The following is a 144,179-nucleotide window of genomic DNA, read 5'->3' on the forward strand; positions in this document are numbered from 1 at the left end:
TGCATGCATACATTTTTCTTGGTTCCAAGTGGTCCTTGGAGCCTTTGAGCTTTCATCTTGCTTTGTTCCTAAGGGTCCTCGAAACCTGGAGCATTCATTTTGCTCAATTTTAAGAGGTCCTTGTACTCTTGAGCATTAATTTGCTTGTTTCCTACAAGTCCTAGGAACCTTGAGCAATGAATTGGCTTAGTACCTAGAGCTCCTAGGAACCTGGAGCAATCATTTTCCTTGGTACCTAGAGGTCCTTGGAACCTTGTGCTGTATTCATCGCTTGGTTCCTTGAGATCCTTCGAAGCTTGAGCATCATTTTTGCTTGATTCCATAAAGTCCTCAAATTTGGAGCATTCATTTTGCTTGGTTCTTCGAGGTCCTCAGATTCTTGAGTATTCATCTTGTCTGGTTCCTAGAGGGCCTCGTAACCTTGAGAATTCATCTTTCTTGTTTCCTAGAGCTCCTCGGAACCTTGAGCATTCCTCTTGCTTGGTTCCTAGAGGTTTCCGGAACTTGGAGCATTTATTTTTCAAGTTCTGAGAGGTCCTCAAAACCTTAAGCATTCATCTTGGTTTGTTCCTTGCGGTCTTGGGAACCTATAGCATATATTTTGCTTTGTTCCAAGAGGTTCTTGAAACCTTGAGCATTCATCTTTTTTTGTTCCTTGAGGTCCTTGAATTTGGAGCATTCATTTTGATTGGTTCCTCAAGGTCCACAAAACCTTGAGCATTCATCTTGCTTGGTTCCTAGAGGGTCTCAAAACCTTGAGCATTCATCTTGCTTGGTTACTAGAGGTCCTCGGAACCTTGAGCATTCCTCATGCTTGGTTCCTTGAGGTCTTCAGAACTTGGAGTATACATTTTTCTTGGGTCGTTGATGTCCTCAAAACAATGAGCATGCATTTTTCTTGGTTCCTAGAGGTCCTTGGAAACTTGAGCATTCATCTTGCTTGATTCCTAGAGGTCCTTGAAATATTGAGCATTCCTCTAGCTTGGTTGCTTGAGGTCCTCGAAACCTGGAGTATACATTTTGCTTGTTTCCTAGAGGTCCTCGAAACCTTGAGCATTCCTCTTGCTTAGTTCCATTAGGTCCTCAGAACCTGAAGTATTCATTCTGCTTAGTTCCTAGAGGCCCTTGGAATCTTTGAGCATTTGTCTTGCTTTGATCCTTGAGTTCATCAGAATGTGGAGCATGCATTTCGCATGGTTCCTAGCCCCTCATGCACGATCTTGTTTCCAAGCCCCTAACGATAACCTAGTCACAACCATAATATAAAACCACATAAAAAATGAGTAAATAAATAATTCCGGACCAAAACCTAGCCTCCGTGACATCGAATCCTACTCAATTGTGTAGTAGGATTGATCCCAGGCCCTTAGAATTAAGTTCCCACGGCTAAAAACCAAATCTGGGCAAAAATGCTCATGCCAATCGCGACTTGGTCCTGAGGGTCGCGACTTGCCCCCAAGTCAGAGAGCATTTTCCTGGGCTTTAGGGTGCGGGCCTGTAACACCCTACTTCCTTAGAGCCGTTACTAAGTGAGTTATAACGTGCATTTAACTCGCTAATCGAGGTTTTAAGGAAAAAGTGTAAATAAACCATAATCAGAGTCATAAACTTTGAAAATAATCCTATTTACTGAAAATCATAAAATGTTTAGCATTTGGGATCCCAAAATACTGTTTAGAAATATTATCAACTAAAAAATATAATCAGAGTCGGCTAAACGACAAAATCTAGTTTCAGTACAAACAACTCCCAAAATACCCCTGGCTGTGGCAGCCAGGCAGGCCAAACATGTACGCGCCGCTTCACGCTCTCCGTACTCATGATTGGTCGACCTTCCCTTGCCCTAACATGCACCACAGAGCACCCATGAGACGAAGTCCAGCAAGAAAACCCTCACAAGCAGATAACATATGCACATTAAACACTTAGCATATAAACAGGCCATCAATATGCTATACATACATACGACCATGCCGTCCTAGGCGCTTTACCAGGCCCTGGGTTCGCGGTCCACACCGTAAGGATATCCCAAGTATCCTTTAGGGTCTTGCCCTGGCAACTCGTACTCTGCATGCTAAACGCTGCTCCCGGTCCCCCTTGTCGCACTAGGCCTTGCACTCTACGTGCTTAACGTCGTTCTCGGCCCCTTGCCGTTCTCGGCCTTGCCGACCTCGGCCTACGCCATTCCCTGCTCTTGTCGAACATGTATACATATACATACATAGCATAATAAAGCCAGTACTAAACATGAACAAATTCAATCAAAGGGATATGCCCTACAACACAATCATATAGGGCTCAGCCTTGCATACAAGCTCTATGGGAACAGTGGTTTTCTTACCTGTGTCCCGAGCTTCCCAAGCACCGCGATCGCGAACACAGTCCTCTATCCCGAGCCTCGAAGAAATCCTCAAGAACAATTCGACCCGTAGCTGTCTTTAACCTTGCTCCTTGCTTTGATTCCCCAAATTGCAACCTCAAATCCAAAGCTTTCCCTCAAAATTCTCTTGGCAAGTTGAGAGAAAACAAGAAAGGAAGAAGAGAGAGAGAGAGAGAGAGAGAGAGAGAGAGAGAGAGAGAGAGAGAGAGAGAGAGAGAGAGAGAGAGAGAGTTTGAGTAAATTTCTACAATTCTGAAATTTCCTTATATTTTGTTTTATTTAACTTAAGCTTTAAGGTTACCTCAAGACTCGAGGTACCAAAAACATCCCCGAGGGAAAAATGGTAAATTTCCCCAATATTCCCTCCTAGACATTCTAACCTCAAATACATCTCCAAATATTTATTTCCATAACCCAATAACCCCATAAAATATCTAATACCCGAAATACCCCTCGACTCGCCCCGAGTCGGATTCTTAACCCCGTTGTGACTTTCTGGCTAACGGCTCCTTAGGAATGTCTCGGATCGTGCTACACAGATATATCACACATATATTGCATTTATTCCCTCAACGAGCTTAAATTACATACATGCCCCTAATAACCAGACAGGGCCCAAATGCATATTTAATTCACCTAAACATGCATTTCTAATCACATACTCATCAAATTCACATATAATAACAATAAATCACTTATTGCCCTCCAGGCATACTAATCAAGGCCCTAAGCCTTATTAGCAAATTTGGGACGCTACAACTATCCCCTCCTTAAAGAAATTTCATCCTCGAAATTACCTGAACAACTCGGGATACCGCTCCCTCATCTCCGATTCCAGTTCCCACATCGCCTCCTTAACCTTGCTGTTCTTCCACAACACTTTCACCAAGATGATGGTCTTGCTCCGCAAGACTTTATCCTCCCGGTCAAGAACCTGAACCAGCTTCTCCTCAAAGGATAAATCCTGATCCAGCTCCAAGTTCTCATAACTCAGAATGTGCATTGAATCTGACACATACTTCCGGAGCATGGATACATGAAAAACATCATGAACCCCTGATAAAGCTGGAGGCATTGCTAGTCTATAAGCTATCTCTCAAATCCGTTCCAGAATCTCGAAGGGGCCAACAAACCTAGAGCTCAGCTTGCCCTGAACACCAAACCATTTCACTCCCCTCAAAGGTGAAACCCTAAGGAACACATGATCACCAACCTGAAATTCCACGCTCCTGCGTTTCAGGTTTGAATAACTCTTCTGGCGACTCTGGGAGGCAAGCATTCGCACTCTAATCTTCTCAATTGCCACCCTAGAGGAATCTACAACACTCGCTAGGAACCCCATGCATCCTTCCTGCATCAGGTCTCTAGCCTTCAATGCTGAAATCATTGGTACTCGCGGTCCACTAACCGTCCCCACAAACACAATGGGTACCTCCCCTTCCGGTTCAAAAGTCACCATCCTGCGCTTGCAGTCAATCATTGCCCCATACTTCGATAACCAATCCATCCCTAGAATCATATCAAAGTCGTCCATCTCTAACTCAATCAAATCAACAAACAATTCCCTACCATCTATTTCTACTGGCAATGCTCTAATCCATTTCCTAGAGACTACTAGTTCTCCTGTTGGCAACAAAGTCTGAAATTCCCTAGCATACACACCGCTAGGTCTACAAAGCTGGTCTATCACTCTAGCAGATACAAATGAATGGGTAGCCCCCGAATCAAACCATGCAGTATACAAAGAACTAGCACTAGAGATATGACCTGTCACAACTGAGGGGCTAGCCTCCGCCTCAGTCTGTGTCAAAGTAAATACCCTGGCAGGAGCAAGACTATCACTCTGCTTCAACTCCTCTTTCTTGACTTGAGGGCAGTCCCTCTTCAGATGACTAGCACTCCCACAGACAAAGCAGGCTCTAATTCTGCACTCACCCTGGTGTCGACGTCTGCACCGCGGACACACTAGGAAACTCCTCCAGTTGCCACTTCTACCCTGACGGCCAGTAGTCGCACCCCGTGCCCTCCTATCTGAACTGGGAGAAACAAAAGAATCTAGGGCCCTCCTCTTCTGCTCACTAGAGCCACCATGACGACTGGATCCAATAAAAGGAAGTACTGTCCTCCTGGCATCGCGCCTAACAACGCTCTCCCTCCATATCTGATATTTGGCCCTCTCAACTGTAAGGACCTTGTCCACTACCTGGGCCTAAGTAGTAGTCTCTGGATCCAATGTAATATTCACATTGTTGGCGATCATAATGTTCAACCCCCGCACAAATCTGTCTCTTCTTGCCGCATCAGTCGGCACTAAGTCTGGCGCAAACTTCGCCAATCTGTCAAACCTCAAAGCATACTCTGTCACTGTCAATCGGTTCTGAGTCAGGTTGAGGAACTCATCAACCTTCTCAGCTCGAACTGCCACACTGTAATACTTCTCATTAAATAAGTTTCTGAACTCTTCCCAAGTCATAACTGTTACGTTCCTTCTCTGAACTACCACGTCCCACCAGATGCGGGCATCCTCTCTAAACATGTAGCTAGCACAGGCTACCCTCTCATTTCCCTGAACCCTCATAAAATCCAGAATTAAGGAAATCATATTCATCCATTGTTCTGCCCGCAGTGGGTCTGGTCCACCCTCGAAGGTGGGAGGATGCTGTTTCCTGAACCTCTCATACAAATGTTCCCACTTATTCTCCATAGCAGATTGAACCGACACTGGCGCCACAACCTACTGAACTGGCAGCCCAGTGACCTGAGGTGAGGCCTACTGCCTCAACTGTCGAAGCTCCTCCTCTGTTCGCTGCAGCCTTGCTTCCATCTCGGCAAACATCTCTTGCCAATTCTGTGGGGCAGGTGGAGGGTCCTGACCTTGGCTGTCATCCTCGACCCTACTGTCGCGGAGTCTAGATGATTGTCGAGGCATCTCAACATATACGCCTGCAACCAACAACGCCACTCATCAGGCATGATAACAACATCCAAAACCACCTCCCAAACACATTAGCCATCCACAAACAATAATTCACATAACATACAGATAGCATATAACACACAACGGGCCATGCCCTGGCATCATGCATATGTTAACTCACTTGTCAAGCTCTATATGAAATAAGCAGGAAAACAGGGCATTCCAGTACATATTCAAGCATATTAGTCAATCATACCAACCAATCCTGAGTCGAGCTTGTCACTGACAACGAGCGTACATGTTTGGTCAATCTACAGAACCATAAACCTTGGCTCACTCTGATACCAAGTATTAATGCCTTACTTCCTTAGAGCCGTTACTAAGTGAGTTTAAAATGTGCATTCAACTCGCTAATCGAGATTTAGGTCAAAAAGTGTAATTAGATCATAAACAGGGTTATAAACTTTGAAAATAATTCCATTTACTGAAAATCATACAGTATTTGACAATTGGGATCCCAAAATACTGTTTGGAAATATTTACAACATATAAGTACAAACCACGTCGACTAAACGACAAAATCTAGGTTTCAGTACAACCATCTCCCAAAAATCACTGGCTGTGGCAGCCAGGCAGGCCAAACATGTACGCGTCGCTTCACGCTCTCCGTACTCATGGTTGGTCGATCCTTCCCTTGCCCTTACTTGCACCACAGAGCACCCATGAGCCGAAGCCCAGCAAGAAAACCCTCACAAGCAGAAAACATATGCATAACAAACACATAGCATATAAATAGGCCATCAATAGGCTAAACACATACGGCCAAGTCGTCCCAGGCGCTTTACCAGGACCTAGGTTTGCGGTCTACACCGTGAGGATATCCCAGGTATCCTTTAGGGTCTCGCCCTAACAACTCGCACTCCACGTGCTCAATGTTGCTCCCGGCCCCTTGCCGCACTTGGCTTTGCACTCAACGTGCTTAACGCCGTTCCCGGCCCCTTGCCGTTTTTGGCCCTGCCGACCTCGGCCTGCGCCGTTCCCGGCTCTTGCCAAACATTCACAAAATTGCATTCATAGCGTAATAAAACATATACCAAACATTAAAAAATTCAATCAAGGGCTACGCCCTGCAATTCAAACATATAGGGTTTGGCCCTGCATACAAGCTCTATGAAAACAGTGATTTTCTTACCTGCGTCCCGAGCTTTCCGAGCACCGATATCCCAAGCACAGTCCCCTAACTTGAGCCTTGCCAAAACCCTAGTCACAACGCATTAACAATATTTATCCATCAAGTTCTAATCCATTAAGTAACTTTGAGCCATAACTCTAATCTCTGGGACCTTAAATTCTATCAATCCGGGTGATAAAATACATCCCGAGCCTTAACCTTTAAGTTCTCAAGCCTAAACACACTTAAAAACACAAAATGGCACTAAGAGCCACGACCCTACCCCACAAGCATCGCGGCTAGCCTCGAAACAGAGGCCAAAACCTCCCTGAAACACGTACGGGCCGCGACGCACTTGACCAAGCACCGCGGCACGCCTCAAGCACCATGGCCTCCCAAGGCCTCACATGCACACGGGCCACAGCATGCCCCTCCTCGGGCCATGACCCTTGCCTCCAAACCAAGAAATCTCCATCTTTTCCTGCATTTTCTTCAAACCATCTCACCCAAAATCACCTCAACCCAACAATTAAACCCAAAAATTAAGCTTAAACCTCTCTACCACACCATCTAAGCTTTGCTATAAGTTCACACAGCCATGAAACTCAACTTACAACCAAACTTAACTCATAATCCCAATTCACATGCAGCTCATGGTTTAAACCACAATTAAACTGAAACTCAAGAGATTTTAAGGTTAAACTCCTTACCTCAGCTGAATATTCCTAGCCTTCTTTGATCCTCCACCTTCAAAGCTCTCTCACAACAAGCCTCAAGCCTTGGATTTCTGCTGGAAATCTCCCAAGCTCATACACCACAAGCCAAGATGATAAACCGACCCTGAGAGGAATAAGCTGAAAACTGGTTCTTTTCTTTGGTTCCATCAGTTTCCTTTTACTTAACTATATCTAATTTTACCCTTACAAAATAACCAAGCTGCCCCTTAAGCTTAGCCTCTATCCTTAATTGACCCAAGGGCAATTTAGTCATTTATGAAATCGCGCTTTGTCCTCAGGGTCCAAAATATTAATTTTCCCCAATATTCTTTCCTATACACCCAACCTTAAATATATCTCCGAATATTTATTTTCATAACCCGATAACCCCATAATACATCTAATACCCAAAATATCCCTGGACTCGCCCTGAGTCAGATTCTCAACCCCGTTGTGACTTTCTGACTAACTGCTCTCTAGAATTGTCTCGGATCGTGCTACATAGATATATATATATCACATGCATATCATATTTATCACATTCTCACATAAATTCACATATTAACATATTAAATCATTTCTTTCCCTCCAGGCACGCTAATCAAGGCCCTAAGCCCTATTAGCAAATTTGGGTCGTTACAGTTTTCTTGCTGGGCTTCAGCTCACGGGTGCTCTGTGGTTCAGGTAAGGGCAAGGGAAAGGTCGACCAACCATGAGTACAGAGAGCGTGAAGTGGCGCGTACATGTTTGGCCTGCCTGGCTGCCACAGCCAGGGGTATTTTGGGAGTTGTTTGTACTGAAACTAGATTTTGTCGTTTAGCCGACTCTGATTATATTTTTTAGTTGTAAATATTTCTAAACAGTATTTTGGGGTCCCAAATGCTAAAATTTTTATGATTTTCAGTAAATAGGATTATTTTCAAAGTTTATGACTCTGATTATGGTTTATTTACACTTTTTCCTTAAAACCTCGATTAGTGAGTTAAATGCACGTTTTACATTCACTTAGTAACGAATCTAAGGAAGTAGGGCGTTACAACTTGGTATCAGAGCGAGCCAAGGTTTATGGTTTCTAGAGATTGACCGAACTTGTACGCTCGCTGTCAGTGACAAGCTCGACTCAGGGTTGGTTGGTAATAATTGACTTAAATGCTTGAAAATGTGTTTAAATGCCTTGTATTCCTGCTTATTTCTTATAGAGAATGATCAATGAGTTAACATATGCATGATGCTAGGGCATGACCCGTTGTATGCTATATGTTATCTGTGTGTTATGTGGATTGCTGTTTGTGGATGGCTGATGTGATTGGGAGGTGGTTTTGGATGTTGTTATCATGCCTGATGAGCGGCGTCGTTGATTACTGGCATATTTGTTGAGATGCCTCGTCAATCATCGAGACTCCGCAGCAGTAGGGCCAAGGATGACAACCAGGGTCAAGACCCTCCACCTGCCCCACATAATTGGCAACAGATGTTTGCCGAAATGGAAGCAAGATTGCAACGAACATAAGAAGAACTCTGACAGTTGAGACTGCAGGCACCTCCACAAGTCACTGGGTTGCCAGTTCAGCAGGTTATGGCACCAGTACCGATTCAGCCTGTGATGGAGATCAGGTGGGGAACCTTTGTATGAGAGGTTCAGGAAGCAGCATCCTCCCACCTTCGAAGGTGGACTAGGCCCACTACGGGCAGAGCAGTGGATGAATATGGTTTCCTCTATCCTAGATTTCATGAGGGTTGAAGGGAACGAGAGAGTTGCATATGCCTGTTACATGTTTAGAGAAGATGCCCGCATCTGGTGGGATGTAGTGGCTCAGAGAAGGAATGTGGCAGTCATGGCCTGGGAAGAATTCAAGAACATCTTCAATGAGAAATATTACAGTGTGGCAGTCTGAGGTGCAAAGGTTGACGAGTTCATCAACCTGACTCAGAATCGGTTGACCGTGACTGAGTATGCTTTGAGGTTTGACCGATTGGCGAAGTTTGCACTAGATTTAGTGCCGACAGATGTGGCTAGAGGAGATAGGTTTGTATGAGGATTGAACGTTATGATCTCCCGTGATGTGAAGATCACTTTGGATCTAGAGACTACTACCTATGCTCAGGTTGGGGCCGAGGATCAGATTTGGAGAGAGAGCACTGTTAGGCGCGATGCTAGGAGGACAGTCCCACCTTTTATTGGATCCAGTCAGGGTAGTAGCCCCAGTGAGCAGAAGAGGAAAGCCCTAAATTCCTTTATTCCACCTAGTTTGGATAGAAGGGCACGGGGTGCTTTCAGCGGCCGTCAGGGCAGAGGAGACAACTGGAGGAGCTCTCCAGTGTGTCCTCGGTGCAGACGACGACACCAGGGTGAGTGCAGGATCAGGTCTTGCTTTTTCTGTGGGAGTGCCAATCACTTAAAGAAGGACTGCCCATAAGCCAGGAAAGAAGAGCCGAAGCAGAGTGACAGTCTCGCTCCTTCCAGGGTGTTCACTTTGACTCAGACTGAGACGGAGGCTAGCCCCTCAGTTGTGACAGGTCAAATTTCTAGTGCTGGATCTTCTTATAGTGGATTGTTTGATTCAGGAGCTACTCATTCCTTTGTGTATGCTAGAGTGATAGATCAGTTGTGTAGACCTAGTGTTTTGTATGCTAGGGGTTTTCGGACATTGTTGCCAACTGGGGAACTGGTAGTCTCTAAGAGATGGATTAGGGCTTTACCAGTAGAGGTAGATGGTAGGGAATTGTCAGTTGATCTGATTGAGCTTGTGATGGATGACTTTGATATGATTTTAGGGATGGATTTGTTATCGAAGTATGGGGAAATGATTGACTGGAAGCGTAGAATGGTGGCTTTTGAACCAGAAAGGGAGGTACCCTTTGTATTGGTGGGGACGGTTAGTGGACCGCGGGTGCCTATAATTTCGGCATCGAAGGCTAGAGACCTGATGCAGGAAGGTTGCGTGGGATTCCTAGCGAATGTTGTGGATACCTCCAAGGATGTGTCGGTTGGACCAGGAGAGACCAGGCTGGTGTGTGAGTTTCCAGATTTATTTCCAGCAGATCTGCCAGGTTTGCCGCCGCAGTGGGAGATTGAGTTCATTATAGAGTTGGCACCAGAGGCAGAGCCAGCATCCAGGACACCTTATAGAATGGCTCTGGCAGAGTTGAAAGAGTTGAAGATTCAGTTACAGGAGTTACTAGATTTGGGGTTCATCATACCGAGTTTTTCGCCATGGGGTGCTCCAATGTTGTTTGTCAAGAAGAAGGATGGATCTCTTAGGATGTGTATGGATTACAGGGAGCTGAACAAGTTGACCATTAAGAATAGGTATCCACTGCCAAGGATCGATGATTTATTTGATCAGCTATAGGGAAGGATAGTGTTTTCCAAGATTGATCTCCGGTCAAGTTACCACCAGTTAAGAATCAAAGAAGAGGACATACCAAAGACTGATTTCCGACAAGGTATGGACACTATGAATTCCTGGTTATGTCCTTTGGATTAACCAATGCCCCAGCAGCTTTTATAGATATGATGAATAAGGTTTTCAAGGACTATCTGGATAAGTTTGTGATTGTATTCATCGACGACATATTAGTGTATTCTCAGTCAGAATCAGAGCATGAGCAACATTTGCGGTTGGTATTGCAGCGGTAAAGGGTGCATAGGTTATATGCTAAGTTTAGCAAGTGTGAGTTTTGGCTATCACAAGTTACATTTCTGAGCCATATTGTCAGTAAAGAGGGGATTCTAGTTGACCCAAGTAAGATTGAGGCAGTGAGAGATTGGCCTAGACTGAGTAATGTTCCTGAAGTGAGGAGTTTTCTAGGATTGGCAGGATATTATCGGCGGTTTGTTGAAGGATTCTCCAGAATAGCTACGCCATTGATAGAATTGACAAAGAAGAAGACAAAGTATGTTTGGACAGACAGATGTGAGAACAGTTTCAAAGAGTTGAAGCGGCGACTGATCACCGCGCCAGTGTTGAGTCTGCCAACAGATAATGAGAAATTTGTGGTTTACTGTGATGCTTCCAGACAGGGTTTGGGGTGTGTGCTAATGCAAGCTGGTAAGGTGATAGCCTATGCATCGAGACAGCTAAAAGAATATGAGCAGAGATATCCCACTCATGATCTGGAGTTGGCAGCGGTGGTATTCGCACTTAAGATTTGGAGACATTATCTATATGGTGAGAAGTGTGAGATATATACCGACCATAAAAGTTTGAAGTACTTCTTTACTCAGAAGGATCTGAATATGCACCAGAGATGGTGGTTGGAGTTGGTTAAGGATTATAACTGTGATATCCTATGCCATCCTGGGAAGGCTAATGTAGTGGCTGATGCATTGAGTCAGAAAGGCCCAGGACAGTTGTTTAGTTCGAGACAGATATCCGATAAGCTAGCTGAGGAGATGACTAGAGCGGGTATAGAGTTGGTGGTTGGCCGGTTAGCCAACATCACTCTTCAGTCTACACTCCTCGAGAGGATCAAGGAGGCACAGGGGAAAGATTCCCAGTTGAGAGGTCACAGAGAGAACGTCTTAGTTGGAGCGGCTAAGGACTTTTCCATTTCAAAGATGGGGTTGCTGAAGTACAAGGGTCGGATTTGTGTTTCGATGGATTCTGATATCTGACGGGAGATTTTAGATGAATCACATACCACTCCCTATTCCTTGCATCCTGGTATGACGAAGATGTACCAAGATCTAAGAGCTTTGTATTGGTGGTCGGGCATGAAAAGGGATGTGGTGGATTATGTGGCCAAGTGCTTAACTTGTCAGTAGATCCAGGCTGAGCATAAGAGGCCAGCAGGATTGCTGCAGCCTCTAGGGATTCCAAAATGGAAGTGGGAAGATATCACCATGGACTTCGTGGTTGGTTTGCCGAAGACCGTAGGTCAGCATGACTCGGTGTGGATGATTGTGGATAGGTATACCAAGTCCGCCCACTTTATACCTGTCAGGATGACTTATATTGTGGTGCAGTATGCCGAGTTATATGTGAAGGAAATTGTTCGACTTCATGGGGCTCCGAGGTCGATAGTATCCGATAGGGACCCCACCTTCACCTCCAAGTTTTGGGAGAGTCTGCAGAAGGCCATGGGCACGCAGTTAAATTTTAGTACCGCTTATCATCCTCAGACAGATGGACAGTCTGAGAGGACGATTCAAATATTGGAGGACATGCTACGAGTCTGTGAGTTAGATTTTGGGGGATGTTGGAGTAAGTATCTCCCTTTGATAGAGTTTTCGTAAAACAACAGTTATCAGGCGACTATTGGAGTGGCTCCGTATGAGATGTTATATGGGAGGAAGTGTAGATCACCTATCCATTGGGACGAGACGGGTGACAGGAGTTATTTAGGTCCTGAGATGGTGCAGAGGACCAATGTCAGTTGGATCGGGTGAGACTAGATTGGTGTGTGAGTTTCCGGATTTGTTTTTGGTAGATTTGTCAGGGTTGCCGCCGCAGCGGGAGATTGACTTTGTTATAGAGTTGGTACCAGGAGCGGAGCCAGTATCTAGGACACCTTACAGAATGGCTCTAGCAGAGTTAAAGGAGTTGAAGATTCAGTTGCAAGAGTTACTTGATTTGGGGTTCATCAGACCGAGTTTCTTGCCATGGGGTGCTCCAGTGTTGTTCGTTAAGAAGAAGGATGGATCCCTTAGGATGTGTATTGGTTACAGGGAGTTGAATAAGTTAACCATTAAGAACAAGTATCCACTGCCTAGGATTGATGATTTATTTGATCAGTTACCGGGAAGAACAGTGTTTTCCAAGATAGACCTTCGATCAGGTGACCATCAATTGAGGATTAAAGAGGAGGACATACTAAAGACCGCTTTCCGAACGAGGTATGCACACTATGAATTCTTGGTTATGTCCTTTGGATTAATCAATGCCCCAGCATCTTTTATGGATATGATGAATATGGTTTTTAAGGATTATTTGGATAAGTTTGTGATTGTGCTCATCGATGACTGTTATCCAGATTTCCGGATAGCGTTTAGATTGATATCCTCGGGGAAGCAGAATTACCAATGTCTTTCATGGTAGGTGACCAGAGCTCGCGGATGGACAGAAAGGCTTCTCCTCTCCTGTTTAGTGTCCGGATTACTCTTCCAAGCAAACACGACACGGAAACTCGTCAACCCTCCCGGACTCCCTAAGGGGTATCCTTCGGGGAAGCCCCTTCCAGGAGAAGCTCTTCAAGCGGTCTTCGCGGAAACAGTTCCATGCCTCGCACGGAACAAAACCAAGCGGTCGAGTCATGGAGGAGGCATATTTGGAATGATATCCACCTGACACAGGATCCCGCCTGACACGCCCGACAGGCCAAAGCCGCACACATCCCAGCACGCCTAAGGGTACCTTTTCGCCTACTGTTCCGCTGACAACTTGGAAAAGACGGCTGACTTTGTGTATTCCCCATACTTTCACGTAAATATACCCACATAGAGTCTTGTAGCCATGCTACTACAGTAATTGTATCCCCTATTTATGGCTGGTGTAATTAAGACTCATGTACGTAGAGAAAAACCCTAATCCGAAACCCTAGCTATAAAGACCCCTTCATTTTACAAGAAGAGGGACGGCCAACAAATCACATAGCAAGAACTCTACTAAAATCTCTCTAGCTTCATCTTCTTCAAGAGAACCCGAGAGAAACATTGTGAGTGTGGGAAGTTCTTGTACATCAGCCATCTTACTGTAATCCTTTCCAAGTATAATAACATCGACTCGTGGACTAGGGCTTGTTAACGCCTGAACCACGTAAAAACACTGTTTGTTTAGTTACATTTCAGCACTTCTACAATTCTTATCTTTTTATTATTCTGTTTGTATTCGTTTCCGAAAAACTCGGTAAACATTTTGGTGCTTTCATTGAGAGCTGTAGGAAGTTGTTAGTCAGCTATTTTTCTGTGTACGTTTTTTTGTATTCACTTCGTGCTAAAGAGATGGTGACTACGAGAAAATCCGCGGTTGACAAAAATGCTAGGGTCAACCCCGATACTACGATGGAAGATGCGGTACAAAACGAACCCTTGGACTACCAAGGTGAAGACCCGACATCCCGCCAGGATCGGGTTAGTACCGAAGATACGACATACTTAGAAGACGAAGAAGAGTATGTCCAAGACGGTTATTACAAGGACGGCTTCTACTATGAGAAGGACCCAGAACTGGTCCAAGTAGCCGAAGAACTGGAGGTCACCAAAGCCAAGCTTGCTGAGCAGGAGCGCCTCTCCGAAAAAATGCAGCGCATGATGGAGCGCCTCCAAAGCAAGTTCGGAGACCTAGGCGACTCGGACGAGGACGCCTCTGTTTTAGGTGGTGTTGATGCCGCTATGCCGGATCCAGCCGCTGCTGGACCATCCAAAGCCACCCCTAACAAGGGCAAAGAAAAAGTTGGAGAGCCTGTACGCGCTGACGCCCCTGCACCTCCTAAAGGCGTGAATCACCAGGCCGACTGCCCCCCCCCCCCCCCGCGTGCAGAAGGTCTCTGGCGCTCCTAAGCCCAGACGTCCTTCAGCCCCAAGGGGGCACTCCGTGCCTAAAGGGCTCGGTGCTAAGGCACCCAGGCCTAGGGGAAGGAACAACCGCCCCAGTGATTCCGTCAACCAGGACGGTCGGGCTGCGAACTCGCACTCCGAAGACAGTTGGTCCACGGTGGACCTAAGAAGAAGGTTAGAGGCCAAGTATGAAAAGGCCAAAGGATAAAAGGCCCGGCCTCGCGGAGATGACCTCCGAAACCATATTAATGACAAGCTCCGGGGACGTGACCTCCCGGAGAGTGATACGAAGAGGCTCGAGGAACAGATTGCTGCCTTGACCAAGCTAGTCCGGAAGCAAAGTGGAGCCCTATCAGACTCTGAGGAGGAAGACCCGGAACCATGTATTCGGAGGATCGCGGAAACATCCCTCTCGGATAACTTCAAAATGCCTCACATAGAATTATATGATGGGAGGACAGACCCGCGTACCCACCTAGCTAAATACAACAAAATGATGCAAGTGGCGCGTGTCAGTGAGGACGCCAAATGCATGTGCTTCTCACTCACCCTTACCAAGTCCGCGGAGGACTGGTGGAAAAGATTAGCTCCCGGATCAATCCACAGTTGGAAGGAGCTACAGTCCGCATTCAGGAGGCAGTTCATTGCTGCCCGCGACCACGACATGGAGGTTGGATCCTTAACCAACATCAAGCAGCAACCCAATGAGAACCTCAAATCTTTCATTCAGAGAATGATGGAAGCTGCTACAAAGACCAAGGTCAGCGATGACATGAAGCTGATCGCCCTTCAATCGGGCCTTACTGTCGGCTCCCTGCTATGGGGGGAAATGCAAAGGAGACGGGAAGAAACGCTGTCCGAATTCATGTCAAAAGCTCAGGGAATCATCAACCTTGAGGATGCCTACCAGCAGGCCTTTGGAGTTCCCCCGGCTCCAACGCCTTCCGTGACTGCGCCGAGCTTTGCTTCGCAAGCTCCCGCACCAGCCCTCACGCTCCCAGGAGCCCAATTCACTCCAAGTGTGTATGGGCCTTCCGCGTCTGCTCAGACGCCGGGACAAACCCATTTCTCTGGGTACGGAGCTGTACAAACCGGATGTAGTATCGCTCCTGGCATGCCGCAGCCGCAAGCAGAAGGCCCGGCCCAGAACGAAATTTGAGCCAATCGTGGAGCAAAAGAAGCGGAAGAAACTCCAACCGGGGAGACCATTCAAAGAAACCCCGGAAAGACTATGAGCCCAAGTTCACGGAGTATACCAGTTTGATAGACTCGCGAGAGAATGTCTATCGGGCGACCTGTAATATGGTCAACTACAGGAAGCCCCCGAAAGTGTCTCACGGAGGAAGGCGTCCGCGAGACTCCAATAAGAGGTGTGAGTTCCACGGAGACGTGGGGCACACCACGAACGAGTGCCTTCAGCTGAAGGATGAGATCGAGTCCTTGGCAAGAGCGGGACACCTCGGTCAGTGGGTGAGGATACCCATTATCTATCCCGGACAGGGGGTAGTTCACGGAGCTGCATATTCCCCGAGACAGAGGGGGACCGCTAGCGCTCCTGGAACCGGTCACCCCCAAGCTCCCGGGTCTCAGTTCCCAGCGCTTCCTGCTCCAACCGCTCCGGCGCCCATTGCCTTGTTGGCTCCAGGACCTGGAAACCCATATCCGCCCGGCCTTGCTCCGCCACCCGTTGACGGACACGTAGCCACCATTTCCGGAGGACCGCACCTTGCCGGAAGCACTCGCAACTCCCAGAAGAGGTACTTGAGGGAGTTAAAACACACCGGGGAGATGTGCGCCTTGGTTCAATCACCTGCTCAACGTCCCTGAATGATGGACCTTCCCATCACCTTCACAGAGGACGATGCTCGACATGTGCACTTCCCCCACAACGATCCCCTCGTGGTGGAAGCCCAGATTGCCAATAAGAAGGTCTCACGGATCTTGGTCGACAACGGAAGCTCTGTAAACATCCTCTTCAAAGCGGCCTTCCACGCGAACGGATTAACCGAGACAGACCTGACCCCATGCCCCATCCAGCTTCAAGGGTTCAATGGGGATGCACTCATGCCATTAGGCAAAATTCAACTTCCAGTCACCCTCAGGGGAGAAAGCGACGCTTGTGCCTTCAAGCACAGCACATTCGTGGTGGTCGACTGCCCCACGGCGTATAATGCCATCCTAGGCCGACCGGTCCTAATAGATTGTGGGGCCATAACCTCGATACGCCACTTATGCTTGAAGTTTCCATGCGACGATGGGCGTATCGGCACCCTCCGAGGAGACCAGCGAAGTGCGCGAAGCTGTTATAACATCTCCGTCCGATCCATCTACACGGTCCAGGAGACGGTTGCTGCCATTCCTTTGGCGGAAGAATTACCAGAAACTGGGGGTGCTCAAGAGGCATACTTTGACAAACTCGACCCAAGAGTGGGAATCGAGAAAGCGATAGAGCCAATGGAGGAAGTCGAAGAGGTGATCCTCAACCCGGGAGATCCCACCAAAGTCATTCAGGTGGGGAAAAACCTGCCGACGGCCATTCGAGATAAGATCCTGGCCACTGTGAAGAATAATCAGGATATCCTGGCATGGTGCCACGCTGATATGACGGGGATTAATCCTAATGTTGCGTGCCACGCACTCAACATAGACCCCTCTGCAACTCCAGTTCGCCAAAAGAGGAGGCCGTTAGAACCAGTGAGGGCCAAAGCCGTCAAAGCTGAAGTGGACAAGTTGATGTCCATAGGCTTTCTCCAGGAGTCACACTATCCCGTGTGGTTGGCCAACCCAGTTCTGGTCCCGAAACCCGATGGGTCCTGGAGAATGTGCATTGACTTCACGGACCTAAACAAGGCCTGCCCGAAAGATTGTTTCCCTCTCCCGCGAATCGATCAGATGGTAGACGCTACTTCTGGGTACGAACTCTTATCCTTCATGGATGCATACTCCGGATACAACCAGATCAACATGCATGTCGCGGACCAGGAACACACCAGCTTCCTCACGGACAAGGGTGTCTACTGTTACGTGGTCATGCCTTTCGGTTTGAAGAATGCTGGGGCGACGTACCAGCGTCTAGTAAACAGGATGTTCAAGGACCAACTGGGGAGGAACATGGAGGTGTACGTGGACGACATGTTGGTAAAGTCCAAGACCTCCGAGGACCACAGTGACGACCTTGAGGAAGCTTTCGCCGTGATCCGAAAGTACGGAATGAAACTGAATCCAAAGAAATGTACTTTTGGGGTCTCGTCTGGGAAGTTCCTCGGTTTCATTGTCAGCTCCCGCGGAGTGGAAGCCAACCCTGAGAAAATTAAGGCGTTCATAGATATGCCTTCCCCCCGGAGGCATAAGGATGTCCAGAGCGTTACCGGAAGGATAGCTGCTCTCAGCCGCTTCGTATCCAAGGCCACTGACAAGTGTATCCCCTTCTTCAATGTGCTGCGAGGAAACAAGAAGTTCGAGTGGACCCCCGAATGCGAAGCAGCCTTCCAACACCTCAAGGAACATTTAACCCGAGCTCCCATTCTGTCCAAACCTGTCGAAGGAGAGGCGTTGTTCTTATACTTAGCTGTGACTGAGCACGCAGTGAGTGCCGCTCTCGTCCGGGAAGATGGCCGTATCCAGCTCCCTGTGTATTACGTAAGCAAGAGGTTATTGGACGCCGAGTCCAGATATTCAATGATCGAAAAACTCTCCCTCTGCTTGCTAATTGCTTCGCGGAAGCTAAGGCCATATTTCCAGGCGCACACCATCAAAGTACTCACCAATCACCCTCTCCGACAAGTCTTGCAAAAACCCGAGTCTTCTGGCAGATTGCTTAAGTGGGCCATGGAACTGAGCCAGTTCGACGTCCACTACCAACCACATGTTTCCATAAAAGGTCAAGCTCTCGCGGACTTTATTGTGGAATGCTCGGGAATGAATGACCTCCCGGAAGATCCTGTCCCGGAACTTCCCACCTGGAAGGTCTATGTAGACGGAGCCTCAAATGAAAAAGGAGCTGGAGCAGGGGTCATCCTAATATCCCCCCAAGGGCATCAGCTCCAGAGCGCCATCCGTTTCGCGTTCCCAGCATCCAACAACGAGGCAGAACACGAAGCCATGTTAGCTGGATTACGACTGGCCAGAGAAGTCGGAGCCCAAAAAATCGAAGTATACAACGACTCCCTACTTGTGGTAAACCAAATATCCGGGGAATACCAGATGAAAGGCGAAAAAATGGCTGCCTACGTGTCTCTCTCCCGCGGCCTACTGCAGCATTTCAAAGGCTACCAAATCCGCCAGGTCCCTCGGGACCAGAACTCACTCGCGGACACGCTGGCCAAGATTGCAACAGACCCGGAGATCGAACAGTATGGCCTGGTGCCCATCGGGCACTTAGAAGCACCCACTACCGAGACACAGAGGGTAAATGCCATCATCGACCATTCCCATTCCTGGATAGGACCCATCCTCATATTTCTCACCACCGAAGAGCTCCCCACTGATAAAGCTGACGCAAGGAAGCTCCAATATCAAGCTCCCCGATACGTGGTTATGGATGGAAAGCTTTACCGCAGGGGGTTGTCCATACCCTTCCTTAGGTGTGTTGCCGGAACCGAAGTCAGCACCATCATCCATGAGGTTCACGGAGGCTTCTGTGGCGATCATACCTCCGGGTTGAGCCTCTCCAAAAAGATCCTTCGACAAGGATACTTCTGGCCCACCATGAAGAAGGATTGTGTGGATTATGTCAGAAAATGTGAGCAGTGCCAGAGGTACGCCAAGGTTCCGCGAGCGCCGCCTACAGAAATTTCCTTAATGACCAGCCCCTGGCCGTTCGCCGTTTGGGGCATTGACCTAGTAGGTTCCCTTCCAACTGGAAAGGGTGGAGTGAAGTATGCCATAGTCGCGGTAGACTACTTCACCAAATGGGCTAAAGCTGAACCTATGAACACGGTCACATCTAAAAAAGCACTGGACTTTGTCATCAGGAATATAGTGTGTCGTTTTGGGCTTCCACGAAAAATTGTGTCCGACAACGGGAAGCAATTTGACAGTGAACACTTCACGAACTTCTGTGCTTCGCATGGAATTATCAAAAGCTTTTCCGCAGTCGCCAGACCCCAGGGTAATGGGCAAGTGGAGGCTGTAAACAAAATATTAAAGACCACGTTGAAGAAAATACTCCAAGCCTGCAAGGCTCACTGGCCGGAAGAACTTCCGCGGGTACTTTGGGCCTATCGTACAACAGAGAGAACTTCGACGGGGCACACACCTTATTCCATGACCTTCGGTTGCGAGGCCGTCATCCCAGTAGAAACTATGATCCCCTCTCACAGGCAGGACACCTACAACCCTACCCGGAACCACGCCCTTCTCCAGGAGTCCCTGGACATGATCGAAGAGCTCCGGGAGCAGTCGCAGGTCCAACTAAAAATGTACCAAGGCAAGATAGCCCGACACTTTAACACGAGAGTCAAGAGCCGTACATTCGAAGTTGGGGATCTTGTCCTACGGAGAGTATTTCCTGCTACGCAGGATCCGGGAGTGGGAGTCCTCAGACCCAACTGGGAAGGCCCCTATGAAGTCCAAGAAAAAGTGGGCCATGGGACGTATCACTTAAAGAGACTCGACGGATCTAAAGTCCCGCGCGCCTGGAACGCGGAGCACCTCCGCCGTTACTACCAGTAGGCCCCGGACCATCTAGTCGGAAGTCCTTGGTGAAATTAGCAAAAGTGAAAAATGTGGAAATAATCCTCCCTGTTGTAAAACACGTGCCTAGCAGGCTAATTTAACACGGAGAGATTCACTCCACTTTTACTACACTTTTTATCCCTGTGTTCAAAGCTGCGTTTTAACAAGTGACCACGCAGTCCGGAGACGTCCGGACCCCACGCTCACTTGGGGGGGTATACATGGCTAAGGCATAGCCATACGCCCCTTGAACAAAACATACCCAGAACACCACTTATGTGCTAATATTGTGTTTGAAATTTTTAAAATTGTTAAGCTTAGGTTAATTTGTTGCCATGAACATGCTTGCATTACGTGTCATATGTGCATTATGTGCTTATGTGAAAATTGCCATTAAAGTGCCTGCCATTATGTATCATGAAAATTATCTCCTGTGTAGCCCAGCGATGAACAGGACTGGGGGTTGGGGCACGTTCAGAGAGCTACGCCGAAACACCCCCAACTCCCTGACAAGTCCTTTGCAGAATACTCCGCGATCGCTGTAGAGCTTTGCTTCGCAAGCTCCAGCTCCGGGTGCCGCAAGGCGAAAGATGGCAAGATCCGCGACCGCTGTAGAGCTTTGCTTTGCAAGCTCCAGCTCCGGGTCCCGCAAGGCGAAAGATGGCAAGATCCGCGACCGTTGTAAGCCTTGCTTCGCAGGCTTCAGCTTTGGATCTCACAAAATAATGCATGGCGAACCCCTCGACCACTGCAAGTTTCAGCTCCAGGAGCAGACATGGTCGATCCCCCACGCACAGCAGGCCTTGCTTCGCAAAGCCCCTGCTCTCGGATCACACTTGGTGGGCGTGGCAATTTCCCCGACAGCAACGAGCCTTGCCTCGCAGGGCTCCATGCCAGGTCCCTGAAGTCAGCCACCATGAGGTTCGCAACAACAGTTAGTTTTGCTTCGCAAAGATCTAACCTTAAGTCTAGCGACGCTCACAAAAAGAACTCCCGTTCCAAGCCATGGAACGGCTCACCTTAGCAATCCCAGCGAACAGTATAACTACAAGTCCCGGGATTGGCTATTTTCCTTAGGAAAGCTAAAGTACGGTGAAAGGAGTCTGGCTGTTGGAACCAGGAAACCTTCGTAACCTAGAAACTACGTGGGAAAAGACATCAGCCGTTAGAGCTTCAAGTGGGAAGTGCATAGGTTCTGGCCGTTGGAACCAAAACCTCATGCGCCCCTACAACAGTTTCTACCGTATAAAAGTCTACCCTAAGCGCAAAGATAAATAAAGAACTCGACAGAAAAGAAAGGAGAATGCTATAATTATGGCAAATATGTCTGCAATGAAAAACTCAAATGAAAAGTAATTAAAGATAAAACCCCTTCAAGCATTGGGGGTGGCTGCAGCTTCCACAACTGCGGCCTCGGGGACATCGGCTTCAACTGAGGCTGGTGGAGTCGGCTCATTGGAAGGCGGAACTTCGTCACGAGAAGGCTGAGGTTCAAAGGTCCCCGCCTCTCCGGGATCTCCTGCCCCAGGGGCTCCAGCACGTTCATCAATGTTGTAAGTTTGGACGTACACCTCTGGGCCTTGATCCCACACCTGTAGCTTCTCCCTCATGGCGTCGGCATCCTCTCCCAGATAGCCTAGTACCTCCTGGTTCACTTTCCAGAGTTGATGCATGAGGACCACATGCGATATATTAATCGTCCTGTTCAGTATCACCTCGGCATCCTCCTTCTCCTTCAAGCGCTCCGCCTCGGAGGTTGCCAGCTGTGCCTCCGCGACAGCTAATTGGGCCCTTAGTTTGTCCATCTCGGCCTCGGAGGCATCCCGCTCTCCCTTAAGAGAATCAATCTCCTTGCGCTGCTCCCTATTTTGGCTCAGCACGGATTGCTTCTCGGTCACATGCCCCCTGGCAGTGAATTGCAAGGCCCCGATCTCCTTATCCTTCTCGGCGAGCCCCAACTCCAGCATAGACACGAGATCCTTGCTCCTCTTATGAAATTGCTCCTCCTCGTGCAGCTTACTCTGAAGAGTGGAATATTCCTCTTGCTGCTTAAGGAGGAGATCATTTTTTGATTGCAAGCGGGCTTCCAAGGTGTCCTTCTCCACCCTGGCTTGGGACAGCTCTTCCCGGAGCTTGGAGTTTTCGGCCTTCATCTCATCCGACCGCTGTCTGAACTCATTCTCTGCCTTGGCCCGGTACTCTTGATATTTGGCAAGATATTTCTTGTCCGCCTCTCCCTCAGCCGTGCGCCGGACCTGATCAATCTTCTCCGACGCCTCCAAGGCCTGTTGGGTCAGATTCTGCTTCTCCGCCTCCAAGGCCTGGCGAGCCAGCTGGCTCTCCTCCAGCTGAACCAGAACTGCACCAACCTCCCGGAACGAGCGTTCCGCGATCATAGAGGCCTGCAAGGAAAGACAACAGAATGAGTTAAGCCGGACCAAAAGACAGATGATCCCAAAACACAACAACTGACGGCTTACCCCGGACAATTGCTGCTTCACGGCATGTGTCAGCAACAGCGGATCCCTACTGCTACTGATGGCCCATTTCTCAGAATTGAGCTCGCACAAGCTCAAGGCCATGTCCTCCATCATCTCCGCTCCGAACGGCGCCAATGCACGTCCAAGCCTAGGCACCAGCCTTTTCTCCAAGGCTGGGCCATCCAAAACCGCTCCAGCCGGGTGAAGAGACCTCACCCCCTCGGCCAACTCAGCTCTCTTCACGGCAGACAAGTTGTCTGCCCTTCCCTGGGTAATGGCCTTCTCAGCCTTCAAAAATTTATCGGCCCGTCTTACACCCTCCAGAAGGGCAGCGGGGAAGCGGGTTGGTTTCTACGGGAAGTGGAACTTCAGGCCAGGCAGAGGAAGGCTTGTTTGCTGAGAAGAGGGAGACCCCGAAAGGGTGGACTCCCTTTGGGCTGGAGGAGGAGGCAGACAGGGTATTAAGGCCCCGGTCTGTTGTTTTTGCTGCTGTGGTGGCGGAGGTGAATGCCCTTGTTGTTGTTGTTGCTCTTGCTGCTGCGGCAGCGGAAGTAATTGCCCTTGTTGCTGCTGCTGGTTTGGATGTTGTTGTTGCTGCCGCTGTGGTGTTGGTGATTGTCTTTGTTGTTCTTGTTGCTGCTGTTGTTGTAGTTGTGGTTGCTGTCGTTGTTGCCTTCGACCAGGAGAAGAGTGTCTAAGGCGTTTCTTCTTAGCGCCCTCAGCATCTTCTCCGGGACGCTTGCTTACCCCAGTTGTTTTCACGGGGAACACAAGCCCTTCCCCGTCGCTGCTACTACTCGAGACCATCATAGTCTCGGAAGGCCCGTCAGCAGGAGACTTCTCTACCCCTGGAGACGCTTGCGCCTCGCCACTTGTCTTCTTGGGGGTGGCAGCTTTACCTCCCCTACCAGCCTTGGTCTTCCGTCCTTTCCCCGTGGACAGGTCTTGGCTGGTGGCAGCCTTCTTAATGAGCAAAGTAACCCTCCCCAACATCTTGGCTTCTGGATACTCTGCAAGAAACATACAAATCAAGGTTAACGAACTAACAAGCAATGAGAAAGAAGATAAGCGGAAGACAAGACAATCAACAACATAAAAGTACAAGCAAGCCCGCCAGCAGGGAACAAGAAACAAGAAAAAGAAAAGTTTGAAAGGGACGACCATGCACGAGAAACGTGGATGGCCTTCCCCGAGCAAAACAAAACACCGCTTCCTGCTCCAGGAAGCTCCCGTACTCCTTGAAGTCCGGGAATGACATGCTGAGGGAAGAAGGGTCAACCATGATGACACCTTCTGGCAGACTACCGTCACTCAGACACCCGAGGAGCTCATCTACCCTATCGCAATATCTGTCAAAGGGTATCCTACGCGGATCTAGCCTAAGGAAGCGGGGATCGAACCCCATCTGAGAGGTCCGGGAAACCTCAAACAGGCTGGGGGTGTGGACCAATCGAAAACTAGTCTTACCTCTCCCAGAGGTACTAGCCCCCGGAGCCCCTTCGTTAGGGTAAGCCACGGCATGGCGAGCCTCGATCTCCTCTTCCTCCGGCTGGGGGTCGGGGAACCTCTCCGCCCAACTAGGAGATAAAGTATTCTCGTCCCGGGATGCTTGGGTGATCACCTTGGACAGCTCCAGGGCAATCTGCTCCCGGATGTCAGCTGACACCTGACTTTGCCCCCTGCCACTCACTGGCTCGATGTTTTGGAAAGAGGCGAGTAGCCCATACTCCCTCAAAGATTCGGAGGTCACAAGTCCCTCCACTTTCAACTCTTCCTCCGAAAGCCCTTCGTAGAACTTGGACCTCCTTATCATCTCCGCACAGCGAGGTGTCCGCGGAACGACTTCTGCAAAATTCAAAAACAAGCATTAGAGATCCTCCCAAAAGGCAAATCAAACGCAAAGAAACAAAGTCGAAAAGGAGAGGAAGGGGCACTTACCAGGGATTTTGAAGTCCAAAGATAGGGCTGGCACCCTCTTCAGCGGGAAGCCAGTCGTCAGGAACCAGTACTCCCGGAGGTCTGGAACCCTCGCGGTATGACAGGTGGGACACATCACGTCCGGGTGCCTTTCCAGCCTGTAAAACCCCACCTTGTCTGAATGACCCCTCATAGGCTGAGACTTCAACCCGTAGAAGTACAGCACCTCCTCCGGGGTAGGAGCTTCCAGTTTCCGGGACTTACAAAAGATGAACCACCCCGCTAGGAGCTTGTAGCTGGGAGGAATCAACTGGAAGGGGGCAATCCCCGCCTTCACACAGAAATTGGCAAAGTAACTTCTTAGGGGCAAGTGCGCCCCACACACTATGTGTGCCCAGCTCCAGGCACCAAAGCCCTCGTGACTCTGGCTAGCCGACTCGCCCAGCACCGACAGACGGTGCCACATCAGACCTGGGATGTTCTTCAGGCCTGCCTCAGAGGAATACAGCTCCAGCATGCCATAGTTCCTGAAAAGGTTCGGCTTCTGGTCCATCTCCCAGATTGAACTATTGGAAGTCGGTGGGCTAGCCGCAACCACTTTTGCTTTTCCTTTCCCCTGTGCGCCAGCGACAGGGGAACCCTTCTCCTGGGCAGAATCAGCCTCCACGACAGCGAGGAGTTGTTCCTTTGAGATGTTCGTCACTGAACAAAAGAAACAAAGAAGAAAACACTCTAAGCAGTCAGCACCCTTGTCATACCCTAGTGGTATCAAAGGCGTCGGGGAGACCCTCCCCGAAAACTGCTTGGAGAGGCTCCCACCGAGCTTGCCGAGGGGTTGGCACCATGCCACCCGAAGGGCAGCAAGGAACCAGACTCAGACTCCGAGCCTAAGCCCACCAAAAGAAGTGTTTTTCCAGAGAAAGACACCCTAAAGGCGTTCATGCTTATGCCCTAAAACAGCAAAACAAGGAACGACTTTCCAAATGCAAATCATCAAAGCATGCAAAAAAGGCTACTTATCGACTCACATCAATCACATGCCTACCAAAGCCCTATTCACGCATGCACATAGGCGATAATGGCAGAAACCTCAACTCTAACAACTACCAACAACCTAAGGTTTGGGAGGAAAGAGCAAAGTAGAAATACTTACTGGTATTCGGGTAGTTGGAGGTTGAAGGAGTAACCGGATCACTGCACAGCACGATCGCGAGAAGTAAAAGCTGCAAAGACGAACGGCGATTCAAACCATGAACTTCGGCGAATAAACCCACTGCCAAATCAAAAGAAAAGTTTCTAGATCCCTTACCAAAAGAAGTGGCAAGTTCGAAGGAACGGAAGCTTGGAAGCCTGAAAGTTTGAAGGTTTGGAAATCTGAAAATCCGAAAGATAGAGAATTTGAAAGCGTAAAGAGGAAGAAAGGTCCGTTCCCTCATTTTTATAGCAGGGAAGAAGTCGTTTCGAATTCCTCAAACGGACGGTCCCGATCTTCCCATTCCGTGTGCATCAGATCCAACGGTTGGAGATGAAGCGACGATCCTATTTATGACTCTTCGGATGGGAATAAAGTATTTATTTCCCATCATTATACCACCTCGGGCCCGGAGTACCATTAAAGACCATCAAATCATTACTCAGATGACTGACGCACGCATACCCAACCAGTCGCCTCACGCACACGTCTTGGTCGCAGAACCATCCCCAGCATGACGCGTGGTCTTTGCCGCACTTGAGTACTTGAGTTCAAACAGAAGAAATTCCCTTTCTTTTTCATACTAACACTCAGGCGGGAAAAAGGAACCCTTCCGGGAACACAGAAGGTGGCCCCTCGCCTAATCTAAGAAACCGAAATACCCGGAGGACTGTACAAGCTCCCGGATCTCTCAAAGCTCCGTGACCTTGGGGGGTAAATGTTATCCAGATTTCCGGATAGCGTTTAGATTGATATCCTCGGGGAAGCAGAATTACCAATGTCTTTCACGGTAGGTGACCAGAGCTCGCGGATGGACAGAAAGGCTTCGCCTCTCCTGTTTAGTGTCCGGATTACTCTTCCAAGCAAACACGACACGGAAAATTGTCAACCCTCCCGGACTCCCTAAGGGGTATCCTTCGGGGAAGCCCCTTTCAGGAGAAGTTCTTCAAGCGGTCTTCGCGGAAACAGTTCCGTGCCTCGCACGGAACAAAACCAAGCAGTCGAGTCATGGAGGAGGCATATTTGGAATGATATCCACCTGACACAGGATCCCGCCTGACACGCCCGACAGGCCAAAGCCGCACACATCCCAGCACGCCTAAGGGTACCTTTTCGCCTACTGTTCCGCTGACAACTTGGAAAAGACGGCTGACTTTGTGTATTCCCCATACTTTCACGTAAATATACCCACATAGAGTCTTGTAGCCATGCTACTACAGTAATTGTATCCCCTATTTATGGCTGGTGTAATTAAGACTCATGTACGTAGAGAAAAACCCTAATCCGAAACCCTAGCTATAAAGACCCCTTCATTTTACAAGAAGAGGGACGGCCAACAAATCACATAGCAAGAACTCTACTAAAATCTCTCTAGCTTCATCTTCTTCAAGAGAACCCGAGAGAAACATTGTGAGTGTGGGAAGTTCTTGTACACCAGCCATCTTACTGTAATCCTTTCCAAGTATAATAACATCGACTCGTGGACTAGGGCTTGTTAACGCCTGAACCACGTAAAAACACTGTTTGTTTAGTTACATTTCAGCATTTCTACAGTTCTTATCTTTTTATTATTCTGTTTGTATTCGTTTCCGAAAAACTCAGTAAACAATGACATATTGGTGTACTCTCAGTTAGAGACAGAGCACGAGCAGCATCTGCGGTTGGTTCTACAGCGGATGAGGGAGCATAAGCTATATGCTAAGTTTAGTAAGTGTAAGTTCTGGTTACCACAAGTTACATTTCTGGGCCATATTGTCAGTAAGGAGGGGATTCTGGTTGACCCAAGTAAGATTGAGGCGGTCAGAGATTGGCCTAGACCGAGCAATGTTCTTGAAGTGAGAAGCTTTTTGGGTTTAGCGGGGTATTATCGGCGGTTTGTTGAGGGGTTCTCTAGAATAGCTACGCCGTTGACCGAACTGACAAAGAAGAAGACAAGGTATGTCTGGACGGATATGTAACGCCCTACTTCCTTAGAGCCATTACTAAGTGAGTTTAAAAACGTGCTTTCAACTCGCTAATTGAGGTTTTAGGTCAAACAGTGTAATTAAGCCATAAACAAAGGAAAAATGTTAGAGATAATAGTTTCCATAGAAAATCATAAAAGTTTTACACTTGGGATCCCAAAATACAATTTAGAAATATTTACAACATATAAATTGAACCAATTCGACTAAACGACAAAATCTAGGTTTATTTACAAGCATCTCCCAAAATCCTCTAGCTGTGGCAGCCAGGTTGGCCAAACATGTACACGCCGCCTCACGCCTGCTGTACTCATGGTTGGTTGATCTTCTCTTTACCCTTACCTACACCACACAGCATCTGTGAGCCGAAGCCCAGCAAGAAAACCCACAAACAGATAACATATGCAACACATACATCAAGCATACAAACAGGCCACCATTGGGCTAAACACATACGACCTAGCCGTCCCAGGCATTTACCAAGCCCTGAGTTCGCGGACCACGCCGTGAGGATATCCTAGGTATCCTTTTAGGGACTCACCCTGGAAACTCTCACTCCACATGCTCAACACTGCTCCCGGCCCCTTGCCATTCTCAGCCATGCACTCAGCGTGCCTTTCGCCATTCCCAGCCTCTGCCGTCCTCGACCTACACCGTTCCCGGCTCTTGCCGATCATTCACACAATAGCATACATAGCATAGCAAGCAAGTATAGAATTCTAGCATATTCAGTTAAAGGGCTATGCCCCACAGTTCTAACATATTGGGCTCAGCCTTGCATTCCAATTCTACTTAAACACATTAGGCTCAGCCCTGCACACAAGTTCTGTGGGAACAAGGGTTTTCTTACCTGAGTTCCGAGCTTTCTGAGCACCGATGCCCCGAGCACAGTCCTCTAACGTGAGTCTCGCCGAAACCCTAGTCACAACACATTAACAATGTCCATCCATCAAATTCTAATCCAATAAATAACTTTGAGCCATAACCCTAACCTCCAGGACCTTGAATTCTATCAATCCGGATGATAAAATCCATCCCAAGCCTTACCCATTGAGTTCCCAAGCCTAAATACCCTTAAAAACGCAAATTGGCACTAAGAGCCGCGACCTTACCCACAAGCACCACGGCTAGCCTCAAAACAGAGGCTAGCTTCCCACTGACACCCACACGGGCCGCGGCGCGCCCACCAAGCGCCGCGACACGCATGAATCTTCTCGGCCTCCCATGGCCGCGCGCGCACGGGCCGCGGCCCTCACCTCCAAACCCAGATTTTTCACCCTTTTTCCTGCGCTTTCTTCAAGCCAATCCTTACCAAAACCAAGCTAACAATCCTAGATAATCAACACCATCACTCCAGCTCAGTATCAACATCAAAACCCATTAAAATCTACCCCAAAACTCATCTAGATCACTCAAGAACAATTCAAACTTGCTAACATGCATACTCTAACAACCAGCTGCAATTCTAAACATATTCTTATAATTAAAGCTTACCCCTTGCTGAATTCAATCCCAAAATTTGATCTTCAATCCTCAAGCTCCAAGCTCCCCAAGATTTCTCAGCTGAAATCCTTCTAGTTTTTAGCCAATTCTTCCAAGTTCTCCTTAAGTCTCCAAAGAGAAAAACATCCACTTGCTTAGAGAGAAAATGAGTCGGTTCCTTAAGTGTTCTGATTAGTTCTAAGATTTGTCTTATTCAACTTATATGTATATGGTCACCTCAAGGCTCGGGGTACCAAAACGTCCCCGAGGGAAAAATGGTAAATTTCCCCAATACTCCTGCCTAGACATTCTATCCTCAAATATATCTCCAAATATTTATTTTCATGTCCCAATAATCCCATAACACACCTAGTACCGAAATTACCCTTTGACTCGCCCCGAGTCGGATTCTCAACCCCGTTGTGACTTCCTGGCTAACCGCTCCCCAGGATTGTCTCGGATCGTGCTGCACAGACATATCACATATATATAACATTTATCACACTTATGCCCCTAATATCCAGACGGGGCCCACATGCACATTTAACTCAATTAAACATGCATCATTATCATATATTCACATAAATCCACGTATTAGCATATCAAATCATTTATTGCCCTCCAGGCGCACTAATCAAGGCCCTAAGCCCGATCAGCAAATTCGGGTCGTTACAGGATAGATGTGAGAATAACTTCAAGGAGTTGAAGCGGCGATTGATCACTACGCCAGTGCTAAGTTTGCCGACAGATAATGAAAAGTTTGTAGTTTATTGTGATGCATCCAGACAGGGTTTGGGGTGCATGTTGATGCAAGCTGGTAAGGTGATAGCCTATGCATCGGGACAGTTAAAGGAGTATGAACAGAGGTATCCCACACATGATTTGGAGTTGGCAGCGGTGGTGTTTGCACTTAAGATTTAAAGACATTATCTCTATGGTGAGAAGTGCGAGATATACACCGACCATAGGAGCCTGAAGTATTTCTTTACTCAGAAGGACCTAAATATGCGTCAGAGGCAGTGGCTGGAGTTGGTTAAGGATTATGATTGTGATATCCTATACCATCCTGGGAAGGCTAATGTGGTGGCTGATGCATTGAGTTGGAAAGGCCTAGGACAATTGTTTACTTCAAGATAGATATCTGATAAGGTAGCCGAGGAGATGACCAGAGCAGGTATAGAGTTGGTGGTTGGTCAGTTGGCCAACATCACTCTTCAGTCTACACTCCTTGAGAGGATCAAGGAGGCGCAGGGGAGAGATCCTCAGTTGAGAGGTCACAGAGAGAATGTCTTAGTCGGAGCGACTAAGGACTTTTCTATTTCAGAGATCGGATTACTGAAGTACAAGGATTGGATCTGCGTTCCAATGGATTCTGATATCGGCGAGAGATCTTAGAAGAATCGCATACCATTCCCTATTCTTTGCACCCGGGTACAACGAAGATGTACTAGGATTTGAGAATTTTGTACTGGTGGTCGCGCATGAAGAGGGATGTGGTGGATTATGTGGCTAAGTGCTTAACTTGTTAGCAGGTCAAGGCTGAGCATCAGAGGCCAGTGGGGTTGCTGCAGCCTCTGGGGATCCCAGAATGGAAGTGGGAAGATATTACCATGGACTTTGTGGTTGGTTTGCCAAGGACCATGGGACAGCATGACTTGGTGTGGGTGATTGTGGATAGGTATACCAAGTCCGCCCACTTTTTGCCTGTTAGGACAACTTATACTGTGGAGCAGTATGCTGAGTTATATGTGAAGGAGATTGTTAAACTTCATGGGGCTCCGAGGTCGATAGTATCCGACAGAGACCCCACCTTAACTTCCAAGTTTTGGGGGAGTCTGCAGAAGGCTATGGGCACGCAGTTACGGTTTAGTACCGCTTATCATCCTTAGATGGATGGACAGTCTGAGAGGACGATTCAAATGTTGGAGGACATGTTGCAAGCCTGTGTGCTAGATTTTGGGGGATCGTGGAGTAAATATCTTCCTTTGATCGAGTTCTCGTATAACAACAGTTATCAGGCGACCATTGGAATGACGCCGTATGAAATGCTATACGGAAGGAAGTGTAGATCACCTATCCATTGGGATGAAATAGGTCAGAGGAGATATCTGGGTCCAGAGATGGTTCAGAGGACCAACGAGGCGATTGAGAAGATTAGAGCGCGAATGCTCGCCTCCCAGAGTCGACAGAAAATTTATTCAGACCTGAAACACAAGAGCGTGGAATTTCAGGTTGGTGATCATGTGTTTCTGAGGGTTTCACCTTTGAGGGGTGTGAAATGATTTGGTGTTTAGGGCAAGCTGAGCCCTAGGTTTGTTGGCCCCTTCGAGGTCTTGAACGGGTTGGAGATGTAGCTTACAGACTAGTGATTCCTCTAGCATTATCAGGGGTTCATGATGTTTTTCACGTGTCCATGCTCTGAAAGTATGTGTCAGATTCGATGCACGTTCTAAGTTATGAGAATCTGGAGTTAGATCAGGATTTGTCATATGAGGAGAAGCCGGTTCAGGTTCTTGACCGGAAAGATAAAGTCTTGCGGAGCAAGTCCATCGCCTTGGTGAAGGTGCTGTGGAGGAACAGCAAGGTTGAGGAGGCGATGTGGGAACTTGAATCAGAGATGAGGGAGTAGTATCCCGAATTGTTAAGGTAATTTTGACGACCCAAATTTGCTAATAGGGCTTAGGGCCTTGATTAGCGTGCCTGGAGGGAAATAAATGATTTAATATGTTAATATGTGAATTTATGTGAGAATGTGATAAATATGATATGCATGTGATATATATCTGTGTAGCATGATCCGAGACAGATCTAGAGAGTAGTTAGTCAGAAAGTCACAACGGGGTTGAGAATCTGACTCAGGGCGAGTCGAGGGATATTTTGGGTATTAGATGTGTTATGGGGTTATCGGGTTATGAAAATAAATATTCGGAGATATATTTAAGGTTTGGGTGTATAGGAAAGAATATTGGGGAAAATTAATATTTTGGACCTCGAGGACTTAGCGGGATTTGGTAAATGACTAAATTGCCCTTGGGTCAATTAAGGATAGAGGCTAAGCTTAAGGGGCAGCTTGGTCATTTTGTAAGGGTAAAATTAGACATAATTAAGTAAAAGGAAACTGCTGGAACCAAAGAAAAGAACCAGTTTTCAGCTTATTCCTCTCAAGGTCAGTTTATCATCTTGGCTTGTGGTGTATGAGCTTGGGAGATTTCCAGCAGAAATCCAAGGCTTGAGGCTTATTGTGAGAGAGCTTTGAAGGTGGAGGATCAAAGAAGGCTAGGAATATTCAGCTGAGGTAAGGAGTTTAACCTTAAAATCTCTTGAGTTTCAATTGAATTGTGGTTTAAACATGAGCTGCATGTGAATTGGGATTATGAGTTAAGTTTGGTTGTGAGTTGAGTTTCATGGCTGTGTGAACTTATAGCAAAGCTTAGATGGTGTGGTAGAGAGGTTTAAGCTTAATTTTTGGGTTTAATTGCTGGGTTGAGGTGATTTTGGATGAGATGGTCTGAAGAAAATGCAGGAAAAGATGGAGATTTCTGGGTTTGGAGGCGAGGGCCGCAGCCCTAGGAGGGGCATGCCGCGGCTCGTGTGCATGCGAGGCCTTGGGAGGCCATGGTGCTTGAGTTGTGCCGCGGTGCTTGGTCAAGTGCGCCACGGCCCGTGCGTGTTTCAGGGAGGTGTTGGCCTCTGTTTTGAGGCTAGCCGCGACGCTTGTGGGGTAGGGCCGCAGCTCTTAGTGCCATTTTGTGTTTTTAAGTGTGTTTAGGCTTGGGAACTCAAAGGTTAAGGCTCGGGATGTATTTTATCACCCAGATTGATAGAATTCAAGGTCCCAGAGATTAGAGTTATGGCTCAAAGTTATTTAATGGATTAGAACTTGATGGATGAATATTGTTAATGCGTTGTGACTAGGGATTCGGCGAGGCTCAAGTTAGGGGACTGTGCTCGGGATATCGGTGCTCGGAAAGCTCGGGATGCAGGTAAGAAAATCACTGTTTTCATAGATCTTGTATGCAGGGCCGAGCCCTATATGTTTGAATTTTAGGGTGTAGCCCTTGATTGAATTTGTTAATGATCGGTATATGTTTTATTACGCTATGAATGCAATTATGTTAATGTTCAGCAAGATCTGGGAACGGTGCAGGCCGAGGTCGGCAGGGCCGAAAACGGCAAGGGGCCGGGAACGGCGTTAAGCACGTTGAGTGCAAGGCCGAGTGCGGCAAGGGGCCAGGAGCAGCGTTGAGCACGTGGAGTGTGAGTTGTCAGGGCGAGACCCTAAAGGATACCCGGGATATCCTCACGGTGTAGACCGTAAAGCCAGGGCCTGGTAAAGCGCCTGGGACGACTTGGCCATATGTGTTTAGCCTATTGATGGCCTGTTTATATGCTATGTGTTTGTTATGCATATGTTTTCTGCTTGTGAGGGTTTTCTTGCTGGGCTTCGGCTCACGGGTGCTTTGTGGTGCAGGTAAGGGCAAGGGAAGGGTCGACCAACCATGAGTACGGAGAGCGTGAAGCGACTCATACGTGTTTGGTCTGCTTGGCTGCCACAGCCAGTGATTTTTTGGAGATGGTTGTACTGAAACCTAGATTTTGTCGTTTAGTCGACGTGGTTTGTACTTATATGTTGTAAATATTTCCAAACAATATTTTGGGATCCCAATTGTCAAATACTTTATGATTTTCAGTAAATAGAATTATTTTCAAAGTTTATAACCCTGTTTATGATTTAATTACACTTTTTGACCTAAAATCTCGATTAGCAAGTTGAATGCACATTGTAAACTCACTTAGTAACGACTCTAAGGAAGTAGGGCGTTACAAAAACCCTCACAAGCAGATAACATATGCACATTAAACACTTAACATATAAATAGGTCATCAATAGGCTATACACACATACGGCCATGCCGTCCCAGGCGCTTTACCAGGCCCTGGGTTCGCGGTCCACACCGTAAGGATATCCCAGGTATCCTTTAGGGTCTCGCCCTGGCAACTCAGACTCCGCATGCTAAACGCTGCTCCCGGCCCCCCTTGTTGCACTCGGCCTTGCACTCTACGTGCTTAACGCCGTTCCCGGCCCCTTGCCATTCTCGGCCTTGCCGACCTTGGCCTGTGCCGTTCCCAGCTCTAGCTGAAATTGTATACATATACATACATAGCATAATAAAGCCAGTACTAAACATGAACAAATTCAATCAAAGGGCTATGCCCTACAACACAATCATATAGGGCTCAGCCCTGCATACAAGCTCTATGGGAACAGTGGTTTTCTTACCTGTGTCCCGAGCTTCCCAAGCACCGCGATCGCGAGCACAGTCCTCTATCTCGAGCCTCAAATCAATCCTCAAGAACAATTCGACCCTTAGCTGTCTTTAACCTTGCTCCTTGCTTTGATTCCCCAAATTGCAACCTCAAATCCAAAGCTTTCCCTCAAAATTCCCTTGGCAAGTTGAGAGAAAACAAGAAAGGAAGAAGAGAGAGAGAGAGAGAGAGAGAGAGAGAGAGAGAGAGAGAGAGAGAGAGAGAGAGTTTGAGTCGGTTTCTACAATTATGAAAGTTCCTTATATTTTGTTTTATTTAACTTAAGCTTTAAGGTTACCTCAAGACTCGGGGTACCAAAAACGTCCCTGAGGGCAAAATGGTAAATTTCCCCAATATTCCCTCCTAGACATTCTAACCTCAAATACATCTCCAAATATTTATTTCCATTACCTGATAACCCCATAAAGTATCTAATACCCGAAATACCCCTCGACTCGCCCCGAGTCAGATTCTCAACCTCGTTGTGACTTTCTGTCTAACGGTTCCTTAAGACTGTCTCAGATTGTGCTACACAGATATGTCACACATATATTGAATTTATGCCCTCAACGGGCTAAAATTACATACATGCCCCTAATAACCAAACGTGGCCCACATGCATATTTAATTCACCTAAACATGCATTTCTAATCACATACTCATCAAATTCACATATAATAACAATAAATCCCTTATTTCCCTCTAGGCACACTAATCAAGGCCCTAAGCCTTATTAGAAAATTTGGGACGCTACAGGGCCGGGACTTGGCCACTCTTGGGTCGCGGCGTGCCCCCCAGGCAGAGCCTCCTTGGCTTCTGGTTCATCCCGGTCGTGACTTGACCACGAAACTAGCTATTTTCTACGGCTTTTCCCACTTAAAATCCTCCAAAAACCTATCCAAACATATCCAAATCCCAAAATCAAAGTTCACAAACATCCTAATTTCCCAAAACCATGAAAACCCAAGTCTCAATCCATCCAAAAACTCCTCAAAACATAAAATCCAATCAAAGCTTAGAAACTTAGAACTTAGAACTTGGATTGCCTCCGATTGAGTCGTTTCCCAACTAAATCCTCTGGCTAATAAGCTTCTAATCTTCCCTAGAATCGCAATGCCTCAATCCTTGCTTGAATCTGAGTCCTAAAAATCGAGTTTCCTCGAAAATGCAAATGGGTGTCGAAAAGGGAACGGGAGGGAGAGAGAACGTTTTGAAAATTCTTTTATAATTGTTACAAGTTACTTCAAGCTTAAGTAATCTCAAGCAAATCCTAATGCTCGGGGTCCCAAAAACTCCCCGGGGGTAAAATAGTCAAAATTCCCAGAATTTCCCCCTGATCTCACTAACTTCCAATTTATCATCAAATATTTATTCCCATTACCCAATATCTCAGTAATGTGCTAAATATTTATCATGCTGAGTAACCCAAGCATAACCAAATAATAATGAAGTGCCACACACATACCACATATATGCCAAATATACCCATAACGGGCCAAATTATGAAAATTACCCAATTAAACAGAAATGGCCCCACATGTATATTTAATACACCTAAACATCCATATCAAGTCATATTATAATATAACTCACATACTCACATAATGATACACATGAATATCATATAATCACATAATTTGCCATCCTGGCCCCCTAATCAAGGCCCTAAGATTAGGAAATTTGGGTTGTTACAACTATCCCCTCCTTACAGAAATTTCATCCTCGAAATTTTATTTGAGTAGCCCGGAATATCAATCCCGCATATTTGATTCCAATTTCCAGGTCGCTCCCTCGACTCTACTCTTTCTTTATAATACCTTAACCCAAGGTATAACTTTGTCTCTCGAAACCTTGTTCTTTCTGTCTCATATCTGAGCTGGCTACCCTTTACAGGATAACTTAAACTCTAATTCCAGATTCTCATAACCCAGATTCGCATAACTCAACACATGAGTTTCATCTAACACATGTTTCCTCAACATGGAAATATGAAATATACTTTATATAGCTGACAGTGCCAAAGATAAGGCCAATCCAAATGCAACCTGACTGATCCTATCCAGGATTTCAAATGGTCTTACTAATCTAGTGCTCAACCTGACCTTATTTCCTCACCCCTTTCTATGGTGATAATCTAAGGAAGATACAGTCTTCCACTTGGATCTTGATGTTTCTGCATTTCAGATTAACATAACTTTTCCATTCACTCTGAGAAGCGAGCATCCAAGCTCTAACCATTTCATTAGCCTCAATGATTCTCTGAACTACCTCAGAATCCAGATATAACATCTCACCCATCTCATTCCAATGAATGGGCGATATACATTCCTTACCATACATCATCTCATAAGGTGCCCCTCCAATAATTGGATAACTCTCTCTCTGATTTACTATCAGTCTGAGGATAATAAACTGTACTAAACTCCAATTGTATGCCCATCGCCTTCTGCAACCTTTCACAAAACTTGGAAGTAATAACAAAGTTCTCATATGATAAGATAGACCTTGAATTCCATGAAGGTGTACTACCTCTCTCACATTAAGCTTTGCATACTGGTCAACAGTGTTACTTGTCCTTACTAATAGAAGTGAGTTGAATTTGTATACTGGTCCATAATGACCCGAACCAAATCATGCAGACCCACTATCTTGGGCAGCCCCACCGCGAAACCTATCGCAATGTTTCCTTACTTCCAATATGGAATACACAAAGGCTGTAATGGCCTTACTGGTTTTTGATACTCTGTTTTGACCTACTAACAAGTTAAGAACTTGGCCACATATTCAGTTACATCCCTCTCCATCCCAGGCCACCAATATAAAGTTTTCAGTTCCTAATACATCTTTCATGATGCCTGGATGAAGAGAATAAGAGGTAATATGAGATTAATCAAGAATCCCTCGTTTAATCCTAGTGTCCATCGGAATATCAGTCCATTTCCTTTATCTCAATAAAATTATACCTGACACTGCATAATCCTTAGCTAATCCAGCTAAGACATTCCCATCAATTCTTCCCATCTATGGGTTCACTTAACTATTTTCCTTTAATCTTCTCTAAAAGAGTAACTCAAACATAATGTTGGCCACCTAGTCCACCGGTTTCTCTGCTCTAGTTCTGGTCATATCCTTCAAATAACACGATGCATAGGCAATCACCTTTTCCTTACAATGAGGTGTCATAATAACCTACAAATTGGTTCTGATCTATAAGAAGACTTAGAACTCTTCCACAAAGCACATGTAATATCCTGCCCGTCCAAGGAAACTCCTGACCTCTAAGGCGTTCTTTGGCCTTGGAAAATCTCCAACTGAGAGTATACCACAATACCAACGATCAAGATGATCACAAATCCAATTAAGAAAATCTTTGAATACTCTGTTCATCTAATCCATCAAAGCAACTCGGCACTCCTAGTGCCCTTATTTGATATATAAGCAGTCTTTTGCATATCCTTCTGTAATGCCCTGGATAGCCAAGACTGCTACATTGTGTACTTATAAATGTATAGGACTTGCTAATCAAGTCATTAGTTAAAGACGTGCTGCTAAACCATTAGGGAGCTAGGGTTAAAAGGGTTTTTGGTCTCAAAAAGATACATTTCATATAATTAAACTTTTTACACTAGGGATCCCAAAAGAAACAGCATTTCAAAGTTGGTTTACAAAACTTCCAGAGTATAAACAACCACCAGCCACTCTAAGGGCAAACCAGACATTTACGGTTCTCTTGTTCCTGTCTCCCCCTCAACCGTGGCGGCTGAGTAGCTGATCATGTACATTACGCTCTCAGAGCTCTTCGAGTCAGGGCTAATCAACCTTGCCCTTGCCTTTACCTACACCAGAAAGCACCCGTGAGCCAAGGCCAAGCAAGAAAACATAACATTATATAACAAGCAATGATAACAGTTGAATAACCCTTTAAGCATGACCATATACTCAACATATCACATTAAACACATATCACGTAGATACAACCAAGATTCAACCAGTCAACACTTAGCTATTCAACATGACAAATCCACCAATCAATAATAACAGTTAAATCACATGATAATCAGGGTCGACACCTTAGGCCGCACCCTCTGTTTACCCCACTGACTCCGGTCCGCTTAAACCGAGCTCAGTTCATAATAAGCTGTCCTCAGCTACTAGTGGCCGAGCCGCGCCCTGTGTGCTAGTGTAAACTTTGACACTCTTAGGCCATTTGTTTACTATTTACATGGCGTAATACCATCCCTCATAAAGTATACAAATAGGGAACCCTTAGTCCCATTATAAATCCACAACCGGGTGCAGTTTTCTTACCTTTAGTTTCCAAGTGCACTGATCACGAGCGACGCTTCTTGAGCACGATCCGATTCCTAAGCCCTAGCTTAGTACCTAGTCACAACCAAGATAAGGAATACCATCAATACTTGTAAAGAAGGGCTTCTAGACAAAGTTATAATCTCCGGAACATTGAATTCCACCAAGCACGGTAGTAGATTTGATCCCGAGAACCCTAGGTTAAATTCCCAAGCTTAAAATCCCAAATTTCCTTAAGGGTCACGGCTCAAGCCTCCCATGCCACGGCATGGCCCCAACTAGAGGCTCCCCCACGCCCAAAACCAGACACGGGCCGTGGCCCTACAAGCCCCATGCTGCGGCCCACCCTCCTTCCTCAGCATGCATCAGCTTCAGAGGGTCGTGGCTCACCAAGAACTATGTCGTGGCCCGACCCCTTCAAACCCAGAAAAACCTCCATTTTTATCCCTCAAAACTCACTCAAAACCATCCAAAACTATCCCAATTCCATAACTCAATTATCACAAAATTTCTAACATGATTCCAGCAACATAATCCAACGAAAACCTAGCTTAAAAACTCATTAAAATCCCACCTCAATCTCTGAAACCCAAAAGCTCAAGAACACTAAAACCAACCATGAAAACATCAGAATTCAAATATTAAACCTTAAATTCGAGCTTATCTTCACTGCTGAATCAATTCTCTAAGCAATTTCTGAGCTAACTCCCAAGTTCCTAACTTCAATTCAGTCTTCAATTTCAAAACCCAAAAACCTCTTAGAACTCAATCAAAACTACAGAATTCCAACAACAAAAAGTGTGATTCAATCCTTACCTCAGTCCTGGTTGATTTCCTTTGCTAAAAATGAGCTAATCCCTCAAAACTCTAGCTTAAATCACAGAGTTTCCAGCTGAGTTTTCCTTAGGTTCTAGTGGTTTTCCTTTGAGAGTGAAAGAGAAAAGGGAGGAAGGTCGGTTCCTAATGTTCCACCGAATTCTATGATTTACTTAGTCTATTCTTAGGCAATTAAGTTAATCCCGAGGCTCGGGGTACCTGAAACGTCCCCGAGGGAAAAATGGTAAAATTACCCAGTATTCCCACTTAGACTTCCTAACATCAAATATATCTCCAATTATTTATTTCCATAATCCGATAACCTAACTAACCATCCAAGTCCTGAAATACCCCTTGACTTTCCCGCTAACTAGCTTCCTAGGATCGCCTCAAGTCGCATGCTACAGATTTACCCACATAATAATGTGGTTCTCAAAATTATAGCATATAATCACATTTATATTCATATAAACATACTAGCATGCTTATCATATAATCACACATTAAGCTTAATAAATTCACACGTAAACCAATTGTGCCCTCCCGACACACTAATCAAGGCCCTTAAGCCTTATTAGTGATTTTGGGTCGTTACAACTATCCCTTCCTACTGAGAATTTTGTCCTCGAAATTTACCTGAATAGCTCAGGATACTGATCCAGCATCACCGACTCAAGCTCCCAGGTCACTTCCTCGACCTTTCTATTCCTCCATAATACTTTAACTAACAGAATCGTCTTATTTCGTAGAACCTTATCCTTCCAATCCAAAATCTGAACCGGTTGCTCCTCATAGGACAAATCTGTCTACAATTCTAAATCCTCATATTTCAGCACATGCGTCGTATCTCAGACATACTTCTGCAACATAGAAACATGGAATGCATCGTGAACTCCCAACAACGACGGTGGCAAGGCCAACCTGTAAGCCACCTGTCCAATCCTTTATAAAATCTTGAAAGGTCCAACAAACCGAGGGCTCAGCTTGCCCTTTACTCCAAATCTCCTCACCCCTCACAGTGGTGAAATTCGTAGAAACACGTGGTCCCAACCTGAAACTCCACGTCTCTATGCTTAGGATCAACGTAGCTTTTCTATCTACTCTGTGAAGCAAGCATCCTGGCTCGGATCTTCTCAATAGCATCACTTGTCTTCTGAACCATGTCTGGTCCCAAATACTTTCTCTCACCCATCTCATCCCAATGAATGGGCGACCTACACTTCCTTCCATATAGCAACTCATAAGGAGCCATTCCAATCGTGGACTGATAACTGTTGTTATACGAAAATTCAATCAACTGGAGATACTTACTCCAAGATCCCTCAAAGTCAATCACACATGCCCTAAGCATATCTTCCAACACTTGAATCGTTCTCTCGGACTGTCCATCAGTCTGAGGATGAAAAGCTGTGCTAAACTTCAACTGAGTCCCCATGGCTTTCTGTAGAGCTCCCCAAAACTTAGAGGTAAAGATAGGGTCTCAATCAGATACAATAGACTTAGGAACTCCATGGAGACGAACTATCTCTCTCACATACAACTCTGCATACTGTTCCACTGTGTGCGTCGACTTCACTGGCAGAAAATGAGCTGACTTGGTGTATCAGTCCACTATCACCCATACCGAGTCATGAAGTCTTACCGTCTGGGGTAGACCTCCCACAAAATCCATGGTAATGTCCTCCCACTTCCACTCTGGGATACCCAAAGGCTGAAGTAACCCTGCTGGTCGCTGATGCTCAGCCTTCACCTGCTGACATGTCAAACATTTGGCCACATACTCTACCACATCCTTCTTCATCCCAGGCCACCAATATAATGTCCGTAGATCCTGATACATCTTCGTGGTACCCGAATGAAGCGAGTATGGCGTAGTGTGAAACTCATCCATTATCTCTCGTCTAATCCCTTCATCTGCCAGAACACAAATCCGCCCCTGATATCGAAGCATACCAGCCTTGGAAATAGAATAATCCATAGCTACCCCTGCTAAGACATTCTGTCGAACCTCCTGTAGCTGTGCGTCTACCAATTGACCTTCCTTGATTCGCTCTAGCAGGGTTGACTGCAAGGTAATATTGGCCAACCGACCCACCACCAACTCTATCTTTGCCCTGATCCTCTCATCAGCTAACTCTCTGGAGATCTGAATGGAACTAAATAACTGCCCTGAGCCCCTCCGGCTCAGTGCATCTGCCATGACATTGGCTTTCCCTGGGTGGTAAAGAATGTCACAATCATAATCCTTAACCAACTCCAACCAATGCCTCTATCTCATGTTCAGATCCTTCTGGGTGAAGAAATACTTCAAACTCTTATGATCAGTGCATATCTCGCACTTCTCCCCATACAGGTAATGTCGCTAAACCTTCAATGCGAATACTACTGCCACCAGCTCCAAATCATGGGTAGGATATCATTGTTCATACTCCTTCAGCTGCCGCGATGCATAGGCTATAACCCTCTCATTCTGCATCAACACACAGCCCAAACCCATCCTCGATGCATCATAGTATACTACAAACTTTCCTTCCTCCAAAGGAAGACTCAGTATAGGCGCAGTAATAAGCCATCACTTTAATTCTTGGAAACTGTCCTCACACTTCTCTGACCAATCAAACTTCTGGTTCTTTCGTGTCAATTCTGTCATTGGTGAAGCAATCTTCGAGAATCCTTCTACAAACCACCTATAATAACCTGTTAACCCGAGGAAACTCCGAACCTCCGAGGCATTCCTTGGCCTCGGCCAATCTCTCACCGCTTCCACCTTGGACAGATCCACCTTAATCCACTCTACGCCAACTATATGCCCAAGAAAATATACCTCTGGCAACCAAAACTCACACTTCTTAGACTTAGCATATAACTGATGCTCCCTCAACCTTTGTAGAACCTGTCGAAGATGCCGCTCATGCTCTTCCTCTGAACTAGAGTATACTAAGATGTCGTCGATGAAGACAATGACGAACTGATCCAAGAAGTCCTTGAACACCCTATTCATAAGATCCATAAAAGCTGCCGGGGCGTTGGTCAAACCAAAGGACATGACCAAGAACTCATAGTGCCCATACCGTGTTCGGAAGGCCGTATTCAGTATGTCCTCGTCCTTAACCAAATCAATACCCAAGTACACCCAAGTCCCCAATTCGACCTAAAACTTCATATAAAAAGTATAACAACCCATGAACACCAGAAACACACTCAAACACTCATCCAAACTCAAAATCACAAAGTGGTTTAAAATTCACAGAAACCTAAACCACACCTGAAATTTCACCTCAAAAATCAATGAAATTCTTACCTCAAGTAGGAATTCGACCCTGAGCTGCTTCCAAGTCTAGTTCCAAGCTCAAATCCACAAATTCCTAAGCTTAATATTGCCAAAACTTCATTCTAATGTCCACAAATAAAAACACATATCAGCTCCCAACCATAACATTCTCAACATAATTCAATCAAAGAACTGAATTAGAACTTACCTTTGAACCTAGCTCAGTCTCCAAAATCCTAGCCTTGAATCCCTTGAATTTCTGGCCCAAAATCCTTCAAAATCAACCACCTTAGAGAGGGAGAGGGGGAGCATCAAATGGGAGAGAGAGAGAGAGTTGAGAGAATTTGGTTCACTTTTCCTTCCTCTGTTTTGTCTAAGTGTTTCTTGTATTCCCTGGCTCTTAACTAAGTATATCCAAATTCCAAAATGACTTAATTGCTCCTTAAGTTAACCTAAGTGCTCAAATATCACCAAGGGTAGTTTAGTCATTTAACACACCCCGCTAAGTCCTCGAGTATACCTAAAAATCCTCGTTAATCCTGACATACCAAATTATTAATAAGCTGCTAACCATTACTCAATAATTCCCGAACACAAGTTATATTCCCAAAATACCCCTAGGCTCCTCCCGAGCCGGGTATTTGATCTCGTTGTGACTTTCTAGCTATACCGCTCCCTAGGACCGTCTCAGATTGTGCATCACAATTATATCACCACTCACACGTGGTATCAATCACAATATACAAAAATATTGCATTTATGTCCTCAACGGGCTAAAATTACAAATACGCCCCTAACAACCAAATGGGGTCCACATACATATTTAATTCACCTAAACATGCATTTCTAATCACATAATCATCAAATTCATATATTAACATAACAAACCACTTATTGCCCTCCAAGCATGCTAATCAAGACCCTAAGCCTTATTAGCAAATTTGGGTCGCTACAACTATCCCCTCCTTACAAAAATTTCGCCCTCGAAATTACCTGAACAACTCGGGATACTGCTCCCGCATATCTGATTCAAGTTCCCATGTCGCCTCCTTAACCTTGCTGTTCCTCCACAGCACTTTCACTAAGGCGATAGTCTTGCTCCGCAAGACTTTGTCCTTCCGGTCGAGAATCTGAACCGGTTTCTCCTCATAAGACAAATCTTGGTCCAGCTCCAAGTGCTCATAACTCAGAACATGCGTCAACTCTGATACATACTTCCGGAGCATGGACACGTGAAAAACATCATGAACCCCCGATAGAGTTGGAGGCATCGCTAATCTGTAAGCTACCTCTCCAACCCGTTCCAGAATCTCAAAGTGGCCAACAAACCTAGGGCTCAACTTGCCCCGAACACCAAATTGTTTCACTCCTCTCAAAGGTGAAACCCTAAGGAACACATGGTCATCGACCTGAAACTCTACGCTCCTGCGTTTCAAGTCTGAGTAACTCTTCTAGCGACTCTAGGAGGCGAGCATTTGAGCTCTATTCTTTTCAATCGCCCCATTGGTCCTCTGAACCATCTCAGGACCTAAGTACCTTCTCTCACACGTCTCATCCCAATGGATAAGTGATCTACACTTCCTCCCATATAGCATCTCGTACGGAGCCACTCCGATAGTCGCCTGATAACTGTTGTTGTACGAGAACTCAATCAAAAGGAGATACTTACTCCAAGATCCCCCAAAATCTAGCACATAGGCTCATAGCATATCTTCCAGTATCTGAATTGTCCTCTCAGACTGTCCATCTGTCTGAGGATGATAAGCGGTACTAAACTACAACCACATGCCCATAGCCTTCTACAGACTCTCCCAAAACTTATTGGTGAAGGTGGGGTCCCTGTCAGATACTATCGACCTTGGAGCCCCATGAAGTCGAACGATTTCCTTCACATATAACTCGGCATACTGCTCCACAGTATAAGTCATCCTGATAGGTAAAAAGTGGGAAGACTTGGTATACCTATCCATGATCACCCACACCGAATCATGCTGTCCCACAGTCTTCGGAAAACCAACCACGAAGTCCATGGTGATATCTTCCCACTTCCACTCTAGAATCCCTAGAGGTTGCAATAACCTTGCTGGCCTTTGATGTTCAGCCTTTACTTGCTGATAAGTTAAGCACTTAGCTACATAATCCACCACGCCCCTCTTCATTCCCGACCACCAATACAAGGTTATCAAATCTTGGTATCGTCGAACCCAGATGTAAAGAGTAGGGAGTGGTATGCGATTCATCCAAGATCTCCCGCTGGATATCAGAATCCATCGGAACACAAATCCGACCCTTGTACTTCAGTAATCCCATCTCCGAGATAGAAAAGTCCTTAGTCGATCTGACTAAGACATTCTCTCTATGCCCTCTCAACTAGGAATCCTTCCCCTGTGCCTCCTTGATCCTCTCAAGGAGTGAAGACTGAAGAGTGATGTTGGCTAATCGACCAACCACCAACTCTAAAACTGCTCTAGTCATCTCCTCAGCTAACTTATCATATATCTGCCTCGAATTGAACAACTATCCTGGGCCCTTCCATCTCAATGCATCAGTCACTACATTAGCCTTCCCAGGATGGTATAGGATATCACAATCATAATCCTTTACCAACTCCAGCCACCGTCTCTGGTGCATATTCAGATCCTTCTGAGTAAATAAGTACTTTAAACTCTTATGGTCAGTGTATATTTCACACTTCTCACCATAAAGATAATCTCTCCAAACCTTAAGTGCGAATACCACCGCTACCAATTCCAGATCATGCGTGGGATATCTCTGTTCATATTCCTTTAACTGTCTCGATGCATAGGCTATCACCCTTCCAGCTTGCATCAACACACACCCTAAACCCTGTCTAGGAGCATCACAATAAACCACAAACTTCTCATTGTCTGTCGGCAGACTCAACACTGGCGTGGTGATCATTCGCCGCTTCAGTTCCATAAAACTGTTCTCACACCTATCTGTCCAAACATACTTAGTCTTCTTCCTCGTCAATTCAGTCAACGGTGTAGCTATCCTAGAAACCCCTCAAAAAATCGCTAATAATACCCTACCAATCCCAGAAAACTCTTAACTTCTAGAACACTGCTCGGTCTAGGCCAATCTCTCACTACCTCAATCTTACTTGGGTCAACCAGAATCCCCTCCTTACTGACAATATGGCCCAAAAACGTGACTTGTGATAGCAAAACTTGCACTTGTTGAATTTTTCATATAGCTTATGCTCTCTCAACCGTTGCAATACCAAACATAGATGTTGCTTATGCTCTGTCTCTGACTGAGAGTACACCAGAATGTCGTCAATAAACAAAATCACAAACTTGTCCAAGTATTCCTTGAAAACCCTGTTCATCATGTCCAAAAAAGTTGCTGGGGCATTGGTTAATCCAAATGACATAACCAGGAATTCATAGTGTCCATACCTCGTGCGGAAAGCGGTCTTTGGTATGTCCTCCTCTTTAATCCTTAACTGATGGTAACCTGACCGGAGATCGATCTTAGAGAACACTGTCTTCCCCTGTAGCTGATCGAACAAGTCGTCAATCCTAGGTAGTGGGTACTTGTTCTTAATGGTCAACTTGTTTAGCTCCCTGTAGTCAATACACATCCTAAGAGATCCATCATTCTTCTTAACAAACAATACTGGAGCACCCCATGGCAAGAAACTCAGTCTGATGAACCCCAAATCCAGTAACTCCTGCAACTGAATCTTCAACTCCTTCAACTACGCCGGAGCCATTCTATAAGATGTCCTAAATATTGGCTCCGCCCCTGGCGCCAAATCTATAACAAACTCAATCTCCCGCTGTGGCGGCAACACTGACAGGTTTGCTAGAAATAAGTCTGGAAACTCACATACCAATCTGGTCTCACCTGGTCCAACTGACACAACCCTAGATGTATCCACAATATTCACTAGGAATCCTATGCAACCTTCCTACATCAGGTCTCTAGCCTTCAGTGCTGAAATCATAGGTACTCACGGTCCACTAACTGTCCCCACAAATACAAAGGGTACCTCCCATTTTGGTTCAAAAGTCACCATTATGCGCTTGCAGTCAATCGTCGCCCCATACTTCGATAGCCAATCCATCCCTAGAATCATATCGAATTCATCCATCACTAACTCAATCAGATCCACCGACAATTCCCTACCGTCTATCTCTACTGGGAATGCTCTAATCCATCTCCTAGAGACTACCAGTTCCCCACTTGGCAACAAAGTCTGAAAACCCCTAGCATATAAATCACTAGGTCTACACAACTGATCTATCACTCTAGCAGATACAAATGAATGGGTAGCTCCCAAATCAATCAACGTAGTAAAAGAAGAACTAGCACTAGAAATCTGACCTGTCATGACCTCGGGGGTAGCCTCCTCCTCAGTTTGAGTCAAGGTGAATACTCTAGTAGGAGCGAGGCTGTTACCTTGCTTCGGATCCTATTTTCTGACCTGTGGACAATCCTTCTTCAGATGGTTGACACTCCCACAAGTAAAGCAGGCCTTGATCCTGCACTCTCCCTGATGTCGTCGTCTGCACCTAGGACACACTGGAAAACTCCTTCAGTTGTCACCCCCGCCCTGACGGCCACTAAATGCACCCCGGGCCCTCCTATCCGAGCTAGGAGGAATGAAGGAATCTGGGGCCTTTCTCTTCTGCCAACTGGGGCCGCTACCCTGACTAGATCTAGTAAAAGGAGGCACTATCCTCCTGGCATCGCGCCTCACAATGCTCTCTCTCCATATCTGATCCTCAGCCCCCTCAGCTGTAAGGGCCTTGTCCACCATTTGGGCATAAGTAGTAGTCTCTGGATCAAAAGTAATCTTCACATCATGGGCGATCATAACATTCAACCCCCGTAAAAATCTATCCCTTCTTGTCGCATCAGTCAGCACAAAATCTGGCGCGAACTTCGCCAATTGGTCAAATCTCAAGGCGTACTCAGTAACTGTCAACCGGTTCTAGGTCAGGTTGATAAACTTGTTGTGGATGCCGAAAATCCACCAAATAAGAAAAACACACAAAAGAAGTTTCTAGTCCCTTAAAGAAGTAAATAGCTAAGGGGCACCAAGGGCGCCAAGTACGCAATGAAGGCAGAAGGTAATTATAGGCCATCGAAGTGTTAGACACTCGCAGAGCTCTAGGCCTCATGAGGTCATTCTAGGCCTCCAAGCTGCATCACCTTGTTAGACGTGTTTCTCATGCACACATGGCCCTTATCCGTGCCTCTCGAAGTTAAGGCCCCAGCCTCGCGAACACCACTCCAGCAGCACCCCGCGCATGCCAACACCTCATGCGCCTAGCCTTGCCCCGAGGTGTCCCACACAAAAGACCTCACGCCAAGAAGACATTTCACACCTAGGATGTATCCCATGTCTCATCAAGGCATGCGCCTCGCGCCCCGCGCACACCAGGGGACTTGCGGCCATGCGCCTCGCGCCCCGCGCGCACCAGGGGCCTCGCGCCCGCGCGCATCAGGGGCCTCGCGCCCGCACGCCCATGCGCCTCGCGCCCCGCGCGCACCAGGGGCCTCGCGCCCCGCGCGCCCATGCGCCTCGCGCCCCACGCGCACCAGGGGCCTCGCGCCCCGCGCGCCCATGCGCCTCGCGCTCCCATGCGCCTCGCGCCAGCGCGCATCAGGGGCCTCACGCCCCCGCGCACCAGGGGCCTCGCGCCCCCGCGCACCAGGGGCCTCGCGCCCCCGCGCACCAGGGGCCTCGCGCCCCGCGCGCACCAGGGGCCTCGCGCCCCGCGCGCACCAGGGGCCTCGCGCCCCGCACGCACCAAGGGCCTCGCGCCCGCGCGCCCATGCGGCTCGCGCCCCGCGCGCACCAGGGGTCTCGAGCCCGTGCATGCGCCTCGCGCCCCGCGCGCACCAGGGGCCTCGCGCCCCGTGCGCCCATGCGCCTCGCGCCCCACGTGCACTAGGGGCCTCGCGCCCCGCGCGCCCATGCGCCTCGCGCCCCGCGCGCACCAAGGGCTCGCAATGAGGTATGGCCTTGCCCATGGCCTCTCCCATGGCCTCGACCATGGCCTCGTCCATGGCTTCGCCCATGCGCCTCGCGCCCGCGTGCATCAGGGGCCTCGCGCCCCGTGCGCACCAGGGGCCTCGTGCCCCCCGCGCACCAAGGGCCTCGCGCCCCGCGCGCACCAGGGGTCTCGCGCCCGCGCATGCGCCTCGCGCCCCGCGCGCACCAGGGGCCTCGCGCCCCGCGCGCCCATGCGCCTCGCGCCCCACGCGCACCAGGGGTCTCGCGCCCCGCGCGCCCATGCGCCTCGCGCCCCGCGCGCCCATGCGCCTCGCGCCCCGCGCGCCCATGCGCCTCGCGCCCCGCGCGCACCAGGGGCTCGCAATGAGGTATGGCCTTGCCCATGGCCTCTCCCATGGCCTCGACCATGGCCTCGTCCATGGCTTCGCCCATGGCCTCGCCCATGGCCTCGCCCATGGCCTCGCCCATGGCCTCGCCCATGGCCTCGCCCATGGCCTCGCCCATGGCCTCGCCCATGGCCTCGCCCATGGCCTCGCCCATGGCCTCTCCCATGGCCTCGCCCATGGCCTCTCCCATGGCCTCGCCCATGGCCTCTCCCATGGCCTCGCCCATGGCCTCGCCCATGGCCTTGGAGGTGAGAATACTCACAAAGGGCAAGGTACATGCATGAATATAGAATGTGCCTACAAACCTAAAGAAGTCAGAGTACGGATATAGTACCCTTACCAGACAAGTAGTGGGAATGCCAGGAGTGGTTATGCAAGAATAGGAGTTATGGTCCGTACGTCTACGGCCATGGGTCAGAGCCGACACCACTACCTCCTACGCCACTACGCCTGCCACCACGCATTAGACATGGGTATCGACAAGTAGTGGAGACATCCTCCTGACACCTGCTTCTGTACGGGGTGTACGACCACAACCTCTGAAGCCACTCCCCTGACACAGTACGTATGTACCACTTGGTCCCCTGGACCACTATGTATCTAAGGCCATTAGAGCCTACTATAAAAGGAACCCTAAGACCACCTGAAAGGGGGTTGGAAAATTCATTGTAAGGAGAGGCTATTGAGAAATATACCAGTATTTGCTCCATCATTTATCTGTGTCTACTTTTTCTTAAAGTTTATTCTTAGTTCTTACAAAAACCTCACTCGACTTACCTTTGAGTTTTCCGATCTAATTTCGTTGACGAGATTTCACCGTCAACACTTGTCAATCTTCATAGCTCAGACCGCTACACTGTAATACTTTTCATTAAAGATGTTTCTGAACTCTTCCCAAGTCATAACTACCACATTCCTCCTCTAAGTCACTACATCCCACTAGATGCAGGCATCTTCTCTGAACATGTAGCTAGCACAAGCTACCCTCTCATTCCCTTCCACCCTCATAAAATCCAGGATGGAGGAAATCATATTCATCCATTGCTCTACCCATAGTGGGTCTAGTCCACCCTCGAAGGTGGGAGGATGTTGCTTCTTGAACCTCTCATACAAAGGTTCCCACCTGTTCTCCATAACAGGCTGAACCGACACTGGCGCCATAGCCTGCTGAACTGGCAACCCAGTGGCCTGAGGAGGGGCCTGCTGTCTCAACTGTCGAAGTTCTTCCTCTCTTCGTTGTGGTCTTGCTTCCATTTCGGCAAACCTCTATTGCCAATTCTATGGGGCAGGTGGAGGGTCTTGACCCTAGTTGTCATCCTCAGCCCTACTGCCACAGAGTCTCGATGATTGTCGAGGCATCTCAACAATATGCCTGCAATCAACGACACCGCTCATCCGGCATGATAACAACATCCAAAACCACCTCCCAATTCACATCAGCCAACCATAACAACAATCCACATAACACAAATAACATATAACACTCAACGGGCCATGCCCTGGCATCATGTATATGTTAACTCGGTCATCATGCTCTATATAAAATAAGCAAGCAAACAGGGCATTTAAGCACATAATCATGATCGGTCAATCTTCAGGAACCATAAACCTTGGCTCACTCTGATACCATTTGTAACGCCCCACGCACTATGGCTGCTTCCTGGAATGATGACTGGCCCTACAAACTAACACGAGTCTTTCCAGCGTGCTTTGTCCTCACTCACACGCTTCCTGGGAAAACTTCCCAGGAGGTCACCCATCTTGAGATTACTCCAGGTCAAGCAAGCTTAACTTTGGAGTTCTCAAGTGATGGGCTACTGAAAAGAAGATGCATCTTGTTGATATAGGTAGTACCCATCAATCTATTTAAGCCTTCTTCAACTGTGTAGTCTCATACCTACACAATCTTAGAATCATCACATTTGACCTTCCCCAGGCAGTATGGGATTGCACAGCTTTACCCGGTCTTTCCCTCTACGGATCACGGGATACTGACTTTCACAGTACCACTTATCATCCTCAGACATATGGACAGTCTAAGAGGACGATTCAGATATTGGAGGATATGCTGCGAGCATGCGTACTTGATTTTGGGGGAACTTGGAGTAAGTATCTCCCTTCGATTGAGTTTTCGTACAATAACAGTTATCAGGCAACTGTCGGAGTGGCTTCATATGAGATGTTGTACAGGAGGAAGTGAAAATCACCCATCCATTGGGATAAGACGGGTGAGAGAAGGTATTTAGGTCCTGAGGTTGTTCAGAGGACCAATGAGGCGATAAAAAAGATTAGAGCTCGAATGCTCGCCTCCCAAAGTCGCCAGAAGAGTTACTCAGACTTGAGACGCAGAAGAGTAGTGTTTCAGTTCAGGGACCATGTGTTTCTCAGAGTTTCTCCCTTGAGAGGGGTGAAATGGTTTGGAGTAAAGGGAAACATGAGTGAGTTGGAGAGGTAGCTTACAGATTGGTGATGCCTCCAGTTGTATTAGGGGTTCACAATGTGTTCACGTATCCATGCTTCAGATATTTGTATCAGATTCTATGTATGTTCTGAGAACTTGGAGCTGGATTAGGATTTATCGTATGAAGAGAAGACAATTCAGATTATAGACCAGTATGATAAAGTCTTGTGGAGCAAGAACATCGCCTTAGTGAAAGTGTTGTGGAGGAACAACAAAGTGGAAGAGGCGAATTGGGAGCTTGAGACAAATATGCGGGATCGATATCCCGAGTTATTCAGGTAATTTTGAGGACGAAATTTTTGTAAGGAGGGGATGATTGTAGCGTCCCAAATTTTCTAATAAGGCTTAGGGCCTTGCTTAGCGTGTCGGGAGGGCAATAATTGATTTTATAACATTAATATGTGAATTTGATGATTATGTGATTAGAAATGCATGTTTAGGTGAGTTAAACATGCATGTGGGCCTCATTTGGCTATTAAAGGCATATTTGTTATTTTAGCTCGTAGAGGGCATAAATGTTATATATGTGTATGTTGTGATTAATAGAACGAGTGAGTGGTGATATATTTTTAATGCATGATCTGAGACGGTCCTAGGGAGCAATTTAATTAAATATTCACAACGGGGCTGAATACTCGGCTCGGGAGGAGCCTAGGGGTATTTTGGGAATATGGTATGTGTTTGGGAAATACTGGATAACAGGTAGTAATTTAGCAATTGTCTAGGCATGTCGGTATTAAATGGGGATTTATAGGAACACTCAAGGATTTAGTAGGATGTGAAATTGATGGGATTGCCCTTTGCGGCATTAAAGGGTTTAGGATAGACATAGGGGCATTTTGGTCATTAGGCAGCTAGAAAAGACTTAGGCAGCTGAGTGGCTTTAAGAAAACACTAGAATTCAGTCAAAAAAAAAAATAGAACTCTTCCTAAGTCTTTCTCTTTATCTCACGGTTCTCTCTCCCTCTCTTGGAGCTTGGAGGATTTGATCACTTTGATGATTTTAGACTAAGAACTTTGAAGAATTGGAGGCTTGTTGTGGTTGGGATTAGCTCAAGGGTGAAGATATCACAAAGTTAAGGAATTTCAACCATTGTTTCAGTTTAATTCTGTGGATTTCTGTTAGAACTTTAAGCTTGCACGAGAGTTGGATCTTTGGTTTGATTTTGAGTATTTGATGAGAATAAGGAATTGTTTTTGAATGGTTATGATGCCTAGGCTGTATGGATAAGAAATCTAGGCTCGCTTCTGGGTTTAAATGATGTTTAGGGTGAGAGATAATGATTTAGTTTTGGGGAAAAACGCAAAGGAAATGGTGGATTTTTGGGTTTCGGAGGCCCAAGTCGAGGCCCACGTATTTGAAGACGCTGGAGAAGCCTTGCGCAGGCACCGTGGCCCTACGGCCGCATGCCGCGGCCCACATTCTTCAACAGAGAGAGCTCTGCTCTCTGACCTATAGGCGCACCACGAATCTAGAAGGCATGTCGCAGCCCAAAGTGGAAAGAAAAGGAAAATTAAGGTTTTAAATTCGAGAATTCGAATGTTATGGCTTGGGAAGGATTCTACTACCCGGTTTAGTGGAATCCAAGGTCCCAGGCTAAATTAATATTCCAAAGTTATTTATTGGTTTAAGGCTTGATGGATGGTTATTATGAATGCGTTGTGACTAGGCTTTCAACGAGGCTCGGATTAGGGGACTGTTCCAGGGATTGCAATGGCTTATCAGCTCGGGACATAGGTAAGAAAACTGTTGTACCTGTAGAGCAGAGCATGACCCTATTGTTTGTGTTTCAGGGCGCGACCCTATTTTTTATGGTTAATATATTTTTTGATATCGGTGATTATTATGCTATGTTATGCATATTTATGAGTGAACAACGAAGGTTGGGAATGGCGAAGGCCGAGAACGGCAAGAAGCTGGGTATGGCTAGGGGTCAGGATCGGCATTGAGCACGCTGAGTGCATACCGCTAGGGTGAGACCCTCCTAGGGTGTTGTATCCACCCTCTCGGTGAAGATTGCAAACCCAGGGGTAAAGCGCCTGGGTTAGCTTAGGCCGCTATGTGTTTAGCCTGTTGGTTGATTGTTGTATGTTATGGATTGTTATGTTATTTGTTATATGTGGAGTTTTCTTGCTGGGCTTTGGCTCACAGGTTCTCTATGGTGCAGGTAAGGGCAAAGGAAAGGTCGACCAACCATGAGTATAGAGAGCGTTGAGCGAGGGGTACATGTTCGACCTACCTGGCTGCCATGGCCAGGGTTATTTTGGGAATGTACTGTATTTGTTTGTTTTGTGCTTAGGTCGACTATGCTTCTATTTTTGAGTTGTAATACATTTTCTAAATAGTAGTTTTGGGATCCAAACTATATAATATTTTATGATTTCAATTAATGTCCAATTTTTTATGATTAATGTCATCAAACAAGTTTTATTTTAGTTTAGTCATACTTTTAACATAAAACCTCGATTAGCGAGCTAATGGCATATTTTTCAACTCACATGGTAACGACTCTAAGGAAGTAGGGCGTTACACATGGTAACCACTCTAGGGCAGTAGGGCGTTTTAGTTTTGTCATGTCAGCCATTCAGAATAGACTTTTTAGACATCTATTTTTAATAGTTCTCATAATCCATGCAAAAAAGCAATGGATAAGAGTATGTAAACAAATTTAAGCTTGTTTACAGTAGAAGGTATTTATTCAAGTAATAAATTTTCTCATTTTATTATTAGCCTTTGGCTATGAACCTTACTTTGAACAGTCTATACTTTCCTATATTCTCCTCTTCATCTTGAATATCCTATTGCAAAATGAAGTTTAATGAACTTTAGTTGGATGTTCAAGAATCCAGATGTCATAGGAATTGAAAATTTCATATTTAGATTCATGGTGTTTTAACAATTGTTCTTAGTTAGAATCTTTCATTGCATACTAGTATCTGAATGAAACATAGTTAGATTGTATTAGATACAACCAAGTAAACTTTATGTTTGTTACAGAGTATTTACTAACTAACGCTCCCACTATAATAAGGCCTTACAGAATTTGTGATATTCTTCGGTTTTATCATTGTTAATTATCAGTAACTTGAGTACTTGACTTATATTCATTATTTCTAGTACAAGTTAACTAGAAATATAGTGATTATAATAAGCATGCTTCATTAAAGTATCATTTAAGGGATACAAACACTTTTGTAATCTCTTTATGATTATTAAATTGTTTCACTAAATGACTTCATTGAAAACTTTCAATTATTCATATAACTACTTCTGAATCCCAACTTTTAAATATTTGATGATGTACAATCAATCATGTACATAGCATAATAAGTGTCAAAATTATAGAAATAATAAAGACAATAATGATAACTCGTTATTTATTTAATCTTATATAATATGATTATATTCCATTTCCAAAATACTAATGTTGCTTAGCATTCTAGTTGTATGTGAGTTGGGTTTGAATTCCAAGTTCACATGCAAATTACTTGAATTCCAAATTCAAGTTTATACTTTCTTTTGATCAGATCAAGCATGTCATAAGTTACTTTACTTTGAATGTTTCATGAAAATTTCTAGATATTTTTTTGCATTCAACAAAGGTAAACATATCTTAAATAAATGTAAATGAATATTGACTTAATATTCATTATCTCTTTTAGCTTTGAACATTAAAAGGCTCAACAAACATCTCTATGTAATAGCTAAACGATTATGTGATTTTTGACCCTTTATTAGAGAAATGTATTTTGGTTAACTTTAATATATAGGCTATATAAATAGGGAGAGAACCAATGAACGATTCTAATGAAAGACTGTCTTCTATTTGTTTTATGTGTCTATTTAATTATAAACCAATCTAAAAAATAATTCACATATTTGTATCACTTAATTGTTGTTGGAATAATGTCTTATTTATTAAATCTATGATTTGCAAAATCATGAATAATTCATAATTATCGATATACTCATTGATGAAATAGGTAGAACAAATATATTTAAAAAATAACAACTGAATTTATTATTTAAAAGAAATATGAAACTTGTTCACTCATCAATAAAGGAATCTAAAATAAATTTGTAGAAACAATTATAGAACTAATTTAAAGAAAGAGACTTAATAGAAAGTTGAAAATAAATACTAAATTCCATGCCAATCATTCCTTGGTCTACCAATCTGCAATCCTCTTCTTGATTCTTTTTCGCATTTCTTTCTTCTCTTGAATAATGCGTTCCTGAAAACATGTTCAAAAATATGGTTTGTGGCATACAAATTTGAATCAACTATTAAAATATATTAAAAGGAAATGAGTAAATCATATTTACCCTTTCTTCTTGTAAACTTCTCAAGTGATCAATAGAGTCTCTTTTGATCTTTTCCCATTTCTCAAATGTGGAATCGAAGTTTACATATCTCAATTTAATATTGCCAGGCATAATCTTCAGTATGCAATGACAAGTCAGATAATCAGATCTCATCCAATCCACATATTTTTTATGATTATCATAATCAGATAAAGTTGATGGCTCATCTGGAGGCACATCAATGATTGCATCATACAGTTTTAGTTTACTTAGACCTACATGTATGCCTCATCAAGATTGTTGAAGTCTAAATGAAAAGTACTTAGGTAGCCGCCATAAGGATTCAATGGTTCTTCATATTTTGAGGTCCTTGATTAGAATTAAGAGAATTAGTCACTATTGCTGAAAATAAATAAATAAAATATAATGAATTAAAGCATATAATAAATACCAGATATTATTCGAAAAAGTAAACATGATGCATGAATGCAACATATAGAAACACATAAAAAATAAATACTAATCCATGATAAATTAATTTGAAAATTAATGGACCAGTCTTGGGGTAGGTCAGACTAACTCCAAATTAATTTTGAGACGAATCTCAATTTCATAAGTGAAAACTTAAAAATGTATGTTTCTTTTTTGACTTATGAACTACTGCTAGTTTGGTCAAGATATACTAGTCGTGATTGAAAGCCTAGATACACCACCAGAGTGTAACCCATTATTTTTTGATTAATGACTTAACTCAAGAGTGTGCCTTAGGTTGAGTGAAACTAGAAATACATCATTAATCTTATTCTCATAAGAGAAGTCAACCTTGACATAAAATAAACATATTCGGAAGTTTTTCCTTAGGGAGGCCGCAAGCGGAGGCGACAAGAGGCCCTTCCTATGCCTCTCAGTGTTCAAGAACTAGTGGAGACCATGGGACTTATTGTCATAACTCCCTCTCCACTAACTATTTTAGAAAAGTGTGTTTTTCACAAAATCAATGTTTTTTAATTTAGTTGTAAAAATAAATTTTATTATTTTTATCAAATGATATTCTAATAATTACTAATCCAATTAAGCAAAAAAAATAAAAATAAATTGTGCCCTTAATTCTAATTTTAATTTTGCTTTAATTAAAAGAATATCAATTTTATTTTAATAAAACCTTTTTCATTAAAATCATAAATTAAACTACTTTAATTTTAATTTACCATCTTAACTAATTAAGACTAAATTTATTATTATATGAGTTATCATATATAAACATATAATAAAACATAGGACATTCCTAATAGCATATTTCTACACGAATGTAATGCATGCTAATTGTGTACTGTGTGGGTATATGAATGACATGTTATAATGCATGAAAAAACATTAAACGCTTTAATCATATTCAAACATCTATAATAAATAAATAAATGTTAGTTGGTATGTAACGCCCTACTACCTTAGAGCCGTTAACCCAGAGTCGAGCTTTTCAATGGCAGCGTGCGTACATGTTCGGTCAATCTCCAGAACCAATAAACCTTGGCTCGCTCTGATACCAAGTTGTAACGCCGTACTACCTTAGAGACGTTATTAAGTGAGTTTAAAACACAACTGTGCAACTAACTGACTCTACGAGGTTTTCAAAGACCAAAAGTGTGACTAACCGGAAGTTAAGGCTGTAATCTTTGAAAATACTTAGTTTCATTGGAAACTTTAAGTATCAACATCTGGGATCCCAAAAATAAGGTTTAAAAAATATTTACAACTCAAAAATAGATTTACACTTGATTGGCTATCAAAAGAACAAGTTAATACAGCCATATTCAAAATGCCCCCAACCAAAGTAGTCGGGCAGGCCGAACATGTACGCGCTGCCCCCACGCTCTCCATACTCATGGCTGGTTGACTGACCCTTTGCTTTTACCTGCAACACAGAGCACCCGTGAGCCGAAGCCCAGCAAGAAAACTCATACAGTAAATAACATATGCATATAATATAGTTAACATATAATCCACTGATAAACAGGTAAACCATCAGATTGAACAAACACCCCCATGCCGCCCCAGAGGCCTTACCAAAGCCTGGGGTCTCGGTCCTTACCATAAGGATAACTCATGTATCCATTGGGTCCCACCCTGACTATAAGCACTCCATGTGCTAAGTGTTACTTCCGGCCCCACGGCCGTTCTCAGCCTTCGCCGCTCTCGGCCTTAGCCGTTCATTTCATTATAATCACACATATAGTACATCTCGAAATAATCATCCAAACATATAATAATTCATTTAAGGTTATACGTTAGCACGTAATACAATCTAGGGCCATGCCCTGCAATAACACTATGGGCCCATGCCCTGTTCTCGGGTGCTACAGTTTTCTTACCTGTATCCCGAGCTTTCTGATGCACCAAGGTCACAAGCACGGTCCTCTAGCACGAGCCTCTCCAAAAACCTAGTCACAACACACATAAAACACTTTTAATACTAACCAAACCCAAAACCACTTCCCGGGACCAATCCCGTACTCTCGGGACCTTTAATTCCTTAAAACAATACATTGGAACCATCCTCTGTGTCCCCGGGCAAAAGCCCTAAAAACCCACATTTTTGGCTGCCAAAATGGCCTAGGGCTGCGGCACTCCCCTCAAGGGCCGCGATGCCCAGCGGCTAGGCCATTTCCTGAAGCAACCTCGCGCCGCGGCGCCCAAGAACAGGGCCGCGACGCTCCTTCGCGAACCCAGATTTCTGGGTTTTCTCATGCGTTTTTACCGAGCTACAACCTCTCCAAATCATCCCAAACAATTACCTAAACCCCAAGATCAATTTGAAACTTCAAATGAACCATCTAACAACCTATAAACACTACTATCAAGATCAAAAACACAATCACACCCAAAAATCCACACCTTTGATTTCAACTTCAGAAAATTTAAACCCATAACTCAAAACTTAAACCATGCTTCAATTCCTTAAACCAAAACAGAAACAAACCTTAAAATTGCATAAAATCCTTACCTCAAGTGGGGAATTCAACCTTAAGCTTCTTTGATTCTCCCCCTAAATTCCCACTTCAGCTCCTTCTACTCTTCTTCTTCTTGCCCTAGATTTCCCTCTAGCTTTTCTTCTCTCAATTTTTAACAAAACCCATAATATGACTAAGTGTCTAAACCGAGTACCCCTATATCCCAGCTGAAATTTGTCTAAACCCCCTGCCAAAAGACCATTCTACCCCTTCATAGTAATCCTTTCCTAACTAAACCTCAAGGGCACTCTTGTCCTTTCACCTAAATTACAATTTTACCAATTTCCATCTAAACTTCTTACCCTCAGCAGTAACTAATGGTTACTCAGGTTACTCAAACACCAATAACAAAAACCACTCATTCTCGACTCAACTAATAAGATTCCCAAAGTACCCCTAGGTTCCTCCCGAGCCGGGTACAAAATCCTGTTGTGACTTTTAGACTAATTAGCTCACTAGGACCGTCTCGACGCGTGCATCACAATAAAAACACCACACTCACGTGGTACAAATCACATAATACAATTATCACATTTATGCCATCAATGGGCTAAAATTACCAGTTTACCCCTAACATACAAACGGGGCCGACAAGCTTAAATATACAACCTAATCATGCATTCTAATCACATATTCAATCAAATTCATGTAATAACATGTTAATTCACTTATTACCCTCCAGGCATGCTTAAACAAGGTCTTAAACCTTATTAGCAACTTGGGGTGTTACATGGTAACTTTTGGGTATTTCTAGGAAAAATTACAACACTTTCAAAATATATATGAAAATGTAACCTAGCTAGCTAAGGCCTAATGAAGAATGCCTTAATCTCGAGCCATGAGATGTAGTCTTGTTGAGCCACTGCCACCCTTTTCCATATCCATTTTGAATTATACAACTTTTAATAATTTTAAACAACCTTTTAAAAATAATTAAATTATGGGTATTAACACCCAAATAGTTTCTAAGGCCCAATTTGAATTTGGATTATTTAATTAAAATAAAATAAAATCAACCAATTTAATTTTAATAAATTAATTTTTGTACGCCCTGGCTTTCCCACGGGCTGTTTAGCAGGACGATCCTCGGACTAAACATGATTTAGCCCGAGGCTCCCACAGGCCAGAGGCTTTATCTTCAGGACGGGCCCTTTCTAGCTCGAGGGGATGGAGTTTCCTGCTCCTTCTTGTTGTTCCAGGAGCTGGGAACAACATCCGGCGACCACTGACGGATCAGCTCGGGTTATGGATTGTTCCGGCAGCGAGCTTCTCAGGAAGCTCTGACCCTATGGGAAGTCAACACGCAAGATAAACGTGCATAATCCTGCCATCACGTGTCCGATATCCCCCTGACTTCTCGGACACGCAGCAGGAACGTGCGTATTCAGACACCCACGGACGGGTTGGGCCGTGCGGCCCATTGTTTCCTTCCATACTAATTAGACCGCACTTGTGTGTCAGGTTTAGGAATTAATCATGAATATCACAGACTTGATATGACAAATGGAAAGGTCACGGGATGACCTCCCTACCAATTTCCAGGTGCCTTCTCCTATAAATATGGAGACCCTGGGAATTGATAGGGGTTGGAAAAAATAGTCTTGTAAGAACTATATATTTTGTAAACCAATTACCCAGAAAAGATCAATAATATTGACTAGTGGAGTAGAAGGATTTTAACCTTCGAACCACTTAAAAACGTGTTTAAGGTCACCTAGTTCTTTTCACAAAGATTTCATATCTGCGGCGGTTCTACTTTTAAGTACTAATCTCTTTCTCTTCTTCTCTTAATTACCTATTGCCGAAGAACCGCGTCAACAGTTTGGTGCTTTCATTGAGAGCAAGTCCAATTAGTACTACCACAAACATACAACTATGGTGACCACTCGATCCAAACATGGCAACGAGACAGAACAGCATGATGGGCAGGAGGCCCGCCATGTTGCCCTCCCCGAGGAGCAAGTTCCTGAAGTCCAGCAAAGGCCAGGAAAGCAGCCGGCCGGCCAAGACGACACTGGTAGTTCGGCGCCCCGGCCGCCTAATCCGAATCCATGTTATTATACTGCGGTGGAGATGGAGAATGCTCAGCTGAGGAGCCAGCTAGCAGCAGTTGGTCAGCAAATCCAGGATATTCTGAGTCGACTACCCCCTCTCACAACCAACGGTAACGTTGGAGAGAGGCAAGGCGAGGCTCCTAAGTCTCGCCGGAGTAATCGATCCAGGCATAGCCGTTCGGGTAGACTCCCTGCAGCCAACTCCACCCCTTCATCACGCCATCAAGAGGCGAACTTCAGGGAAATGCCTCAGACCGAACCGCAGCAGTACAGCCGTTCGGTTAGGACATCAACCCCTAGCTCTCAGCCTTCCTCGAGGATGCCCAGAAGAGATAGGGGAAATTCCCAAAGGAGGGCCGAGGAGATCCGGAGACGTCAGCCCGTCCCCGAAGAACATCCAGTTCCTCGTCCAGATCGCCCAGCGCGAAACCATCAAGCTGGCAGGGCCGAGAGGCCCCCACCAAATTTAGTCCGTCCAGACGGCACTAGGATCGCCTCTCCGGTCAGGTATCCTCCTTCTCCCATCAGATATCCGTCTCCTCAGACCGTCCGAGACATCCCGACCTACGGAAATAGTAGGAGAGACCCGCCATTGGCCGGGCCTTCCCGCCGCAGCAGGGCGCCGGGAGGAGGAGCAGGTCGGAGCCGCCAAAGACGCACATCGAGCCTGTCCAGCAGAAGTCACTGGACCGGTAGTGCACGGAGTGATCTTTCGGGAGGGGACCTGCGACAGCGACTAAGTTCAGCACAAAGTCACCATAATTCCCATGGAGGCGACCTTCGAGATCGCCTCAACTCTCATAGAGAGGGTCCAGTTAGGGATGGTAGCCAGGCCCGCTCAGTTGGGGTCCGATCCGAAGTACGTAATGGCGGGAATGCCCCAAATGACCTATCTCCAGATAGGAGGGGCAATAACCCGCCTAATATGTACAACGGGTCCGGAGCTGTTGAACAGCCCCGGAATAACCCAGGATCTCAGGACAAAACCCTAGAGCGCTTAACTCAAATGGAGGAGCTGATGAAGAAGCTTCTGTCGCAGAAGGAAAAAGACGAATATGATTCAGGGGATGAGATGGAGCTCTTCGCCCCCAACATAGCAGCAACGGCATACCCTTCTGGCTTTCGTATGCCTCACTTGTCAAAGTTCAACGGGGATGGAGACCCATCTGACCACTTAGGGATGTTCAACACCCTAATGATGGCTCATAACATCGGGCCAGAGCTTCGTTGCTTGATCTTTCCTTCCACCCTAACTGGACCTGCCAGGCAGTGGTTCAAACAAAGTAAAAGGCAGTCAATCAGCTCCTGGAAGACCTTTTCGGCTGACTTCAAGAGGGCATTCCGCGCCTCTCAGGCCGCCAGGGTCCAGGCCGACTCCCTAGCTAACGTGAGACAGCAACCTGGAGAAACGCTAAAAGCCTACTTGAGCAGATTTGCAAATGTCGCTGCTCGAGCCAGAGACGCCGACGACAGCTCCAAACTCATGGCTATGAGGACCGGGATCCTAGTAGGCGGAGATCTGTGGAAGGATATTCAAAGGAGGGGGGTCAGCTCAGTTAGTGAATTCCTTAACAGAGCCCAAGAATGGATAAACTTGGAGGAAGCTGAAGCTTCAGCCGCGGGGACCAGCCAGGCCCTCGAGAAGCCCGCTGGGGCGGGAACAGAGATCGTAGTAGCGACTCCCGACGTCACGCAGAGCAACCAGCCCGGTGGTGGCAAAAGAAAAGGAAATGGTAAAAACGTCCAGCACGGTCAAAAGAAGAATAAGTCCGTGGATAAATTCAAGCCCGTGTTCACAACGTATACCGAGCTCACCCAAACCAGAGAGAATATTTTCCTGGCCAACGCTACGCGAGTCCCCTGGAAAAGACCGGAGCCAATAAAGCACCCTAAGGGAAAGAGAGACGCTTCCAAATTCTGCCGTTTTCATAACGACGTCGGGCACAATACCGACGACTGCAGGCACCTCAAAGATGAAATTGAGACTCTCATCCGAGCAGGTCCGTTGGCGCAATACTCGCGGAACAGGGTCCCGACAGGTCGACCCGCTCCGGAGATCCCAGCCAGTCAACCTGGACCTCGAGTAGATCAGGATGTCCCTCCCCCCGTGGTCGAGGGAGAGATTTCCACCATCTCTGGAGGGCCACACATGGCTGGCACGAGCAGAGGCGCCCAGAAGAGGTACATAAATGAGTTGAAGGCCCACAATGGAGGGGAGTTCGTCCCAGAACAGCGTCAATCAAAACAACAAAGATTAGAGAAACAACCAGTCACTTTCACGGAGGAGGACGCGGGCCATGTCCAATTCCCTCATAACGATCCCTTGGTCGTAGCAGTCCAGCTCGCCAACCGGAGAGTAAGGAGGGTGTTAGTGGACAATGGGAGCTCGGTGAATCTCCTATTCCGTTCAACCTTAGAAAAAATGGGTCTGACCGTCTCCGAGCTAAAGGCAACCTCGATGATGCTATATGGTTTTTCAGGCGAAGGGTCAGCAGCGATAGGAACGATCGAGCTGGTGATCACCCTAGGCGACGAGTCCCGAACAGTGTCCAAACTGCTCGAATTCGTAGTCATTGACTGCTCCGCTGCCTACAATGCAATTTTGGGCCGACCAACGCTCGTTGCTTTCGAAGCTATCACATCCGTCCGGCACCTCGCCATGAAGTTCCCTACTTCGACAGGGGTCTGCACTATCAAGGGCGATCAGCTCGCTGCCAGGGAATGCTACAACATTTCCATGAAGGGAAAATCTAAACCCGGGCAGGTGGCGATGGCCATTCAGGATGAAGAGGAATCGCAGGGACCCAAGGCGGCCCCTGAGATTGAAAAACCTCGGGTTTCCGAAGACGAAAAGCTCGCCTTAAGCGAGGACATTGACCCCCGAGTAGGCGAGGACAGGTCCGAGCTCCAAGCTATTGAAGATCTCGAGGAGGTAGGCATCGATGAACAAAATCCTTCACGGACGGTGAAGCTCGGAAAGAACCTCTGCGATAGAAGAAAGGCGGATCTGACTGCGTTTCTGAAAAAGAACCTAGACGTATTCGCATGGTCGCACGAGGACATGATAGGGATCAGTCCGAGCGTAATCATGCACACGCTCCACCTAGACAAAAGCGTCCCTGCAAAGTCTCAAAAGCAGAGGCGTTTAGGGACAACCCGAGCCGAGGCCCTTGAAGAAGAAGTAGCCCGGCTCAAAAAATGTGGCTTTATCCGCGAAGCCAGATTTCCCATTTGGGTTGCCAATCCCGTGTTAGTTCCAAAGCCCAATGGCAAGTGGCGGACCTGTATCGATTTTTCCGACCTGAATAAAGCCTGCCCCAAGGATTGCTTTCCGTTGCCGAGGATCGATCAACTGGTGGATGCCACGGCGGGGCACGAGCTCATGTCCTTCATGGACGCGTACTCGGGCTACAATCAGATCGCGATGAATCCAGCAGACCAGGATCATACTAGCTTTATTACCCCGACTAATGTCTATTGTTATAAGGTCATGCCGTTCGGTCTTAAGAATGCCGGGGCAACCTACGAAAGGCTGGTAAATAGAATGTTCGCGGATCAGATCGGGAAAAACATGGAAGTGTACGTCGATGATATGCTTGTCAAGTCCAAGACTGCCACCAACCACGTCGCCGACCTGGAAGAATGTTTTAACATACTGCGAGAATATGGCATGAGGCTCAATCCTCAGAAATGTACTTTCGGTGTCGCATCGGGGAAGTTCTTGGGTTTCATAGTCAATACCCGAGGAATCGAGGCAAATCCCGACAAGATCAGGTCACTGCTCGAGCTTCCATCCCCCAGGTCGCGGAAAGATGTCCAAGGCCTCACAGGAAGGGTGGCAGCACTGAACCGGTTCATTTCCAAATCAACCGACAAGTGCCTGCCTTTCTACAACCTGCTCCGCGGAAACAAGAAGTTCGAATGGATAGTAGAATGCGAGGGCGCATTCCTCGACCTAAAAATGCACCTAGCTGAGCCACCTGTGCTATCAAAGCCCAGGGTAGGAGAACCTCTTTTCCTCTACATGGCCGTGACTGAGGACGCAGCTAGTGCCGTTCTGGTGCGAGAAGAGGACCAGGCTCAGAAACCGGTTTATTACATCAGCAAGAGACTCCTCGGAGCTGAGTCAAGGTACCCGTTGATGGAAAAGCTGGCGTTCTGCCTAATCATGGCCTCGCGAAAACTCAGGCCATACTTCCAGTCCCACTCTGTACACGTCATGACCGATCAGCCTCTAAGGCAGGTTTTGCAAAAGCCTGAAGCCTCGGGACGCTTGCTAAAGTGGGCGGTCGAACTCAGTCAGTTCGAGATTTTCTATACTCCCCGAACTACCATAAAAAGTCAAGCCTTGGCCGACTTCGTGGCAGAATGCGCGGGATTCCGTGAGATCCCATCGGAAGATTCACAGCAGCTCACCTCCTCAGGTTCATCGTGGAGGATCTTCGTTGATGGCTCATCTAACGAGAACGGCTCCGGGGCCGGAATCATTCTGATATCCCCAGAAGGACATAGATTCCATTCGGCGCTGAGGTTCGGGTTCAAGGCATCCAACAACGAGGCAGAGTACGAGGCCTTGTTAGCCGGACTTAGGATAGCTAGCGAGCTAAAGGCAAGCTCTGTCCAATGCTTCAGCGACTCCCAGCTCGTGGTGAATCAGGTCTTAGGCGAGTATCAGGCGCGGGGTCCCAAGATGGCCTCTTATTTGGCTAAGGTAAAATCCGAATTGTCTACGTTTGGGCAAGGGTCGATCGAGCAGATACCTCGGGAGCAGAACGCCAATGCAGATGCTCTCGCCAAGCTCGCCACCTCGAGGGAGGCAGAAACCCTGGGGTTGGTGCCAATTGAGTTCTTGGACAAACCAAGCATAGACGGAGATCGAGCAGATATTGAGATGATTGACATCAGGCCGACCTGGATGACTCCCATTGTTGAGCACCTCGTCGAGGGCAAGTTACCCGAAGGGCGCAACGACGTACGGCGAGTCCTTTATCAAGCTCCGAGATATACGCTAGTCGAGGGGGTGTTGTACCGACGTGGGCATTCATTACCTCTCCTCCGGTGTGTTCTTCCAAGTGAAGCGAAGGCCATCCTGCAGGAAGTTCATGACGGATTCTGCGGAGATCACACTGGGGGGCAAAGCCTGGCCTTGAATATCCTTCGGCAGGGTTTTTACTGGCCGACTCTGTCCAAAGACTCGATCTCATATGTAAAAAAGTGCGACAAATGTCAGCGGTTCGCCGCGGTTGCACGAGCACCCCCGACCGAGCTAAAAATGATATCGTCTCCCTGGCCCTTCGCCATTTGGGGCATAGATCTAATAGGCGCCCTGCCCACCGGAAAGGGCGGGGTCCGTTACGCCGTGGTAGCCATTGACTACTTCACAAAGTGGGCCGAAGCAGAGCCGTTGGCGACAATAACATCGAAAAAGGTGCTAGACTTCGTGGTTAAAAGCATCGTTTGTCGATTCGGCCTACCCAAAAAGATCGTTTCCGACAATGGCACTCAATTTGACAGCGACCTGTTCACCGAATTTTGCGAAAAGAACGGAATTGTGAAAAGTTCTCATCCGTGGCCTATCCCCAGGCGAACGGCCAGGTCGAAGCTGTCAATAAAACTCTGAAGGCAAGCCTCAAGAAGAGGTTAGATGAGGAAAAGGGGATCTGGCCAGAACAGCTCCCCCAAGTTCTGTGGGCCTATAGGACCTCACATCGAACTCCCACGGGTCACACTCCTTTCTCCCTAACCTTTGGAAGTGAAGCGGTCCTCCCCGTGGAGGTGAAGGTCCTGTCGCACAGGGTCCGGTCCTACGAACAAGACAAGAACCACGAGCTCCTATGCCACTCCTTAGACTTGATGGATGAGAGGCGAGAGGATTCACAACTCCAGCTCGCCCATTATCAACAGAAAATCACTCGCTACTTCAACACTAAGGTCAAAAGACGTGCCTTTAGCGTCGGCGATTTGGTCTTGAGGAGAGTTTTCCTGGCCGGGAAAGATCCCAAAGATGGGGTTTTGGGACCAAGCTGGGAAGGACCATACCAGGTCATCGAAGTCATTAAAGAAGGGACGTATAAATTAGCTCGACTTGGTGGAGGGGCGGTCCCGCGGACTTGGAATGCAATCCACCTAAAGAAATATTATCAATAAACATTTGTAAGACCTAGAAGGTCACCTTCCATGTATAAATAAAAATCAAATGTTTCTCATTTGCAAGGGTAATTTTAAAGTAACAACGAAAGGCCCTTTCCCAGTTACTTGGGGGGCATATGGTACCTGGATATATCCAGGTCTCCTTAACGACTTAGGTGCTAATTTTTATCTATGGATAAGAGTCATCACAAACTAAGTCCTATCCTGGTCTTAACCGGGTCATAAAACTTAGAAGTTAACAAAAATTTGTTGACCGTGGTTCTTCTTTAAAGAGCCCGGGATACGGATAAAAGTTAACGCGATCTAAGTTTTTTCGAAATAAGTTCCTGGTCTTAACCGGGTCATAAAACTTAGAAGTTAACAAAAATTTGTTGACCGTGGTTCTTCTTTAAAGAGCCCGGGATACGGATAGAAGTTAACGCGATCTAAGTTTTTTCGAAATAAGTTCCTGGTCTTAACCGGGTCATAAAACTTAGAAGTTAACAAAAATTTGTTGACCGTGGTTCTTCTTTAAAGAGCCCGGGATACGGATAAAAGTTAACGCGATCTAAGTTTTTTCAAAATAAGTTCCTGGTCTTAACCAGGTCATAAAACTTAGAAGTTAGCTAAAATTTGTTGACCGTGGTTCTTCTTTAAAGAGCCCGGGATACGGATAAAAGGTAACGCGATCTAAGTTTTTTCAAAATAAGTTCCTGGTCTTAACCAGGTCATAAAACTTAGAAGTTAGCTAAAATTTGTTGACCGTGGTTCTTCTTTAAAGAGCCCGGGATACGGATAAAAGTTAACGCGATCTAAGTTTTTTCGAAATAAGTTCCTGGTCTTAACCGGGTCATAAAACTTAGAAGTTAACAAAAATTTGTTGACCATGGTTCTTCTTTAAAGAGCCCGGGATACGGATAAAAGTTAACGCGATCTAAGTTTTTTCGAAATAAGAGAACTAGTCTTAACCAGGTCGGAAAACTTAGAAGTTAGCTAAAATTTGTTGAACGCGAATCTTCTTTAGAGAGCCCGGGACACAAATAATGTTAACTTGAACTAAGTCATAAAAATAAAAAGATAAATTGTGACCAAATGCATACAAGTATATATATAAAACTGGCTGAGCAAGATGTCTCGAGGCGGAAACGCCCCACACAAAAAGAGAATTACAATAATAAAAAAAAAAATGCTCAAAGTGTGTATACGAGGAGCATCCTAAGCCCCATCAGCTGGCCCTTTGGAGGTCGCGGTCTCGCCCTGTTCCGCCGCGGCAGAAGCCTCTCCAGTCTCCGAAGGAGGAGCCTCCTTATTCAGGCGGGCTTGAAGCCGCGGCAACAGGAATGCCCAGAGGTCCGGCGGCATGAAGGAGAAGTCCGCGTCCGGATTGTGGGACCAGCAGTGATAGAATAGGTCCTGTAAGGACTGCTCCGACACGACCCGCTCGTCTTTCAGGGCGGTCTGGGAGGTCTGGACTTCGGCCTTCGCCACCTCAAGGTCTGCCCGCGATGCGGCCAGGGAGTTTTTAAGCTCTAGGTTCTCGGAGCGAAGCTTCTCTAGCTCGGATGCGGCCAGGGAGCGTTTAAGCTCTTGGTTCTCCGAACGGACCTTCTCTAGCTCGGCTTTGGAGGCCGTCAGGGCGTCTCTCGCCTCCTGAGACTCCTGGAGGGCAGTCTGGCGATCTGCTTCCAAACCCTCGAGCTGGGCCTTGGTCCTAACGATGCCTCTATAGGCGGCAGCCATGCCCTGCAAGAAAAGAATGATAAATTAGCAAACTGGAAGGAGAAAGGCGGCGTGTGAGTGTCAAAGCCTTAGAAGAAGGGGGCACTTTACCGTTAAAGTCATGTCCATAGCAGATTCTATAACTCGGACCGGGCTCGTTGTTTCGATGGCCCGGAGCTCCTTCTCCCTGATATTGTAATAGTGGCTGACGGCGTAGCTGGCCGACTCGTACACCGTACCCCGAAATGCTTCGGGCATCTTCTCTAGAGCCCGGGGGTCGACCGGGATACGCACGTCTGGGGCTGCCGCGGCCAGATTCCCGACCTCTATTACCCCGTCCTGGGCGGCCAGTGGAGATCGTTGGGGTGGCAGATGCATGAGTCCTGTCCTGGCGACAGGGAGGTTCGCCCCTGCGACCTGGGATGGCGGGTCTCTCTCCTTCTCCGTAGCTGGGGATTTGGTGGAGACCCCGGTCGAGCTCTTGGACTCGCGAAGCCTCTTTAACCTCGGCCCCGCTGGGGGATTCCCACCGAACACAACGCCCCGCAGACTATTCCCGGGCTGAGACATCTCTTCTGCCAAAGAGCAAAAAACACGGTTATCAGCAATCATACAGAAATAAAGGCAATAAGAAAGCAAATACTAAGGGAGCCCTACCCCCCGAGCTGGAAGAGCCTAGGACGATTATATCACGAACTGGCGAAGGTTCTAGGTCCGGTTCTGAATCGGGGCTGGACTCTTCTACGTAATGCCTAATCCCCGAAGCGTAGACGCCCCTCTGGAGCGCAGGCCACGTGCGTAAATTGGTCCCGCACTCCTCAAAAATGGCCGACCTAAAGGCTAGGGTATTATCTACTACTACGGTACCCTTGGGCCGACTCTCTTGGTTGTCCAGCACGAGCTGGTCAACGCAGTGGAGCAGAAGCGTGTCCAGGTTCGGATTCCTTGGGTGACGATGGACGAGCTGCCTAGGGTTGAACCTAACCAGCTGGGGGTCTGCAGTGGCCCTATCTACGTTCTTAAATAAGTAAGAGTTACCTTGACCGAAAGGACCCGCGGCTGCTCCGGATTGGGCCCTCTCCTCGCTCATCCCCTAGACGACCTCCAAGCTCCTCTTCCTGTTCCTCACCAGAGGAACTTCCTCACCTTCTTCCTCGCCTTCGTCATCTGCGACCTCCTCCGCGACGATCGGCCTGTTGTCGCGGGCTGGGGGAGGACCCCGGGGCCTTTTCAAATTCAAAGTCTGATTTGGGAAAATCAGCTTGCAGAATACCATCGCCTCGTCCGTCACGAGCACGCGGTAGTCTTTCTCACTGGGGGGCAGGTTCGCCAGTGTATCGTATTGACCCCCGAGGGTCACGGACTTTTCGGTCCTCGAGTAGATGGCTGCAAGGTTGGTTGAAATCAGAATTGGAATAAGGGACGAGCTAAAATAAGATAACCGTTAAAAGGCGAGCTAAATGGAGGATTACTTACGAGGGCGGTTGAAATAATGATGATCGCAGTTTCGGAACCCAGTAGACATAAAAAACTGGTCTTTGAAGTCGTTTGGATGGCTCGGCAGCTCGATCACTGCTGCTGTGTTAGGGAAGCGGGTTAAGTAATAGAACCCGTCGCCTCGCCCCCGCTGGTCCGGGCTGGCTTTGAGGCAGAAGAAATATAGGATATCAGCAGGAGTGGGGACCTCCCACTCATGCTTTTGGAACAAATACCTCAGTCCCGCCAGCAGACGGTAGGAATTGGGGGGGAGCTGAAATGGGGCCAACCCCACATAGTTTAGAAAATCAGCAAAATACTGATCCAGGGGGAGGAAGGCCCCTGCCTTGAAGTGTTCCCCGCTCCAGGCCGCGAACGACTCGTCGAGCGGCGTGCAGCTCCTCTCCCCATCCGCAGCAGTTCGGGCGATCACGGAGGTCTTCCCCAGAGGAATGTTGTGGTTAAGGAAGATTTTGGTGATCTTTGCCTGGCTGGTTATCTTCGAGACGATTCTCTCCGCCTCGAAAAACGCGTCAGGAGCCACCTCGGCCTGCTTCTCCACCGCCGGCCCAAAGTGAGGAATTGGCGAGCTGGTCACCACCGCCTTTCCTTTATCCTTCTGGGAGGCCAAACTTCCCACATTCTTCTGTGGCAGATTTCTCTTTGGAGCCATCTGGTCACCTATCGAACAAAAGAAAACACTTTAGAAAAGGCGACCCAAGCAGGAGAGTGAAGCAAGTATTAAGTACACGAGCTGGGGTAAGCCCAGCCCGTGGAGAGTGGTGCCATCCGTTCCAAGGAACACGCGCCTATGCCCTCAACAGATCCCAGATTACTCGAAATTCGTGTGTTAGATGGCTCAGAGTAAAAAAATTTCCTTGGGGGGAAAGTTTCAACAGGCAAGGCGTGGCAAAACCGCTTTTAAGGCGCATTCCCTAAGCTACCCGGTTTTTGCACCCAAAGTTCCTAAGGATCCTACCCAGAAATTGTTCCTAAGAGAGAATCATGGAACCCATGTTCTAAGGCGATGTCCCATGGCAAGTGTGCCCTAATCTAAGAAGGGCCATCACCCTCCATATCCGCGCGACCCAGAAAACCTCTGCATGTGGCTACAGTAAATTTTTTTTTGCCTAGGCTACAGTGGCATGCTTTCAAAAATAAACAGGGACAAAAGACTTACAGTATATGGTTGGATGGTGAGCGAGGTTGCTGCACTGGTAGGAGCTTCGTTGGCACAGTGGTCTCCAAGGCTTTGAAGGAACTCGCACGCTTAAGCTTCGTGAACGGAGAAGATGAGAGCAATGGAAATGAGGGTTTTGTTCTTCGGAAGGTCAAAGAGAAAAGAAGGAAATTTGAGAGGTTCTGAATGGTAAGGTGGCCCGTGCGTGGGATGACCACCCCCTTTTTATACAAGGGAGGATCACGTGTAAAAGGCTCCTGGGAGACCCTCCACTTGAAATGTGAAACGACGGCTGGACAGTAGGCTAGGCCATTTAATGCGGTTCTCGTAGAGTGTACCGTCGCCACCCACGACGTTCCACGTATCAGACGCATGCGAAAAGCATGGAATGCGAAGGGTTGTGGGAGAAGTCTAAAAGCTCCTACTGTGGTCTCCCATATCTAACGTCATGGACCATGAGCAGGAGCTTGGGGGGCAGATGTACGCCCTGGCTTTCCCACGGGCTGTTTAGCAGGACGATCCTCGGACTAAACATGATTTAGCCCGAGGCTCCCACAGGCCAGAGGCTTTATCTTCAGGACGGGCCCTTTCTAGCTCGAGGGGATGGAGTTTCCTGCTCCCTCTTGTTGTTCCAGGAGCTGGGAACAACATCCGCCGACCACTGACGGATCAGCTCGGGTTATGGATTGTTCCGGCAGCGAGCTTCTCAGGAAGCTCTGACCCTATGGGAAGTCAACACGCAAGATAAACGTGCATAATCCTGCCATCACGTGTCCGATATCCCCCTGACTTCTCGGACACGCAGCAGGAACGTGCGTATTCAGACACCCACGGACGGGTTGGGCCGTGCGGCCCATTGTTTCCTTCCATACTAATTAGACCGCACTTGTGTGTCAGGTTTAGGAATTAATCATGAATATCACAGACTTGATATGACAAATGGAAAGGTCACGGGATGACCTCCCTACCAATTTCCAGGTGCCTTCTCCTATAAATATGGAGACCCTGGGAATTGATAGGGGTTGGAAAAAATAGTCTTGTAAGAACTATATATTTTGTAAACCAATTACCCAGAAAAGATCAATAATATTGACTAGTGGAGTAGAAGGATTTTAACCTTCGAACCACTTAAAAACGTGTTTAAGGTCACCTAGTTCTTTTCACAAAGATTTCATATCTGCGGCGGTTCTACTTTTAAGTACTAATCTCTTTCTCTTCTTCTCTTAATTACCTGTTGCCGAAGAACCGCGTCAACAATTTTAATTTTGGATATTTTAATTAAAACAATTTTAAATATGGAAGAGAATAATTAAAACATTTTTTATTAAAGAAAATAATCAAAACTATTTTAATTATAGAAATTACCAAATTAAAACGATTTAAATTCAATTTTAAAATTTTAATTAATTAAAAATATTTTAAGTAACAACACATTAGGTTTGCATGACACAAACCCTAGGTGTGTCATCTAAAAGGTGCGATAGCAAGGGAGAAGCTCAGTTGGCAATGGTGATGGCGAGCACACGAGAGACGGTGACGGGCGGAGTCGTACGGATCCGTACAGTGTATGGACAGCGACCCCAAAATCCATACTAACGTACAGAAGGGGAGCACCTCGGGGTGCGTGCCACGGTGGTCAACGGGTGTGGTGATGTTGTCTCGATCTTCGTGCCAAACACCGTTGAATCCATTTTCAACAATTTTCTAATTTACATTTCGAAAAATAAAATTATAAAATTCATATGGCCCAAAAATAGCTTACATTTTTCCTTCAGGAATATTAAGAACAATTCATAAACCCAAAAGCACCATTACAAACAACCATTAAGAATCTATCATTATCAATATAAACATCCATCAATTCAAATATATATCACATATAATATAAATATTCACATAATTCCACACAGTAATTAACTGTGGATGCCAAAAATCCACCAAATAAGAAATCTCTAGTCCTTGATTAGAACAGAGGATAAAGGCCACTTAATCATGCAATTGGACTCGAGCCTGTAGGCCCTTTTTGAATACAGGAGATTGTCTCATGAGAAATGTGGATGCTCGAAATTCAAGAGTTATAAAAAGGCCAAAAGTGCGTGATAGGCTCCCATAAACGCCTCGTGGGTACGCCCGATATGCTACGGGCATATCGCACCAACTGTTTTAGGGACCCATCTCGCGCCCATGCGCGACACGGCCTCGCGCGCCACCAAGGCCCCGCACCACGGCCTCGCGTAGCCACGCTCGCACACCAAGCGGCCTCGCGCCCCAGCAGGCCCTCGGCCTCGCGCAGCCATGCCCGCACACCAGGCGGCCTCGCGCCCCAGCAGGCCCTCGGCCTCGTGGAGCCACGCCCGCACACCAGGTGGCCTCTCGCCCCAACAGGCCCTCGGCCTCGCGCAGCCACGCTCGTAGCATCAGGTGGCCATGCGAATGGGGGCACGCGTCAAAGGAGCCTCGGCCCCAAGGGCCACGCATACCTAGTGGCCTCGTGTGCCTCGCCTCGCACACCGGCCACGTCAAAGGCCTCAAGAGACATAGCCTCCACTAAACACCCTTCGGCCATATACCAGGGGCCTCGTAGTGTAGGGGTTGCAAAGTGATGGTTTCACAAGATGAGACCCTCATCCCATTTGTAGGCGTCATGCTTCATCACACATGCAGCAGGCCCCGTTGAAGAGGCCTTACCTCTCTTCTTGAGGTAAGTGCCACCAACAGGGCACCACTCTCCCTATGAGTCACATGAGATGAAGAGCAATAGGAGAGACCCAATAACTATTAGGTATAGAGCCAATAGTGGAATAGATGACTGAGTATATCGTTCATGTCAACACACTAGCTTCCCTACACTTAGTAGGACGTGGAATAGCCTTGAGCAGATACATGCCTTGGAGAGGCAAGAATAACCATCGGGTACATAGTACCGTACGTGTACGGCTGCATGACGTACAACCATGAGGAGGACAGAAGCATGACCCTGACACCTGTATCACACAGGTAGTGGAGGTACGAATTTGTACAGAGAGTGGAGGCACTATATGCATGCCTCTGACTATGTACCAGGCTGACACTATGATCTTCTGCTCCACCACTCTTCCCATACCTCTACCACCTGTGCTATTACCCTGACAGTGTATTCATGTACTATTTTGTCCCAAGGGACCACCATGTATAAGGGGCCATTAGAGCCCATCTATAAAAGGAGCTTGACCCCTCAGAATGAGGGGTTGGAAAATTCATTGTAAGTAGAGGCTATTGAGAAATATACCAAGACTTGCTCCATCATTTATCTGTGTTTACTTTTCCTTAAAGTTTATTCTCAGTTTTTATATAAACATCACCTGACTTACCTTTGAGTTTTCCGATCTAATTTCGTTGACGAGATTTCACCGTCAACATTAACAATATGCATGGATTAATGACTGAACTCGACACCAATTGTTGGAAAAACCATCAGAGTGCGTAGGGAAATTGCACGGTGGGCCTGTTGATTAACAACAACTTTTTTCCCATCGCTCTTATAAACAGTTTATACGTTCAAGAATACATGTAGGAACCATTAATATACCATATTATTAATCATGCAACATATATATATACACATCCATACATGTATATATATACATAGATATACACGCATACATATATATATTGTTGACGCGGTTTTTCACCAACAGTAGATTAAGAAATCTAAAAGGGATATTAGTGCTAAATTTTAAACCATAATGAAATAATAAGAACTCTTTTGTACACACACAACCTATACTTGGTTCAGTGGTTAAAATCCACCTAGTCCACAAGACAGTATTATTGCTTTCCTCTCACAATTTCTGTAGAGTTTTATTAATACAAAAAGGCAGTCCCCCTCCCTGTCCATTATCTCTGATATTTATAGGAGAATTTCTTGGACAAGTTTAGGTAACTGTGTGAATAAATAAGGTATACATTTACTAGAGATTATTCTCATTTACATTTGGATATGATTTGATAACAGAATAGAATATACTCTTGCTATCTCGGATAATAAATAATAGATATGCAATATAGCCTGGGCATTAATGAGCGTATAAGGAGTCTCTGAATCTGTTGGGATCCATCAATATATGTTCTGATTAGGTTTCCACAAGCCAGATCTCTCACCCAAGCTAGTGTTCAAAGACTATCTGAACCTTAGTTCGTATTAAGCTCAGAGCGCCCAAATGTGGATATGGCCATTTCAGGTCTTGCACTAGATTGTTATCCTAAGAGGCGTTCTGATGACAACCAGTATGTCGTGTTGTCAGGTCCCAACTCTAGCTTCTCACATCATTGTTAACCAGAGGTTCCACTTGGTTGTTGTTCCACGTATTCATCTGCCAGCTGTACCCGAACTGAGTGACTAGACTCGTGCTAATTTTTAGGGTACAACATTTTCCCCCCAAGCTCCTACTCGTGCTTGATGTCATCACATTCTCACATACACAGTAGGAGCTCTTAGGCCTCTGCCATGTAATATCGTGCATGCCCACTACTCTAGTATTTGACATGTGGCTGTTTGTAATTGGCGTCCGTTCGAGTTTCAAGGAATGTGATAAGTCCTGTCAACTTCTTGCCGCCGTATGGTTCATTTAATCTTGGCCTTTGGATCTACAGCTAACCCAATCAGATGACCCAAATTAATTCCCATATTTTATGTATAAATAGAGTGATCAGACCAAAACCTCACCACCTTTGCATTAAAAAAGTTTCCTTTTTTCTCTCAAACTCTCCCAAAATCCTTCATCGCCTTTTAGAGTTTCATAAGCTTTCAAGGAGTTTTCTGTGGACGTATCGACACTTTCTTTGAATCGATCATATAAATTGTAAGTATTTCCTCACCTGGTTTTAATCTTTCAATTATTTGCTTTCCAGTGAGTATTTTACTGTGAAAAATGTCATTTTCTCAATGTCGTTTAGGCTACGTCTGAGTGTAAATAGGTGTTGACCCTGATTTTGGGCAACTGACACGAGTCAAAATACGCTTGACGTGGATGAATGCGTTGAAAAGAACGTAATAGAAAAATAATAAGAACACGATATTTTATAGTGGTTCGGCCCCAGAATCTGGTAATATCCTACGTCCACTTAGATTGTTATTGATGTGAGAATCAAAGGAGTGATCAAAGAACTAGGGTTCAACGAGTTTCACTAACCTCTGAAGAACAATACAATGTGATTGATATGATAACTCTAAACTCCAGCGATTTAGAAGTCAGAAAAAGAGAAAAAGGTCGGATCCCCTTCTCTGAGCCCTCTTCTTCTATTTATAAGCTCAGGGAAGATTTACATTGATTTGTTACAGATATTATTTCCTAAATAATCGGATACTCAGGAAATCGTGGGAGAGAATTTCGGATTCCATCATAACTGCCTAAGATTTCCTCCGCGTGTTACGTGCATACAACCAGACTGGTCGTATGAAGAGATCAACCGCATAACGTCGAACATCTTCCTGGACGATAGTCGAACACAGGTTTTGCCAGGTGTCATCCATGTGCAATTAATTCCTGCCACGTCATTCACTTCTGATTTTTGGGATAACATTTGCCCCCCAAGTTTGTTTAGTGCGACCAGTAATAAAGAAACTTAAGGGGACAACTGTTCGTCTTCCCATGTCTGTCAGAATCCCCGTGCATTTTCGAAAACTGTGACATAATTATGTCTAATCAAGTCTTTTCGGTTTCCAAAAAGGCAATCTGACGACTTGTCCACTTCCCCATGTTTTGAAAGTGGGAAGTGATGATTACCGCCTTTTGGCTACCCCTTTGATCTTCTATAAGTAGCCTTTCTTCTTTCTCAAGAAACCTCTACCCGTCATTTTCGCCAAAATTTTCAAGAACTTGCACCAGTGTTCAGAGCTTCGAAAACCAGTCTGACGTCGTGCCGCAGGTCTTCCGCCTCAAGTTTTCATTTTCTTGCGAATCCCCTCTTCCTCTCAGGTAAGGATTCCATCCTTTTCGCTCTGTACTACGCCATGCATGATATTTTCTTTCTCTGAAATGTCTGCATTCTTGAATAGAGTTTTTAGGGTTTTTGGTATAAATCGCCTAATATTCTGTAGAAGTGCATCGTCATGCCTTGTATGGGTTAGATCAGTACTTTGATAGATAGAGTTTCTGATTTGGGGACGTTAGGTTGTCGAAAGATTTAACCTTTAAGCTAGACGAAAAAACTGAAATTTTTTCCCGCCCTTTGGGAGTTGAAAAAAAGGTTCTTTTCATAAAACATTCTTCTTTCCCTGCTCTTTTTTTTTTTGGGGGATTTTGTCCTTGACTGCCAGCTGGCGTCGAGCTGGGGCGATGGTTTCTCGAGAGAGGAACTTTGACTCCAGGCTTGCCAAGGCCACGCAAGCGCTTGAGGATGAGAAGGCTAAGCTGCTCGAGGAGAACAGGGAGCTGGTTAAGCTGAACGAGCAGTTATGCGAGGATCAATTCACTCTTACTCGAGAGCTTCAAGAGAGCGAAGCGTCCCGGAACAAAGCCATCGACAAGCGGTACAAATGGAAGGAGAACTACAAACTCAACACCCAAGAGTGCAAGCAGCTCACACTCGACCTGACCGCCAGCAGGGATGAGGTAAAGAAGCTTGAGGAACGGGTGCGCGAGCTCGAGGAGGACAAAGTTAAAACTCTGAAGAAGTATAAGGAAGCCACCTTCCTCTGCTTCTACGACTTCTGGAAGCACAATCGGGAGGCAGACATTAGCTATCTCTCCGAGTAGTTGCAAGAGACGCTGATGACGCAGTGTGTTGCTCGGCTAGAAGCAGAAGAGAAAGCCGAGGCCCAAACTCCTGCTGCTGCTGTGGCTAAACCTCCGGCTGGTCCAAACGCTCCTAATCCTGAAGACCCTCCTGCCCCCCAGCAAAATTAATATTTATTTTTTTCTTTTTTCGCTTTATGGCCCACGGGTCTTTTTGTAAAGACAATCCTTTTCTAATTTTATTGCTGCAAGGGCAGCTCTTTTGTTTATGCTTGAACAATTACATCCGAGCAATACTGCTCGCGGTGTAAAGGTTTTTATTCCTTTTAATTCTATTTTTACATCCGAGCGCTAATGCTCGCGGTGTAAACGTTTGCCTTTGATATTATAATCTTTTATTATAATACCTGTTCGCATGGCCGAACTTAGCATAGTACTTTGGTTTGATTTAACAAAATCATAAATTTTGAAAAATACTCTAAGTACCGTAGCATGCTTTCACTTATTTTGTTCATGTGGTTACATACCTCATGGTATGCTTTGCTATCGATGTACCTTATATGCCCCCCAAGTGATCGAGGAGCTTTAGGTCCTGGGTCACTTGCCTCGACCACAACCTGTGCGAGCATTACTGCTCGGTGCAAAATTTTACACTTGTAATACAGCAAAACAACACACGTAATGAACAAATACTTGTAAAAATAAATTTACAATAGTTGGCAAGAATGACTGGCTGCGCACAGTCCCTTATAATCTCGTATTAAAAATGGACTAAACATGTCTTTCCGAGTGATCTAAAAAAAAAAAAGATCTTACATTCATAAGCGATTAGCCATACAACGTGGCTAACCCTTTTCGCAAAACTTGTAAAAAGTAGAATTTTAATACAAGCTAGTTCTTTAAAAAGGATTGTTCATTGATAATACTTGCGCAGGTGTTCTCCATTCCAATAACATGGAACAGGATCTCCGTTTAGGCGTGCAAGTTTGTACGTGCCCGGGTGAAGGACTTCTTCAATCTAGTAAGGTCCTTCCCAGTTAGGTCCGAGTACTCCAGCAATGGGGTCGCGGGTATTCAAGAAAACTCGTCGTATCACCAGGTCACCGACGTTGAATTTTCTTTCTTTTACTTTTGAGCTAAAGTACCGGGCGACCTTTTGCTGGTACGCAGCAACTCGGAGTTGGGCTTTTTCTCGTATCTCATCAATTGAGTCTAGGGACTCCATCATCAATTGGTTATTTTGGTCCTGATCGTATGTTAAGCGTCGATGTGAGGGGGGATCTAGCTCGACAGGTAACATAGCCTCATATCCGTAGGCTAAGGAAAATGGGGTATGACCTGTCGCTGTTTGGTGAGACATTCTATACGACCAGAGGACTTCAGGCAGCTGCTCTGGCCATGCTCCTTTAGCGTCTTCAAGCCTTTTTTTTAGGGTGTCCTTAAGAGTCTTATTCACGACTTCGACCTGCCCGTTTTCTTGGGGATGCGCAACTGAAGAAAAGTTTTTGATAACTCTGTGCCTTTCGCAGAAGTCGGTAAACAAGTCGCTGTCAAATTGGGTTCCGTTGTCTGAAACTATCTTTCAGGGCAAACCATACCGGCAAACAATGTTCTTGATGACAAAGTCAAGAAATTTCTTGGTCGTTATGGTAGCGAGTGGTTCAGCTTTGGCCCATTTGGTGAAGTAATCAACTGCCACGACTGCGTACTTTACTCTGCCTTTTCCCGTTGGTAGGGATCCAATCAAATCTATCCCCCATACCGCAAAAGGCCATGGGCTCTGCATCTGTTTCAACTCGTTTGGAGCTGCTCGTGGAATTTTGGAGAACCTTTGACATTTATCACATCTTCGTACAAATTCCATCGAAACCTCGTTGATAGTTGGCCAGAAGTATCCTTGCCTTAGAATCTTTTTTGCCAAACTCTGCCCCCCAGCGTGATCCTCGCAGAAGCCTTCATGTACCTCTCTCATTAGCTCCTTAGCTTTTTCTGGTGTAATACACCTGAGTAGTGGCATGGAATATCCTCTTCTATACATGACACCATCGACCAGTATGTATCTAGCGGCCTGCCTTTGCAGAGTTCTGGCTTTGTTTCTATCTGTTGGTAATACACCTTTTGTCAGATACTCCAAGTAAGGCGCCATCCATGTATCCTCCATTCGAATTTCCATACTGGCTTCTATTGCCTGTATGCTTGGCTCACTCAATCTTTCTACTGGCACAATGTTCAAAGTGTCAGCATCTTTCGCTCTTGCGAGTTTAGCTAAGGCATCTGCATTTGAATTCTGATCCCATGGTATTTGCTGGAGGGTATACTTCGTGAGCTGGGCTAGCAGGTCTTTAGTTTTATTCAAGTAGGCCACAATTTTTAAGCCCCGCGCTTGATATTCCCCTAGAACTTGATTCACCACCAGCTGTGAATCACTGTAAATATCAAGCATCTTTATGCCCATGTCTTTGGTCATTCTCAGTCCAGCGAGGAGGGCTTCGTATTCAGCTTCATTATTTGACGCGGTGAAGTCGAACCTAATGGCGCAGTGAAATCGATGCACTTCCGGCGTTATCAATATCTCTCTCGCTCCTGCGTGGGATTCATTGGATGATCCATCCGTGAATAACTTCCACGAAGGAGCTTTCTCTTGAGGCTCAGGCGCACTAGGCTGTTCGCACTGTTCGCTGTCTGGGAGTTCGGCGAACTCTGCAATAAGATCGGCCAAGACTTGTCCTTTTACTGCTGCTCGCGGTGAATATGTGATATCGAACTGCCCTAGTTCGACTGCCCATTTTAATAAGCGCCCAGCCGCCTCTGGCTTTTGGAGGACTTGCCGAAGGGGCTGGTCGGTTAGCACTGTGATAGGATGGGCCTGAAAGTAAGGACGTAGCTTCCTTGAGGCCAGGATTAAGCAATATGCTAACCTTTCAATGGGCAGATATCTCAGTTCTACCCTAATCAGCCTCTTGGTAACATAGTAGACCGCTTTTTGTACGCCTTCTTCCTCGCGTACTAGTACCGCACTAGCAGCAACTTCCGTGATATCCAGGTAAATGAACAAAGTTTCCCCCTTGATCGGCTTTGATAAAATGGGAGGCTGTGCCATATGCACCTTCAAGGCCTGAAAGCTTGTTCGCAGTCTCCTGTCCATTCAAATTTCTTATTGCCCCTAAGTAGATTGAAAAAGGGACACATTTGTCCGTTGACTTCGAAATAAATCTACTCAGGGCTCCAATTCTTCCGGTTAGACTTTGTACATCTTTAATTTTATCTGGCGATTTCATGTCGATCAGGGCTTTTATCTTGTCGGGGTTGGCCTCGATTCCTCTTGAATTTACAATGAACCCCAAAAACTTCCCTGATCCAACTCCGAAGGAAGATTTGAGAGGATTTAATTTCATCTGGTACTTGTTTAGTACATCAAAACATTCTTGTAAATCCTTCACATGTCCTTCTGCCTTTTTAGACTTTACCAGCATGTCGTCCATGTATACCTCCATGTTTACTCCGATCAGCTCTTTAAACATGTGATTGACTAGCCGCTGGTAAGTTGCACCTGCGTTTTTCAGTCCGAAGGGCATTACTTTATAACAGTATAAGCCCGTATCGGTCCGAAAGCTGGTGTGATCCTCATCAGGGGGATGCATGCTAATCTGATTGTAGCCCGAATATGCATCCATGAACGAGAGGATCTCATGTCCTGCAGTAGCATCGACCAACTGGTCGATTCTTGGGAGTGGGAAGCAATCCTTTGGGCAGGCTTTATTGAGGTCTGTGAAATCCACACAGGTTCGCCATTTGCCGTTAGGCTTGGGAACCAGCACTGGATTGGAGACCCACGCTGGATAAAACGTCACCCTGATGAACCCATTCTCCTTTAATCTTTCAACATTCTTCCTTTAAGGCTCTCGATCTCTCCTTATCGAGCAGCCTTCTTTTTTGTTGCACGGGTGGAAAAGTCTTGTCTATGTTCAGGACATGGCTGATAAATGCAGGGTCTATCCCAGCCATGTCTTTGTGCGACCAGGCAAAGACTTCCTGGTTCCTCCGCAAAAATTCCACCAGTGTATGCTTCGTGGTTGGTACTAGATTTTTCCCGACCTTTACGACTCTGGTCGGGTCTTTTTCGTCGAGTTGGACCTCTTCTAGGTCCTCGACGGGTCCAACATTCTCTTCAAAATCCCCAAAGCGAGGATCTATATCTCTATCCTCAATTTGGGTAACACCCTATTTGGTGACCTCATCACCGGATTGGGATTGTGTATCAACTGCCATTTGCAACCTATCTGAGGTAGTGCTCTTCAATGTTCCCTTTTTCGCCTTCGTGACTGAAGCGTTATAGCACTCTCTGGCTTCCCTCTGGTTCCCCAACACGCGTCCTACCCCTGCGTCTGTCGGGAACTTCATGGCTAAGTGCCACATAGAGATGACGGCCCGTAGATCAACCAGTACAGGCCTCCCAATGATGGCATTGTACACCGAAGGACAATCGACTACTACAAAAGTAGCCAGTCATGTCCTGGTTGCAGGCGTTGTACCTGTCATCACTGGTAGTCTGATTGATCCGGAGGGGGCAAGTCCTTCACCAGAGAAGCCGTATATTGTCTGGTTGCAGGGCTCCAGGTCCTTGACGGACAATTTCATGCGTTCCAGCGAAGATTTATACAGGATATTCAACGAACTTCCTGTATCGACCAGCACTCTCTTCACCATCATGTTGGCCATTTGGATATCCACGACCAGCGGATCGGAATGTGGGAACCGGACATATTGGGCATCGCTATCAGAGAAGGTTATCTCGCCCTCTTCTGACCGAGCCTTTTTTGGTGCGCGGTCCTCCACAGTCATCATCTCGATGTCCTGGTCGTGGTGTAGAGTCTGAGCGTATCGTTCCCTGGCCTTTCTGCTATTTCTCGCGAGGTGCGGGCCTCCACAAATGGTTAAGAGTGTGCCAGTCACAGGGGCAGGCTGCAAAGGTGGCGAGCACTGGCGTGAGGGCGCTTGCTCGTTGCCACCTGGAGCTTCTCACTACAACAATATTTAGTATATATTACATAAAAGAATAGCATATATTTAGAAGTGCTATTATTGGAGGGGATTAAAAACACACGGAAGACTTGGCGCCATATGAATAAAACTCAGGCGCCAAAATGAATTTTTTTTTGTTAGTCTCACATCTGCCAAATTCCCTAAATCTAAGTTACCTGAAAGTTTCTCTCAGCCTCCATCTCTCACTCACGAAGACTCACTCCGCCCTCTCCGCCCTCTTCGCCCTCACGAAGTCTCTCTCTCGTCTCGTCTCTCCGCCCTCTCCGCCTCATGAAGTCTCTCTCTCGTTTCGTCTCTCCGCCTCACGAAGTCTTCTCAACTCATCTCTGCCTCACGAAGACTCGCTCCAGAGTGGAGCTCTTTCTCCGCCTCACGAAGTCACGCTCCAGAGTGGAGCTTCTCTGCCTCACGCCCACTATCTCAGGTTCGTTTCTTATCTTATATATGTAAAAAAAACACAAAATCTTATTCTGCTTCGTTGTTTCTTTTCTATTTTCTATATTTTTTTATTAGAAACACACACAAATGACATGTTTTAAGTCTTATATGTAGAGGGAAGAGATTCACATCCCAAAATACATCAGAAAATATTTCAATATGGATCATTAGTCTTATTGGGGAAGTTTTCTGCACTAAGCAGTTTTGTCTTATTGTTTTGTTTTTCTTTACATTATTATTCTCATAATTGTGTTCAAACACTTTGAGGTCATCTTCTCACGATATTAATACAAAGAAGTTTCTTTTAGAAAAAAGATTAGTATTTATTTTTTCCCATCTGATACTGTTATGGCTGCAGTTTTTTCCCTTTCAATTTGGTCAATTTTTGATGTGTTTCATCTGTTTTAACATTCATTATTAGCAGACATTATGAACTAAGTTAAAGTACCCAGTATTTTGCTTGAGATCCTACCAAGGATTGTTGGGTACTTTTTTTTGAGCTGACTAAGGGTTGCAGGGGTTTGGTGCAATGACCCATTATGATATAATCAATGTTTAGCTTGACTAATGTTTATTAGCTTAAATATTTTTTTAAAGATTTCACATATTTGCCTGTATTTACTTTTAGGAATATTTATTATTATCGTTGTTTAAGATTATTTTGTTATTTATCATTTTATGTATTTTTATTATTTTATTATGTTTTTGCAGAAGAGAGCTGGATAAGGAAGTTGTTGAACTTTTGAGCACTGCTACAGATGGTGCTAAATATTTGATTGATGCTAGTGATAGGCTGATATTATATGTTGAATCAACTCAATTATATGGTACTCTTGGTTATGAGCGTAAGGCGGTGTTTTTTTCAAGGCAGGTAGCTCAGTTATATTTGCAACAAGAAAATAAGTTGGCTGCTATTAGTGCTATGAATGTTTTGGCATTGACAACAAAAGCATATCGTGTTCAGAGTACATCATCTGTTTCTAGATCTTCTGTTGTAAAAGTGAGTATATAAATATTATCTGGGAGATGGTTTTTAATTTTCGGGGATCTCATGTCTTTACGTGTATTAAGTAGCATTCTTGGCTCATATCATTCATTTGACACGAGGAGTTGGGTTTCACTTTGTCTACTTTGATTGTCGGTGGACTCTTATGTTTCTTATAGCTATTTTAGAGCTCGTTCTTTACGACTATCTGTCATTTATTAAACATTTTTTTTTTAATTTTCACTGACCAGATCCTCTTATTTTGTGGAACATATCTTGTAAATATGTTGTTAACAAGTTTATTTGCCTTTATCTTACTTGGAAACTTTACTGAAGGAGGCTGGATCAGGTCATGCTGATAGCACAAAAATACTGCACTAGGCCGTAATCTCTCTTTTTGAGTCTCAATGGAGCACCCTGCAAATGGTTGTACTGAGAGAGATTCTGCTATCTGTTGTCCGTGCTGGAGATCCTCTTGCTACCTGGAGTGCAGCTGCACGGCTGCTTAGGTCATATTATCCTTTAATTACACCTGTAGGGAAAAATGGTCTTGCTAGTGCACTTTCAAATTCAGCTGATAGGCTGCCTTCTGGAAAACGCTCTGCTGATCCTGCTCTACCTTTCATTAGGTAAGTATACAATATCTTAAGGAGGCTATTCTACTTTTACGAGCAAATAACACGATATTTTTTAGTGATGTATGCGCACAGAATGCATAATGCTTAAGCAAGGGTAGTGCTTTACTTTGTGGGTTGTGAATTGCTGAACTGATAGACAGACTGAGGCTAGGTTCTGGCTTTCCATTCTTTGTAAAAGAAAAACTTTTCATGGTGTTTATCTTGCTATATATGTTTGTATGGATAATATGTGTATGATAATCCACTTTGATTTATTGTTTATACTTGGCTGTTGATTTTTATAATTTTTGTCCAAATCTGTCCATTATTGATAATGTGATAACTGTAGCTGATACTAACTTGCATGTGAATATTTCTTTTGCTAAACTGAGTTCTCGACTGTTGCTTTTGTTTGATCAATTTCACTTGTACATATTACTAAATCTAGATTACTATTAGAGATGGTAAACACTCTTAAATTAGAAGCAATTACGGCGACATTTGTACTGCTTAACTTTGATTTGAATACAATCTGAAATATTTGGCAACTTTAAGATATAGTATGACATAGATGCTGCTAGAATTTTTTCACCAAAAATAAAAATGTTATGGATGGTAGATGTTTTCCATATATATATTTGTTTTCTTTTAATTCTTTTGAACTCAAAATTTCCAGCTTCAGTAGCAGTTTCAACTATGTTATTTACCAGTCTATCTTTTAAATTTTCCCAGGCTGGATCGTTAAAAATAGGGTAAATTCCCTCTTAAAGCTCTACTTTTATCATCACATATTATTCTGCAATTTTCAATTTATTCCAGATTGCATTCTTTTCCCCTTCATCAATCACAAATGGACATTGTTAAGCGGAATTCAGCTAAAGAAGATTGGTGGGCTGGATAAGCTCCTTCTGGACCTTTTATATATACACCATTCAGCAAAGGAGAGCCAAATAACAATAGTAAACAGGAGTTGATTTGGGTTGTTGGGGAACTTGTTGAAGTTTTGGTTGAGTTGGCAAACCCTTGTGGCTTTGATTTGAGGGTCGATAGTATTTATCTGTCTGTGAATTCAAGAAATTTTGATCCTTTCCCTGTTACTGTTAATCTTCCAACTAATTCCTCAAAGGTTATTGCCTTGTCTGGGATTCCAACATCAGTGGGGCCTGTGACAATTCATGGGTGCACTGTCCACTGCTTTTGAGATATAAACTGAGGACTTCCATTTTAGTTAAACACCATGGATAGCTATCACTTCATTGTTATGTTCTTTCACTTGAGTTGAATCCTACAACTAGCATCCTTGGAAGAAGGTGAATGGTCAGAGACTGATAAACCTTATTCTCTTTTGCAGAATTTGAACCACAAAAATATTGTGAAATATCTTGGATCCTTAAAGACTAAGAGTCACCTCCACATAATTCTTGAGTAAGTGGATGTAAAACTTGTGTATGATATTTAATTGTGTGACTTTTATTTTGGAAAGTCCTATTATTTACTCCGGTTAAAATTTGTAGATATGTGGAAATTGGTTTCTGTTTGGCTCATGAATCAATACCAGAGATAGGATTTATTATTTTTGCCATCTGTGCGCTCTGCTACTTTCTTGGTCACCTTTTAACTACCAGCTTCAAAGTTTCATCATTCATTCATTCATTAACCACAACTGTGTGTAATCCCAATTGTCACTTTCTCATATGCAGGAATTTGGTAACATTGAGTCTCCAATGTATACCAGACTTAGATAGTTTTTTTCCACTATTTATAGCAGGTAGCTCCTCTATTTTTCTTTGCTTTGGCTTTCATGAAATGAGCTTCTTTACTCACATATGTATATTTGATATGTCTTTTACAGGATGTAGGTAAGAGCACCATCACAGCCAGTGGTTGTGTCTATACCAATATTGCATTATGATGGTCAGCTTCTATATATTCATTGCCTTTTCTGTAATTTAGATAGTTCAATTTTTTTGAAGTTTGGTCGTGTAATTCCTTAGTGAGACATTTAAGAATTGTGTGTTTTTCTTGTTTGAGACACTTTCTGTCCTTATGATGTGGTTTCTGTCTTTTTATTGCAGATACTGAATCTGCAAAAGCATCAAGACGGCAACTCAAGGAAGCTATATATACAGCACTATTTAACATGAATGTTCCTGCTGTTTGTGCAATTAATCAGGTAAATTTCGCTAAGCCTTAACTTGCCGCTGCTCTTTAATATTCTAAAATATTTAATACTAAAAGAAATAAGAGTAATTTTTTATTTTTTTAAAACTATGATTCCGCTAAAAATTGTTATGTAGGTATCCAAGAGAAACTTAAACCTCATACCTTGTGATATAGCAAGCCATATGCCTTATCATTTGAGCTACCCCTCTTTGGTAAAGAATTAAGATTAGTTTGTTTCATGCAAAAATGACATTTACCATCGGATATAGATTTCGAGGCCTTGATCCAATTTTCATTCTTCATTTTCCTTTTGTAAAGCAAGCTTCTGTGACTTGAGTGGTTGACAATCCTGAACAGGCACCAAATTTACTTATTAACACTATAAGCTGAGATGCTTTATGTACTTATGCTTGTTTATGAGTAATTTGGACCTTTTGCTTTTGGCTTAAAATGTTCGATTGATTCTTTGATAGATGTTTTTTATTTGTAAGATCTTATCCATTTTCTGTTTTTGAAAATGTAGGCAACTTTAGCTTTGTATGCTGCTAGAAGAACTTCAGGAATTGTTGTAAATATTGGGTTTCAAGTCACATTAGTTGTTCCAAGTAAGGAGTGATAGTTTCTCTTTTATCTTTTATATGCTTTATGCTTCCTTAAACTATCAACAAGGTTTCATTTACCTATGATATATACTGATTAGCCCTACAGTATAAGTTACAGTTTTAACTTTCCATGCAGCCTTGCTGCTTTTATTCTTCTTTTTTCATTTTCATTCTATGGATTTTCCAGTGCTTTCTTTTATATCATATCTTGGTTGCATTCAATGTTTAAGGATCTGAAATATACTCTTTTCTTTTCTTTTTCGGCTTCTAGTTTTAAATGGTAAAGTAATGCGCAAAGTGGGTGTGGAGGTTGTGGGACTGGGAGCACTAAAACTTACCGGGTTTCTTAAGGAGTTGATGCAGCAGAAAAATATTAGTTTTGAATCGCTGTACACCGTTCGCACTTTGAAAGAGGTACAAGTCTTGCTTGTTTCTTGAGTGCAGAATATTGTTGTTGAATATTTATCCTCGTTTTTCCTGACTGTAGTTATTCTGTTTTAATACTATCAGCTTTGCACCCTCAAAGAAAATATTTTGCTCATGGCACATTAAACTACTAATACCATTAGTATCCTGTGTTTTAGTGGAATGTTTCAATTTTGTTTTCTACTGCTCTTCTCTCTCATTTTTGTAAGGAGACCTTGCGGAAGCTGAGTTCTATTTATGACCTTATTTCTATACAGAATCTCTGTTATGTTGCCTATGATTATGAGGCTGAGCTACTCAAAGATACACGAGCATCATCTGACGCAGCAGGAGAAGGTCAGTTCACTCTTTCAAAAGAGCGGTTTCAAACAGGAGAAATCTTATTCCAGCCACGAATGGCAGGAGTGTAAGTTCTGGAACTTATAATATTTATTGCTTCACGAGCACTGTCAGGAAAGTTCCAACTGTGTGGATGCATGTGAGTGTGTGTGTGTGCTGCAAGGATATTAAAACTTCTACCATATAATTCATCGAAAAAGATGTCTAGAAATGCTTTACGTCATGATTCTAGGCGTTAAAAATGTGACGAGAATACAGTTCTTCTAAGAGAATATAATTGAGACTTCATGAAAGTATAGTGTTTAAATTGTGAAAAACATATGAATAATATGCATATAATCAGGTAGTTGTTTCATTATTCTTCTGCAAATTTGGTACAGCTAATCTTGTTTTCCACTAGAATTGGAACACTATAATATTGTAGTTTTTGTAAGTTACTATTATGTCTAGAATAAGGATAGTGGTATTTGTATATCTCATGTATTAATGACCACATAATGCCAACAAATGTATACATAAATAATAACCAGGCAATTAAAATATAACATGTTACAGAAGTCTACTTGACACATGTTTATTGTGGACGCCCAAATTCCACCAAGGAAAAATATGAGGGTTATGCCAAGACGCCATGGCCACACACGGCCCTGCTCGGACGCCCAGGCGCAACGCTGCTAGCCTCGCTCGGCCACCTCGGCGCGAGGCGCCATGGCCTCGCTCGATCACCTCGGCGCGACGCCCCATGGCCTCGCTCGGCCACCTCGGCGCGACGCCCCCTGGCCTCGCTCGGCCATCGCGCGCGACGTCCCTTGTCATGGCCCAGCTGGGAAGCCCGTGCCACCATCTCGCACCAGCCGCCTCGCGTCGAGGGGCCTCGCCATAGGCCCAAGTGTCCTCGCCTCGCCTCATAGGCCGAAGTGGCCTCGCCTCGCCATAGGCTGAAGTGACCAAGTGGCCTCGCCTCACCATAGGCCGAAGCGACCAAGTGGCCTCGCCTCATAGGCCGAAGTGGCCTCGCCTTGCCATAGGCCAAAGTGACCAAGTGGCCTCGCCTCATAAACCAAAGTGGCCTCGCCATAGGCCCAAGTGGCCTCACCTCGCCGTAGGCCGAAGTGACCAAGTGGCCTCATAGGCCGAGTGGTCTCTCGCCATGGGCCCGAGTGGCCTCGCCGTGGTAGCCCCGTCATCGGACCTCGGCGCCCATGGCCTCATGGGGGCCACATCCACAACACACTCAACCTCGGGGACAGCCAAAGAGCCGCGCCATCAATAGGTCTTCCAAGGAGGCCTCACGAAGGAATGTAAGCCGCGCCGCCTGGTGGCCACGTAAGTGGAACCATACACCAAGGGTCCCATTCCTTACATCTTAAGACCCCTATGCTTAGAGACTCCAGTACAAGTCAAATGGGACATACTTGTACGATCTAATGCTGGATACAGATACCAGTGTCAGTGGGACTGCTGGGATAAGAGTCATGGTCCGTACGTCTACGGCCAAAGGTCAGAGCCGACACCACTACCTCTTGCACCACTATTCCTGCCACCATTCATCAGACATGGGTACAGACAAGTAGTGGAGGCATTCTCCTGACACCTGCTCCTGTACTGGATGTACGACCACAACCTCTGAAGCCACTCCCCTGACATAGTACTTATGTACCCTATGGTCTCCTGGACCACTATGTACCTAAGGCCACTAGAGCCTACTATTGATGCTCATAATCTCATCAAGAGAAAATATGAGGCCGAGGCAAGGCCCGTGGGCCACCATCGTCTCGGGAAGCCATCGCACCATCACGACATGAGTCTGGGTTCGTTCCTCATGGAGTCGATGCCAGGTGGCCCACATTGGCAAGGCATAGGTGCCAAGGCTCAGTAGCCTTGCGAGGCCCATCTCGCCCATGCACCTCAGCTCGGCCATACGCGAGGCCCTTCACACACCTGCACCTTGGCCATACGTGAGGCCCATCTCGCCCATGCACCATGCCTGTGGCCCCGCCTCGCCATCTTGGCTCAAGTGGCCTCGCCCGTGGCTCCGCCTCGCCATCTTGGCTCAAGTGGCCTCGCCCCGGAGTGGCCTCGCCCGTGGCCCCGCCTCGCCATCTTGGCTCGAGTGGCCTCGCCCGTGGCCTCACCCTGGAGTGGCCTCGCCCGTGGCCCCGCCTTGCCATCTTGGCTCAAGTGGCCTCGCCCCGGAGTGGACTCGCCCGTGGCCCCGCCTCGCCATCTTGGCTCGAGTGGCCTCGCCTCGCCATCTTGGCTCAAGTGGCCTCGTCCTGGAGCGGCCTCGCCCGTGGCCCCGCCTCGCCATCTTGGCTCAAGTGGCCTCGCCTAGGAGTTGCCTCGCCCGTGGCCCCGCCTCGCCATCTTGGCTCAGGTGGCCTCGCCCGTGGCCCCACCTCGCCATCTTGGCTCAAGTGGCCTCACCCCGGAGTGGCCTAGCCCATGGCTCCGCCTCGCCATCTTGGCTCAAGTGGCCTCGCCCATGGCCCCGCCTCACCATCTTGGCTCAAGTGGCCTCGCCTCGGAGTGGCCTCATCCGTTGCCCCGCCTCGCCATCTTGGCTCAAGTGGCCTCGTTCTGGAGTGGCCTCGCCCGTGGCCCCGCCTCGCCATCTCGCCCCTGGCCACGCGTGAGGAGGAGGGCCTCGTGAACAACCAGAGAGCCGCGCCATCAATAGGCCTTCCAAGGTGGCCTCGCGAAGGAATGTGAACCACGCCACCTGGTGACCACGTGAGTGGAGCCATGCACCAAGGGAGCCGAACCACCAAGGGAGCCGCACCACCAAGAGGGTCGCTAGGAGGGCGTCTCGCTACGCATCCTTAGACATCCGTCAAGGCCACATGCCTATCAACCAGAGTCGTGAGTGATCTCGGAAGCCTTCAGGCATCTCGTGCCATGGACCCAAGATCTCCACCTCACGCAAGGACTATAACACATACCAGGGTCCCATTCCTTACACCTTGAGATCCCTATGCTTAGAGGCTCCAGTACGAGTCGAATGGGACATACTTGTACGACCTAGTAATGAGTATGGATACCAGTGCCAGTGAGACTGCTGGGGTAAGAGTCATGGTCCGTACGTCTACGGCCAAAGGTCAGAGCCGACACCACTACCTCCTGCGCCACTACACCTGCCACCACTCATCAGATATGGGTACAGAAAAGTAGTGGAGGCATTCTCCTGACATCTGCTCCTGTGCTGGATGTACGACCACAACCTCTGAAGCCACTCCCCTGACATAGTACTTACGTACCCCATGGTCTCCTGGACCACTATGTATCTAAGGCCATTATAGCCTACTATAAAATGAACTCTCAGACCACCTGAAAAGGGGTTGGAAGTTTTACTATAGCAAAGGCTTGAGAGTTAATGAAAGATTGATTGATTTCTCCATTGTTATTCTGTCATAATTCTTGAGTTATTGCTTTGATTTCTATAGCTTTTTTATTGACGATCCTGACTTGACAATTTCTTCCAACTCAACTTAGTTGACGAGTTCTCACCGTCAACAGTTTGGCGCCGTCTGTAGGAATGATAGTTTCAAGCTACTGTTCCACCATTGTTTCCGGCAAGAAGAAGATGCCAAGACGTTCAAAGCGACTGAGGGAGCCACGGGAGGTAGAGGTTCACTTGAACGGAGTCCAGCTGAAGGCCTCCATGAAGGACGCTCCTGCACCCAGAGACGTGGAGCCCCTGAAAGACCCTGAGGTTCACGGAGGTGATAGGGTGGCCTCGTCACCAGTCACTCCACCTAGAGGAAGCCCTCCGAGAGCACCACCGGTAAACGCTAACGAGTTCCCTCCTCCGCCCGACAAGATTCGGGCCCCTCAACCCGTAGGCATGATAAGCATCCCCGGGTCCATTCCGTGAGCTCGAGTTCGAAGTCTCGGTTCTATGAAGAGGAGATACGTGAGCTCCACCGTAAGAACGAAAGGTTGGAAACCTCCTTGGAAAACATGCAAGAGGTCCTGAACGGCCTGCTGCAGGGTAAGTCGAGCGTGACCTTGCCTAAGATGAAGGAGAAGGGAAAGGATGGGGTGGAGACCACTGTGCCAGTAGATGATGGGAGAACCCGACATTCAACCAGTAACACCCCCCGAACGAAGCAACGTGATCACCCTGAACCGCCTAAGCAGGCCTAGAAGCCAGTGCCGAGGACCAATAATGCCCCTCGCAATGAGGACGAGGTCACCTCTAAAAGAGCACCCTCAGACTTGCGGGAGGAGCTCAATAAGAAGAGGGCGGGCAAAGGGACCACGCCCCCTGTGGCGCCTCGAGGAGGCAAGGGAAAGGCAGGTCTTAGCCCGTCCGCTTTGAGGGACACTCTCAGCAAGAGGAGGCAAGACCTAGACACGGAGATGAGGAGCCTGCAGAGCAAAATTGTCACCACATCAGGCGGTCAGGCCTTTGAAGAGGACTTCGACCATGAGTCGCCCTTTGTGAGAGAAATTCAGGCAATTCGGCTCCCTGCCAACTTTAAGGAGCCCAATATGACCCCCTACGAAGGGAACACGGATCCAAAATACCACCTGGATGCATTTAATGATCTGATGAAACTAAGGGGGATTGGAAGTGGTGCCAGGTGCCATTGCTTCGCTGTTACTCTGAAAGGACCCGCCTACAAATGGTTTAAATGACTAAGGCCGGGGTCCATCAGGTCCTGGCAGCAGTTTTCTGACGAATTCCTCCAACAGCACCATGCCGTGCGGAACTACACGATGCCAGGTACCAGCTTGGCCAACGTGAAGCAAGGGGAGAATGAGAGCCTGAAGAGCTACATTCACCGGTTCAATATGGAGGCCGCAAAAGTGGGGAGCCTAATGCGCCAAGAGTTAAAAATGGCCATTACCACTGGAGTTGTCCCAGGAAGCAAGTTGTGGGACAACATGTTGAAGAGGGAAGTCACTGACTTAGATGACTTCTATGAGAGAGCGTAGAAGTACATCCGTGTGGAGGATGGCCACGCAAACCTAAAGGCAGGGAAGGAGGAGCCCCACGCAAAGCCACCAACTAACGATGGGTTGAATGTAGCAAAGAAGAAAATGACGTACGATGGGTCAAGAGATGACCAGCAGAGGAAAACCAAACGAGGGGGCGATCATAGGCAAACGGCTTATACTTACTATACGAACCTCACAGATACCAGGGAGCATATTTACATCACCAACGAAGATTAAGTTCCCTTCAAAAAGCCCCCACCAATGAGAAAGGATCGGTCCAAAAGGGACCCCAGTAGATACTGCCAATACCACAAGGACATCGGACACACCACGGCAGAGTGTATCCACCTGAAGGAGGAAATTGAGGAGCTCATCCGCTAGGGACACCTAGGCCGCTATGTCAGGAGAGAAAGGCAAAGGCCAGAGGACGAGCCCGCGGCACCCCAGGCACAAGAGCGAGCCCCATAAATACAGCGGGAGGTCCGAACCATTTTTGGAAGTCCAGGATTTGGGGGAGACTCTAGGAAGGGGCGAGATAGATATGCAAGAGAGGCTTGGCGAAGTCCACCTCCCTGCGTCATGAGTTTAGAACAACGACCCCCGAAGAACTTCAAGGGGGAAAACGACTCGATAACGTTCACTGAGGAGGACGCGCGGGGGGTACTCTTTCCCCACAATGATCCGCTGGTGCTGACAGTTCAATTGGCAAATATGCGTGTACATCGAGTCCTAGTGGACAACGGGAGCTCGGTAGACATCTTATATCGCCCTGCTTTGGAAAAGATGGGACTGGGCATTCATCATCTGAAGCCCTGCCAGTCGTCCCTATATGGATTCATAGGGGACTCAGTGCAACCCCTTGGAATGATCGAATTGACACTTACCATGGGGGAGCAACCCCAGCAGACCACAGTCATGTCTAACTTTGTTGTAGTAGATTGCGCATCAACTTTCAACGCGGTATTGGGGAGGCCCTCCCTAAGAGAATTGAAAGCCATAACTTCAATATATCACTTGGTCATCAAGTTCCCGACTCCAGGAGGGGTCGCTAGTATGAAGGGGGAACAGAAGGAGGCGAGGGAGTGCTACAACACCTCACTCCGCGCGTCTGCGAAACCGCGGGAGCCAATGGCCATGGTGATACATGAGGCACTACGTATGTCCACGGGGGGTCCGCAGGTGCTAGACCCTCGGGTCGTGGATGAGTCAAGAGCAGAACCAGTAAAAGAAGTAGAGGAGGTTACGGTGACGGAGGAACCCTTAAGGAAATTGAAGATAGGGAGAAGCCTGCAAGGAGACGTGAAGGAGGAGTTGATGAAATTTTTGAAAGATAATCTAGACGTGTTCGCATGGAGTCATGAGGACATGGTGGGTATAGACCCTAGTGTGATGTGCCACCACCTGAATATCTCCCCAGAGGCAAGGCCCATCAGGTAAAAGAGGCGGGCGCTAGACCCTACAAGATACGCAGCATTAAAAGAGGAGGTTGACAAGCTGAAGGCCAGCGGGTTCATCCGTGAGTCTTACTACCCTGTAAGGGTATCGAACCCAGTACTCGTGCCGAAGCCGAATGGGAAATGGAGAACTTGCGTCGATTTCACGAACCTGAATAAAGCTTGTCCTAAGGACAGCTTCCCACTTCCCAGGATAGATCAGCTAGTAGATGCGACGGCAGGACACGAGTTACTGAGTTTCATGAACGCCTACTCAGGATACAACCAAATCCCAATGAACCCAGCAGATGAAGAGCACACGTCATTCATTACAGACAAAGGGCTCTACTGTTACAAGGTGATGCCCTTCGGGCTCAAGAACGCGGGAGCCACCTATCAGAGGTTGGTGAATAAAATGTTCACCAACCAGATAGGAAGGAATATGGAGGTGTATGTGGATGACATGTTAGTGAAGACCAAAGAAGCAGCAGAGCTCAATAAAGACCTTGGTGAGATGTTAGACATACTCAGGAAATACCGGATGAAGTTGAATCCAGTCAAGTGCACCTTCGGGGTATCCTCAAGAAAATTCTTGGGCTTCATGGTCAACTCCAGAGGCATCGAGGCCAATCCTGACAAGATAAAGGCACTAATAGAGATGAGCCTGCCAAAGAATAAGAAGGAAGTGTAGTGCCTAACAGGAAGGGTGGCAGCCCTTAATAGGTTTATCTCAAGGTCCACCGACAAGTGCCTCCCATTCTTTTACATCCTCAAAGGGAGCAAAATGTTCGCTTGGGATGAAAAATGTGAGGAAGCACTTGTCAAGCTGAAGGAGCACCTGGGGAAGCCACCCCTGCTAGCAAAGCCAGAGAAGGGTGAGAAGTTGTACTTGTACTTGGCAGTGTCTGAGCATGCCATCAGCGCAGCCTTGGTCAAAGGAGAGAAGAAGCAGCAACAACCCGTATACTATATCAGCAAGCGTTTGGTGGACGCGGAGAACCGGTATGCAGAGATTGAAAAATTGGCCTATGCACTAGTGGTGGCTTCGAGGAAGTTGAGGCCTTACTTCCATGCACATACAATTGAAGTCCTGACAGATAGTCCTTTGAGACAGGTCTTACATAAGCCTGAGACTTCGGGGAGACTGATGAAATGGTCGATCGAGCTATGTCAATTTGACATTGTATATATCCCAAGACCTTCCATCAATGGACAGGTGCTGGAAGATTTCATAGTAGAGCTCACCCATCAGCCGATTGAAGGAAGGAATGAAGAAGGGGAGCCGCCTGTTATGGAGGAAGAGCCAGGAGGTTTAGAGGAGTGGAGTTTGCATGTTGATGGGGCATCTAATGAAGGAGGATCCGGAGCGGGCATCATGATGACTGGGCCCGAGGGACACATAATGTATTGAGGCCTCCAATAATGAGGCAGAGTACGAGGCGCTCCTGGCCTGTGTTTAGCCCAGGAACTGAGAGTGACGCGCCTTCATATCTTCAGTGACTCTCAATTGGTAGTATGCCAAGTAAAGGGGGAATACCAGGCGAGAGGACCCAAGATGGCAGCCTACTTGGAGAACGTGAAGGGCTATCTAGGACGGTTGGTGGCGTATAATATAGAGCAAATCCCTAGAGAAAAGAACACCCATGCCGATGCACTCGCAAAGCTGGCGTCTACCAAGGATGGTGACATCTTGGAGTCAATACCCGTGGAGTACTTACCCAAGCCCAGCATCGAAGGCGCAGACGTGCATATGATTAGTGTCCCAAAGGAGTCATGGACTGAGCCAATCAAGAGGTACCTGGAAGAAGGAACCTTGCCTGCAGACAAAAACGAGTCCCGGAGGTTGGTGTACAGGGCCGCAAGATACACCCTGGTAGATGGGGTCCTTTACAAAAGAGGATTCTCAATGCCACTCCTGCGGTGTGTAGAAGAAGAGGAAGTGTGAAAGTGTTACAAGAGATACATGAGGGAGAGTGCGGCAACCACGAGAGCGGACCCTCCACAGCCAGGAAGGCCATGAGACAAGGATACTACTGGCCCTCCATGGAGAGAGATGCACATGACTTTTCCATGAAATGCGAAAAATGCCGGAGGCATGCCAACTACCCTCGGAGACCCCCAAATGAGCTGACCAGCATGACCAGCCCCTGACCCTTCGCAATCTGGGGGATAGACTTGATCGGTGCTCTTCCTACAGGCAGGGGTGGGGCGAAATACGCGGTGGTGGCAGTGGACTATTTCACTAAGTGGGTAGAAGCAGAACCCCTTGTGAAGATAACCGCCAAGCACATCACCTCTTTCGTCAACAAATTCATTGTTTGTAGATATGGAGTTCCCTACAAAATTATTTCTGACAATGGTACCTAGTTCGAGGGGGGAGCTTTCGATGAATATTGTAGGGAAAGGGGCATAAGGAGGAGTTTCTCCACGATTGTGCACCCCTAAGCCAATGGACAAGTGGAGGCCATAAACAGGGTCCTTAAGAAGAAATTAAAGACAAAGCTAGAAAAGATGAAGGGTGCCTGGGTAGATGAGCTACCAAATGTGCTGTGGGCTTACAGAACCACCCCACGCACGACTACTGGGGAGTCCCCATTCTCCTTGGCCTATGGGTGCGAGGCCGTGCTCCCAGTCGAGATGCGAGTTGAGTCCCACAGGGTATAGGCATATGGAGACGAGGCCTGGCCGAAAGCTTAGACATGCTTGAAGAGAAGAGAGAAAAAGCACAAATGAGGGTGGCAGTATACCAGCAGCGCGCCGCAAGGTACTACAATTCAAGGGTGCGAGAGAGAACTTTAAGAGTTGGCAACTTGGTATTAAGGAAGGTACTCCCTAACACACGAGACCCAGGCACAGGAGTGCTAGGGGCGAATTGGGAGGGGCCCTACCAGGTTGCTCAGTGCATACCCCCGAACACTTACAAGCTGGCGCGCATGGACGACACCATCATACCCCGAGCATGGAACGCGGAGCACCTGAGGAAGTACTACCAGTAAGGCGCCCACGTCCGATGGTAAAAGGACAAGTGTTGCACACTCTCTTAATGTGATAGGGAGAAATCAAAGAGGTTACTTAGATAGCCTCCTGAGTAGGTGTGAGTCTTTTTATTTCTGTTTTCTATGAAAATCTCGTATGTACCGTTGCAACTATTTGTATGAGACTGTTTATTATGAATGTGATGAATGGAACTGCATGTTATGGGTGAAACTGTTCGCAACCTCATGTATTATTTTCCTTCGCTACGTGGGCATCAACCAAAGTGCCTGCCAAAATAAATTTCACCAAACACTTGGGGGGCAGGATAGGAGGCAACATCAGGCGGCTAACAAAGGGAACCTAAAAAGGGCCCTATAACGAAGGATCCTAAAAAGGGACCCCTTGCCCTCCTAAAAACGAGGCCCCTAAAAGGGACCCTCTACCAAGAGGACCCCTAGCCCTCCTAAAAAGGAGGCCCCTAAAAAAGGACCCTCTACCAAGAGGATCCTAAAAAGGGCCCTCCATCAAGAGGAAGTGACCCAAAACCAAAGGGACCCCCTATACGAGGGCCTTAAACGAAGTCCTTACAAGGCATCCCTTGGGATCGCAAGGATTAGCTACCCTTATGAACACCAAGGGAGGCCATAGGGACTTACAAAAAATGTATGATGACGATAATGATAATAAGTCTAGAGCGGCCACCAAGCCGCCTAGCCAAAACGGGTCCCAAAGGAGACCCTTGCAAAAATAGTACTATGAATAACGACGAGAAGGACGCTTCTCGCAAAGAAATAATAAGCGCGCACAAGAAAAACATAAAAGGCTAACTAGGACCCAAGGGGTCAAAATATCCTTATAGAAGCAACCAAGAGGCACCAAAAGAGGTCCCAGTGAACCCTCTCGCATGGGCTCCAAAGGACCTCCAGCCTGGTAGATAAAAGAAGGGAACCAACCAAACCCCATCATGCAGGCTTAAAAGGGCCTCAAATGCAGTAGAACAGAAAATAAACAGCAACACATATATTTATACATTAAAAAAAAAAAAGAGTTCTTGAGATAGTACAAGAATTACCAAAAGAAAAGTAGCAGTGATAATGGTATTACAAAGTTAAAAAAAAAAGGCAAGACTACTTCAAGGCCTCCTATAGTGGGCACTCCACAAGGCCGCTCGGGCAACGGCCTGTTCACCAAAAGAGGAGAAGTCGAAGTTAGGGTCCTGCATCCACACATTGTAAAGAGCACGATCTATAGACCTGCGCTCGGTGATGACCCTCTCCGCCTCCAAGGAAGCGTTCTTCTCCTGCGCCGACTATAGTTCGGCCCTAAGGGCCTCGGCTTCGATCTCCAATTGGAAAACCCTCTCCTGCGACGCAGCCGCGATAGTTTTGACCCCCTGGAGCTCGCGCTCCAAGCGTCTAGCCTTGCCCTTTAGCTCCTTGATCTTGGCCTTCACTTTCTCCCTCTTTGAGAGCAAGTTGGCAGACTTAGTCCGGGCCTTTGAAAACTTGACCTTGGTTTCGTCAAGCTCCTGGACCCGAGCTGTAAGACAGTCCCTCTCAGCAGTAGATGCGGAGAGGGTGCTGGACATGTCGGGATACCGAAGAGACACAGTGTAGATCTGCACAAAAAAGTCAATGGCGTCAGCAATAAGTAACAAAAAGAAAAACACATGTACATCTATACATAATACTAATCGACGCAAGGTGCAAGAACTCACCCAGGCCGCGGCGCGCCTTAGGGTGTCCCCAAGGTCTGGTTGAGTCACATTCCCTAGACCCCTCCAGTCGGAGACAGGGAGACCAGAGGCAATATGAATGTAACGCTGCACATAAGACAAGGCCATCCTAGTCACCGAAGGCTCCGCCTCCGTACTGGGAGCATCTTTTTGGACAGGGACGGACAACCCACTCGCCGAAGCAGGAGGGGGTGCAGGGAAGGAGAAAAACTGAGAACCTGGTAGATTAGAGGGGGGCTCTGCGAGGTCGACGAAATCAGCCCCCGGTAAGCCAATATCATGGGGAACCTGAGGGAAGGCGTCACAGCCATCCAGGCCAGGGGGAGCGTAACATCCCGCTGCGGCCTGCGGGTCCAAAGATTGAAAGGCCATGTCCTGGTCATAGGAGCCATAGGGGGGGCATCCCCCGAGGGACAGGGGGTACTGATGAGATCCCCCACATTCAAGGGGGGCATCCCCTGGCTCCCCCTCGGCCTCACCATCGTGTGGGAACGGCGCAGCCGTAGTCTTCTTAGACCCAGTAACTGACCACAGGAGCTTGGGGTCAGAGACCGAGGAAAGCTGGTGGCGGTTGAGGTTCGCCACAGTAAATAGGAACGCCGCCTTCTTCAGGGCGGAGTTTGCATCAATGAGGTTGTTTATAGCCACCGCCTCTGGCCCAATGATTGAAGGATCAGCAAATTGCTCTACATGATCCACGCCAATGTCAGTACAAGCAAGAGTACGAAACAGTAAGTTCTAATAAGAAGAAAAGAAAGACCAGGGCACTTACTAGGGCCGGTGCGAAAGTCTTCACGAACAGAGAGAGGGCCCTCTACCCAGAAAAAGTCTTGTTTCCAAGACCCTGTGTTGGACACTGAGCCCTCTATCAAGGGGAGCTCATTGTTGTCCTTCTGCAGGTAGTAGAAGCCCTTGGACTTGTGCACTGCCATGAGGTTGTACAGGGAATGCACCTCTTGCGCCGTCGGGGCGCGTTCGACCTTTTCCTTGAACCAAATGAAAAGGAAACTTAGAGTCAACCAACTGTTGGGTGACAGTTGAAAAGGGGCCAAGTCGAAGTAGTTGAGAACCACCACGAAAAATGGGTGCAAAGGAATGGTACCACCCGCCTTCAAAATATGCTCACTCAAAGCCACATGACCCTTCCTAGGGTGGTCGGCCCGGCATGCCTCCTGAGGAGCATATAGGGTGTATTATGGAGCAACGCGGTAGTGCATCACGATCTCCTTCAATTTGTTCGGAGACACATGTGACACCAGACTGGACGCCAGTAGAGGGGCGTCGTCCTCTTCCTGGACGGACACCTGTCTGCGTGCTTTCGGCATATCTACAAAATCAAAAGAAAGATGTGAGGAAGAGGCAGAACACTTAACCCTCCATTTTTTCTTCCTAGCAAGAGTTTTCCATCGAGGGAGCGATGGCAGAAGCACTAAGCTAGGATAAACTGAGACTAGGGGCTGGGGAGAGGAGCTAGCAGCCCCATGACCGTCATCAGTCAAGGAGGGAGTGGGAGGTTCTGGCGGAATGTGTCCCTCCATAAATTCTAACTCCCACCGCAATTCAAAAAGGGTCGTCCTAAGACGCGCTATATGGTCACTAAGGTCCGGGGGTGAAGGTCCTCCATCTCCTCTCGACACCGAGTCAATTTCGCTCTCCACCACCCAAATTTTTTGCCTAAGTTCGGCCGAGCACTCAAGGTGGCAGATGCGGGCTTGCCTTAAGGAGTCATAGTCCTGGTGAAGGTTTCCCTCAGGGGACTCTGAGTCTGAGGACAGGTCAATAAACTCAGCCCTTGGGGGTATGTCGAATGGGCCGTCACTGGCCATGAAACCACGTCCCAACAGCAAAAAGGGGTTCACGTGTAAACGAAGGAAAGGCTACAAAACACAAAGGAATGGGCTTAATATCTCTAGATGCAAACGCCCTAAATGGCCCACTACAGGATATATAAAAAAAAAGGAGGAGGAGGGGCGTGCATATGGTCAAACTCACTACAAGCTCAGGCTAAGGTACCCCATCCCAAGTACTGCTAGTTTGGCCCAAAAAAAAAATAATAATAATAAAAGGGAGAAGGAAAGAAAATATACCTCAAGCGATTAAGAGAGCGAAGTTCGGGTCCAAAGGAGGTCGGGGAGCGAAAAGCACCAAAGAGTCGAAAATGCGCGTCTGCAAGAATGGACCAGAAAGATGTGTTAGTCATAAAATAGACACACCAAGAAATTAGCTCATACAAAAAATATATATATATAACACATAAAAGGAACTATGGTGAAAATGAGGTTGTGAGGGATTGAGCCCCTCACCTCTTGAAAAAAGAAGAGCTCTCCAAACCAATAAGCCAAAGGAGTAAGATGAAAATATTAGGCCATGCATGAGGGCCTATTTATAGGAGTCAAAGTGAATAGTAAACAAGAGCACCTAAAGGTACTCTCCTAGACTGGGGGGCAAGTGTTGATGCTCATAATCTCATCAAGATAAAATATGAGGCCGAGGCAAGGCCCTTGGACCACCGTCGTCTCGGGAAGCCATCGCACCATCACGACACGAGTCTGGGTTCGTTCCTCGTGGAGTCGATGCCAGGTGGCCCACATTGGCAAGGCATAGGTGCCAAGGCTCAGTAGCCTCGTGAGGCCCATCTCGCCCATGCACCTCACCTCGGCCATACGCGAGGCCCCTCACACACCTGCACCTCGGCCATACGCGAGGCCCATCTCGCCCATGCACCTCGCCCGTGGACCCGCCTCGCCATCTTGGCTCAAGTGGCCTCGCCCCGAAGTGGCCTTGCCCGTGGCCCCGCCTCGCCATCTTGGCTCCAGTGGCCTCGCCCGTGGCCCTGCCTCGCCATCTTGGCTCAAGTGCCCTCACCCCAGAGGGGCCTCGCCCCGGAGTGGCCTCATCCGTGGCCCCGCCTCGCCATCTTGGCTCAAGTGGCCTCGTTCCGGAGTGGCCTCGCCTCGCCATCTCGCCCCTGGCCACGCGTGAGGAGGAGGGCCTCGTGAACAGCTAGAGAGTCGTGCCATCAATAGGCCTTCCAAGGGGGCCTCGCGAAGGAATGTGAGCCATGCCACCTGGTTACCACGTGAGTGGAGCCATGCACCAAGGGAGGCGCACCACCAAGGGAGTCACTAGGAGGGCATCTTGCTACGCATCCTTAGACATCCGTCAAGGCCACATGCCTATCAACCAGACTCGTGAGTGATCTCGAAAGGCTTCAGGCATCTCGTGCCAAGGACCCAAGATCTCCACCTCACGCCAGGACTATAACACATACCCAGGGTCCCATTCCTTACACCTTGAAACCCCTATGCTTAGAGGCTCCAATACGAGTCGAATGGGACATACTTATACGACCTAGTACTGAGTACGGATACCAGTGCCAGTGAGACTGCTAGGGTAAGAGTCATGGTCCGTACGTCTACGGCCAAAGGTCAGAGCCGACACCACTCCCTCCTGCGCCACTACATCTGCCACCACTCATCAGATATGGGTACAGACAAGTAGTGGAGGCATTCTCCTGACATCTGCTCCTGTGCTGGATGTACGACCACAACCTCTGAAGCCACTCCCCTAACATAGTACTTATGTACCCCATGGTCTGAACTCTAAGACCACCTGAAAAGGGGTTGGAAGTTTTACTGTAGCAAAGGCTTGAGAGTTAATGAAAGATTGATTGATTTCTCCATTGTTATTCTGTCATAATTCTTGAGTTATTGCTTTGATTTCTATAGCTTTTTTATTGACGATCCTGACTTGACAATTTCTTCCAACTCAACTTAGTTGACGAGTTCTCACTGTCAACACCTACTATAAAATGAACTCTAACACCACCTGAAAGGGGGTTGGGAGTTTTACTGTAGCAAAGGCTTGAGAGTTAATGAAAGATTGATTGATTTCTCCATTGTTATCCTGTCATAATTCTTGAGTTATTGCTTTGATTTCTATAGATTTTTTATTGACGATCCTAACTTAAGAATTTCTTATTGACGATCCTAACTTAAGAATTTCTTCCAACTCAACTTAGTTGACGAGTTCTCACCGTCAACAGTTTGGCGCCGTCTGTGGGAACGTTAGTTTCAAGCTACTATTCCACCATTGTTTCCAGCAAGAAGAAGATGCCAAGACATTCAAAGCGACTGAGGGAGCCACGGGAAGTAGAGGTTCACCTGAATAGAGTCCAGCTGAAGGCCTCCATGAAGGACGCTCATCCACCCAGAGACGTGGAGCCCCCTAAGGACCCTGAAGGTCACGGAGGTGATAGGGTGGCCTCGTCACCGGCCGCTCTACCTGGAGAAAGTCCTCCAAGAGCACCACCGGGAAATGCAACTGAGTTCCCTCCTCCAAAACCACCGCAGGTACCGAACTCCGACCGGCAGGACCCAGGCCCTTCTACCCATAGGCATGATAAGCACCCTCGGGTCCATTCCGTGAGCTCGAGTTTGAAATCTCGATTTTATGAAGAGGAAATACGCGAGCTCCACCGTAAGAACCAAAGGTTAGAAACCACCTTGGAGAACATGCAAGAGGTCCTGAACGGCCTGCTGCAGGGTAAGTCGAGCGTGACCTTGCCTAAGAGGAAGGAGAAGGGCAAGGATGGGGTGGAGACCACTGTACCGGTAGATGATGGGAGAACCCGACATTCAACCAGTAACACCCCCCGAACGAAGCAACGTGATCACCCTGAACCGCCTAAGCAGGCCCAGAAGCCAGCGCCGAGGACCAACGCTGCCCCTCGCAATGAGGACGAGGTCACCTCTAAAAGAGCACCCTCAGACTTGCAGGAGGAGGTCAATAAGAAGAGGGCGGGCAAAGGGACCACGCCCCCTGTGGCACCTCGAGAAGGCAAGGGAAAGGCAGATCTTAGCCCGTCCGCTTTGAAGGACACTCTCAGCAAGATGAGGCAGGACCGGGACACGGAGATGAGGAGCCTGCGGAGCAAGATCGTCACCGCATCAGGCGGCCAGGCCTTTGAGGAGGACTTCGACCACGAGTCGCCCTTTGTGAGGGAGATGCAGGCCATCCGGCTCCCTGCCAACTTTAAGGAGCCCAATCTGACCCCCTACGAAGGGAGCACGGATCCAAAGTACCACCTGGATGCGTTTAATGATCTGATGAAACTGAGGGGGATTGGAAGTTGTGCCAGATTCCATTGCTTCGCTGTTACTCTGAAAGGACCCGCCTACAAATGGTTCAAAAGATTAAGGCCGGGGTCCATCAGATCCTGGCAGCAGTTTTCTGATGAATTCCTCCAACAGCATCATGCCGTGAGGGATTACACGATGCCAGGTACCAGCTTGGCCAACATGAAGCAAGGGGAGAATGAGAGCCTGAAAAGCTACATTCACAGGTTCAATATGGAGGCCGCGAAAGTTGGAGGCCGAGAGCTAAAAATGGCCATTATAGCCGGGGTGCTCCCAGGAAGCAAGTTGTGGGACAACATGCTGAAGAGGGAGGTCACTGACTTAGACGACTTCTACGAGAGAGCGCAGAAGTACATACGTGTGGAGGATGGCCACGCAAACCTGAAGGCAAGAAAGGAGGAGCCCCACGCGAAGCCCCCAACTAACGACGGGTCGAATGTAGCAAAGAAGAAAAAGGCATACGATGGATCAAGAGATGACCACCAAAGGAAAACCAAACAAGGGAATGATCACAGGCAAGCGGCTTACACCTACTACACAGACCTCACAGATACCAGGGAGCACATTTATCTCACCAATGAAGATCGAGTTCCTTTCAAAAGGCCCCCACCAATGAGAAAGGACCGGTCCAAAAGGGACCCTAGTAGATACTGTCAGTACCACAAGGATACCGGTCATACCATGGCAGAGTGTATCCATTTGAAGGAAGAAATTGAGGAACTCATCCGTAGGGGACATTTGGGCAGGTATGTGCACAAGGATAACCAGAGGCCAGAAGGAGGAGTGTCCCTGCCGCGGGCACGTGAGGTGGCCCCAGAAGTGCAAGGGGAGGTCAGGACCATCTTTGGAGGACCAGGATTCGGAGGCGATTCTAGGAAAGGGCGAGACGGGTATGCCAAGGAGGCCCAACGAAGTCCACCACATTACGTTTTAAATTTGGAGCAACGCTCCCCGAAGAGCTTCAAGGGCGAGAATGACTCAATCACTTTCACTGAAGAAGATGCACAGGGGGTGCACTTTCCTCATAATGACCCCCTTGTGCTAACCGCCCAGCTAGCTAACATGAGGGTACATCGGGTCATGGTGGATAACGGGAGCTCCGTGGACATCTTGTATCGACAGGCGCTGGAAAAGATGGGGTTGAGCATCCGTCACCTAAAGCCTTGCACTACGACTTTGTATGGGTTTACGGGAGATTCGATGCAACCCCTGGGGACAATCGAATTGGCCCTCACCATGGGGGAGCAACCCAGGCAAACCACCGTAATGGCTAACTTCGTCGTGGTAGATTGCACCTCATCCTTCAATGCAGTATTAGGGAGACCCTCCCTGAGAGAATTGAAGGCGATAACTTCTGTGTATCACCTAGCCATGAAATTCCCTACCCCTGGGGGAGTAGCATGTGTGAAAGGGGAGCAGAAGGAAGCGAGGGAATGCTATAACATGTCCCTCCGCGCAGCCACCAAACCATCCATGTCAATGACGATGGATGTGCATGAAGGAGCGACTCACACAAGTTAGATCCGCACAAGATTGGACCCACAGGTAACGGATCCTCTCGAGAAGTGCTACCAGCAAGACTTCGGCTCTTAGTGCAAAAAAAAAAAAAAAACCTATGTTTAGCTTGTTCTTCGTTATGTTAGCTTAAGTAAGAATCAAAGAGGCTACCCTAGATAGCCTCCTAGTTAAATGTACCCCCCCTTTTTTATTTACAAAGTTATATGTAAACCGTGTGCTATGAATGAAACTGTTTGCTACTTCCCGTGTTTACTTTCTTTGCTGCACAAGCATCAGCCAAAGTGCCTGCCGAAATAAATTTCACCGAGCACTTGGGGGGCAGGACAGGGGGCAAGAACATGCATCCAACAAAAGAGCTCCTGAAAGGGACCCTCTAACGGAGGATCCCAAAAAGGACCCCTTGCCCTCCTAACTCCTAAAAAGGGACCCTCTAACGGAGGATCCTAAAAAGGACCCCTTGCCCTCCTAACTCCTAAGGGAGACCCTCTACCAAGAGGATCCTGAAAATAACCCTCCATCAGGAGGACCCCAAAAGGAACCCATCAACGGGGATCCCAGAGGTACCCCCTATATCAGGGCCTTAATCGAAGTCTTTACAAGGTATCTCCTGAGATCACAAGGATTAGCTACCCGTGTGAATATCAAGGAGGCCTTAGGGACTCACAAAAAAAATAGATTGTAACGATGATAATAAGTCTATAGCGGCCACCAAGCCGTCTAGCCAATAATAAGTCTAGCCATTATATGGTGACGACAATAATAAGTCTAGAGCGGCCGCCAAGCCGCCTAGCCAAAAAGGATCCCAAAAGAGACCCTTGTAAAAATAGTACTATGCATAATGACGAGAAGGATGCTTCTCGCAACAAATAATAAGCGCGCACAAAAATATATAAAAGGATAGCTAAGACCCAAGGGGTCAAAATATCCTTATAAAAGTAATCAAGAGGCACCAAAAGAGGTCTCAGTGAACCCTCTCGCATGGGCTCCAAAGGACCTCCAGCCTGGTAAATAAAAGAGGGGAACCAACCAAACCCCATCATGCAGGCTCAAAAGGGCCTCAAATGCAGTAGAACAAGAAATAAACAGCAACACATGTATTTATACATTAGAAAAAAGAGTGCTTAAGATAGTACAAGAGTTACCAAAAGAAAAGTAGCAGTGATAATGATATTACAAAGTTAAAAGTAAAAAAGAGCAAGACTACTTCAAGGCCTCCTAAAGTGGGCACTCCACAAGACCGCTCGGGCAACGGCCTGTTCACCAAAAGAGGAGAAGTCGAAGTTAGGATCCTGCTTCCACACATTGTAAAGAGCACGATCTATAGACCTGCGCTCGGTGGTGACCCTCTCAGCCTCCAATTGAGTAACCCTCTGCTGCGACGCGTCCGCAGTGGCCTTGGCTTCCTGGAGTTCACGGTCCAAGCGAGTGACCTTGCCTTCTAACCTCTTAGTCTTGGCCCTTATTTCCTTCCTCTTCGATGACAAGTTGGAAAATTTGGTTTGGACCTCTGACAACTTAGCATTGGTTCTATTAAGCTCTTCCTCAAGCTCCTGGACCCGGGCTATAAGGCCGTCCCTCTCAGCATTAGATGCAGAGAGGGTGTCAGACGTGTCAGCATACCGAAGAGACACGATGTAGATCTGCACAAAAAAGTCAAGGGCGTCAGCAATAAGTAACAAAAAGAAAAACACATGTACATCTATACATAATACTAATCGACACAAGGTGCAAGAACTCACCCAGGCCGCGGCACGCCTTAGGGTGTCCACAGCCTTAAATTCTGATTTATATATATTTACATCTATATATATTTAACGTTTTAATGAAGTTAAACATTTTCAAAGAGTACAGCCTTAAATTCTGATTTATCCACACTTTTGGTTTTAGAAACCACTTAGAGTCAGTCAAAAGCACGATTTCTAATTTAAACTCACTAAGTAACGGCTCTAAGGTAGTAGGGCGTTACAACTTGGTATCAGAATTTAAGGCTGTACTCTTTGAAAATGTTTAACTTCATTAAAACGTTAAATATAAAGCATCTGGGATCCCAAAATAAGGTTTACAAAATATTTACAACTCAAAAATAGGTTCACACTTGATCAGTTATCAAAAGAATGATTTAATACAGCCATATACAAAATGCCCCCAACCAAAGCAGTCGGGCAGGCCGAACATGTACGCGCCGCTCCCACGCTCTCCATACTCATGGCCGGTTGACTGACTCCTTGCTTTTACCTGCCACACGGAGCACCCGTGAGCCGAAGCCCAGCAAGAAAACCCAAATAACACATAACATATACAAATAATATCGCTGGCATAATTCACTGATAAATAAGAAAATCATCAATTTAAACAAGCACGGCCATGCCGCCCCAGAGGCCTTACCAAAGCTTGGGGTCTCGGTCATTACCGTAGGATAACTCATGTATCCCTTGGGTCCCACCCTCGCTTTAGCATCCCATGTGCTGAGCGTTGCTTCCGGCCCCACTGCCGTACCCGGCCCTTGCCGCTCTCGGCCTTGCCGTTCATTCAATTACAATCACACATATCATACATTATGAAATAACCATTCAAACATACAATAGTTTATCTAAGATTACACATTTGCACACAATACAAACTAGGGCCGTGCCCAACAATCACACAGTGGGGCCATGCCCTAAACTCGGGTGTTACGGTTTTCTTACCTTTAGATTCAGTAGCCTTGATCAACCGGACTCCTTGAGCACGATCCTACCCGAGCCCTAGCGCTTACCTAAGCAAAATCCACAAGTCAAAGTCATCACCAATCCTCAAGTCCAAAACCTAGTCTCGGGACTAATCCCAAGCCCCCGGGAAGTCCTAGATCCCCAAAACAAAGTGGCGGAATCGAGCCCCGAACCCTTGGTCAAAATCTCATCACAAAAGCCCAAAAATCCCCTCTGTGAACAGTGCAGCGCTACAGCGCTCAAAAGGTAGCGCTGTAGCGCTACAAGCAGAACCAGCCACACCAGACAGGGGCTAGCGCTACAGCGCCCCCTGCCTAGCGCTGTAGCGCTAGTTGCAGCACAGAAAAACCAAAAATCGCATCTTGCGATTTTCTTCCCCCATTTCGAACCCAAACTTGTCCAACTCTTTCCCAAGCCCAAAAACAAACATATATACACCACACACTCATCCCAAGCACCCCAAGAACTCAATCCCAAGCTCAAGCAACCCACAACTCAAAATCTAACCCAATGAACCCCAAAACCAGAAAAATCAATCAAACAACAAGGATAGGGTCATAGAAATCATACCGTGGGTGGAATTTCGACCTTGAACTGAACCCTAGACCTCCTTGGCTTGCACCTTCACAACCTTGACCTGTTTTCCCCAAAAACCCCATCCATTTAGCTCAAAAACACAGTTCAAAACCAGCAAAACCCTAAAACCGAAAACCTCAAGAACTTACCTCAAATCTCTGATTTGATCTTGCTAATCCCATGCAAATCCACAAACCTAGCTTACCACTGAGCTTCACCTCAAGAAAATCAAAGAAGAAGGGTGGGAGAACCACAAACCAAATCTTCCAAGCCAACCCTTCAGCTTTCCCTCTCTTCCTTTTCTCTTCTTTCTTTCTTTCTTTTCAGCTTATAATTTTCTCTACTAAATCCACTAAGTATAAAGGCCTTCTTTATTTTATCTCTTGCAAGCCTAATGACCAAAATACCCTCTCTTACAAATTCTAAGCCTTTATGTCCATAAAGGGCATTTTAGTCATAATACCCAAATTCCCACTAATTCCTCAAGTGTTCCTAATTATTCCCGTTCGCTACCCAATGCCTAATAAATCACCAAATACATTCCCAAATTCTCGATTAACTCCCCAGGCTTAACCCAAGCCTGGTACAGGTTCCCGCTTTGACTTTCCGCTAACCCGCTCGTTCTAGGATCATCTCGAGTCATAGATCACAGGTATCAACATAGTCATGCCCAACATGGCCAAATTACAAATATGCTCAATTAGGTCTACATGCATATTAATTCACATTATCGTGCACCACAATAAATCACATAATCATAAAACGTGCACTAAATCATAATCATGCATAAAACCCATTAAAGACCCACACAGAATTCCATTATGCCCTCCAGGCACGCTATCTCAGGCCCTAAGCCTTAACACCGAATTTGGGGTCGTTACAACTATCCCCTCCTCATGAAAATTTCATCCTCGAAATTTACCTGAATAACTCGGGATACCGCTCCCGCATATCCGATTCCAGTTCCCACGTCGCCTCTTCGACCTTGCTATTCCTCCACAGTACTTTAACCAAGGCGATTGTCTTGCTCCTCAAGACCTTGTCCTTCCTATCAAGGATTTGAACAGGCTTTTCTTCGTACGATAATTCCCGATCCAACTCCAAGTTCTCATAGCTCAACACATGAGTAGTGTCCGAAACATACTTCCGAAGCATGGATACATGAAACACGTCATGAACCCCTGATAGAGCTGGAGGCATTGCTAACCTGTAAGCCACCTCCCCAACTCGCTCTAGAACTTCGAATGGGCCAACAAACCTGGGACTCAGCTTGCCCCGAACGCCAAATCGTTTTACTCCTCTCAGGGGTGAAACCCTGAGGAATACATGGTCACCAACCTGAAATTCCACGTTCCTGCGTTTCAGATCAGAATAACTCTTCTGGCGACTCTGGGAGGCGAGCATACGAGCTCTAATCTTTTCAAGTGCCTCATTGGTCCTCTGAACCATCTCAGGACCTAAATACCCTCTCTCACCTGCCTCATCCCAATGGATCGGCGATCTGCACTTTCTTCCATACAGCATCTCATACGGAGCCACCCCGATAGTCGCCTGATAACTATTGTTGTACGAGAACTCAATCAGAGGGAGATACCTACTCCAAGATCCCTCGAAATCCAACACACAAGCCCGTAACATGTCCTCCAGTATCTGAATTGTCCTCTCAGACTGCCTATCCGTCTGAGGATGATAAGCGGTACTAAACCGAAGCTGCGTGCCCATAGCCTTCTGCAGGCTCTTCCAAAACTTGGAAGTGAAAGTGGGGTCTCTGTCGGATACTATCGACCTCGGAGCCCCATGAAGTCGAACAATCTCCTTAACATAAAGCTCTGCATACTGCTCCACAGTATAAGTCGTCTTCACAGGTAAGAAGTGGGCGGACTTCGTATACCTGTCCACAATCACCCATACCGAGTCATGCTGACCCACGGTCTTTGGCAATCCTACCACAAAGTCCATGGCAATATCTTCCCATTTCCACTCGGGAATCCCAAGAGGCTGTAATAATCCTGCTGGCCTCTGGTGTTCTGCCTTAATCTGCTGACAGGTTAGGCATCTAGCCACATAATCCACCACGTCCCTCTTCATGCCTGACCACCAATACAAAACCTTCAGGTCATGGTACATCTTCGTAGAACCTGGGTGTAAGGAGTAAGGAGTGGTATGAGACTCGTCCAGAATCTCTCGCCGAATGTCTGGATCAATCGGAACACAAATCCGTCCTTTGTACTTCAACAAACCCATCTCAGAAATAGAGAAGTCCTTAGCTGCTCCCGATAGGACATTCTCTCTACGCTCAACTAACTGAGGGTCCTTTCCCTGTGCTTCCGTAATCCTCTCGAGGAGCGTGGACTGAAGAGTAATGTTGGCTAACCTACCAACCACTAGCTCTATACCCGCTCTGGTCATCTCTCCTGCTAGTCTGTCAGATATCTGCCTCGAACTATACAACTGTCCTGGGCCCCTCCGGCTCAATGCATCAGCCACCACATTAGCCTTCCCAGGATGGTATAGGATATCACAATCGTAATCCTTTACCAGCTCTAGCCACCGTCTCTGGCGCATGTTCAAGTCCTTCTGGGTAAAGAAATACTTTAGACTCTTGTTATCAGTGTATATCTCGCACCTCTCTCCATACAGATAGTGTCTCCAAATCTTAAGTGCGAATACCACTGCAGCTAATTCCAGGTCATGCGTGGGATACCTCTGCTCGTACTCCTTTAATTGCCTTGATGCGTACGCTATCACTTTCCCAGCCTGCATCAACACGCATCCCAGACCCTGTCTGGAAGCGTCACAGTAGACCACAAACTTCTCATTATCTGTTGGCAGGCTCAGCACTGGTGCAGTAATCAATCGCCGCTTCAGCTCTTTGAAGCTATTCTCGCATCGATCTGTCCACACAAAATTGGTCTTCTTCCTTGTCAATTCTGTCAACGGAGTAGCAATTCTGGAGAACCCCTCTACAAACCGCCGGTAGTAACCTGCTAGCCCAAGGAAACTTCTAACTTCAGGAACATTGCTGGGTCTAGGCCAATCTCTTACTGCTTCCGTCTTGCTTGGGTCGACTAGTAACCCATCCTTACTGATAATGTGGCCTAGAAATGAAACTTGCGATAACCAGAACTCGCATTTGCTAAACTTAGCATATAACTTATGCTCTCTTAACCGATGCAACGCCAGGCGCAGATGATGCTCATGTTCTGACTCTGACTGGGAGTATACTAGGATATCATCAATAAACACAATCACGAACTTATCCAAGTAATCCTTGAAAATTCTGTTCATCAAATCCATAAATGCCGCTGGGGCATTGGTTAATCCAAAGGACATAACCAGAAATTCATAATGCCCATACCGTGTCCGAAATGCAGTCTTTGGTATGTCCTCATCTCTGATCCTCAACTGATAGTAGCCTGATCGGAGATCAATCTTCGAAAACACTGTACTCCCTTGAAGCTGATCAAATAAATCGTCGATCCTAGGAAATGGATACTTGTTCTTGATGGTCAACTTATTCAAGTCCCTGTAATCGATGCACATCCTGAGCGATCCATCCTTTTTCTTAACAAATAAAACTGGAGCACCCCACGGCGAGAAACTCGGTCTGACAAACCCCAAATCAAGTAGTTCCTGCAGCTGAATCTTCAATTCCTTTAATTCTGCTGGAGCCATTCTGTAAGGTGCCTTGGAAACTAGCTCTGCTCCCGGAGCCAACTCTATGATGAACTCAATCTCCCGCTGTGGCGGCAACCCCGGTAGATCTGCTGGAAACAAGTCTGAAAACTCGCAGACGACTCTGGTTTCATTCGGTCCCACTGCCGCCACCTTAGAGGAATCCACTATACTTGCTAGGAATCCTATGCAACCCTCTTGCATCAGGTCTCTAGCCTTTAGTGCCGAGATCACAGGTACCCGCGGTCCATCCACCGTTCCCACGAACACAAAGGGTGCCTCGCCCTCCGGTTCGAAGGTCACCATTCGTCGCCTACAATCAATTGTTGCTCCATACCGCGTCAACCAAGCCATCCCTAGTATTATGTCAAAATCGTCCATATCTAGTTCAATCAGGTCAACAAACAATTCTCTACCGTCTACTACTACTGGTAAGGCTCTAACCCACCTCCTAGAGACTACCAGCTCCCCTGTAGGCAATATAGTCTGAAAACCCCTAGCATACAAAATACTAGGTCTACACAGCTGATCAATCACCCTAGCAGAAACAAATGAGTGCGTAGCACCAGAATCAATCAATGCAGTAAACAAGGATCCAGCACTAAAAATCTGACCTGTAACCACTGATGGACTGGCCTCTGCCTCAGTTATGTGACGCCCCACATCACTATGGATGCTTTCTGGAATGACGACTGGCCCTACAAACCAAGACAAGTCTTTCCAGCGTGCTTTGTCCTCACTCGCACACTTCCTGGGAAAACTTCCCAGGAGGTCACCCATCCCTAGATTACTCCAGGCCAAGCACGCTTAACCATGGAGTTCTCAAGTGATGGGCTACCGAAAAGAAGATGCACCTTCCTGATATAGGTAGTACCCATCAATCCATTTAAGCCATCTTCAACTGTGTAGTCCCATACCTACACAGTCTTAGAATCATTACACTTGACCTTCCCCAGGCGGTGTGGGATTGCACAGCTTACCCGGTCTTTCCCCTTACGGATCACGGGATTTTGACTGTCACAATCACCCCCCCTTACGGGCCCGACGTCCCCGTCGGCCACACTTCCGGCTGGGTCAAGGCTCTGATACCATTATGTGACGCCCCACATCACTATGGATGCTTTCTGGAATGACGACTGGCCCTACAAACCAAGACAAGTCTTTCCAGCGTGCTTTGTCCTCACTCGCACACTTCCTGGGAAAACTTCCCAGGAGGTCACCCATCCCTAGATTACTCCAGGCCAAGCACGCTTAACCATGGAGTTCTCAAGTGATGGGCTACCGAAAAGAAGATGCACCTTCCTGATATAGGTAGTACCCATCAATCCATTTAAGCCATCTTCAACTGTGTAGTCCCATACCTACACAGTCGTAGAATCATTACACTTGACCTTCCCCAGGCGGTGTGGGATTGCACAGCTTACCCGGTCTTTCCCCTTACGGATCACGGGATTTTGACTGTCACAAAAAGCCTTTTGAATTGTGGAGGGGCATGAGGTTGTAGAGGAAATGTACCTCGGTGGCCGTAGGGGCGCGTTTCAACAGTTTCATGTATGCAATGAAAAGGCAACTCAAAGTCAGCCAACCATTGGGTGCCAGCTGAAGCGGGGCAAGATCGAAGTAGTTGAGGACTGCAACAAAGAACGGGTGCAGCGGAATGGTACCACCCCTTTTAGAATTTTCTCGCTGAGGGCCACGAAGCCGAGCCCAGGGCGGTCGGCCCGGCATGCCTCCAAAGGGGCGTATAGAGCATAATCCGGCGGGACGCGATAGTCATTCATGATGTCCCTCAGTTTGTTGTCGGACACGCGCGACACCAGCTCGGACGCTAGTAAAGGGGCGTCGTCCTGCTCGTGAGTAGACACCTGTCATCGTGCCTTCGGCATATCTGCAAAATCAGAAGAAAAATGTGAGGAAGAGACAGATTACTTGACCCTCCATTTTTTCTTCCTAGCAAGAGTCTTCCATCGAGGGAGCGACGGCGGAAGTGCTAAGCTAGGACAAACTGAGACTAGGGGCTAAGGAGAAGCAGAAGCAGCCCCCTGACAGTCATCAAGCGAGGATGGGCTGGAAGGCTCAGGCGGAAGGTGTCCCTCCATAAACTCTAACTCCCACTGCAAGTCAAAAAGGTTCATCCTAAGGCTCGCTACGTGGTCGCTAAGGTCTGGAGGGGAAGGTCCTCCGTCACCTCTCGACACTGAGTCAATTTCGCTCTCCACCACCCAAATTTTACGCCTAAGTTCAGCCATGCACTCAAGGTGGAAGATGCGGGCTTGCCTTAAGGAGTCATAGTCCTGGTGAGGGTTGCCCTCAGGGGACTCTAAGTCTGAGGACAGGTCAATAAACTCAGCCCCTGGGGGTATGTTGGACGGGCCGTCACTGGCCATGAAACCACGTCCCAACAGCAAAAGGGGGTTCACGTATAAATGAGAGAAAGGCTACAAAACACAAAGGAATATGCTTAATATCTCTAGATGCAAACGCCCTAAATGACCCACTACAGGACATATAAAAAAAAAAAAGGAGGAGGGGCGTGCATATGGTCAAGCTCACTACAAGCTCGGGCTAAGGTACCCCATCCCAAGTACTGCTAGTTTGGACCCGATAAAAAAAATAAATAAATAAAAGGGAGAAGGAAAGAAAATATACCTCAAGCGATTAAGAGAGCGAAGTTGGGGTCCAAAGGAGGTCGAGGAGCGAAAAGCCCCAAAGAGTCGAAAATGCGCGTTTGCAAGAATGGACCAGAAAGATGTGTTAGTCACAAAATAGAAACACTAAGAAATTAGCTCATATATAAAAAAAAAATGAAATGAAATGAAGTGAAAAAATAAAACAAATGAAACTATGGCAAAAATGGGGTCATGGAGGATTGAACCCCTTACCTCTTGAAAAAGGAAGGGCTCTCCAAACCAATAAGCCAAAGAAGTGAAGTGAAGATTTTAGGCCATGTATGAGGGCCTATTTATAAGAATTCAGGTGAATAGTCTACAAGAGAACCTAAAGGTCCTCTCCTAGACTGGGGGGCAAGTGTGGACGCCCAAATTCCACCAAGGAAAAATATGAGGGTTATGCCAAGACGCCATGGCCACGCACGGCCCCGCTCGGACGCCCAGGCGCGACGCTGCTAGCCTCGCTCGGCCACCTTGGCGCGGGGCGCCATGGCCTCTCTCGGTCACCTTGGGGCGACGCCCCATGGCCTCATTCGGCCACCTCGGCGTGACGCCCCCTGGCCTCGCTCGGCCACCGCGCGCGACGTCCCTTGTCATGGCCTAGCTGGGAAGCCCGTGCCACCATCTCGCACCAGCCGCCTCACGTCGAAGGGCCTCGCCATAGGCCCAAGTGTCCTCGCCTCGCCATAGGATGAAGTGACCAAGTGGCCTCCCCTCACCATAGGCCGAAGTGGCCTTGCCTCGCCATAGGCCGAAGTGGCCTCGCCTCATAGGCCGAAGTGGCCTCGCCTTGCCATAGGCCGAAGTGATCAAGTGGCCTCGCCTCATAAGCCAAAGTGGCCTCGCCTCGCCATAGGCCCAAGTGGCCTCACCTCGCCGTAGGCCGAAGTGACCAAGTGGCCTCGTAGGGCGAGTGGCCTCGCCGTGGTAGCCCCGTCATCGGGCCTCAGCGCCCATGGCCTGATGGGGGCCACATCCACAACACACTAAACCTCGGGGACAGCCAAAGAGCCGCGCCATCAATAGGTCTTCCAAGGTGGCCTCGCGAAGGAACGTGAGCCGCGCCGCCTGGTGGCCACGTAAGTGGAGCTATACACCAAGGGTCCCATTCCTTACATCTTAAGACCCCTATGCTTAGAGACTCCAGTACAAGTCAAATGGGACATACTTGTACGATCTAATGCTGGATATGGATACCAGTGCCGATGGGACTACTGGGATAAGAGTGATTGTCCGTACGTCTACGGCCAAAGGTCAGAGCCGACACCACTACCTCTTGCGCCACTATGCTTGCCAACATTCATCAGACATGGGTACAGACAAGTAGTGGAGGCATTCTCCTGACACCTGCTCCTGTACTGGATGTATGACCACAACCTCTGAAGCCACTCCCCTGACATAGTACTTATGTACCCCATGGTCTCTTGGACCACTATGTACCTAAGGCCACTAGAGCCTTCTATAAAATGAACTCTAACACCACCTGAAAGGGGGTTGGGAGTTTTACTGTAGCAAAGGCTTGAGAGTTAATGAAAGATTGATTGATTTCTCCATTGTTATCCTGTCATAATTCTTGAGTTATTGCTTTGATTTCTATAGATTTTTTATTGACGATCCTAACTTAATAATTTCTTCCAACTCAACTTAGTTGACGAGTTCTCACCGTCAACATTTATCTTATAAACCAGAAGTACAGTTGATGAATTTATAAGTTACTAATTTGCTCTCAACAACCTTTTGTTTCTTGCTAACTTACATGCAGTAAAACACTTTACTTAAACCTGGTTAGGCCATTGTAACCCATGAACACTATTTATGTCTTCCCAAGTTGGTATCCTAGTGTAATATGAACCTTAATTTCAGGCCATCAAACAATGAAACCATTTGAACAATTTCATAAATTTCAAGTCAAATTCTTTAACTTAATTCCACCAAATAGAAAACCCAACATCATGATTGCTTAAGATCTCAGGAACCATGTAGAATAAACCAATAGCTATCTATACAAGCAAAATTTATAACTAAGAATTGAAACTCATTTTAAAAAAAAAATATACATATAGACAAATGCATATACCTGTTAAGGATCATTGTAGCCAAGAAAAACTTGGAAAACATTAGTGTCAAGAGGCATGTCTACTGTTTTATGACTTTTCCTAACAAAAGTGCTTGTTTCACTTCCATTACAGATCAAGGAACCAACAAAAAACTGGTACTAAAATAAAGTAACACACTATTGAAGAATATTAAGTATTATATTTTAAAATAAGAAGAATATTCAGCAAAATACGAATAAACAAAATTAAATATCAACAGCTTGAATGAAAGAGCTTACACTCTAATGTTCTACCAAGGCTATTGTTAGGGAAACTCTTTTATGTCATTAAAAAAAAGAAAGAGAAGAAAAACTCTAGTCTTTTTTAATCAGGTAAGTGATCAAATAATGATAGAATTTTTTAAATAACCCAATAAAAATGACAATACACAATGACAATACTGTCAATGCATGTATATGGAAAGGTTCACAACACACCAACTTATACCTATCAAATTGATTCAAACAAACATTATTTGAAACTGACATGATGGATGGTGAAATTGAAAGCATTTAATCATAACTTTTACAAATGAAAATGAAAAGTCTGAAGCATCAGGTGTTGGCTGCTGCATTGGCAGCTGCTGTGTACATGGTTTGGAGAAATATAAATCTGTGTGTGTTTGAGATGAGATCTTTGGCTATTGGTCCTGTAATTCAGCTGATTAAGTTCAGTATTAGATCTAGACTAGCCAGGTTGCCTAAGCTGAAAGTGAGGACCAGTGAGGTGGCGTTCTTAGAGGCTATTACTCAGTTGTAACTGTTTTTGTTTGGCTATTTGAGCTTGGTTTGTTTTCTTGCTGGTTTATTGATTTTTTAGGTCCTGTGTGGAGGCGTTCTTAGGGGCTATTTCTCAGTAGTTTCTGTTTTTGTTTGGCTCTTTGAGCTTGGTTTGTAATCTTGCTGGTTTGTTCAATATATTCATTTTTTCCATCAAAAAAAAAAAGAAAATGGGTGGTTAAAAGAAGACATTACACTGTAAAATAAGCAGACAGACAAGCTGTGAAATAATTTGGTACCAAATAAATATAAAAGCTCCTCCTAGTTATGTTAAAAATATAGTATTCTAATTATTTAAAACTAAATATGTATTAGGATTATATTAATTTCATGACAGGTTGATAATGCAATTACAGAGCACATATAATCCAAAAACGTAGAAAATGCAGTACTTTCTCAAAACTTTTTTAATTAATATCATAAAAACTAAGAAAATAATTAATGGACACCATGGTGCTTAAATATCTCACATATACATCACTTTGAGTAAATGAATAGTTTAGCTCAATAGTTGGCCATTATGTTTGTGTGTGTGTATATATATAAGCAAACCATAATTACATGGCCACTCTGAGCATATAACCATTGAATTCATCACTTTAATTTTTTTTCTACTGTTTTTGTCCATATAAATTGGCATAAAACAATTCAGTAAATGTTAGAGTCAGCACACTTGGAGCAAGCCAATGAAACCAACATATAATTAAGCAGTAGCACAAAAGAGAATATAGGTATATAACTAAGTTAGACTGAAACCAAATAAATTTAGGATGTTTATAACTAAGTTAGAGGTAACAAATAATACCACTAACTAGATGAATCAATAGCACTAAGAAGAAACAGAAGAAAGGTTAGTCATAATATACCACAGATAGTACCTAGTCTCAATAGCACCATATACCACAGAAGAAAGGTTAGAAATAATGTAAGATAAAACCACTGATGTTACATTTATTTGATATTCCAACTTTTATTTTTGGTTGTTTGAGCTTGCTTGTAAAGTTGTTTAGTTTGTTAGTTTATCATACATGCTTGTTTAATATCTATTGACAAATTTTAATTTTGTATTAATCTTTTAAGTATTGATTATATTCTTTAGGTTGGGGATCGAATTGGCAAGGAGCATTGCAAATGTAATTTGCAAGAGGTACGAAATTTGTTCTTTTAACTCTTATTATTAATATCTTTAAAATGTTAGAGGAGTTTGAATATCTTAAATATTCATCCATAGAGAAGTAGGTTCTGAGATTAAAATTGTGTGCTGCGGTGATAACGGAAGGTTGAAAACTTGTGTGTGTTAGAGAAGTAGGTTCTGGAAAATTTGTTTGTGTGCTGCGGTGATATAAGGAAGAAAACTTATTGTGTGTTGTTTGAATTTTTTGACTTGGTATTGATAGATGGTTAGGTAAGCTTTTATATGTAAAGATTAGATTTTTCATTATATGTATAGATTAAATTTTTCATTTAGTCATATTGTTTTCATTATTTCCATATGTATAGATTAGATTTAATTGCCACAACCCAAGCTAAAATCTTGTCTTTGATCCAAACCCAATTAGTTAATGGCTACCATTTTAAAATCTGATTTTTAAATTAAAAACAACACTAGAATCTCTTGAAAACTTAATGAAACTAAAGTACTAGAAATGAGTAATAGATTTAGACCAAGAAATCTTTAGTGGGACTAAGAATCATGGTACTAGAAAATCAAGTAACTGCTATAACATACAATTAAAAATCTCAGCACTAGAACAATCAAAACCATTTGAGCAATAAGGAATGAATTTTAATAGATAAAAAAAGAAAAGACCCTATTCGTTTGATAATATGTTTTCAAGTGGTCCAGAAGAACATAAGATAACAGTCTAGCTTCAATCATTTTGGTTGGATCATTTTTCATTTTTGACCCTTTGATTCTTCTTTCTCAATGATTGAATGCTATTCATACGTACCTACAAATTATGATTACTACAAAATCAAAAATAAATAAATATACAACATTTGAACCTCAAAATTTGATTCAAAATATCTAGTGGATTCATCCAAAACAAATGTATATTCACAGTTCATGTCAACACTAACTATATATCTATAACTAACCATCACACAGTTTCAATTTATTGCAATTGTTATGGTTTAATTTTAGTTTTTTTTTTAATTTTAAATAATTTAAATTTACTTTTAATTAATTATATTAAGACACGTGTATATAATTAGTTAGAGCACATATTTTGTCAAGTATTAAATCATCTCAATAAATTTGAACCCTTTAGTTAGGCCTTCAAATTGGGATTTAACTTCCTTTAATGAGTTTGAAACCTCTGTAAACAGTAGTATCCCTTTTGTATACACCTATAAAAGATTAGAGGATCAACTTAATGAGTGAAGGAACAAAATAGTTCAGTAGTTGATGAAAAATATGTTAAAAGCATCATAACAAACAAACAAAAAAATATTACAAACAACCTCAACTATCGAATGAATCCCTCGGCCTAGTGAAAACTGAATTCTGTCTTCTCTTTGATGTAGAAGAGAAGAAAAGAGAAGAGGAAAACAGAGTGTTTCTTGACTTTTCTTTGTCAGTTTTTCTTTTTTTAATTTTCCTCCCAATTTTTAATGACTAAATAAATGAGTTTGGAGAAAACCTCTTCCGTAGAAGATTTCATTATTTTTTTTCTCACTATTTTTTATATTTTTTTAACACTATTTATATTGCCACATTTGCTTTAATAGTTGATCATAAAACACATAAAATACTTTTCTTAACAAAATATTTCTAAAGAGTAGTAAGTGTAATTTGACTCGTAATAATTAGCATCAAAATAGGCAAATTCTACTTGTTCTAAATTTGTTTAACGATTTATTGGTTGACAAAAAAAAAATTGTTTTAAAGGTTAAAAACAGAGTAACAAAGTAGGTGTTATTGTACTATTGTATACGTATTAGTACTTGTTAGAAAAAAAAATCATATAATTCAAAAAGTGATACATGTTGTAACACTATTTATCATTTTTAATTGTTTACTGGCCCACTTATGGTACTATATTTGAAAGACAAAATGCAACACATGGAGCAACTCATTGTTTCTTTAATGAAAAATCAAGTAAGTATTTTGATGCTGAAACTATATTTTCATGTGGCTGAATTGCAATAATAACTAAGATTCATGTTTAATTTTTTGGTTAGTCTTTACTTTTGTATTTTTTTAAATTTTGATGTTGAATTCATGTCTTTCTATCTTACTTGTAAATAGAATACATCTACTCAGAGTGAGGAGCAATCAAATGTCAATGTTCAATCAAATTCTCATGTTCATTCTACTCAGGTAATTATGATACTAATTATATGAAAATGATAAAATCTAAAACATATAATATTCAATATAAAATCATTTACTGCTGCTGAATTTGTTATATTGATATATTGTTAGAGTGTCAAGAACCACACATTTGGCTCAAAATGCAAAATATTAGATTGGATTGGATCTGGAGAAATTATTGCAGAAGGTTATTTTATCTCAAGTGACCCAAAGGATGAGGTTCACCATGTTCCTCTTGGGCCTAGTGCTATGAAAGTGGGGATAGATCTTGTAAGAAAGAATGATGCATTTCTGTGGAGGCCTTCAACAATTATATCTACTATAGAAGATGCTGTAGGTAGTATAATTGCATGGCCAGCTGATAAAGTTATAATTTGGTAATTAACTTTTTTTATGTACTCTTTTAGTTTACTATAACTTTAAGTTGAAGCATTACTTATTTAAATTTTGTTGTAGCTAAACAAATGGACTCACAACAAAGACAAGTGCACAAAGGATGATGAATTGAAGGATGCAGCAAGTTTCACGCATGGTTTACTTTTGTGTATCTTGTAATGTTTCTATTTTTCATTTTTGAAGTAAAAATTGTTCAAGATTATAAAACTTTATTATGTTATGCTTTCAAACTTAAGTTAGAACTAAGATCTCATGAAGTAGACACATTCATGGTTTGGATTAGTTATTGTTTAATGTAATACTTATGGTTTATCAATCTATTGAGAATTACATTTTATGATTAATTTTGAATTTTTTTTTATCAAAATACAATAATGAAAATCTTTTAATTAAAAAAAAACCATATAAGTATACTTATCAAAATAAAATTTAAAATTTTATTACTATATGTTATGATTTAAAAACATATTATAAGCGTAAAAAATTGTTATGGTTTATATAATATAACAAACTAAAAATGTTATCAAAATAATCAAATGTAACAGTTGAAAAGTGTTATGAAAAAAGTACTAGATTAAACTTCAAGTTTATAACCAAAAACTCTATCTAAATGTTATTATTTGAATATTATAGCACCTAAAAATGTGTTATTGAATAGTTTAAGATAACACCGAACATAACATTCAAAAACTGTTATAGAAAAGATTGGACTTTTAATAACAGGGGCTATGTTAGCATTTTCAGAAGTGCTATCAATAGTCCTGGTTAGCAGTTTTTAAGTGTTATGAATACTGTTTTTTCTTGTAGTGTCTCGTTGGGAATTTCCCGAGGCCCGTACGTATCTTCTCAAGTTTCCTTGTCTAATAAGGAACTCGATTTCATCTTTCAATTGGTTGCATTCGTTGGTATCATGTCCGTAGTCGTTATGAGAACGACAGAACTTGGTAGTGTCTCTTTTCGAAATATCCTTTCGAATGGGGGCATGCTTTTTATAAGGCACACTGGAACTCGTGGCCTGATAAACTTCTCCCCGAGACTCAATAAGGGCAGTGTAGTTAGTGAACCAAGGTTCATAATGGTTACCCTTGGCTCGTTTATTGTCGGAGGTGGAAGGCTCATTGTGTGGCCGTTTTCCACCATTCTTGCCATTGCCGTTGCCGTGCCCGTTACCTTTGTCGTTGTCGTTGGGTTTAGACCCATTGGCGGCTTTGGCGGGCTTGGCAGCCTTCTTATCCTTGCCCGAAGGCTTTCCATCGTCGGCTATGGCATCTTCGAGCTTGATGTAACGATCAGCCCAATCCAAGAATTCCTGGGTAGTTCTAACCCCATCTTTGCGGAGGCTCTTCCAGAGGGGGGAGCGACGCCTAACCCCTGCGGTTATGGTCATCATTTTGCCTTCGTCCCTCACTATTTTAGCTCCAGCTGCTGCTCGCATAAAGCGCTGGATGTAGTCCTTAAGCGATTCTCCATCCTGCTGGCGAATCTCAACCAGCTGGTTTGCCTCGGTCGGATGCACGCGATCGGCGTAGAATTGTCTGTAAAACTCCCTTATGAACATCTCCCAAGAAACTATGCTGGTAGGAGGGAACTTAAAAAACCACTCCTGTGCAGCATCAGAAAGTGTTGCAGGGAAAATCCTGCACCGAGCATCTTCAGACACTTTCTGAATGTCCATTTGTATCTCAAACTTATTGACGTGAGATACCGGGTCACCGTACCCATCAAAGTTCGGAAGCGTAGGCATTTTAAACTTGCTAGGAGTCTCTGCCATAGCTATCCTCTGGACGAAAGGAGTGCCTTTCCTCCTGTCGTGGTCGATATGAGATGTTCTTCCCCCGACCAGCTGTTGCACCGCCGGGTTGAGGGCATCTATCTGGGCCTGCACAGCGGCAGGAATCGTTGTGGCTTCTGTTGCTGGGGGCATGCTCTCGCCATGTTGCTCATGGCCATCTTTGAGTACATCTCTCAAGTCCTCCTCTCTTCTCCGCTGCTCGCTAGTTCCGAGCCGGTTGAAGACATTATTCTGTCTGGATTGCCCCCCAGTGTCCCGTCTGCTGGGTTGGTCATCCTGAGGTGGCTGATTCCTGTTTCCATCTCTTTCGTCATTCCTCCGACCGACATTTCCTCTGCTGGAGTCAGCTTCATTATACCCATGGCCATCTCTAAATCTTGATTGGCTATGGTGGGATCGACTGTTCCCTCGATTTCCATCCCGGGCTGAAGCGTCCCGAGCGTTAGAGGGTGGCCTGCGCTGGTCGTTGTGTCCCTGTGCATTATCATGCTGTGGGGGACCCCGGACTACAGAGCCTAACTCTAAGTTCCCCCTGTTACCAGGAGGATTCTGACCTCTGTTCGGAAGATTCGTATAACGCCCTACCACCTTAGAGCCGTTACTAAGTGAGTTTAAAGACTAAAATTTGCAACTAACTCGCTAGACGAGGTTTTTAAGACCAAAAGTGTGACTAAACAAATATTAAGGCTGTAATCTTTGAAAATTCTTAGTTTCATTGAAAACTTCAAGTATCAACATCTGGGATCCCAAAAATAAGGTTTACAAAATATTTACATAGCCTCGTGTGCCTCGCCACGCACACCGGCCATGTCAAAGGCCTCAAGAGACATAGCCTCCACTAAACACCCTTCGGCCATATACCAGGGGCCTCGTAGTGTGGGGGTTGCAAAGTGATGGTTTCACAAGATGAGACCCCCATCCCATTTGTAGGCGTCATGCTTCATCACACATGCAGCAGGCCCCGTTAAAGAGGCCTTACCTCTCTTCTTGAGGTAAGTGCCACCAACGGGGCACCACTCTCCCTATGAGTCACATGAGATGAAGAGCAATAGGAGAGACACAATAACTATTAGGTATAGAGCCAATAGTGGAATAGATGACTGAGTATATCATTCATGTCAACACACTAGCTTCCCTACACTTAGTAGGACGTGGAATAGCCTTGAGCAGATACATGCCTTGGAGAGGCGAGAATAACCATCAGGTACATAGTACCCGTACATGTACGGGTGCATGACATACAACCATGAGGAGGACAGAAGCATGACCCTGACACCTGTATCACACAGGTAGTGGAGGTACGAATTTGTACAGAGAGTGGAGGCACTATATGCATGCCTCTGACTATGTACCAGGCTGACACTATGATCTTCTGCTCCACCACTCTTCCCATACCACTACCACCTGTGTTATTACCCTGACAGTGTACTCATGTACTATTTTTTCCCAAGGGATCACCATGTATAAGGGGCCATTAGAGCCCAGCTATAAAAGGGGCTTGACCCCTCAGAATGAGGGGTTGGAAAATTCATTGTAAGCAGAGGCTATTGAGAAATATACCAAGACTTGCTCCATCATTTATCTGTGTTTACTTTTCCTTAAAGTTTATTCTCAGTTCTTATATAAACATCACCTGACTTACCTTTGAGTTTTCCGATCTAATTTTGTTGACGAGATTTCACCGTCAACATTAACAATATGCAAGGATTAATGACTGAACTCGACACCAATTGTTGGAAAAACAATCAGAGTGCGTAGGGAAATTGCACGGTGGGCCTGTTGATTAACAACAATTTTTTTTCCCACCGCTCTTATAAACAGTTTATACGTTCAAGAATACATGCAGGAACCATTAATATACCATATTATTAATCATGCAACATATATATATATATACACGTCCATACATGTATATATATACATAGATATACACGCATACATATATATATTGTTGACGCGGTTTTTCACCAACAGTAGATTAAGAAATCTAAAAGGGATATTAGTGCTAAATTGTAAACCATAATGAAATAATAAGAACTCTTTTGTACACACACAACCTATACTTGGTTCAGTGGTTAAAATCCACCTAGTCCACAAGACAGTATTATTGCTTTCCTCTCACAATTTCTGCAGAGTTTTATTAATACAAAAAGGCAGTCCCCCTCCCTGTCCATTATCTCTGATATTTATAGGAGAATTTCTTGGGCAAGTTTGGGTAACCGCGTGAATAAATAAGGTATACATTTACTACAGATTATTCTCATTTACATTTGGATATGATTTGATAACAGAATAGAATATACTCTTGTTGTCTCGGATAATAAATAATAGATATGCAATACAGCCTGGGCATTAATGAGCGTATAAGGAGTCTCTGAATCTGTTGGGATCCATCAGTATACGTTCTGACCAGGTTTCCATAAGCCAGATCTCTCACCCGAGCTAGTGTTCAAAGACTATTTGAACCTTAGTTCGTATTAAGCTCAGAGCGCCGAAATGTGGATATGGCCATTTCAGGTCTTGCACTAGATTGTTATCCTAAGAGGCATTCTGATGACAACCAGTATGTTGTGTTGTCAGGTCCCAACTCTAGCTTCTCACATCATTGTTAACCAGAGGTTCCACTTGGTTGTTGTTCCACGTATTCATCTGCCAGCTGTACCCGAACTGAGTGACTAGACTCGTGCTAATTTTTAGGGTACAACATTTTCCCCCCAAGCTCCTGCTCGTGCTTGATGTCATCACATTCTCACATACACAGTAGGAGCTTTTAGGCCTCTGCCATGTAATATCATGCATGCCCACTACTCTAGTATTTGACATGTGGCTGTTTGTAATTGGCATCCGTTCGAGTTTCAAGGACTGTGATAAGTCCTGTCAACTTCTTGCCGCCGTATGGTTCATTTAATCTTGGCCTTTGGATTTAGAGCTAACCCAATCAGATGGCCCAAATTAATTCCCATAGTTTATGTATAAATAGGGTGATCAGACCTAAACCTCACCACCTTTGCATTAAAAAAGTTTCCTCTTTTCTCTCAAACTCTCCCAAAATCCTTCATCGCCTTTCAGAGTTTCATAAGCTTTCAAGGAGTTTTCTGTGGATGTATCGACACTTTCTTTGAATCGATCATATAAATTGTAAGTATTTCCTCACCTGGTTTTAATCTTTCAATTATTTGCTTTCCAGTGAGTATTTTACTGTGAAAAACGTCATTTTCTCAATGTCGTTTAGGCTACGTCTGAGTGTAAATAGGTGTTGACCCTGATTTTGGGCAACTGACACGGAGTCAAAATACGCTTGACGTGGATGAATGCGTTGAAAAGAACGTAATAGAAAAAATAATAAGAACACGATATTTTATAGTGGTTCGGCCCCAGAATCTGGTAATAACCTACGTCCACTTAGATTGTTATTGATGTGAGAATTAAAGGAGTGATCAAAGAACTAGGGTTCAATGAGTTTCACTAACCTCTGAAGAACAATACAATGTGATTGATATGATAACTCTAAACTCCAGCGATTTAGAAGTCAAAAAAAGAGAAAAAGGTCGGATCCCCTTCTCTGAGCCCTCTTCTTCTATTTATAAGCTCAGGGAAGATTTACATTGATTTGTTACAGATATTATTTCCTAAATAATCGGATACTCAGGAAATCGTGGGAGAGAATTTCGGATTCCATCATAACTGCCTAAGATTTCCTCCGCGTGTTACGTGCATATGACCAGACTGGTCATATGAAGAGATCGACCGCATAACACCGAACATCTTCCTGGACGATAGTCGAACACAGGTTTTGCCAGGTGTCATCCACGTGCAATTAATTCCTGCCACGTCATTCACTTCTCATTTTTGGGATAACAATAGGAAATATGGTTCGGTTTAGGCTGAATGAACGATACTATGCTTTCTTAGAAATAAGGTTTTCGTAAAACTCAGCAAATTTTCTGTGTTTTACAAAGAAAACTCTACTGGTAAATCGATTAGAATACCTGTTTGAGGTGTAGAAGCTAAAAGGGTTTTAGGTTTGGTTCTGGGTAGCTTAAAGGTTACGATTCCTTAAGCGGTTTTGCATTAAACCGCTTTCAAAAGAAAAGTGGTGGGTTTGACGAGTCTGACACACGAATCCTAGAGTATCAGGGAATTTTAAGAATTTAAAGCACGTGGCCTAGGACAACACGTGGAACTACGCGTTGAGGATAGGACACTTCTTAGGCCGCCACTTAAAAGTAAACCACTTAAACCCTTGGTTTTTCGTACCTCCATAGTCGTAGCTAGTAATTATCTTAGGTCGCCACTAATAGGCCACTTTGTCGTCAAGCGAACTAAATGACGGCCTCCCCAAAGAAAAACACTGCGAACTCTTATGCTCAGAGCAAGGACAAGGGCAAGCAGTTTGCCTTTAACTCTCCCATTCCTCAATTCAGCCTTGTGGTGGAGAGGGAACTTGTGGTCGACCCCAACGCATTCTCTAAGGTCGAACACATAGTATCCCAGATCATGACTCATGGGATTGGGATGGGAGTTGATGGCCTCCATGCCCGACCTCCGTTGGAATGAGAGTGGAGTTGTGCCCCTCTCCAAGACGACTACAGAGCTTGGAGTGATGAGCACTTGAAAGCAGGTGCTTTCCTCCCATTTGACCAGTATTTTATAGACTTCTTGAACTATGTCACACTGGCTCCATTTCATCTCCTGCCAAACTCATACAGACTTTTGGTGGGGTTAAAGTATCTGTTCCTGAGGCATGTGTTGGAGGTGTCCACTTCGGCAGACATTATGTACTTCTTTTGCCTCAAGCCTAGTCTCGAGCGTGGGAGAGGCGAGGTGACAATTGCTACTACCTCACTCGTTTTCCCAACTCAGCCTCTGTCATCAACCTCCCCAACCACCCAAGTGACTATAAAGAATTTTTCTTTATGTCAAATGGGTTCAAAAATTGCGATCACCAATACTTCAACCGCCCTCGTAAGTCCTCTATCTTTATAAATTCAGCATGTGAACTTTCTTATCGCTTTCACAATCTTTTTTTTTGTTTAGTATTCAAAATGGGTCCATTCTTTGTGTAGCTATATTCGCGAGGACAGAGCGGTTTGTGACCTTTGGGGGTCAATACGAGACTATGTCTAGTCTTCCTTTGAAGGAGAAAGACTAGCGTTAAGTTGTGAATTATGCCACCATTGTTGCCTACAACTTGATTAGCATAGTCCAGAAGCTAGCTCTCAGGACCTGAGTTCCTCTTCTTGTCATCCCCGAGCTTCCCCCTCCTCAAGAAGTCTGGCCAGCCAATGAAGACACCGAGGGGGAAGAAGACATGGCACCACTGGTGCGCAGAAGGCGAGCTCCAAAAGATAATTCGGGGCCTTATCCAAAGCGAGCTGCATCTGGGGCAGCAGTCGGTCCGGCCAAGGTAACCCGTACCCATACAGAGAGTTAGATTAGGTTGTTGCCAGTTTTAGGCTAATTTGCTTGAAACCTAACAAGCTCGTTAGTCATCATCCTACCGACCCAGACCTAAACACAACCGTCCTTCAGTGTGGACCATTTGGTGGTACGCTATGACCATAGCTACCCCAAAAGTACCATTGTGGTTGACAACACCCTCGATTTTAGGTCCACAATTTTTGAAGAGTATGGGACAAACCGTAGGACCTTGCCTTCCTTACGTCAGGGTGCATATGCCCCTAGTTTTAGGCAGTACGTAGATGAGTCCAGCCCTGAAGAAGGCCCTGAACCCCCTAGGACCCAGGAGATCATAATTTTAGATTCTCCCCCACCTCTGTTAATCAAAGAGTTAAAGGTTGTGCCTAGCCCACTCCATAACCCTGAGTTGATCGTAGTAGATTCCTCCCCTATCTCGGAGGGTAGGATTCTTGCTCTTTTTCTTGTCATTGTATTACTTTGAATAATTATTATTTTAAATCTGAACTTTCTGCTCATTCTTTTCTAGGCGAAGAGATGGAGCTGCCAGATGCCCCAGGTTTGAGGGGTGCTTTTAAGGCTAGTGGGTCCGGAGCTAGTCCTGTGGTGAAGAGGGCCAGAATGACAATGAAACAAACCACCAAGATTAGGGTTTCCACCGACTCTCCAGCTAAGGAGAAAGGTGCCAGCTCCACCTGGGAGCAGCCACAAAAGAACCTCCCCCCAACTTCGATAACAACTGTCACAGTTCACCAAGCTTCGCCTCCTCTTCCTCGGCATGTACCTCCCTCAATTCCTCAAGTGATCTAAGGTTAGGCTCCCACCATCTAGATCCCAGCCAAGCCCCTCGACCTGGCCAAGATCCCTAAGGCATTTCGGGGTACTGTGTATGAGATGGCAAGCCATGTGGTTGACCATGCCTACAGAGCCAACGCCAAAGACTTGAGGGCTATAAAGGAGCGTACTCCTAAGGACGTCCTCGAATCTGGTATGGGAATGAACCTCACCATGAGTCCTTCTCACTCTTCTAACTTTTCTTTTTCTTTTCTCCTTAGTATTTTTTAGAAAAAACTATTCTTGACTTGCCTTATCCATTTGCAGTCTCTCCTAGCAAAATTCCAAGGAATTGCTTGGGTTAATGCGGGATGAGGAGCTCCGAGCCGCCCTGAGCGCTGCTCAAGAGGGCGAACAAACTACCAAAGCCGCCCTGGTTTCCTCCTAGGAGAGCGAGCGGTCTGCAAAGGTCACCCTGTCTGCCTCCCAGGATCAGGCCATGTAGGTGAGTCGTCGTGTGGACCAGCTGCAGGCCGAAAATGAAGGATTCAAGAAGAAGTTGAACGAGGTCGAGGCTAAGGCCAAAGAAGAAGCTGCGGAGTTATCAACTCAGATGGAGGATATGCTTTATCGTTGCTGGGATTTCAACCAGAACGGGAACTTATCCTTTATGCAACCTGAGCTGTGGGAACCATATCTTTCCAGGTTCAAGATTCGGTTCTCACAAGAACCCTCAGAGACCGCCGAAGCTTCTGAAGCTATTGAGGGAGATGGCGAGGAGGTGACCTGTCACTAGTACAAAAAACGCATGGGAGGTCGATTAAAAACTACCTATAAACATTCATAGGTCGGTTCAGAACCGACCTCCCATACAGTGACTTACGATGTCAAAACATGGTAGGTCAGTTGACGGCTAACCGACCTATGCTATAACACACGGTAGGTCGGTTCGATAACCGACCTATGGTGTTTTGTATCACAAGTCGGTTGTCAACCGACTTGTTGTGTTATTATATATACATATATTATGCATATTTATCCCCAAAAAAATTATTTTTTTATACAAAACGTCCAAAACATTGTTAATTACAATAATATGAATAAATATGAACTAATTATCCAATGCTTTTAGGGTCAAATGATTATAATTCATAATAAAAAATTACTATATTTTGATGAGCTAGAAATTAAAAATTGAAATTTGTGGAATAAAATTTCTGCCCCTTGATACTAGACACTTGTAGGAGGGAGTTATGTTTCATAAACTCTCTCCTGCATGTTTATATGTTTATAAAGGCTAGTGTCTTGAACCTGTCTCAATGCTTCCTCCTATACAAGAAAACATAGAAAGTGAATACTTGGATTGATGAACAATAAGCTCCAAGACATTTCATTCTTCTTCACGAAGGAAAGAGGAAGCTCTCTGGGTATAAAATAGAAAAGTTAATAGTTATGTCAATGCAACTCTCATGTTTATAGCTATGTGAGTAAATAAATCATTGAAGCAAATATCCAAGTATGCAAACTAAGAACTTTCGAAGAAGAAAAAAACTATTGACCTATTATCTCTCCATAATCAGCAACTTGGGCCCTCTAATTAATTGAAACAAACTTCGACTTCTTTCCAAATATCACTTGCTCTACTAATCTTTTGTAGAGAGAAGAAAGGAGCAAAAAAAATTTTACAATAATTGAAATATTTTTAAAAATTATAGATAAATTATTAACAAAATCGAGAAAAACAAAAAAAGATGATGAAACTAACTTCTAAGATGGATAATCCAAAGAAGATTAAAGCAATTCAACATCCAAAATGAATTTAATATAATTTAATTTTGACATATCATATTTATACTAAAAATTATAATCTTGCATTATAGCAGGGTATACACCAATCCAGGCTCCATATGAGTCCTATATATATGCCTGAATCTAAGAAAAGTACACTTAACAATATAAATACATAATAGAGATGAAAATATCTTTTAAATTTACAAATAAATAAATACCAAAACAAACAATAACACACCAACGAAACACTAGAGACTCGGGGAAGAAAAGTTATCAGTTGCAGTGGCAATAGAATAACTCGTCACAAAACTTGCACCTGCCATCTTTTCCATCTGAAGCTGTCTCAAGGAACTTGAGATGCACTGATGTCGTTGTCATTTTCTTTGGTTTCATTGCGGAAATAGGATGTCCATGTCCCTTCTTTCAGGACCCTAATCGGATATCTACTCGATCAGTTGGAATGACTGCTAGGTCCACAACTGATTTTGGTTCCATATCTATGCCAAGAAGAAAACAGTATCTGTAAGGTTCAATACCCGTAATAATAGCAAGTTTATGGACCTTTCAACATTGAGACATTTTCTATCAACTGATGCTAAGTAGGAAATTCAAAAACTTTAATACTTAATAAAACCAACCCATTTCCCCTTGAAAGAAAAATTGACCAGCAAAAAAGGACAAAGATTCAAATTCCACAAGTTAAAATAAACCTGAAACAACTCTCAATGTAACATTATTTTTGGGTGGGCCATCAGGGTAATAGTAATATAGGGTCGATAAAATCATTCAAAAAATCTTTCCACAAGCAATATTCCTTCTATAAACTATAAACTATCAAAGATCATCAATACTTTTTTTCAAGCAAAAGTCAAAAAACCAGCTGAAAGACATTTAAAATTCATAAAATTCAAAAAAGAAAACACGAAAGCATCCACATATAAATTACACCAAGATAAGCATGAACGGAAATAATTGAGTTCAATCTAATGAATACCTTTAAAAGTATTTACAAAACTGAACAACACTGGTTGGTCTTCTTTACTTGCCTAGAGAACATCAGATAGAAAAACAACTATCATCAGAATCACAATAGCAAAAAGTGCTTGGGTCAATAGTTTAGTATTAAATTACAAAAGCAACGTGAGATTTAAAGCATGATAGAAATACATACAAGAATAAACTAATGTTAGCGACTTGAATGAAATAGAGTACACCTTAATATTATGCCAAATTAAATACATAATATATATATATATAATAAGTAAAATAATCTAAAATTTTACATCTCAAAATAATTTAAGGAATTCAATAAAATTTATATATTAAACTGAGGCATCATCCAAAAATTACAATGTATTAAAATCACACAAATCCATGTATAAGAAACTTTCATTCCTTTCATGTGATTCTCAATCTAAGAATGCAAGATGGCAATAGACATTAATGATCTAATAGATGCTTAAAATCATATTCACATTGAGGATATTAAGTTATTAACGTGAGGGAGATATATTAGCAAAGTGTTACTATGAACAATTACATATAAGTTCCTATATAAGACAAAAAAAAAAAAAAAAAACTAAACCCCTCAAAGAAAAAAATACAAAACTGAGCCAAATGAGAAGAATACAGAAAGTGTATTCTTATATCTCAAACTTAAACATGGAATAACATACCTTTGAACATTTTTCCTATCTCTAATATTTTTTTTTAATGATCTCGTTGGCTTTATGCTCATTGGTGAAGTTACTAATGGCACCCATTTGTATATAAATTTTTGAAAAGTAAAGATATCTATGACAGTTAGATTCAAACATTTCAGAAATTCAAGTATTCTCAATCATGAACCCAAAACATAAATAGTTACACAGATGTAAAGGTAACAAATCCAAATTATCACTGGTCCACCACACTACAAGTATTAAGTATTGGGTATAAGATTCAAAAGAAAACATAACACGATAACGAGCCGTTGCTCTCGACCCACGAAGCACCTGCAACAACAAAGGGAAAGAGAGAGGGCGGGGGGGAGGGGAGGACAGAGCACCGTCAACGAGCCGCTACTCTCGACCACAAAGTCACGCGTGCAGCCGTTGCCACCACGAAGTCGACGCCAGACCTGCAGCGGTTGAGATGAGAGACAGGGAGATGGTGATGGAACTAGGGGTGCACACGGGACTCGCAAAACCTGAAAACCCGCCCGACCCAAACCCAGAGAACCCATTTTTTCGAAAAAACCGACAAAATCGGGTCTAACCCGACCCGAACCCAAAAAAATCAGGTCGGGTTCAGGTTTATGAAACATGTGCCGTCGGGTTCGGGTGTAACCCGAAACCCGACCGAAATTTTAAAAAAAATATAAATAAATAAAAACTGAAAAAAATCTGAGCCCTAAAGTAACTAAGTACTAACCCGACTCCTTTTTTTTTTTGGTCTTCTTCTCCTTCGTTTCATTCAAGCGGCAACCTCCCTTTTGATTCAAGAGTCATGAATTTCAAGCTTCAGCACGGCAAGAGGAGAGAAGAGAGCCCAGCCGAGTGCCACTGCCTGCTGACCCGACCCATTGAGACGAGAGCCCGGAGCCTCCCTCACCCTCAGCTCTCACGCGACGGCACCACCAAATCGCACGACCACCACCAGCGACGCGGCACGCCTCGCCTCGCCTTGCCAGCAGCGGTCCGGTAAGCACGGCTATATATATTTACATTTAGTATATATATTTGTATATATATATTTTCTTTCTGTAAATCTGTTAGTATATATGTTTTGTAAAATTTGTATTTAGCTAAGTTTGGGATTGAAACTTGGCTTGGGGCTACTATGTGTTGCAATTGGCCAAGGGCCATTGTAAAATTTGTATTTAGCTAAGTTTTGAATTGGTAAGATGTTTGAATGCTTGATTTGTTGGTATGTGTTTTGATGATAAAATGTGGCAGGTCTTAGGCAAGTAGGACTCGGCATACACATTGCTTGGGTATTTCATGATGTTCTTGATTGGTTGCTAATTGATATATGTTGCTGATATTGAATATGTATGGAATATGCACATAGGGGTTTCAACCTATATTGTGTATGGGGTTTGTACCCACTGTTTTGCTACCACATTTAGATCTGAAAAATGTTGTTAAGTGTAACGCCCTACTTCCTTAGAGCCGTTACTAAGTGATTTTTAAGACAAAACAGTGTGCAATGAACTCGCTAACCGAGGTTTTGAGACAAAAGTGTGACTAATTAAAATTTAAGGCTGTAATCTTAGAAAATGCGTCGTTTCATTTAAAACTGCTAGTATTAAACATTTGGGATCCCAAAATAAGGTTTGAAAACAATTTACATCTTGAAATAAGTTTACAGTTGATAAATCATAAAATCATAGATTATTACAGCCATTTTCAAATAAACCCCCAACCAAAGTAGTCGGGCAGGCCAAACATGTACGCGTCGCTTCACGCTCTCCGTACTCATGGTTGGTTGACTCAGCCATTGCCCTTACCTGCAACACAGAGCACCCGTGAGCCGAAGCCCAGCAAGAAAACTCATGCAGAACATAACATATGCAATGTATACAGTTTATCATAACAGATAATCCACAAATAAACAAGTCAACCATTAGACTAAGCAAACACGGCCATGCCGCCCCAGAAACCTTACCAAAGCCTTGGGGTATCGGTTCTCACCGCGAGGATAACTCATGTATCCCTTGGGTCCCACCCTGAATATAGCATAACACATGTATCCACCGAGCCCCGCCCTAACTATAGCATGCCATGTGCTAGGTGTTACTTCCGACCCACGGCCGCCCCGGCCTACGCCGTACTCGGCCCTTGCCGTTCATTTCATCATAATCACACATAGCATAAATCAAGCAACATTCAACAAATGCTAATTCAATTAAACCTGCACCTTAACATGTAATGCAGTATAGGGCCACGCCCGGCAATCATCTCATCATGCAACATGCAATATAGGGCCGCGCCCCGCAATCATACTATGGGCCCAAGCCCTATCCTACGGGTGTTATAGTTTTCTTACCTGCATTCCGAGCCTCCTGATGCACTAAAGCCGCGAGCACGAGCCTCTCCAAGAACCTAGTCACAACACACAAGAAACATCCCTCATTACTAATCAACCCAAAACCACTTCCCGGGACCAATCCCACACTCCCGGGACCTCTAAAACCTTAAAACAACACCCCGGAGACATCCCCCGAACCCCCCGGAGCAAAGGCCTAAAATTGCCAAAAATGTCAACCTGAAATTTTCCTTGTGCCGCGGCACCCATCAGTCAGGGGCTCCCTTGCCGCGGCACGAAAAACCTGTGTCGCGGCACGCCATCGCAGACCCAGAATTCTGGGTTTTCTCCTGCGTTTTCCCGAGCTTCAACCTCTCCAAATCACCCTAAACCAATATCTAAACCCCAAAACTCAATTCCAAGCTTCCCATGAACAACTTAACAACCTATAGGCACTAGATACAAGGCCAAAACATCAACACACTCAAGAATCAACCCCTTGATTCCCATTTTCAGCAACTCAAACCAAAAACTCAAACACACTAACTCAAGCTCTAGATTTTACAAATCAAAACAGAAATCAAAACTTAGATGTGTATAAAACCCTTACCTCAAATGGAGAACCCACACAAAGTCCTTGATCTCCTCCTAGACTCCCACTTCTCCTTCTCTTCTTCTTCTTGCCCTAACTTCTTTCTCCTTCTCTTTCTTCTCTTCAATTTCTATCAAGCCTCAAGTGACATAAATGTCCAAACCGTATACCCCTAAATCCCAGCTGCAAAATGTCTATAACCCTTGCCAAAAGACCATTTTACCCTTTCCTACTAATCCTCCTTAGCTAAACCTCAAAGGGCACTTAAGTCTTTACACTTCATTTCAATTCTATCACTTTTTACCTTAAAACTTGTTACCCACAGCAGTAACTAATGGTTACCCAGGTTACTAAATCTCCAATAACCATTACCCGCTAAATCTCAACTTAACCATAAAATTCCCAAAGTACCCCTAGGCTCCTCCCGAGCCGGGCATAGAAATCCCGTTGTGACTCTTGAGTTAACTAGCTCTCTAGGACCGCCTCGGCACGTGCATCACAATTAAACAACCACACCCACGTGGTACAATTCACAGAATACAATTATCACATATCAATATAGTTATGCCCAACATGGCCAAAATTACAATTATGCCCTTCTAACACGATCCGGGCCTACATGCATACTAGTAAACATAGCCATGCATCTCAGTTAAACAAATAGCCAAATAACATGTTTTAAATCATAATCATGCATTTAATTCATAAAATCACACATAAATCCCAACCTGCCCTCCTGGCACACTAATCAAGGCCCTTAAGCCTTATTAGCGAATTTGGGTCGTTACAACTATCCCCTCCTCATAAAAATTTCGTCCTCGAAATTTACCCAAACACATCAGTCAGCAACTCGCAATCTGACCATAATCTCCAAGGTCCATCGCCTTACTTTAGTTCCCACCAACGCTCTTTCAGGAGAACAATCTTGGCTCGCAAGATCTCGTCTAATAGCCATACTCTCGATAGCCCCTCTTTAACACCGCAACCCTGCCGAAGCCCAGGGTCTGCCTAGATTACAATGACCAATTCATTGTCTTATTCCTGATTCCATAGATACTCAAACGTCATCATCTCTACTAGGTGGGATCAGCTTGTAGGCCCCGCTGGCCTAACACTTAGTACAACTTCAGAATTTTATGTTGAATCAAGAGTCTGAACTCTCCCTTCTTTCTCTGAACACCTTACAGATCCTCGTCTGTTATTACGCAGAGCTGCAACTCTTTCCTTCCAGAGCTTTATTTCCTCATAATTAACCATTCACAAGCTCTTTATTCTTTCAGATAGGCAGACACTCTTGCCTTAAGAATTCTCAACGACCTCTTTGGCTTTCTCTTTGAACTAAAGCCAAACTGTAGTATTCACTATGTTTCATCTCTTATCATGTCCTATGTCGTGTTACCTTAACAAGACACTAGTGACTGCCACCACGACTAACTTGTCAGGGATTACACTTCCCTTAATACCTCAAGTATTCGCCTACTCAGCGCTTAGTTCTTTAAGATCCTTGATAAACTTTCAGACTGCCATTCCACTTGCAATCAACTGATAATTCCAGGTTCCCACTCTGTTCTTTTTGTTTTCCAAATCCATTCCAACTATTTAAAATACTATGGGGTCTCAATTCCGTATCATCGACGTTTTACCCTGAAACCAGTTCACTTGATCCAACACGTTAACTCAAACAACCGAGTTAAAACTTTTCATGTCTGGATACCTTTCTTAAGGTCTATTGTGGTCCATTTCCACGATACACCACCACATCACTTAACCCCTCAGGGTCCAAAGGAAAACACTAGATCCTGACACCCGCTCAACCCTCCCGGTACCGCGTACCCTAGGAGGTGGAATGATGTCCATTCAGAACCCTCATTCAAAACCAAATCCTAACTGGATCCCTCACTCGATCCTGGTATCCTATTTGTACCATTGTGACAGGGTCCTTCCCTGTTTCAACTCAAACCAACACTTTGAATTCCATAGCTCAGTGACACCCACCAGCTAACCATTACCTACTAACATCATGCCGATCTCAGTCGTTGCCTCGTCCACTCTATTACAGTCTATGGCATTATTCCTTGACTGACACACGCCTCTCAGTTAGGAGTTCCGCCTCCAATTATATCTCCCCTCGCTCAATCGAGGATCCCTAACACTGATCATCCGTCAGTCACTTTTCACCACGTCTGGGTCTCAACGTTAACTTTCTTACTACTACCCAACACTCAAGTACCTTATGCTCTGCACAACAGTCGACTTAACGTTCCAAGTGTATCAACCAGATTCATACTTTCGTCTCCCGCAAGGTTCGATCCATCCTCGCGCCAACTGCGCCTGGGCGTGCACAATCCGTGATGCACTCCAACATTTCCATAACCCTACCATGGATCAGGTCCTTTATGAAATCACTCTTTACTTAACCAAAACACACGCATATTCTCGCATTACCAGATACTAAACAATCATACCTTGTCTTCTGAATTTCTTTCTGATTTGATACCACTCAGTCCGTCTAACCTCGAGTTTACTGTTCCCCTCGTCTCTGATGTAGTTGTCTCCCGGAGATGCTCGTGCAATAGATGACGCGCTTACCAGTCTTGTTATGCCTTCAATTCTTCGGACGTTCTTCATTAGCTTCTTTGCGGCTTCAGATCAATTCTTCTCTTACCTGTCCTTCCTCCTTGTAGCTCTAATCTGAGTACTCCTGACGACGCTCAAACCAACAATCCGTAGAACCTTACCTGAGACTCTGCCTTCTGGGTACAAACGTCTTTCGCATAATCATTGCTCACCATTTCCGTCTGGGAGTAATCCACATGTACTGCTCGTGAGCTTGAAGGGACTTACCCATACCGTTCACGCATTCTCAGCCTAAATAACTTACCTGTGCTGCTGTAGCTTGAACCATTCTAGAATCTTTGTTACCAACTCCTCACACCCAACCCGGTGCAGATTAGAAAATTTTCCGAAATGCCTCTATCCTTGGTTTCCAACTGGCAATAACCAGGTCGTAGATCAACTCTTGGAGACATCGTCCCCACTGGTACCCAACATTGTACTTTTCGCTCAAACCCGACGATGCCAACAATCCCCGCAGTAAAACACACTGGCTACACCAGGCTCAGATTCCTTCAATTGCTTCGATAGACTTTCTGTCGTCCAAAACCGTCTTTTACAACATTCCCTATACCAATCCTATCCGTAGTCTGACCTTGAAGTATTCCCTAAATCTTCCTTTGCATACCCACATAACTTTCCCACTGGTCCGCTCAGTTTCCATTCAGTCTCCTTTACCTACTCCAGATGATATCCTCAACAATCCATCTGCCAGAGTTTCTAATTCCTTCTCAATATGTATTACTGTCCTCAGCCTCTCAAATGGCACCATTGAGGCAACCTCTCTATGTCCATCTCCCTCTCGGAACATTCTCAACACCGAGCCCTTCCAGTTTTCTACATGACCAAAGCATAAACCATTCTGTTAAATACTCACCCTCGAGGAATCAGCCTCGAACTACGAATGTAGCGAGGCATTCAAGTTCTCCGTTCCCTCACCACGGGAATTCCATTCTATCATACCGAGTCATTCCATGTAGACGTCATGCCTTCGCCTGACCTCCTCTCAGGTGGCATCCTCTCCCTCACGCATACCAATAACCTCCCTGGTTCCTATCGCCATCTTGATAACTAGCTTCTCACTCGGGTTTCTTTCCAACTCAAATTAGGTGCCCAAGCACTGTCTGGGGTCCTTTTACCTCAAAAAATCGAGAATTCGACCTCGCTACGTCCTATCAACAAAAGTACCATCTTATTAATCAGACCTTTCCCCCTTTCTGGCAAAACCAGAAGCCACAAAACTATCCGGGGTTCTATCAACTTGATTATCACGAATCTACCTTTACTAACTCCATCAAAGGGAGCACCGCCCTTGCGGCTCTAGCACTCATGCTCTAAACATCGACCATCAGTTCCTCGAACAACATGGCCCTCTCCGCCATCCACATGCAGACGATAAACTCATACCTCAGAGCAGCCCAAATACCTTAGTCTATTCCCGATCTCAAATCCTTAAATGGGTCGCCATCAATTCTGGATACATCCGCCAGTATAACTTTCCGAAATGAATTACCTAATTCACCAAAACCATTGATTTACACTGTTGTTACCCTAACAGTCCAAACCAAACTTCTAAGTCCACCAGTCTCCATAGTTCAAATCATGTCTTAATAATCCCTTCTAACAATCATCATCTAGGTTCTTTCCAACCCATCGGGCCCGTACCTCATCCCGAGTACCAATTCCAGGCATCTCTCTGCCTCAACATTTAACGCAACCCTCTAACAGGATCTCTCATCCTCTTAACCAAGGGTGGAATTAACTTTGCCCGTCTATTGATAAATTCCTTGTCAATCCGAACTCTCCTCAAAACCCGAGGACAACACCCTTTAAGCCTCTCATTAATACCCTTATCTGTCCATCCCTTACTGTAAACCATCACCGGTAACCTTACTGTTAAAACATCTAAATCAGCCATCTCCCCAGAGAATCCGCTGTTCTTCTATCCCATCTCAACTAAAAATCTCCACAGCTTACTCACACCCTAGTGATCTTTTGCTGCTGCTCTCAGGGATAACTAGAGATCTCAACTCCAACTTATATCTAGAATCCCCCTTCCAACACAATATCAGGACCCTAAACCCTTCTAGGAACCCATAACTCGAGTTCATCCGTCAACACTAACCAAACTCCTGAACTCTGTGGTTCCTACTCTGAACCAAACCACCACTAGGTCCAAATATCCACAGGTATAATGCACACACAAGCCTATACTAGGTCAAATCCACAACGATATACATTTAGCTACCAGATTCAATCATCACTAAGTATATCCATACTCATCATGCTTCATACAAGCCAATAAACAGATATAACATATGAATTTTGTTGACGCGGTTCTTCGGCAACAGATAATTAAGAGAAGTAGAGAAAGAGATTAGTACTAAAAGTAGAACCGTCACAGATAGGAAATCTTTGGGGAAAGAACTAGGTGACTCGAGACACGTTTTTAAGTGGTTCGAAGGTTAAAATCCTTCTACTCCACTAGTCAATATTATTGATATTCTCTGGGTAATTGGTTTACAAAGTATATAGTTCTTCAAAGACTATTTTTCCCCAAACCCTATCAACTCCCAGGGTCTCCATATTTATAGGAGAATGCACCTGGAAGTTGGTAGGGAGGTCATCCCGTGACCTTACCATTTGTCATATCAAGTCTGTGATATTCATGATTAATTCCTAAACCTGACACACAAGTGTGGTCTAATCAGTATGGAAGGAGATAATGGGCCGCACGGCCCAATCCGTCCGTGGGTGTCTGAATACGCACGTTCCTGTTGCGTGGCCGAGAAGTCAGGGGGATATCGGACACGTGATGGCAGGAATATGCACGTTTATCTTGCGTGTTGACTTCCCATAGGGTCAGAGCTTCCTGAGAAGCTCGCTACCGGAGCAGTCCATAACCCGAGCTTATCTGTCCGTGGCCGTCGGATGTTATTCCCAGCTCCTGGGGCAACAAGTGTGAGCTGGAAACAGGACCCCCTCGAGCTAGCAAGGGCCCGTCCTGGAAATAGGGCCTCTGGCCTGTGGGGGCCTCGGACTAAATCATGTTTAGTTCGAGGCTCGTCCTGCTAAACAGCCCATGGGAAAACCAGGGCGTACATTTGCCCCCCAAGCTCCTGCTCGTGGTCTATGACGTCAGATATGGGAGACCATAGTAGGGGCTTTTAGACTTCTCCCACAACCCTTCGTATTCCATGCTTTTCGCAGGCGTTTGATACGTGGAACGCCGTGGGTGGCGACGGTACACTCTACGAGAACCGAATTAAATGGCCTAGCCTACTGTCCAGCCGTCGTTTCACATTTCGAGTGGAGGGTCTCCCAAGAGACTTTTACACGTGATCCTTCCCTTGTATAAAAAGGGGGTGGTCATCCCACGCACAGGCCACCTTACCGTTCAAAATCTCTCAAATTTCCTTCTTTTCTCTTTGACTTTCTGAAGAACGAAACCCTCATTTCCATTGCTCTCATCTTCTCCGTTCACGAAGCTTAAGCGTACGAGTTCCTTCAAAGCCTTGGAGGCCACTGTACCAACGAAGCTCCTACCAGCGCAGCAACCTCGCTCACCATCTAACCATATACTGTAAGTCTTTTGTCCTTGCTTATTTTTTGAAAGCATGCCACTGTAGCTTAGGTAAAAAATTTTTTACTGTAGCCACATGCAGAGGTTTTCTGGGATCTGTTGAGGGTGACAGCCCTTCTTAGATTAGGGCACACTTGCCATGGGACATCGTCTTAGAATATGGGTTCCATGGTTCTCTCTTAGGAAAAATTTCTGGGTAGGACCCTTAGGAATTTTGGGTGCAAAAACCGGGTAGCTTAGGGAATACGCCTTAAAAGCGGTTTTGCCACGCCTTGCCTGTTGAAACTTTCCCCCCAAGGCAATTTTTTACTCTGAGTCCTCTGACACACGAATTCCGAGTAATCTGGGATCTGTTGAGGGCATAGGCGCGTGTTCCTTGGAACGCGTGGCACCACTCTCCACGGGCTGGGCTTACCTGTAACGACCCAAATTCAGTGTTAAGGCTTAAGGGCCTGGAGTAGTGTGCCTGGAGGGCATGATGGGATTTTGTGTGTGACTTTATTAAGTTTAA

General features: G+C 45.5%; 1 protein-coding gene across 1 annotated transcript; it reads left to right on the forward strand.

Moving 5' to 3' along the window:
- The first annotated feature begins 87,121 nt into the window (after nt 1-87,121).
- Nucleotides 87,122-89,293, forward strand: LOC133799828 (actin-related protein 8-like). Its single transcript, XM_062237816.1, has 6 exons — nt 87,122-87,133; nt 87,465-87,519; nt 87,681-87,778; nt 88,292-88,373; nt 88,642-88,784; nt 89,054-89,293. Exons 1-6 carry the CDS (start codon nt 87,122-87,124, stop codon nt 89,204-89,206), a joined length of 543 nt encoding a protein of 180 aa, XP_062093800.1. The 3' UTR covers nt 89,207-89,293.
- The last annotated feature ends 54,886 nt before the right edge of the window (nt 89,294-144,179 follow it).

Source organism: Humulus lupulus, chromosome 9 (assembly GCF_963169125.1).
Source record: "Humulus lupulus chromosome 9, drHumLupu1.1, whole genome shotgun sequence".
Classification (NCBI taxonomy): domain Eukaryota; kingdom Viridiplantae; phylum Streptophyta; class Magnoliopsida; order Rosales; family Cannabaceae; genus Humulus; species Humulus lupulus.

Bases quoted from the DNA above. Each gene is read 5' to 3' on its own strand.
- LOC133799828 (XM_062237816.1), top strand. The intron at 87,520-87,680 runs GTCAGCTTCTAT...TTTTTATTGCAG, and splicing joins ACCAATATTGCATTATGATG to ATACTGAATCTGCAAAAGCA. The intron at 88,374-88,641 runs GTAAGGAGTGAT...TTCGGCTTCTAG, and splicing joins AGTCACATTAGTTGTTCCAA to TTTTAAATGGTAAAGTAATG.